At 39.0% G+C, this 107,179-nt stretch overlaps 5 protein-coding genes across 9 annotated transcripts; 1 reads left to right on the top strand and 4 right to left on the bottom strand.

The window, feature by feature from the left end:
- Positions 1-15,309: 15,309 nt before the first annotated feature.
- Positions 15,310-17,171, bottom strand: LOC103705203 (zinc finger protein ZAT9-like). The gene has a single exon (XM_008788841.4). It carries the CDS (start codon positions 16,910-16,912, stop codon positions 15,776-15,778), a length of 1,137 nt encoding a protein of 378 aa, XP_008787063.2. The 5' UTR covers positions 16,913-17,171; the 3' UTR covers positions 15,310-15,775.
- Positions 17,172-26,770: 9,599 nt separating this feature from the next.
- Positions 26,771-28,804, bottom strand: LOC103705202. Its single transcript, XM_026803874.2, has one exon. The coding sequence runs from the start codon at positions 28,730-28,732 to the stop codon at positions 27,032-27,034; it is 1,701 nt and encodes a 566-aa protein (XP_026659675.2). The 5' UTR covers positions 28,733-28,804; the 3' UTR covers positions 26,771-27,031.
- A 2,671-nt stretch (positions 28,805-31,475) lies between these two features.
- On the bottom strand, positions 31,476-35,700 carry LOC103705116 (WAT1-related protein At5g47470-like). Its single transcript, XM_008788730.4, has 7 exons — positions 35,345-35,700; positions 35,151-35,216; positions 33,813-33,929; positions 33,053-33,326; positions 32,727-32,888; positions 32,127-32,278; positions 31,476-31,815 (listed from the first exon to the last, which is right to left on the bottom strand). The coding sequence occupies exons 1-7, from the start codon at positions 35,683-35,685 to the stop codon at positions 31,668-31,670; spliced, it is 1,260 nt and encodes a 419-aa protein (XP_008786952.3). The 5' UTR covers positions 35,686-35,700; the 3' UTR covers positions 31,476-31,667.
- A 3,945-nt stretch (positions 35,701-39,645) lies between these two features.
- On the top strand, positions 39,646-95,795 carry LOC103716559 (structural maintenance of chromosomes protein 6B). Of its 5 annotated transcripts, XM_039120638.1 has the most exons (29): positions 39,914-40,051; positions 40,269-40,589; positions 40,788-40,893; positions 42,816-42,949; positions 50,059-50,114; positions 57,209-57,295; positions 57,541-57,861; positions 59,586-59,705; positions 63,992-64,126; positions 67,996-68,072; positions 68,175-68,250; positions 70,956-71,030; positions 71,196-71,300; positions 73,559-73,728; positions 73,854-73,956; positions 74,843-74,955; positions 79,400-79,604; positions 79,694-79,822; positions 79,933-80,047; positions 82,685-82,770; positions 82,852-82,947; positions 88,331-88,467; positions 88,560-88,662; positions 94,388-94,467; positions 94,582-94,660; positions 94,809-94,866; positions 95,188-95,285; positions 95,375-95,469; positions 95,578-95,776. In XM_039120638.1, exons 2-29 carry the CDS (start codon positions 40,574-40,576, stop codon positions 95,633-95,635), a joined length of 3,033 nt encoding a protein of 1,010 aa, XP_038976566.1. In that variant the 5' UTR covers positions 39,914-40,051; positions 40,269-40,573; the 3' UTR covers positions 95,636-95,776. The 5 variants fall into 5 exon arrangements, with proteins under 5 accessions (XP_038976562.1, XP_038976557.1, XP_038976573.1 ...); XM_039120629.1 differs by lacking the exon at positions 40,269-40,589 and having other exon boundaries at positions 39,648-40,051; positions 95,578-95,795; XM_039120634.1 differs by lacking the exons at positions 40,269-40,589; positions 95,375-95,469 and having other exon boundaries at positions 39,646-40,051; positions 95,520-95,628.
- A 2,582-nt stretch (positions 95,796-98,377) lies between these two features.
- On the bottom strand, positions 98,378-101,275 carry LOC103716569 (expansin-B18-like). Its single transcript, XM_039115427.1, has 4 exons — positions 101,037-101,275; positions 100,802-100,914; positions 100,488-100,681; positions 98,378-99,514 (listed from the first exon to the last, which is right to left on the bottom strand). The coding sequence occupies exons 1-4, from the start codon at positions 101,242-101,244 to the stop codon at positions 99,178-99,180; spliced, it is 852 nt and encodes a 283-aa protein (XP_038971355.1). The 5' UTR covers positions 101,245-101,275; the 3' UTR covers positions 98,378-99,177.
- Positions 101,276-107,179: the final 5,904 nt, after the last annotated feature.

The following is a 107,179-nucleotide window of genomic DNA, read 5'->3' as shown; positions in this document are numbered from 1 at the left end:
AATGGTCCTGATCACAAAATATCGGTTGATAACATCGGTTATCTTGTTTGTAGGGCGTTCGCTTGCTGCCTACGGGCATTCTGCATCTCTTTTCGCAGACAAGAAGCCAAGCCAGTAGATGATTGCACCAATAGTCTGTGACAAAGGGCAGTTTCTTCTTCTGAAGGAAACAAAGGCAGTTTCATTACCATCAGATGGAGCTCCCTACGTTGTTCAACTTTGTTGAAACTCCTCAATTTATCGCCCACGTTATACCTTCTCTAGTTCAATTTCCTTGAGCGAATTGAACAATGAGAACAACAACAATAGGCTCCTCCTGAAAGGCCAAGCTTGACAGGCAGAATGGAGTCCACACATTGGTATGCATCCTTGTCCTGCCTTCTCTCACCTCTGTCACCCACCAAGATCAGATGCGCCTGGAACGAGTGGTTTACTAATTGGAAGGCATAATATTTAACAGCAAAGCAGGCTAGAGAGAAGAGTAGTGCGTGCAAGGCTGTACCATCAACTTCATTTGGTAGCTGGCCGAGCCCGGCAACAACCCCACTTAGGAGTCACAGGAGTTTGTGGTTGCTTGGGGCTTGGATATGCCTGCTCCCATGATTGATCTGGCTTCTCATATCCACAGTCCTCCCTAGCAAGGACATTAAGTCGATCAATCTCAGTTGGGAGCCACACCCAAGTCCAAGTGAGAGTATGAACTGGCTATTTTGCTCAATCTGCACCGAAAGTTAATTTAAAGGCTGCTCCACTTGCAGCTTATCTTGTGGATATATAGTAACTGTGCATGGCTCTTGATAGCATCTTTCACCTTCCTTCAGCATTGTAATGAGAACGCTGGCCTCTTCGTTCCTAGAACTCCTTACCAGCTGTGAATCTGCTGCATCTAAAAGCATAAGAAAATGGATCCAGCTGCTCAGATAGCGAAATTTGTCCAATGCAGGAAGTTTGATAATTAATATTTGGAGACTTTCAAGGTGTATGGAAAGATGGAGAGAAGTGAGAGAGAGGGACCCAACCATCATCCAAAGTGCAGGGGACCAGAAGGGGTGAGGATTTTGGCACCAAGGAGGAAGTTGGGCAGGTTTCCAATGCTCAAAGCTCTGCAAGAAAGCTCAAATCCGAGTACCACTTCCCTCTAATATGAATTAATTAATATATGCATCATGATTTGCTCTATCGAATGACCAAATCTCAACCTCGACTCTTGAGGTAATTTATATTTTTACTCCTTGTACGTATAATAAAAACAGGCGTCAATGTTCCAAGTGGAACAGGCGACAAAACGAGGTTGGCACAACGCTGTTATCATGCAGGGTCGCACGGCACCCATGCACCTATAGGCTGGAGGGCGAGCATGAGAGTCATGTGCTCGGGACCATGAAACTATGATGCTTGTGGGGTGTACCTATGTGTTTGGTGGAGGGGTAATGAGCTATAAGAGAGGACATGGCCTTGAAGTCTTGAGATCTAATGCATGAAGCTTCTGATCAGATAAAGGATGGCATGTATGTATATATATAGCTGTGTGAACTCCGAGTTGGATTAGCCCAAATTGGATCTTGGAGTAGAAGACTAGAAATTATCATGTCGCAAGTCTCGTAAAACAAATTGAGGAGCTCCTTTACAAGTATTAACTTTTTTTCTTCAATGATATATCAGAAGTTTTAATTCATTAAAGCTATAGGATATTAAGTGTCCATAACTGTGCTGACTTGCAAACTCCATTTAAAAAATTGCATTGTTATAACAAATTTTCTCTATCATTCGAATTTTATCGATGAAAACAGTCTAATATTACTTTTTGGATGTGGTTTTCTTTTATTATTTTTCTTTGAAAATAACAATAGGAACACCTCTATTGAAATTACCCGGTTCAAATACTTGAGAAACAATGGCAGTAAAATTCAAAATAAGAGACTCCTTCTAGAAATGTGTTTCCCTTGTTTTGAGAAAACTCTATTTAAGATGAAGCTTATAGAAAATATTGAGCAACATAGAGTGGTAGCCCTCCCTTGAAACCTCTCCAAATCTAGATAAAGTGTGATTTGATCCCAGGACAACCACCAAGAGACGTTAGCAGGCTAGCTAGCATCTTCAAAGCAGTAGAAATGTCACTTCAACACCAAACGACCATTGTTAATCACATAATCAGCATCCAATTATCTAGCAAAACGTTATAGAAGTAGGCATTGGAATCGGTTGCATTCGCGTTAGTCTATGTGATTGGTGATGCTGAAATTCTCTGTCTTCCATTGTTTCGAATATCATGGATGCTCCAAACTCATCTCTTTCCTTCTAATACATTTGAAATACTTTGAAAAAGCTCTTCCCCTCTTTGTGGTCGGCATGTTCGACCCACTTTTTAGGCCTAAAGCTTGATATTCTACCAACTACCTTATTGGTTCGTAAAGCGATTGCGTTAGCCCTGACATATGAAATGCCAATATAATCTCAAGTTAAACCACCCATATGCATTTGAATTAACTTTCCATACCCTTTTATTGTTGTAGGTGTAACAGTATCTCCGCGGCGGTTGGGGCGTTTAAAGAGTCAGAAGCACTGGCTAACTCACAATTTAGACCATACCAGCACTAAAGCAACTTGTCTTCATCACTTCCAATGTTCTTTAGACCTGTACCCTACATGAATTGGATGTGTTTACTTCATTGATTGCCCCAAAATCAACCCATAAGCCATGTTCTTGTACAATGTTAATGATCACATCTACAATCGTTGGCCAAGATTCTTTACCGATGTTAATAATTGACATTTCTTGTTATTTGAGGTTAAGTTTGATTCCTTGGCATATTCTAGTTTTCCTCCCAGATGCTATCTTTAGTGCTGAAAACTACATCTTCCCTTCTCTTTGGTTCTTGATAGGTAAGACCATGATTGAGGCAGTGGCTTAAAGCTTGCAACCGATAAAAGCTTATATTAGTGCTGCAAGCGAGCAGCAGTGATGTGCATGGTTAAAGCTAGCTAACAAATAGCTAAATTTTGTTCTTGATGATGCAAAAGCCACTAAGAGATAATAAGATTCCCCAACTAGGCTATTGGATAGAAGACTCATTAAGAACAGCGAATCTTTTTTTATTTTGATAGATGCTTCCCCAACACTGAGCAGACCCATCTAATTCTCAGAGAGTTCTACCCGTTTGGAGCACAATTTTCCTCCTCTCTGAATAGATATAGCTTTTACAGCAAACAGCATTGGCCAAGTATCCTTGCTGTGTCTTCCAAACAGAAGATAATTAATCTTTTTAGTCTCCAGCTTCTAATACCTTATCATGGCTATCAATATTAACAACTTCATGATTATACCATCAATTTTTCTTAGCCAAAAGGTGGAGGGAGGCTTTTCTATTTCTTTAAATTTTCTCCTGAACCATTTCCTATCAGTTTCTATCTTATGTGTCAAAGTTCCCTCTTCCTACAAGGCACCAACATATTATCACTAGTCAACTTCACACAGTGGAAGAGGATGCTTTAATTTATGAAGTCATGGGCAACCAATTCAGCTAATGATACTATTGGTGAGCAACCTGATCAGCCTGAATCTGATGACTTTATTGGTGAATATATCACTGGCAACCACTGAGCCGAGGGCTCGAACACCGGGTTCGAAAACTGATTCCCTTGCAAGATTTGGCATATCATGGTGAGCAGCAATATTTAACAAAAAAGTTTTTGGTTCTAGAAAGGAGAAAATTTATGAGTACTATGGTTGGTGGTTGTGTTTCTTCATTAAGATGCAAACTCTCCACCTAGCATCAGTACAGTATGAACTCTTTGCTGTAAAAATTTTGATTTCCTACGATGAGTTTGCTCGGTTGGCAAACCCTTCACCTTATAATAATTATGCAAAACACTTAGCATTAATCACATGGAAAAACATGATCTGGGGGAGGGGGTTTTGGTTTCCAATCAGGGTTCAAATTAGTTTTATCGTTTAGTTCTGATTCTCTCAACAGCAATTGCTTCTTATAAATTAACTGTGAGGAAAGAAATGCAGACAAGTGGCCCTTGTTTGTGCTTCTCCCAGAATGCATGAATCAACTGATTGGTATATTGAAGCAGACTTAGATCCATAGTCCGGATCTCAACTAATGCCCACCAATTTTTTATACCAACCACCATGTATGCATCACCAACCATCATGTCCCAGTGGGGCTAGCCTAAAAATTTGCCTCATGCTTGGTGGGGTTCATAACAAATCATATAATGGAAGTTAACAGACCGGTTTATCATACCAGTGGCATGAATTAAGGGAAATCGCAGAAAGCCTAAGTGTAACGGAGACTCGACAATTCATGGGATTTTTTTTTTTTTTTTTTTTTTTTTGCAGTTACATATGGTGGAGATTCTACTCCTGCAAAAAGAAGATTAATTTGTTAAAAATAGCTCAGACATGTTGGAGGAAGATGAATAATTTAAATTCTGAACCTATATAAGCAATATCATTAAAATGTTGGTTATCATTAAGTCTTCGGCATCTTTAGAATAGTATTTGTTGCTGCTAGAATTTGGGTTGAGGTCAGTTGGAACCAAGGCACACCGAGATTGGTTGAATCCAAAGTAAATTGAGGTCGACTGGAACTACAGTGGAAGACGGAATTGACCTGCAAAGAAGTCCATTTATCGGAAAAATTTCCGGCGGAGGATCCTTCGATGGTTAAATCAGAGATAAAGAACAACAGTGGAAGAGAAAGAATAGTATATAGGAGCACAAGATTGCTTAGCTGAGAGTTTCCTTGTCATCCCTATATATATGATGAGCATGGTGTCTGTTGCTTGAATTATTGGGTAGTACCATAACTGCACTTTGATGGCTAATCGTGCATCCAAGCGCATGGTATCGGCTATTCACGACCGTTGTGCGGTGATAATCACATTGATCGTGCCTTTGCTATTGAGACCATTTCCAAAACTATGATTACAATATGTTTAATGTCCTTAGGTGTTACTTCTGGGCAAGACCGACCATGACGGCATGTTGGCCAGTACCAAGGTTATTTACTTCGGTTAAGTCCGATGTCAAGAAGGTTAGAATATTCAATATTAATTCCCCCCATCAGTGATCTATACATATTTCAAGATTCTTTTTCTTTTTCTTTTTTCCAAAGGCACGGTGGGAATGCCACAGAGCAGGTCCAAATCTGGATGCTCTCCCCAGCTTGTGCATATCCTGAGAGGAGTCCAGACCCACAAATGCAAGTCCAATTGGCCAATATCCTTTAATAGTTTGCTATAAGTTTTTTTTAATTTATTTTTCGAGAAAAAAAAAAGAGAATTTGCAAGTGAACTGTAACACTGTAAAATTTTCAGAAGTTTTCAGTTTCTCCTCTGTTCATTTATTACCAAGCTGCATATCTATATATATATATATATATAGATATATATATATATATATATACATTCTTCTCAATTAGTGGTATAGTTTGTCATAAATAGATTCCTATCTTTTAAATGCATTAAAGCATATTCATGGACTTCATCCGAATTTCTGGTGCATTGGTTCCTATAGAGGCGTCATTTTGGTTTGAACTAGCTGATACTGACTCAAAATTCTAGAACAAAACTTAGTTACATGTTACATAACCCCCCACCCCACCAAGAGGGAGCGATCTTACTTTTGACTTATTCGTTCATAAAGAATTCCTGAATTCTCTCTCATCATTCAAAATATTATTATTTCTAATATATTACATATCCTTTTTCACACTATCATCAGTCTATTAAAACTAATGAAATTCGTCTTGAGCCACATGAGAAAAATATTAGTACCAAAATACAAAGGAAACCATCAGAATCTATCTCAGACCGAAAGTGTGAATTTGCGACATGAACACAAACCTGAACAGTGCCTGGTAATTGCAATTCACACTAATGATCATCGAGCGCACGAGCTGGCGAGGTCTAATAGAATGCAAAAGAAAAATGAGAAAGAAAAAGAAAAGAAAAGGATGCAGTAACTGGGGTTGGGAAAAGTGAGCATATGCAGTTTTTTTGGTTCAACCACAAAAAGATGACTATGTGGGCATGAGAAGACCATAAATTTCTTGTTAAAATTTATGAGGCAAAATAACATCTAATTTTGATGTCACATATCAAAGAAGCCAGAGGAAAGGATGCAAAGGAGATAAAGAAAAAGGAAAAGGAGGGAGAAAGAGTGTGCTTTAGGCCCTACCTGACTGCCAATAAATCTTTGGAGTCAAGTTTCTTTCCCAACCCCACAAAATGCACTTTGGGAAACAACCATGGTCATCTTAGGCTACGTGACAAGATTTCATGATGCTGCTACTGTTGTGCTATCAGGCAGTGCTTAACATGCGAAGGGTTCTCATGGAGTGATACCAAACTTTCCTTAACAACGTAGGTTGGTGAATGAACTATCACAACCCTAAAACCTCATCCAAAAATACTACTCGGAAGATATTTTTTAGATTCCTTCCAAGAACTCATCCAAAAAAATTAGTCAGAAGATATTTTTTAGATTCCTTAGTCCTATATAAATATTCAAGATCTCCTCAGTGAGTAACCAATGTGGGACCAAACATACGTCCGCACGAATCCTCACATACTTTTATTCAAGCCCTGACATTCTCGACAGACTAAGGGTCCAAATACACTCAAATCTAATCACAAGGACCATGATAGGCCCGTGGTCAGCCTCAATTAACCAATGTTGCAGTATCCTCTAGTCTACATAGACTATGAGCCGAGTTTATTTTGATACTACTTGTTACAATCTATGACTCACCAAAAAAGACTAGTCATAAGGTATTTTGAGGGTTTCTTAGGCCTGTATAAGTATCCAAGTTCTCCTTAGTGAATAAACGATGTGAGACTACATCGACTCTATTAACCAGTGTTGCAGTATCCTCTAGTCTACATGGACTATGAGCCGAGTTTGCTTTGATACTACTTCTCACAATCTATGACTCGCCAAAAAAAATTAATCAGAAGGTATTTTGGGGGTTTCTTAGTCCTATATAAGTATCCAAGTTCTCCTCAGCGAATAAACGATGTGAGACTAAATACATACATGCGAACCATCTCTTCCCCCAATTTGTTGATCAAAACATTCAGAGTTTGAACGGTTACATGTGAACTATCTCAACCTCACATATTGACTGATCCATTCAACAATGCCTAAAAAAAAACCAACAGTTAAAGATTCTACAAAACTTCTTGAAGCTTCTGGAGAGGCACGTGTCAATCCATAACAGAAGAAAAGAGTGATTACCTTGAGGAATTAGCTGTACTTATCTCAAGAGAATACATGGCCATTGCCAGTCAAGTGAAATGGTGCTTTATTTTTTCGAAAAAATGAAATGATGCTTTTTATCAATCAAGTTGACGATTGACATCCACAAAGCAACCAATTACAGCTTTTATTATCCTTTCAACTTATTTAACATTGAACTTTGAAAGTCTAAGTCTCTAAGAACAATTATTTTAGTAATTAAATTGATTCTCCCTTATGGGAGGAAAACTAAAAGTTTTTGAATTTATTCTAGATACAATCGGAAGATGGTAGTTAAGCCCCCACACACCCCCCACCAAAAAAAAAAAAAAAAAGTTAGGGCCATCACCATGACCATAATGAGGCACAAAGCCAACTATATGGCTTGGCTTCTTTATTACAGTAGGTTAAAGATTGAATAAACCTTAGGCTAGCCTTACTTGATCAGTTTTTTTTGAGGTTACTGTGGCTTTAGTTATTAAAGACTAAAAAATATTCTCTCTTTTGGTAAGTCACAGTGCCTCTAGGCAAGTCTAAAAGCCATTACAAAATGCAATTATCTTAAAGAATTCCCTAAGCCTTTACTCTATTAGTTCATCAAAGAAGTTACTCGTCCAAGTAGAGCGGTAGTGATCACTTCAACCACCCAACACAAGCCTCCTCTAGTGCAACTTCTGATCACTTCCAATATTTACTCGCTGTCTGGGCTTCATCAAAGTCATAAACATAAGTGTACTACTGTCAGTAGATAGCACTCAGAAGGTAGCTCATAATTTCCAGAATTGGTGGAACGATCACTAGCTATGGGTAATGTGAAGAATTACCATCAAATTGGAAAATAAAAGCCTATTGAGAGGACTCTATTAGCAGCAGGAGCATTGGGTGGGCATCAAAGACCACACTTTCAGGGCTCGTTTGGTTCGCAGGAAAAGGAGGGGGGAAAGTATGGTCAACGGAAAAGTAATGAAATGCCTCTTGTTTGGTTGGAGTTTTCAAAGGAGAGAGATGGGAAAGTTGTATTCCCATGGGAATATGATTCCCATATTTCATGGGAAAGTCTTTCCCATGAGAAACATGGGAAAGTTACTTTCCCATGAGGTGGGAATCACTCCTTTTTTATTTTTTTCCAAAAAGACCCTTCAACATTAAAGAAGCATTAAAGAGGCATTAAAGAACTAATTTTTATTAAGGGCATAATAGGAATTATACATAACTTTTCCAGGAAAGTGGATGGTCAACCAAACATGAGCACTTTGGAAATTTATCACTTTTCCATGGTTAACCAAACATGCCAAAAATACTTTCCTAGGTATCCTCTTCCTAGGAATATGATTCCCAGGAGGGAAAATACTTCCCGCGAACCAAACGAGCCCTCAAAGGTACAAAGCAAGATTTTTTTCGCAAACTGAAGATTGACAGGATCAGGAACAGTAGCGAGCGGCTGCTACTGGCCTAGCCTGTTCCTTTTGTCTCTTGGTCCCTAAGCCGGCGTTGGCATCGTCATCTTGCGCTAAAAGTGCTGCAGAAGGCGTGGAAAGCCCACGGCCACACCCGCCACCCACTTTGGTCTCCTTCTCCAAGCGGACAACAACCAACTCACGAGCATGGAAACGCCCGCCTTGAAATGTTTCCCGTTATTATTCTACGCCACTTTATCTATTTTATTCCTTTCCCACCCCCAACATTATTATACCAACCTTTCTTTCATTGCCCAAGCCAATAGCACCAACGAGGACAGCAATATGAGCTCTTGTGTGCGGGCGAAAAGGAGTTGGGACCCAGCATAAGGAAGGGCGATGGCCACCGGTTCATGCAGATCGTCCTTAGTCCGGACAAATCATATTACTTTGGAAATAATTGTGAAATCTTGCCTCATTCAGTTGATTTTTTTTAAAAAAAAATTAAAATTTAAGTTACTCTAAATGCTTTATCCATTGCACGCGAAGGGCAATAAAATAATGTAAACTTCTCTTGTATCTTGATCGACTGACATGTGGGTCTTAAGATGGTGATATTTATGCAAAGAGTAATGCTCTAAACCCTTATAAGGAAACCTAAAAGCAGCACCTCCTTGCAACTAATTTATTGGTTCTCTCTCTCTCTCTATATGGAGGATTGATTACCTACTCTCTGTTATGGTAGTGTTATAGTAGGTTATCAATCTATCCGTTTTTTATTGGACAAAAATACCCTTACTTTTTATAACTCTTAAGAATATTTATGTCTTTTTACAATCCCACATTAATTCACCCTCTCAACCTCCTAATTAATACTCTCTCTCTCTCTCTCCGGTATACATATATGTATATGTATGCACATACACACACATACACTTATATATATATATATATATGTGCACACACACTTATAAAAAGACATAAATACCCTTAAGAGTTATAAAAAGTAAGGGTATTTTTTGTCCAATGAAAAATGCATAGATTGATAACCTACCATAACAGAGAGTAAGTTATCAATCCCCATATATATATATATATATATATATATATATATATATATATATATATATATATATATATATATATATATATATATATATATATGTATGTATGTATGTATGTATGTATATGTATATAAAGAGAGATCCAATGTTCTAACCTTGAAAAAGAAAAAGAAGATAATGGCATCTTCACTGTATTGCTTAAAAATCTAAAACTAATGTTCATCTATCCTAGATATATGAGATTATTATGGCCAAACCATAGGGCAAAATATTTATAACGTGCAAGCCATAAATTTCGGTTTCCACGAGATATGGATCAGATGGGTCATGGGCTGCATGGGGGGTCTCTTTTTCTCCATCTTGGTTAACGGTATGCTCTCTTGTTTCTTTGATTCATCCATTGGGCTCCGGCAAGGGTGCCCTTTGTCCCTCCTGCCCTTTATTATTTGTGTAGATACTCTATCTAGAGCTTATCGGCACGCCGTGGACAGCCAGACCCTGGAGGCTTACAGGCCAGTGCAAAGGGCTATGTCGATCTCCCATCTGCTGTTTGCTGATGATTGCTTGCTGCTGACTCGGGCGACCAGGCAAGCCGCATATGTGATCAGAAGGATCCTCTGAGCCTACTGTGTTGCTTCTGGCCAACGGGTCAACTCGGCCAAGTCTACAATCTTCTTCAGCCCGAAGATCAAGCCTCGTGTGAAGGCCGAGATCATGGAAATTATAGGAGTTGGCGAACAGAAGAGTGCTCTGAGATATCAAGGTGTTCCAATCATGGGACGACATCTACGTAGAGGGGATTGTTCCTCTCTTGAGTTCAGCATCAGGCACAGGATTGAGGGGTGGTAGATGTATACACTATCCATGATGGGCAGTGTTACTCTGGCGCGATTAGTGCTGAGTTCCATTCCGGTATATCTTATATCCAACGCCATACTTTCGTGGCGTCGTTGAGGTCCGTTGAGCAGCTCATCAAAAATTTTATCTCGGGGAAGCGTGGCGACAAGGGTAGTATCCATCTAGTGGCATGGAAGATGATTTGTCAGCATGTCAGGTATAACAGATTGGGAGTGTCGTCACTAGTGGCGAGACGGGAGGCATCAACAATGCGTCTTGCAGCCAGTTTTTATTGGAGCACGACAGCATATGGTCCTCCTTGATGAGGGCCAAGTCTGGTACCTTGGCGGCTGGTGTCCGGGCAGGACGTCATCACTCACCCATTTGGAGGGAGATTTGTGCCAGAGTTCCATCGGTGCTCCAAGCGATCCGATGGACTGTCGGGGATGGGACTTCTATTGATGTTCTTGAGGATAGCTGGGTGACTGAGTTACCGATTAGTAGATTACCGACTATGGTGGACTCGGGCAGGCTGGTGGGATACAGAATATGTGACTTGCTGTTTCCTGGTGAGGGGAGATGGAATGAGGGTTTGATCTGTGAGGCTTTTGGGGAACAGTTGGTAGAGAGGATTCTAGCCTTACCGATTCCTTCACGGGTGGAGCAAGACAAATTGATTTGGATGCCGTTGGGCTAGTCGAGGGTGTGCACCAGAGATTTTCATGCGTGGACTAACAGGGAGCTAGACAAGCAGATTGATCATGGATGGATCTGGAGGTTGAGGGTGCACCCCCGGGTGGCGCTTTTCCTTTGGAAGGTGGTCTAAGGCTGCCTACTGACCAGGAGTGTGTTTGCCAGGTGGGGGATGCGGATAACTCCGCTATGCGAGGTATGTCTAGACTCTGAGGAGACTATCAGTCATGTACTTCTTCGGTGCCCTACAGCTATGCAAATCTGCAAATGTTCACCAATGCCACTCTCTTTGTTGTGGGAGTTGGTGGAGGGGTTGCTTCGGTATCTATGTGATTCCCTCCGAAGGCCTAGCACCGTAGAGATGGGGATTATGGTTGCTTACTTGCCCTATCATATATGGGTAGACAGGAATGACCGTCTATTTGAGGGCAGGAGGTCATCCCCACGGGTTGTGATGGACAGAGCCCTACGGCGTGCGGCAAAGGTTACTATGTTGGCTACATCAAGCTCATCTGGGAGGGTCAGGGATATCTGGGATACCTGTACCGCTGTCTCAGCGTCCAGATTTATCTATTTCTCTTAGATACCCCCACCTCCTGGTTATCTTAAGGTGAATCTCGATGGAGGTATGGCCGGGGATAGTGCTTCTGATAGCACAAATTTTGTGATTAGGGACCATAAGGGCAAATTTATTGCAGCTGGAGGGCGCGAAGCATACCAGGTTTGACCGCAGTAGGAGCGGAGCTACGAGCAACCTGGGAGAGTATTTTATACGTGAGATAGGTGCTGGGGGCCAACAACCTATTTCTTGAGAGTGACTCCTCCACGGTGGTTGACTGGACCCGAGGAGCGGATAGGTATGGGGACGGCCACCCATTGATACGGGACACCCGTAGATTGGTGCAGAAGTTGACCTCCTGCCAGATAGCGCATGTGTATCAAGAAGCAAACAGTGCAGCAGACTGGGTCGCCTCTTATGTTGTCCGACATTCCGAAGAGGTCATTTGGACAAGCTTAGCTTGCATCCCACGCCCATTGTACTATTTATTTTTATTTGACCTGGCTGATTGTACTCAAGTTAGAATTAAATGAAATAAAATGCTGTTTTGATCCAAAAAAAATCTCTAAAGTATAGCTAGGGCCCACGTACCATGTGATGACTCCGTAACAAAGAATTAATCTAAACGGCCATGAATGTCTTTATTCCTAGGAAACTTTGGTATCAAATATTATTTGTTTACAGTATTCAACTGTAACTAGATAATCCAATATTGTATCCTTTCGTTGTAATTTCCTCTTCTTAATTAAACTAAAATAATAAATTTATAAGTATTATGAATTATACAACAGGAAAGAGGCCCATAGATGATGGTCTATGCAACCATGGGTAGCCCTTCCTTGGTACCTCTCAGAGTCTCAGTCTCAGCTTAGTATAATAACAGATGGGCTATCAGAAAATGTATTCACAAATTAGTTTTATTGGAAAACAATATAATTTTATTAGCCAAGATTTATCATATTTGTCAGTGCCGTATTGATATCAGACGGATACATTATACTCAATCAATACTTGGTATATCGAGCTGTACCATATCGAAGATACTATAATGGAATGATACCGATATAAAATTTAGTACCGAAATAATGAATCTTATATCAGTATAGATACTATAATGGAATAGCACCGATATAAAATTTTGTTACCGAAATAATGGATCTTGTATCAGTGATCGTTGATAATATCACTAGTAAATAGTACTAAAAATAATAATAGTAGAACTGTTTGGGGTGCCCTATCTTGCACTGTGATCAAAAAGAATCAGACAACAGTGTCCGGAGGAGGGCCTGGTATAGCATCTTCGCAACCACCCTTCTAATGTTGATGGGCATTTCTGGCGTAGGCGAAAGTGATACTTTTCATAATTTTGAGCAACGAGGTGAGACCATGAGAGTAATATTAAAAAACATTCAACCCAGGTGCAAACAGACCTTTTCTTTAACGGGGGTTGAAGGAAATCTACTGCTTGCATTCAATCATGGGGACTCGGCCCTTCTTCGCATTACCCCTTTCTCTCTCTCTCTCTCTCCCTCTCCCCCAACACCCCCCCCCCCCCCCCCCGGGGCGAGTAATGCAAAGCTAGCACGGAAAAGTTCCAAAAAACAATAAAAAATCACGTATCTATGTGTGTCCTGACATGGCATGCTTTGCTGGCATCCCAGTTGGCAGATACTAACTATGGCTCCGCCGCTCACGGCCCCTCGCCGGCCAAAAGAAAAAAAAGTTCCACCGTAGCTCCCAAGCCTACCACCCTCTGGAACATTGGCGTTATGAACCGAGCCTTCCGACGCGGCCAGCGCTTCCGACCTTCACCGGCGGAGAGAAATTTTGAGGAAAAAAAAGAGAGACAAAAGAACTCCCCTTCTCGACTCTCTCCCTTCCCAAGCCTCGCTTTTTCAAACACGGACAGCACGAACCGAGCCCTCCGCTGCTTCCAGCGTTCCAGATAAATTTAGGTCAGCAATGGCGGGATCGGTGGCGGGCGGCAGCGCTAGGCGACAAGGTCGCCCAGAGAAAAGAAAGGCACGTGCAATAAGAATGCGGCATTTTAGTTTTTCCTTTCCTTTTCTATATTTTCTTCTCCGCCTTGGAGAGGCTGGGAGCCTTGAGGCGCGGTTCGATTTTTCCCTCCGCCGACGAGGGGCGGCGCTGCCGCAGAGGGCTAGCTTCATGGCATCGGGTAAGGGAGGAGGAGGAGGTACGGGCGGTGAAGGACTTTTTTTAAAGAAAAAAAACTCTCTCCGACAGGTTCCGAGGGGGGAGTCGGCGTCTCGCCGTCATTACTCGCCGACGATATGCCAGCGAAGCATACCTCATTTATGACACGTAGTTGTGTGATTTTTTTATGTACCTTTTCGTGTCACCTCAGCATTACTCCCTCCCCCCTCTCACCGCACACTCCATTTCCGCCGGTTTTGCTGCCGCTGTTCGTTGGATCAGTTAAAGTCCAGATCCCACCACAAACGCACGTACCCAACAATCCTTCCCTCTTCTACCGTAGTGGCATTCCCGTAATTTCGCGCAAATTAATTTGTTATTTTTTATTTTTTATTTTTCTCTTAGCCTGGTCCACACTCCACAGCGCCGAAAGCCCCCGGGCACACGAGATCGCGCTGTTGAGATGGCTCGGACCCTCGGATCGCTGGACCCGCATGCGCCAGGCGGAAATGGACGGTGCTGATGGGCAGGAACGGGGCACCATGGGAATGACCAGCGCAGCAACTGCCAGCCACGGCAGGACGCTTTTGACAGAAACTGGAGCCGCGGGCGGCTCTGGATGGCATGTTTTCCTACGCGACACCCGTTAAAAAAATATGCTCGCCTCCCAGGGCTATTTTGGGAAGTCCGGAAACATTTTAAGCCAGCGGGGTGTGGGGGCCTTCTTCGAAAGCGGGACCTCGACTAAAAACTCTCGGATGCGTGGGTCGCCACCCGAAAGCGTCCCATCGCCGACATCAGACGTACCTCTAAGCCAGCCACGTGATGGGACCACCAAGTCCTCTCTTGACTGAGTCCATTCCCGGTGCCATTTCTCCACCCGATTCGTTTTCGGAAGCACGGGAAATATTTGTGGTGATATGCTCGGATCCATTATGGCGGATTTGTTTGGCGCTAATCTCGGCTGGATCGCACAGCCACCAAACCGGAGGCGGATGGCCAGCGAGCGAGCGAGCGAGCGCGCGCGCGCGCGGACGAGAGGGTCCAAGGGGGGACGTGGACGCGAGGCGTGGAAGCGAGGAAAAGAAGGAAGCCACCAAAAAAGGTGAGGCGGGGGGAAAGGAGGAAGAAAAGAACAAGTACTGGCGGTGCCAGGGGAAGCTTTGCAGGTGAGAGCAGCAGTAGCAGCAGAGCAGCAACGAAGAACTTCTCACCAAACTCCAGATGAAGTGAGATGTCATTAGCTAGCGAGGGACTAGGAAAGCTCCAAGCTCGGTTCTCTTTTACTTCGATTAATTATAAAATAAAATCCTCGACAAGTATTTCTTTAGATTAACTTTTTGGAGGCGACTAGGACACAGTCAGGCTGGAATAAGCGGCCGCTGGGCAGTCGTAATAATAAGCTAAAATGGACAAAGGAATAGTTAAATTAAAGTGGAGTTTCTCAATTTCCATACACCCAAGCTACTGATCGATCAGCTGTTACAGTAAGCAGCTGCGGTAACTTGAAAACCAAGAATAAATTCTCCAACACCAAAGCCATAAAAATGGAGATTTAATGTCAGAAGAAGCAAAGGAGGAGCGATAGATAGATATACAAAGAAAGCAGCAAATCACCAGACTTGTCAAATTCAATGCTGAAAATATTAAACTGCGTCCTGATTTTTTTCTAGGTTGGTTTAGTTTGTTTTTATAGTTCCTACCTCGAAACTTCGAACCTGCTCACGATCCAACCGGATTCTGTACTTCGTCATCTTGCTCTGGAGTTCGGAGTGATGGAATTGGGGAGTGTAGAAGAAGAGGAAGAGAGAAGCAACTCTCAGTTTGACGTACGGTTTGCAATAATGAACTCGGCATCAGAGACGGCGGAGAGCTCGACGTCGTCCTCTATTGGAGCGGGGAGGTTGAGATCGATGAAGCTGAAGTTCCCGCCGCACTTGGCGATGATGCGAGGAAAGGACGGAGATGGGGGGAGCGGCGCCGGCGAGGAGATGGAAATGGTGGTGGTGGCGGCGGCGGAGGAGACGAGGTGGGAGCGCTTGTGGCCGCCGAGGGCCTGGCCGGAGCTGAAGACGCGGAAGCAGAAGGGGCACTCGTGGACCTTGCTGGGCCCCCGATCGGCATTGCCCTCGGAGGACTCTGCGTCGTGGATCTGGGCCTGGACGGCCGGGATGCATCCTCCCCTGCTCTTCTTGTGGCTCGCCCGGTGGCCCCCCAGCGCCTGGTACGACCGGAACACCTTCTTGCACGTGCCGCACTGGTACTTGCTCCTCCCCCTCGCCGCACCGGCCGGCGGCGGCAGCGGCCGCGATCTGCCGGCGACGATCTGTCCCTCCTCCTCCTCCTCCTCCGCGTCATCCTCTTCATCCCAGCCGTTCGATCGCTGCTCCTCGTCCTCGTCCTCTGCTTCGGTCTTGGTCTTGGTCCAGATGTCGCGGGAGAGCATCATGAGGGAGAGGGCGACGTCCTCCTCGGGGGTGGTGTCGGAGACGGAGCTCACCGGTTCCGGCTCGGGGTGCTCCGGCGGGGGTGGTGGAGGGGCTCGGCGTGGGCGCTTAGAGCGGCGGGGATGAGATGGCGAGGTGGGGATGAGATGGGAGGACTCGGTCTCGCTCTCCCGATCCTGGACGATGGAGGAGGAGCCGGCCTCCACGGCTGCGAGGGACCAGGAGAATTCCGGATCCACTAGCCGGAAGCTCTTCCTTGGATTCTCTCTAAGGCCATAGCAGAGCCCAATCCCCTTCCCCTCCACGTCGCCTCCCCGCTCTTCTACTTCCTCCGCCGCGGCCGCCGGCGCTTCCCGGGAGAAGGCGGAGGTGGATGAGGCGGAGGAGTCGTGGAATAGCTGGGCTTTGGCCGCTGGAGTGGCCAAAGTCACGTGGGACCGCATGTGACCGCCCAGCGCTCGGCCGTTGGCGAAGCGGCGGAAGCAGAGCTTGCAAGCGTGCTTCTCCATAGCAACAGAAGCAGAAGACCACCGAGAAACTTAGAAGAAAAAATATCACAAAGTTTGGAGAGATGGAGAAGCTGATGCAAGTGTAAAGCTTCTAGTTTTCCATTATTTTTCTGTGGGAGAGAGAGAGAGGGAGAGAGAGAGAGAGAGGAGGGGAGGAGAACAAGGAAGAGTGGAACTAGAAGGAGTAGGTGACAAGCATCCCACCACCAAAAGACCCAACCCACAAGAAGAAGGAGAGAGAGAGAAAGAAAGGAAAACTAAATTAATACAAAAGGAAGGCAATTAAGATTTGGAAAAGATAATTATGAAAAATAAGCAGCGTATATATAATTTGGAAGGAACGCCTTATTCCTAAAGTCATGCATCTCCTTCACGGCATGGTCTCACCACTCATACCTTTCTCTCTATCTTTCGCTCTCATTTTTATCAATTCACCATCTTCTTATTTTGGCTGGTTATTATGGCGTCAATTCGCATCCAAAAAAAATCCAAAAAGAAATTATAAGGAAGTGGTGATGGTACCGCGAGCATGAGCTCCACCTCTAACGCGGAAATGCTTTTGGAATTTTTCTTTTTCCTTTCTTAATAATTAAATCAATCATAAATGAGCCTTTTGGTGATTTTCCAGAGAGACTCCAACCCATCCATGTCTTGGTCTCTAGAAAATTAAAATCGGTGGCCGGGTTGTCGAAGTCAAGATAACTGCTGGGGTTTGTTGGAACGGCGAGGCTAAAAAAATCAATACCCACGCGTCAAGCCAGCAGTTCCCTTTCATTATAGTAACAAAAAAAACCATCCAATTCCTCCATTATCATTAGCATTAAACCATAATCTATATTCTTTTTTTCTTCCAGCTATCTTTTTTTTTGTTTATTAATTGAATTGTTCATTTTAAGTTCGGTTTTATGAGATTTTATGTACTCCAACTGCAACTCCCGGGATCCTTCGCACCCTATCGTGCCATGCCGGCCAGTTTTTCCGGTTTTTATCCCTGGTAATTTAATTTTTTTAAAATTAATAAAAAAGGAAATGGTTTTTTTAAAAAGAAAAAATCGAAACCAACTCGCCGAAAGGGGAGCCCCCTTGCGGGGAGTAAATGCCGTATTGTTAGGAGCCGGGCCACGACCGAGTCCCAGGAAAGGTCGTCCCTTTCCGGATCTATCCGCAAACGGGTCGCGTGGGCACCACCCCCTTCCCCCGCACGCGTCGCACGTGCGTCAGCTCTCCTCCCTTCGCCGCCCCGCGGTCCCATCATCATGCCGTCTCCATCTTTGCACGTATCTCCAGCTACCTTCCTCCATGATTTCTTGGGGTTCTTGGGATTCTCCTATTTTCGGATTGGCCAAGGCTAAACTAAAAATAAAAAAAAGGCTCGTAACTTTCTGAGGGCGTCGGCATGTCGAAATCGCATCACGAGAAACCGGCAGCGGGGAGGTGTTCACGCATGGAATTCTCCCCGTTGGGGTCCATCGTAACTTCCCCAAGAGGAGGATGAGGGGAAAAAAAAAGATTGGAACTGTGAAACAAGGGGAAGTCCTCGAAAGAAACCAATGTTGACCGTCGATGCGTTTACCGATGGTCTTCGCATGATTGCATGAGGTATATTCTTGGATCTGCAAATCATCACTGGTGGTTCATCAGGTGTACGCCCGTCCATCGGACGGTGCAGATTGTCTGGAAGTTGGGATGACCACGCGGGCGCCTCGAACACGTTGCGGCAAAGACCCGATAAGGAGAACAGTTCTGGGCTGGGGGCCTGGGGCAAGTTTCACGGCTACGCGGGTTGATGGGAAAGAAAGAGAGTTCGTGATGGCAGGAGTTGGTGAGGTCGGGTCCGAACTCTGACTCAGGACAGAGATGCTCTTTGGATGGCAAAGAAAGAGCTATAAAGTGCACTTCAGGACCTGTTATTTTTTCGACTCATCTACGCTAAATCCAGTTAGGAATAGATTAGTTATCCGGTGTCTTTGTTTGCTTAGTCGTAGACCTTCTCTAAGGTGAATATATTTGCAATGATATAAAAGTTTAGAAGGAAACGTTAGGCTCATGGTGGTACAAGTCTTTAGTAGTATAAAATTCAGTCCATATATTTCACCATACCTATCACCATACTTACCCAAAAACCTATGCGACATCAGATCACATCAAAGCATTTGAATACTGCTGTTCCCTACTATAGCTTGTGTCGAAACAACTGATCATTCTTATCATGATTTTTTTTGGTTTTCTGTTTCTTATCTTTCTATTCTCGCACAGGATATGTGCGTGTCTGCATCTGCACAAGGTGTGTGCGAAAGGGGACAGAAAATGGGCCCTAATAGGCTTGCCAATAAAAGGACCATCTTGTCATCTTGTCAACCAAAATTGGCCCCAAGAATTGGATGAGATAGAAATCTTATATGTTGAAGCTGGCGACTCACATGGCAGCCAAAGTAGGGTGGCAAAGGACAAGCCATATCAGGCCAATCACTGGTACTAGACATGGATCGACATGGAGATACGTTTGCAAGTGTCGTTGCAAAAACAAACCACTGGGCCCAATCGATATTAACATTTCACAAGTAACGGCCATTCACTGCATCCACGGATCATACGAAGAGACTCGAACCTAGTGAAGGTGCATGCATGGTATCCTCTTTCCCCCTTTTTTTTTTTCTGAGGAGAAGAATGCATGGTATCCTATAATGGCCGGCTAAACTCTCTCTCTCTCTCTCTCTCCCTCTCTCTCTCCCTTCAGGAGAATGGGACTTTGTTTTGGGATGAAGTATATAGGAAGAAACAAAGGATTTTTTTTTTCTTTCTTTTTGGTTTCGCCAACGACTGGACTCCTGCTACGATGTAACTCACACGCCATGCTGATGACATAAAACCTACATCCATGCGTCCACCTAGGCAAAGAAGAGGCCTGCATCATTCCTTCAACAAGCTGATTCAGAAATAACAGCCATTTGATAATTATGTGATCTCCTCTTGGAATATAGATCCCAATGCAGCATGATAGGCAACGTGTAGCTACAGTTAATATATAGTGCACCCGGTCGAGAACTGCATGTACCATAATGAGACTGTAATACCAGCGTCGAGAAAAATGAGACAATAATGTACCATAATGAGATTGTAATGTCTAAATTTTATGCATGCATAGAGTTAAGGGGAACAATAAAAAAAGAACATATAGCTGTAGCTTCTTCTTCTTATGGCAAAAATGAGGGAGCACTAATGTTAAATTTGATTGGTGCGTATAAAATGGCGACTTCAAGTAATGGTTCGATAGTTTGGAAGGAAAATTGATTGCCATTAGCTCATCATGTATCATGTATACTCGCAAGTCGATGAGTAATGATATGTCAAAAATACATGTATTTCCATTCTCCTTAAAAAGTGAAAAACATAAAAAGCCTACGAGGACATTAGAAAGATCAATACTCTAGTCATCAGGGGAAGAAACAAACTCTCAAGCAAATAAGGAAATTCAACTAGAAATTGATGTCCCCCATCCTAGTTGTAGAGGAAAGATTTGAGGGCAAGAAAGACAAGAATTTGCTGTGTGGCAAAACAGTTGATATCTAACTTGTCTTTAATTGCATAATTTGGATGAATAGAGTATTTGAGTATTATTGCTACGTTCTAAACAGACATGTTTAATCAAATAAGTTGGTAATGTCCAATCAGCCCTAAAGTTTTGCTCACCAATACGCATCCAATCTTCCATGTGCCTTGTGACTTCATTTGCATACAATATGTTTATGGCTGATTGAACACATACAACCAAATAATTGGTCCGTCCTCGGAAAAAAAAGAAAGAAGAAAGCTGACAAAGAGCTCGTATAAATATTTTCTCATATGCACATCAAAATATCATACTTTTCAGGGGGAATTCAACTGTGATTAGATAAGGACTGTCCTCATATCCCAACTGCAAGATTTGAAATTTGGTTGGCACGCTACATTACGTCTTCAATTTGATGAAAAGGAAAATTCATCGTAAACAACAACAACAAAAGCATGATGCATTTACCACTTGTTTAAGCTTTCATCTCCATATGCTAAATATTTAGTTTATAATCTAAATTTTCTAAAACAGTGCAAGCTTATCAAGTTAGAAAGTTTTTGGTAATTAATCAAGTCCTGCCTTCACTAGGACTTGGAGGGTTAGGGGTGTTTGAGAGAGGACTATCCCTATTGTAGGGATTGTTGTCTCCAGACCCTCTACCAAAAAGATAAATAAATACATAAATTTCCACTTATAAACAAAATAAGTGATATTATCGCTTTTACAAGTGTAAGCTAATATTAGGACCACTATTAAGGAAGTCTTTGACACGCTCTCAATGGTAGTCTTCTACTACTAGAAATAAAATGGATAATTAGTATATATTCTACCTCTAAGAAATGACAAATCATCCAAGAATGACAGTATCCTGAAAGAACTTCATGAACTTTGCCAATCTAGAAAAAAGCCAGAAACCTCCGAAGAGGGTCTCGGATTGGAACAAATCACTATAATTCGTCCGCGCCTACGGATCAGTCGACATTTTTCACAAATTTGACGAACAGAAGTCCTTATTTTCATATTTCTTATTCCTTACCTTCTGTCTCCCGCAGCTCTGAAGAAGAGGCAGGCTCCGGGCCCTGAAGCACAAGGGGATTTTACTCGTTGGTGTCAATTAGGCGGTCTGTGGACTTTTGTTGCTCTCCATGGTGCTTTCGTACTACATGAGTGATTCGGCAGATTTTGATTCCTGGAGTTTAATGAGAAATATATTAGAGGGCATCCAAGTCGTAACATGTACTTCTTGAGTATAATTAGGGTGGATTTGGACCTAGAAATATTAAGACATCGTACCCCAAATAGCCCCAAGAACCTTCCAAACCAGCGTGCAATTCTTAGATTGCATCTTTCTCTTTCATCCTATAAAAATAATAATGATCACCTCAAGCATGTCATTTGTCGTGTTGATACTTTGGCGAGCTTATCAGATGCTTGAAATTGATAGTCATTATAAAGCATTAAAAATAAATAGCATTTTCTATCAAACGAATTTGTTCTTTGGAACATTATTTTCTTTTTTATTTTTTTAAGAATCATTTGAAATTTCAGATACCGCATTAAACACTTGTATCCCTCATCATATAAAATGAAAGTAGATCTCTTGAGCTAGCCATGAATTGATAAATACACACAATTTTGCAATTCATCCTCCCATAAAATTTTGTTGAGCTCCTAAGATTTGCCTTTTGCAACTAGAGAATGATAGTTATCATATAAGCTAGCATCTTATATAAAAATTATAGTTTTGATTGTAAAACTTCATTACACGTCTTTGATTTCCAAGCATCTCACTGAGCGGTGCAGTACTGCACTGACGGAAATTGCTGGGATGGCCTCTAGTGCACCAAACCTAAACTATATCTATACATGGAATTGCCATTTATTACTTTGATTAGTTTATTCGCTGCGCCAAGTTTGGCTTGCCAAAAAGTTGACCTCTTGAGCTCCAGACAGTCAGAGAGAGAGAGAGTCCTAAACGTTGGAGGCAACGTGAATCATCAGCACCTTATTTTCTTCATGCTATCTCCAACCTCGATCTCTTTCTGTTTCCCCACAAAACTACTATTTTGATAAGTTCCAAAGATAAAAAAGAGAGATATTACCTCTTCAACTTTTTGGCCATGTAACAACCCATGATCTCACTCAAAAAGTTAATTGGAAGATTTTTTTGGGGGGGATTTCTTAATCTTATATAAGTACTCAAGATCTTTCTAGTGAATAATCGATGTGAAACTAAATATATGCTTGCATTGATCCTTGCATACTTTTTTTGTTTAAGCCATGACATGGTTCAAATCCATTCAAATCTAATAGGCACTATAATCGGTCCATGGTCAGCCTCAATAAGCCTGTACTACAGTGTCTCCCAGTCCACATAGGCCATGGGCCGGATTCGTTCTGATACCACTTGTAACAACTCAGAATTTTCCCCAAAAAGATTCGTCGAAAAGTATTATTTAGGTTCATTGGCTCTATATAAGTATCCAAGATCTATCTAGTGCATAATCTATGTGGGACAAACACACGCCCGATGCTCTTTATAACGACCCAAGATATTTTTTAGATTCTTTAATCATGTATAAGTACCCAAGATCTTTCCAGTGCATAACCGATGTGGAATTAAACATACACCCACACGAGTCCTTATATAGTCCCTCCATTCAAAACATGACATCCTTGTCAGGCTAAGAGTCCAAATGCATTTAAATCTAATCACAAGCACCGTAATCAGTCCATGATCAGCCTCAATATGCCCATGCTACAGTGTTTCCTAATATACATGGGCCATGGGTTGAGTCTACTTTGATACCATTTGTAACAACCTATAACCTCATCCAAAAAAACTAACCAGAATACGTTATTTCGGTTCTTTAGTTTTGTATAAGTTTTTAACCAGCAAATTTGGTCCCTTAAGTTGATCAAGTTGAAAGGACCATAGCGCAATCTAATTACTCCTTTTGGGCAGAACCTCCATTTGATGTCAATGTGGCTCTAAAAGTCAGCAACTACGCATAAATTGTTCGTAACAATGACATTAGGTCATGGACTGTCCGTGAGCATTGACTAATTTTATTGGACCACACATCAGAGAACTCATTGTGGAAGTTTATCTTAATTAAAAGTATAGATTGCGTTTGGTTTCCAACCTTAAAGTTTGTTTGATGGGTTCGCATGAGCAAGTTAACCAACGGAATTCAAGTCCAGAAAATAAAGAAAGTAAACACAAAATTAGTGAACTAAGAAAGAAAATTAGGCAACATGGCTGCAAATGAAATGTTTCGACTTACCAAACCGGCATAGCAATAACATTAGCAATACGAAGCCTTCAAAAAAAAAAAAAAACAATTTATTGGAGGGGATTGTGGCATTGTAGGCCTTGAAAGGCATGCGCACTACACACATGACCTCAATGAGGCTATGGCCAAGCTATCATGGCATCACTGTGATTCTAGAACTGTTAAATGATGTCGATAGATTGATTTATCATAAGAAGCAGTTGTTTGAGTGATCCAAGACACGACATATGACAGTGGCTATGCCAGTGCATCACTTTGATTTTATGGCCGAACTTTTATGCTATTGGAATTTGAGGTAGCTCAACATTCAATTGCGACATCCATTATGATACAAGCAAACTTGGTCAACTTCACTATATATGTTAAAGAAATATTCTGAAAAGACTTAACGTACTCCTTGGAGCTTTCACCACTTTCAAATTAACCAACCAAGAGGAATCACCGCACTGAAAGCATGGAAAAATCATATAATCTAAAACATGACAATTCTAGTGCACCTAGACAGCCCCAATTGTCCGGGTAGACGCAAAATATGGATCAAGATAAACATGAAAGATGCATCCATACAGGTTGAGAAATTAAACCCTACAGCAATCGCACATCATGATTTCTATGGGCTCCATTCATTATGCCCTCGTATTGGATTACCCCCTGCACATCTTGTCTTGGTTTGTTCTTGCGGGGTGCACCGCTAATATGGTACAGAATATAATTTCTCTAGGTCGGATCATTGTTTGGCATTTGATGCCCCAATCATGGATGAAATCCGCTGCATAAATCAATGAATCCATCAGCAGCCAAATCTCAACGGGGTAGTTTTGCTTCAAAAAAGGGCTCAGGAGCGGAAAGTAGATAATAGGACCACGTGTCACACATTCTTTGGTCCTTACGAGGAAGGTAAAAAAAAAAAAAAAAGGAGTGGAGAAGAGAGAATAGGTATGAAAGGCCAGCGAGAAAGGCGCCCATCCCACGCTTGTTGCCCAACCGCTCTTACCGACTGGCCATCCATCTCCTTTCCATGCATGATTGCAGGCTGGCCAACCGACTCAGTTTCCACAAAATTTATTTTGGTGTGGTGGAGAGGCAATTGAGCCATCGAAGCTTCCTCCCCTCCCTCCACCTACAATTCTATCAACTATTCTTATTGTCATGGCATCATCATCTCCTATTTGTGCTACGTACACTTGTCCAAAAAAAATATCAGGTTATTTGGTTCAAAACTAGGAGGCAATTTTGTGGTTCTTCAAAAGTAAAACTCTGACATGGGCGATTGATTCTACAACATGGTTGGTAGTGCACTGGTGCTTTACACTTGTACTCAAAAAATATATTCAAGTATAAAGTCAGAGCAGACATGTCGACTAGTATGTTGCTATAGCATAAGCTCCATGTGTTATGATCCTCAGCTATGCTATGATATCATTAACAATATCCTGCAATATCAAACTTTAACCTACCTACTGAAGTTTATATAGGTATTAGAAAATGATAAAAAGTAGGAGTACCAAAGGAAGCAATGTTGTTAATTAATTGACTGTGATATTTAGTATGGTGAGATGTTAATGTTTCCTAACTTTACATCAAAGACTTAATTTAATTGCTAGATATAATATTAGCGAACAAAAAGCATATGGGGCGAGCACTATAGAGTATCTTATAGGCGGGATTTTTGTTTTGTTACGTTTTCTCTAACATTTATCTTAAAGAGAAAACCCAAAAGTTAAATAAGAATAAAACTTCTACTACTAACGGAGTCCGTCAATCTCATAACTTTAAAAAAAATAAATGTGACATAATTAATTGCTTCGTGTGTATCATTTAGTTATGCAGTGTATACTGATAGAAAGTATGTTCTAAAAACTGTGTATCAATTTATTTGAAAATATGTGCTGGATCACTACCAAGTATGTATTAGTTAAGCTTGTAATGTATACCAGAAAGTCGATGAATTTGTATCACCAGGCATGTAGTGTGTATTGGTTAACATGATATTCTGAAAACTGTATATTAATTTGCTGGTAAGTATGTATTAGGTTGCTATATGACTAATTTCCTAAGTACGTCTTATCTGACCGTATATTGTATACCGATGAACGCCATGTTGTAGAAATTATGTATCAATTTATCTATATGTGGGTATTGATTTGCTAAATAACTAATTTGCTTAGTATGTATTACTTGATCATGTAGTATATACTATAATTTTTTTTTTTAATTACGGAACTGACGACCCCATTAGTAGAGGTAATCTATGACTTTTGGGTTTCTTCTCTAAGATACACGCTAAAAAAAATATGGTAAAATGGAAAGCTCCTTCTATCTCTCTTTTCCTCCAGCGGCCGCCCTATATGATTTTTGTTCAACCCTAGCTACAGATACAATCTTTAGTTCAATTTTCGAAGTGCTGGGGACCAGGAACCAAGTCCCAGAATGAGTGTTTCCAGTTAGAGGCTCTTTTTTTTTTCTTGAAAAGAAAAATCTAAGGTGATGCACCTGTAGTAATGCGGAGGATAGCATCAGGTTTGGTTGGAGAAATAAAGAATATATCATTTGTCTGAAATATTAGAGAATTAGAATCTGGTCAGAGGTCCCTACCAACTGGAAGGTGAAACAAAAGATTGACATTGATTCAGTGAGACGGTGAGGATATTGGGACTGGGCCCCCATAGACAATGGAGGGGGTATGTCTGCTTGCCGTCAATGGAAGTAAGAAACTTGTGTTAAAAGGAAATACAGTTTAATCAATAAGCAAACGATTCCATTGCTGGGGACTCCCTAACAGCCCATAGACCCCATACCAGCTCTGAATCGATTCTCACCGGAATAACCCTGGGATAGAGTGGGGGCAAGTCCAAAGTCCTATTTCCTTTAGGTGTGCTGTGTCTTTGGTGCGGAATCCAACAGCACAATGGCCCCCTGCCAAAAAGGCAGTGTCTGAATGAGAATAGTGTGCATGAAGCCGCGGTAAAGGAGACGAACAAGCGCACTCAAAGCCAAGCAAGTAGCAACTGCAGCAGTCCAGTGCTCCACTCCCCCAATCGGGGAAACATAATATCCTTCTTTATTCAAAACAATCTCCTGATCACTTGATCCAGACTCAAGAGATTGGGCTCCCTTAATTACAAAAAGATTGTCACAAATAAATAGTTACACGATCTTTATAGAGAAGGGGGAAATATCAAAAAATTCCCATAAGTTGGGCTTGTAATTACAGTGATCACCTTGTACAACATACAATTCTTCAGAATGGAATGAGATTCCTTCCTGTCCTCATGGTTCAGTAGCCTCCTTGGTAGATGACCCAATTCCCACCTGCAACCAAGGAGAGCTGTCCCCTCCCATGTTGATGTCCTTGAGCTCACTCAGCTTCGCTAGCTTGACCACGCTGTCCGCCTCGTCATCCACATTCATATCAGTAATTGGCTCATTGTTGGGATCCCTGATGTCCACGCTGTTGTTGTTGTTGCTGCTAGCAGCCGCTTTGTTGTCGTTGGCGTTGATATTGGTGTTGGTGTCGGTGTTGCTATGATCAATCCATGGCTGTAGGTATAGCGCCGCCGGCACATCGAGCCGCGACGGGCCACCCATGTCCTGCTTGATCCCGGCGAGGTCCTCGATGGGAGCCGGGAGGTTGAGGTCGAGCGCGTCCGAGCTCTCGAACATGGGCCCCAACGTCAACTGGGGGTGGAGGCCCGCGGCGGCGTGGCCGGGCGGCAGCGGGTGGAGCTTCGCAATCGCACCAGGGTCCGGTGCATTCAGCGTGATCCAGTGGCACCGCTTGTGTCCGCCAAGGGCCTGCCCTGAAGTGAACACCCGGTGGCAAATCGAGCATTCGTGCACCTTGGACATCTTCTTGAGCGGCGTGACGGCCAGCGGAGGGTTGTCGAATGGCACGATCGCCATCGCCATCGCCGCTGCCGCCATCTCGCTATTGTTGTTGTCATGATCAGTGATCACCTCGCCGTCCGTCGGGGCCTCGTCGAGGTCGTCAAGCTTGGCGGCAAAGCAACCCTTGACCTTCTTGTGGCTGGCGCGGTGGCCGCCGAGGGCCTGGTGGGAGCTGAAGACCTTCTTGCAAGCCCTGCACTCGAACATTCCCCTCGGGACGGCCGGGGGCGGCAGCACGGGGGCTTTAGGCATGTCGGTGGTGGCGGTGGTCCCGATCGGATGCTGCCGCCGATCTTCTTCCTTGCTGGCAGACGCGCAGGACTCCTCGGTCTCAACGACGGCCACCGGATCGACGCGGGCGGCCGAGAGCATCACAAGACAATTGGCAAGGTCCTCCTCCTCGCTCGAGGGGGGGACCGGCGTCACGGCCTTGGCCCGGCGCGACCGCTTTCCTTTAGACCAGCCGGCGCACCCTCGGACGGGATCCTCGTCATCGGCATCGGATGGAGGGGAGGAGGCGAGGGAGTCCTCGCCGGCGTCCTCCTCGGAACTGCATTTGCCGTGCTCGAGGAAGGACTTCCAGGAGAGGAACTCCTTGCCGCAGTTCTCGCAGACGCGGCAGCTCTTGAGGCGGTTGGGGTTGGTACGGAGGGCGTACATGCGCTTGTGGCCAGCGGGGGGATCGAGTTTGTCATCCCATTCGTTTGAAGGCGGGTCGTCATCAGGGTCGGTATGGACACCGAAGGTGTCGTCGTGGATGCCATGGGCTCGCATATGGCCGCCGAGGGCCCGGCCGCAGCCGAACCCCTTCTTGCAGATCCGGCAGTGGTGCTTGTAAGCCTGCTGCTGCTGCCGCTGCTGCTGCTGCTGCTGCTGCTGCTGTGGCTGTTGCTGTTGGTCCATTAGCATAGCCATCATATAATAGAACGGGAGATGGATAGAGAGAGAAAGAGAGGAAGGGAGCACGGTGGGGTCGGTGGTTTTGTAGAGAGCTTGGTGTTGGTGGTGTTGCTGTTGGTTTGTAAGTTCGTATGGTGTAAGACTAAGCTCTTTTCTATCTCCCAAGAGTGGTGCTATGGGCATATCATCTCTCTCTTTCTTCTCTCTCTCCTGAGGCTTCTGTTTCTCGCCTGATTTTTAGTCGAGGTGTTGGTGGGATGTGGATGAGGAACGAGGGCGGAGCTGGGTTATAGCCGTTTGTGACAAGTGGGTGTAAGGGGAGGGGGTTGGGTCCGGGCCGGGTGGGGCGGGGGGTGCGAGTGGGGTTTGGGGCGCCGCCGAGTCAACGGTCAGATGAGCGTCAGCGTTTCCCGGGCCGGGGAGGGGAGGGGAGTGAGAGAGGAGTGACAGACTTCGCCACCACCATCCATTTATGTTACTTCAATTCCAAGCCAAGGAATAAATGGAAGGGGGGAGGATAAACTGAAGAAGGGGCGAAGGGGCCCAGAAACACTCGCCCCCACAAAGCGCATAATTAATTTCTCCTATCTTGAATGGTATATATATATATTACTACTTGCCGGGGCAATAAAAGTAGATCATATAATATATATTCAGATATATTTTTATATTCAAATCTATTTAGATATAAATAAAAATTTAAATATTCGACTACTATCCATATCTTTATGCATATCTATATCCATATCCATATCCATATCCGTCAAAAAAAAATAAATATAGATATAGATAAACAATTATCAGATTTATATCTAAATTTCGATTTCATTTATAATTCTATTTAATTTTATATAGCACTCATGAACTTTTAAGAAAAATAAATGACCATATTGCTACACTATTAACTTAATTTATCACGCACTTCATAATATTTTTAATTCTATAGTCATCAAGTTTAATTATCTAATTATATCTATATTTATATTTATAATTTGCTATCTGATCATTTAAAACAAATTTCTATATTTATATTTATAATTTATATCCCTCCATAAAGTTAGTGTTATTATCATATTTCGGTATCTGATTTTTGCATCCGACTAACATTTGTATCTGTATCTATATTTATCAAATAAAATGAATATGGATGTAGATATGCTAGCATCCGATTTGATTTCAGTCCTACTTACCGATGGTGACCCCAGTTGGTTGCGACTATATTGCACGATGAGTCCGGAGAAGCACACTTAGTAGGTTATCTTCCCTAAAGTTATGAAATATAGTTGTTTTTTTATACCTCTAGACAAAATTGCAGCACCATTTATGTCTTATTTGATGGGACAATTTGTTTTCCCTTTTTAACATCCTTAAGTAGTTTTTCCTTCTTAGAACCAATTATTGATTCATAATCCTTAATAGCATAGTAAGAAATATGATAATAGCACTAACTTTATGGAGGGATTTGCGTCCAAAAAGGGCATGATTTATGTAATCAACTCTTGAACCAGCTTAAAATGGCAAAATTAAATACAAAAACTCGTTTGACCCACTAATAAAATATTTATAGAAGAATAATATAACATATCATATTGATAGCAAAAAAAAAAATAGCAGTCTATATCAGAGCGTGCTTAAGACAGCGCGGTACGACTGGGAGGGGAGATGGAACCTCCGGAAGGAGGTGTTGGTCCTTAACTAAAGAGCATTGCACTACTGGTCGAAAACAGAGGAGTTCTCTGTTCGCTCTGTGGCAAATGACCACTTCGCATTCTGTTCAATCCAAGGCGGATATGATGAAGGCATGGACTCGAGGTCTCATTCATTGGTTGATAGCTGGACAAGTTCTTGCTTAACGAACCATTGGTGGCTGGGATTGATATAGAAGATGATGAGATGAAGCAGAGCATTGCCTCGTGGGACAGAGAACCCAGGATTTAGGTTGCCCATATATTTCGAAAGGCGAACAGAATTATAGAATGGATCACCTCCTTGTTGCTTACCATTCTGAAGAGGTTCTTTCGACTGAGCTTGACTCTGCTCCCTCACCTTTATATAGCCTTTTTTTTTTATTGATGCTGAGGATAGTATTTATGCTTGGGTGACATAAAGTACCACAAAAAAAAAAAAAAAAAAAAAAAAGAAGCAGGGAACCCATGATTGCACTTTACGAGAGCTGGAGGGTTGATTACTCGAAGGTGGTATTGCCGATGGGACAGGCTTCATCTGAGTTTTCCTTTATGAATAATGGCTCTGTGGAAGCCATGGTAGCGATGAATGGGGTTATATTTACTTAATTTACTTTAATTTTATAGTTGAAATATATTCTATTTTACATAATTTACTTAATTTCAAAATAATTATAAAAAGTTTATATATGTTGCAATAATAATTAAAATTTAATATATGTTATATTTCAATCTAAACAAATTAAGCTGGATTCGAGCAGGCTAAGTCTAGCTCTAAATTCAAGCTAAACTTAGTTAGCCGACAAATAGCTAGCTTGCTCTCACTCTTGACGATAAGTGGTACCAATAACATCAGCCAATAAATAAATATCTAATCTTCATTCAATTGATGATTTAGCTAGGTGCATGCTAGTGGTCAAGATCAGCTAACAAAGCAAGGATAGGCAGATAAGTTGAGAATGGATTGTTGAGATTTGTTAGTATGAGGAAAAATGGAAGTAGTTGATGACTAAGTGCACGAAGTGTTGATATTTAAGTGGAGAGGGGAGAAAAAAAAAACAGTTACATTCGTGCACAACTCTAGTACCCGAACAAATACAAGGAGAAAAGACAAAAGGCGTTTACAGACATATATAGGTGCATGTCAAAGGATTAATTTTGGAGAAATTGCATGAACTAGTAATTCATATTTTACCGTCAATCACTGCTCCGCAAGGACACATATTTTAAAAAACTATACATGGATAAAGTCATATTTATTCAATAAACTCTTATTTTACAGCACAGATGAAAAATTCATGGGCTTACAAAATTTAACTGAAATACAATAAAAGTGTAAACCCAAGGACCATTCCTTTTCCAAATTGTTATTTCCTGTACAATATCTCTCTCCGAGCAAAATCATCACAAATATGCGACAGAGAATCTAAACTTCAGGACAAAAGTGTCCTCTCAAGATCACCAACCGAAGACCGCATCGTTGATGTTTCGGAAGCCATGGCAGAGAGAATCAAGCCTTCTTTGTTTTTCGCCCACAATACCATATAAAGGCCAAAAAACATGGCCAACATTCCTACCAAACTGCAACAATAATACATCTAAATCACTCATGATTTCATAATAACGAGAAGGGAAACGTACGTAAAATAAATGTCATTAGCATTGCGTTATTATAAAAAAAAAGTTTCTACCAATATATAGATCCTGAGGATAGAAGCATGTCCGCTATGTTGTTGTGGAGAATAGTTTTACCATTACCAGCAAGTAACTCACAATTTTTACTTTTGAAAAATGACAAAAGCTTTTACCAAGCATAATATTTATGAGTGCAACGTAAATAAGTTAAATCTAATTTTAGCTACCTTATTTCTGTGTGGGAATCACATACATACCTTTCCAACTTAATGACCTGTCCGAGGATTATTGCTGAAAGAATTGCAGAGCACACAGTCGAAATAGGGCTAAACATGGATACCATCACTGGTCCCTTCTTCTTGACTGCCCATGTTTGAAATGAGATACAAATAGATCCAACAATGGCTCCCTACACAGAGAGAAAGATGGCCAAATATATTGCATCAAAAGAGAGGTGTCCTAAGAATTAAGCAGAAGATTAAAAAAAAAGGATTTTTTATATAAATATTCTCTTAAATACTGAATTTTGCATGAATACCTTTCCAAAATTGATATTTGCATGTATACTCTCGTAAAACACTTGTTTTGCTACTCTACCCTTTTTTTATTCTTATTTTTGCATATAAATCCATGCCATCTAACGCCATTAAAATTTTATTTTTTAATTAAAATAATATATGGTTTTTATTAACGGTGTTAGAGGAACCGTTATATTAAGGGCATTTATGCAAAAACAGTATTTTATAAGGGTACAGAAATAAATTTAAATATTAAGAAGATATTTACAGAAATTTAAATTTTAGAAGGGTATTAATGCAAAAAATTAAAAAAAAAATTGGGATTGTTTACTATAATACCAATAGCACAATAGCCATGACGCTCGTAAAGCTGATTGTTGAGGGGCCCATCTCCAGCTTCCCTTCAGTTATTATTTGCACAATTGCGGTAATAATTGCGCCTATCAAGGAGGTTATGACGCATAAGGTAAAAGGTGCTGGAAAGTGAACCATCGTCGCAGCCTAAGAATGCACAAGCCTTAGTTATGATTGCTGAAATGAATCAAAAATATGCACCACTCGTAGCTAAATCAATGATTCAGTAAATAGTTTTAGAGTGCATGATAGCAGTGAGAAGAAAAAAAACAATATCAAAATCAAATAAATAGAGCATGAAGACATATCACCTGCAAAATAGTGGTACAGGAGACCACGAAAACTGCAGCCAAGAGACACATAAAACCTATAATCCAATCCCCATATCTGTTCTCGTGTGAGTCCTTGTCATATTTGTTCTCATATAAACCTTTGTCCAAGGGGGGAGGTGGTCTTTCAGATGCATGCACGGACGGGGCTGAAGGGCTTTGCAAGAAACCCATGACCATGGCCCCACTCAAGCATATTAAGGTTCCTAAAATCTTGGCTCGACTGTACAAGCACTTCATGTCAACTTTTTCAAATCTGCAAGAGTTATTCACTTATTGTTATGGACGCATAAAATATATATGATGATCTTAAGAACTTGGAGAGGAACAATAGCATTTTGGAGGTAAGCATGTCAATAGCATGGATATAAGTTGATGACAATAGTTTTCCGGTCTTTTGCATTTGCATTTCAAGATAGAAACCATTGCAAAATGATATGTTGAGTAAGGCAAAGAGTAGAAAAGAAGATATTTTTACAACAAAATGTTATCACACATTGTGAAATAAAAACTAAAACTCGTATGCTAAACATAACTGTTCTCACCTACGAATCATGTAATTCGAGCGTTTCTTAATGATATTATATTTTCCATTTTGGTAATTCAAGGATTTCTTTCGAAAAAAAAGAGGACAAGATTTTTACTATATATATAGGAGGAGATAGGCGCTTAAGCATATTCTTGAATTGTGATAGTTGTTTGGAAATTAACTAAATTATGTTGGTTGGACAAGAGAAAATACCCAAGACTGGCTGCAGTGATGAATATGATGCCTGGGGCAAGGTTAGGCATGGCAGAAGCAATAGCTGGGGATGTCTTTTTTATTCCAAGCATCATGAGAGCTTGAAATGTGGTGACCCTGAAAAACAAATATATTAATTACACATATATTGCCGATGATTCTTTACAAAATCATCATATATCACCAAAATTCTATTACTTACTACCAAGCATGTAATGTTAGTTTTTTTTCCCTATAATGGGTTTTTTTCCCATTATAGGGAAAAAAACAGATGATAACATTGACAGTCGCTATAATGAGTTTAACCTCATTGTTCTAAAGGGTACATTGATATAAGATAAATACGATAAATAACCATCAAAAGAGAAGGTGATTTTGAAAGAAGGAGATAGCAAAGGTAACCTGGACTAATTTTTATTGCTTTTAATTAAGTATATAAAGCATAGCTATCGATGCATTGACAAATGACATACAAAAATTTCCTCTAATAATTAACATAAACAATTTTTCCTGGCTTTTCTCGTCATTTTGAATGTAGTGGAGCGTGGGTGGAATCGATTCACTCTAAGGCTTTCTTGTAGGGTTAATCCATATGTTTTGACTAGCTAATTCTCCTCAATTATGCCCAACTAATGCGTGTTCTAAGCATTATATTCCTATACAATATTGTGCAAAGTGAAACTTTGATACCAATGTTTCTTCTGCGATGCAAGGCAATTTGCAGAACACACTATCAATTACAACATGTAAACTCTACAGTACTCTACCTTAAAATGCTCGCAAGTTTGAGTCTAATTTTTTCAATGAACCTTGCTTTTCCTCCCAAGGCTCCAGTGTTTGTGATAATAATTGACAAATCCATATTTATGTTCCAATAGAAAAATGTAAGTTTAGGTTGGTTTTACCTCTTGACTATGTAGAGATTTCATTTCTCAGTCAGCTATTTTGGTCGTAGAAATAAGATTTATCATACTATATCTGTTTCTCACCTAGAACCCCATCAAACTGAACTATATTAATTTTGCGACTCATTTAGAAGCCGATCAATAAGCCTCGTAGCCCATTTTTTTCACTAAATTATACCAAGAAAATGATGAAATTCCATTTGATTTATTAAAAATAAATATGAAATATAGATGAGAGAAAATAAAAATTATTCCAAAGCAATCTTGAACATGGAATCCCATGAGTTATAATATGAATGAAACATATCAATAAAACATATCAAACTAAGCAATAAAAATATGAAACTTGTATCTCCGTCATTGGTGTGATATATTTATGCTACGAGTCTGATGCTGCAATGCTGATGAACAGAAATTCACCGAAATTTCCTACCCTCCCAACGCAATCAACAAGAACTGAGCCACCAAGGTGGAAGTCAATCTCGACGGCCATCTTTTCCTACACCCACGTATGCAAGATCAATCAAGAAACCAATATAAGAAGCATCTCATCCTGATAACCAGACGCATTGTACTGGCTATGAGAAAAGTGAGAAGAAAATCTACAATGAAAGCTCTCAGCCATACTGCTCATATGCAATCGCAAATGGAAGGATGAAAACGGAGGTGGCCAGGCTTCCAGAGATGATGAGAAATGAAGGCTTGACTCCAAGGGAGAGGATGGGGGTCAACAACACAATGTAGATGGCATTAGTGGCTTGCACTGCTGCAAGGCCACATACGATAAGGAAATCCTCCAAGGCCCTCCTCCGTGAACTTGACATCCTAGCAACATCAGGAATGCAGGGATCGTCACTATGGAATGAACCCGAGGGCCGTCTTCTCGTCGACAGCCCAACGGCCCCGCCGGAGAGAGGGGAGGATGGGAGGGGAGGGTACGAGAGATTTTCTTCGATGCTTGTTGTCATCCCACTTTCCTCCCTCTTCTTTTCTTTTCTTTTCGTTTTTTTCTCTTCTCCTTCTACTCTCTTCCTCTCTCTCTCTCTCTCTCTCTCTCTCTCTCTCTCTCTCTCTCTCTCTCTCTCTCTCTCTCTCTCTCCCCCCCAACAAACTTCCGGGTTCCTATATGTTTCTTGTGTCGTCCTCCAGAAAACGAGAGGCCATGCATCTCTCTCTCCTGCGGTTGGAACCTTTTTTGGATGGTAAAAGCAACGGTATCCTTCTTTTTCTCTCGAACTCCTCCTCCATTTTCCTGCATAATGATTTGATCCAAGTAATTATGTTCTTCAAAAGCTATTTTTAAAGCGCACGACTTGGATGATCAGAAATTGGCTAGTAACTTGGGTTCGAGCTCAAATCTATTTAATTCTTGAACTTGACCCAAACTATGTTGCAGTAATGTGATTGTTTAATGGTGCACCCTTCAGTTACATGTATGGTGAATGGGTTCGGGTTGCGTCTTTTGGGTGAAAGGCTGATTTATCTTCTTCCATCAATCACCGGATCGTGCAATAACAACAGTTGACATCACAAAAGAAAAAATAATAATTATTATTTTGTGCAAAAGATATAATCCGAATACATAGTAAATGAGAGATCAATCAGAGCATACTAAATTTATATGATTGCCTATTGGTGGTCAGGGTTGTTCAACGCCTAATATTTTGATTTTATGAATGTCATTTTCGGCAAAAAAATGTCATCCTTTAGTTTAAGGGACAACTTAGGAGACTAAACTTTTCCAACTTTGAAACTTGCCGACATAATATCGCCATTGCTCATGAAAAGCCTGTAGATGGTAATAAAAAAAATATTTGCACTTGGTATGGTTTTAAAGAGACAATAATGTATCCAGCACCTTAGAAATCTCTGCTTTCACTTTTCAATGAGATGCTCATAACTTTTGCTTCTAGGCCTAGTTTGAATGTGATATTACTCTTTTTTTTTTTCAAGAAGTTGCATTCCTTGATCCTATAAAGTTACCACGGGATAAATTTAAATTAGGGATCCAGATGCAATTAATTGATTATGCCTAACTAGTGTTTCGTAGGTGCCATGCACATGATGAGATGCATACGTGCGATCTCATTTTTAACATATGCACTTTCTTTGTTTTTGTTTCAAAAAGAGCGGGAATTAGAGAACCATTTAGTCGTGGACCGGAAGCATTAGTTTTCGTCAACAGGGACTTCCTGTTATAGTGGAGTCTTTAGAAAGATGGGAAAGTAATTTTTCGTATTTTATTCTAGGTATCTATAAACTTATGAGAAGCGATTTACTTTGGAAATTGTTGAAGACAGAATATGATAAATGATAGAATTCGTATTTTACCATATTTTCTCTAACACTTATCTTAAACTAGAAAGTCCAAAAATCAAATAGGAACAAGACTCCTACTAACGGAGTCCGTCAATCTCATAACTTAAAAAAAAACAAACAAAAAAAAATGACACACGCCAATTAAATGGGATCATCTGTGGAGAAAGATCATCCACACTTTTTTTTTCCTCGTCCAGCCTCCTCATTCCTGTGTATCGATTTATCTTGATGTGTGTATTGAATTGCTAAATAACTAATTTGCTTGATATATATTACTTAATTGTGTAATATGTAATGCAGTTGTTTTTTTAAGTTATAAGAGTAACGACTCCGCTAATAAAAGAAATTTATAATTTTTGGATTTCTTTTCCAAAATGAGCGATATAGAAAACGTGGCAAAATAAAAAATTTGTTATATATGTTTTTCTCTGATGCTGGCTCATATATTTTTTGTTCGCTGTACCCATACACATGCTTAGCCACGCTGGGCTTGCGCGTTGATGCGGCTGGCCAATTTGGCTTGCCACGTCATCTCACAGTTAAGGAGGAAAAAGTCTCCCCTTGCTCTATTATACTTTAGAATTGATGTGATTGTTGTCCATGGTAAATGAATCACACAGGAGGAGCTTAAAGAGAGCTCTCGTGGAGACCCAATGCCTTTTTTTCATGAGGTCAAGACCTTGATCCGAGGCAGCTATAGCCCTGACAATGTTTTAGATGAGATTGGGATCGAAGAAATGGCCGGTGTAATGAAGTTTGTGATGATACGAGGATTCCAGTCAGATTTGAAGGGATAATGGAGTTTATTGCTGCTAGAATCTAAGGTCTGTTAAGGTTCGTTGACTTTCGAGGTGAGATTAAGATTGGTTGCAATATGAAGTAAACTCCTTGTGCCGATGAATCTATTGCCGCTAAAATTCAAGGTTTATTGAGGTTGGCTGACTGTCAAGGCGAGATTAAGGCCGACCACGATCTGAAGCGAAATGCCTTATACTGACGAATGGTAGAGATGTTGGCAAAGTGTTGAGTAGGCTCTTAGAATGCAAATACCCGAACTGAAAATTCTCTTATTGGAGATTTTCCAATGGAGGCTCTTCGAGTTCGAAGTTAATTAAATTGTAGGAAAACAGTGGAATAGAGAGAGAGTTTCCAGAGAAAGAGTGAAGTCGAGATAATAACTTACTTGAGGATCCTCCGGTTCCCCTATATATAGGACAGGATCGGTGTTCATTGCCGAGATTAACAGAGAGTGTAATAACCATACAGTAACAACTTTCCATATTATGCACATGGAGATAATTGCTTGAATCATGCAATTACAATTGAGATGGCATAATTGTCGTTGAGATCATGGTCATATTTTTGATGGGCATTAATCACCTTCTAATGATCTTTAATCTTAATAAAACATGCCATGCATCCTTGTTGCTTGAATGGTGGAGATTTGTATTTTGTCTAGCGTCGAGGTAAAGTACTTCAGATCATACCAAGTTAAGGTTAGCAAATATTCATCAAATGAGAGATGAAGAAAAGAAAAAGGAAAGGACCACAACAGAACCATGGTTGGAAAGTTTGGTCAATGCTGCAGCCCAAAGAGGGGATCGGATAGCCCGGGGAAGGTGTGAATGGAAAGAAGGCATAAATGAAAAAAAAAGGGAGGGTGGTTGGAGCCTGGAGGGGAGAGGATGCCATAAAAAAGAAAGACCTCACGGCACCTACGAAGTTACAGCGTTTCCATTATTCGATGAATAACGACATTAAATTGGGAGGCCTACGAGGATGCTCCGTCCCCTTGATTCCTTCCTCATTCAAAATAAAAACATTAAAAAAGAAGAGGCATGCTAATAGAGGAAATTATATTAATTTGATATCCAGTTTGAGAGAGCAGTAACCCACGCACTCGAGTCGTATGTAGCTACATAAACGCATGGGGCATTGGGTGCTCAAGCATGTAAAAGAAGATATTAATGATATTTATTTCTTATTTTTCCATTAAATCATTAAAAATAAAAAAGACATAATACTTCAAATGGCCACACTCATAGACTTCGGCATTATATGCAGGAACAAGATCACTTCTAATTTTCGCTTTTTTATGATATAGACCAGAGAGTTAGAGTTGTGAAGCTTATTTTGTTATCTCAATAGAATTATAATAATCACTATTGATCATTCCATAAGTCTTATTAGCAATTAATTCTCTCGTAATTTTTTTTTTTAGTAGATCGGTTGCTCATACCAATCTCACATAAGAATTGCTATCCGAGTCTGGAAAAAGAATACGACGTAGAGGTAGAGAAATAGATACAAAACAAATCCATAGGATCTTTCCGAAATAATAAGTAGAAAAGAAGGTGATTTAATCAGCAGCTCTGAGCGCCTTCAAGAGTATTTACTCTTCGTGTAAACGGCGAAATAGAATTCCCCTTCCTTAGTCGAAATCAACGGTTGGATTGATCATTGCACAGATCTCAAAGCTCTATGAAATCCCTCATCCATGGCAAAGCGAACGGTGGATGATCAAACGGTGATAAGGGCGAATGAAACGGAATCCTTCTTTCGAGCAAAAGATACTGCCCGTTCCCACTCTTCATAGCCCCGGTGAGCTGCTTGCTTGCTGGTTGCTCCGGTGCAGGTGGGTTCACTGACCGGTCACGTGACCAGGTTGCCCAATATATTTCTCTTGCCATAAGAATAAGGTGCCCATTGAGCCCCTGCAAGTCCTTTTGGCGGGCTTCGAGTTTTCTTTTCACCGCCTCCTCCTTCCCCCAACCCTCGGGTGTCTCTTTCCAATCCCTTCTCTGTTTCTTGTCCTGCAACCAATTTCGATCCTCTCCTCGGAGCTGGTGGAAACCCCCATGGGAGATTCTAGGGATTTCGCGGAGCCTCGCGGGAACTCCGCCAGATCGGGGGCGGGGATCATCTCAAGAATCTGCCTTGAGAATTTCATGTGTCATAGCAGCCTCCAGATCGAGTTCGGGGACTGGGTCAACTTCATCACTGGCCAGAACGGAAGTATGAGCCCTTCACGATCCTCTCTCGTCGATTTCTTGAAAGAAAATCCTTTTTTGTTTCTTGCTAGCAATCTTGTTCTATTTCTAGGCTTTTCATATCTTTATACGTGAAAGAAAGTGCATTACTTGCGGTATATTTCTTGGAAAAGAATTTCCCCCCTTGTTTCTTAGTCAAAATCTAGAATTCATGCCTCTCTTTTTTTTCGTCCCTTTTATAGGTTGAAAAGGTGTAATACTAACGGCACTCTGTGTGGCATTTGGAGTCCGGTATTTCTTGGAAAAAGAGAGAGCATATTTTCCCTTTTCTTGCTGCTAAAATCTTGATTTACATCTGGTATTTTCCATCCATTTATGGGTGGAAAAAGTGGAATACTAACGCCATTCTTTATGATACTCGGATGCCAATATTTCTTGAGGAAAAGGAGCATCCCTTCTTGTTTCTTGCTACCAATCTTGATTTGCATCTAGGATTTCTTATCTCTTTCTATGTGGAAAAAATGCAATACTAGCACTTGGCTCTTGGATGCCGACATTTATTGGTAAGGAAAAAAGTTTCCTTTCTTGTTTCTCAGTACCAAAGTTTTTTGCGTTTGGTATTTCCAATCCCTTTATAGGTAGGAAAGTGCAATACTAACTATAGTCTTTGCGGTTGGATGCCAATATTTCTTGGGAAAAATAGCTTTCTTGTTTTCTGTTACCAATCTTGATTTTGCCTTGGTTTTTACATCTCTATACAGGTGGAAAAAGTGCAATATTAACGGCACTCTGTGTTGCATTTGGTTGCCGAGCAAAAGGCACCCAGAGGGCGGCCTCTTTGAAAGATTTCATAAAGACCGGCTGCAGGTACCATTGTTCTCTTCATTCTTTATTTTACTTGATAGATGGCGGTTTAATTTCTAAGGATTTTTAGTGCAATTTTCTTTCTTTTTCTTTTTTCTCTTTTATCTTTCCTTTTTTTTTATCGACATTATTCCTGCAATACATTTGAACTGGAATACTGACAGTGGACTTAATCGAGGATATTTAATTATGGAAAACTCGGAACCAATAGATAACCACCTAGATAATGAATGTTATTACTGCCGTTGAGTCTGCTCTAAGTTCTAGTTGTTTGTGTTCTTGTCCTTGTTGTTGTTGTCATGTACACTGAATATTGATAAGTTTGGAATATCGGCTATCTATCAGGGTGGAATATCTTTTGTTTAATCAAGCATTACCGATACCCTTATGGTTTGGAATTCATCAGTTCATATGGCTTCCAATTTCCTTATCTTTATTTGACCTAACCTAAATTTTAACCTACATGACTTGGCTTATTTATTTGGGTCAACTTGCGATTTTAGATTGAACTGCAATTTTTGGAAGACCGATTAGCAAGGATTGTTTTCTTCTCTGCTGTTCTCCAAGTTTGAGCATGGATCATGCAATTAGAGGGCATGTTTCTAAGGATCTTTGAATATGGTAATAGTCTAAGGGCAAGTCAGATGTTTATGTTGATTTTGAAAAACCAATTAGCAAGAATTGTTTTTTTCCCTCTTCTTCACCTAGTTTAAGCTTAGATCATGCAATTATACGGTATGCATCTAGGGATCTCTGTACATGGAAATAACCTAAGGGCAAGTCACGAAGCCCTAACCTGAAATAAGTTTTCATTTACTAGAATTATTATTATATATTCAAAAACATAGATATGAGGTTGAAGGATGGCTATATAAGAGTAATTGGTTAAGAGGTTCTATTTAGCAAAATTAAACAAGTGGCTAATGGGACATTATTCTATCAAGGGAGATAAGCTTAGGGTGGAGGGAGACCAACTGATCTCATATTGATGTTGCTGTGGTGTGTATGCAGATTACTTTTGCTTGTATTGTTGGATGAAGGTGCAGGTTTGTGGGATTCTCCGAAATCATAGAAAGCATAAAGTCTATATAGTTTATTCTTTTAATCAACCAAAAAAATTATAACTTTGAAAGAAGTAAGGGAATTGGTGTCAAATCTGTGTGGGACATCCCATGAGATGCCGGAATGAGGTATCTTCCCAAGTGTTGGGATGGGACGATCCTGCCATTGTCTTAGCGCGCTGATCAGCGTGTCCTGGGACATCCCTTGTCCCAATTTTTGGGGTGGGGTAGGACAATGGCGCATTCATGGAAAAGCGGGATGACCCCATGATATAGGATTTAGAATGTTAATTATTATCATGGCTAAATTTAGGGAAGAATGTAATTGCTTTCTTTGTCAACTTGATTAGAAGCATATATCTTGGAAAAGTTTTGTTATATCTATGCTTAGTTGTTGCAGGTGAGTCATTTTGATGCTTGAAAAATAAATTAACATGGTGAAAGAATTTTTTTATAATTTCTTGTATTGTATAATTTAGAAAACGATGATGTTTAGTTGTCTGTTATAATTTTCGAGAATTGAATATCAATTGTTTTTCCTTATGTTCTGGAATAATGCAAGACATGATCATTTATCACAATCCATATGGAAGAATGGCCTTTTGGACTGCTTGGAGCTAATGGTCCCAAAAAATTATCTTGGTTATGTTTCAAACATCTAGTTAAATAATGTTTTTCTGTTGATAGTACACGCTAGTTGGATGTGTTTTTCATGCATCTTATTGTTAACTTGATATCCTTATTTTCTTGCACTGCAAGGTGTGGAATTTTGAGCACATTCACGCAGTTCAATTTGGTATTTAGTTGGTCGAACTAAAGCCTTTTCAAAGTGTAAATGATCTGATTTATCTTGAGCTTTTGCAGTTATGCAGCTATTCATGTGGAAATCAAGAATCAAGGGGAAGATGCTTTCAAGCATGAAATCTATGATGATCTGATTATCCTCGAACGCAAGATTACGGAGTCAACAAGCTCCATCATATTAAAGGATTGTCAAGGTAATTGAAATGTTTTTGACTTCAAAATTGCTTCATTCGAAACTATATCTTGGTTATCAGTCTGCTAATTGCAAACATGCCATGCTTTAATCATTTCCCCCTTTTTAATAGAGCTGCTTACTTGAAAATTATTTTGTATATTTATATTTTTTAAATAATTTTGTAGAAATTCCTTTATTTCTTTCAATAAATTGCTAATTTAATCAGAAAGCATCAGCTCATCAATAGGGATTGGTTTTATAGATCAAGTCTTCATGCACATTTTGTTATCAATTCTCAACTAAACCTCAGCTCTAGTTTTTTTGTTGATTTTCCAGCTAAGGTAACTCTAGGCAAGATCCATTTTATTGATTGCATAGTTTATGATCAAGCCAAGATGATCAATTCTCTAAGGCCATGTTTGATTGAAATGGTTTTTTCATTCCCATCCATGAATTCAAAAACCGCTAAAACAGAATGGTATCATCAGTATGATACCATTCCAATGTGAAATCGACATAGGTGCGGTTGCCGGGATGCTAAAATAGTTTGTACTATTACATACCGGCCATGCAGGTCCTTATAGAGAGTACCATACTGACCATACTGGCTGGTTCTGACAGTTTTTTATTCTTTTTAATATCTTTAGTTTCGGTATGTACCATGGTGGAATTGTCAAAATATATTACTAATGCATTGATATTTGATAATATAGAATTGATAATAGAAAAACTATGTAATATAGTATAACTATGCTTTAGCTATATGTGATTAATATAATTATATATTCTATTCAAATATTCTTGTAATAATCACTATTTGATTTATTATTATTATATAATATTCATATTTACAAAATAATGTGTAATATATTATAATATTATTCACTTATTAGAAATAATACAATACTTGATGATAACCAGTAGATGTTCTAGTATTACAATAATTAAGTAATATTATAATATTATAACAATTAGTAATATTATATAGTATAGTATTATACAGCATTCTCTAGAATATTATATGATATTATAAAATATATAATACAATGCAATATAAGTATGCATTCAATATGATAGGTAATACAATATATACTAAATAATTTATTGTATTATAATATTACAATCATTGATTTATTATATCTCACTTTTACATAATGATATTATTGTAATGAAATTATTTATACCGATAAATAATTATAGGTTATACAAATCTCATAACATTAGAATATATTATCATATTAAACTTCTCTTAATATTTAAATTGTTTATTATATTAATAAAATATTACATTCATACTGATAATGAGTTACTGGTTATACAAATCTCATAATATTAGAGTATAATATCATATTAAGCTTCTCATAATATTTAAGTTATTTATTCTATCAGTAATATATTATATTTGATGCATTAAATATGTTTTATTACACATAACATATATAATATAAATATATTGTATGGTATAATATATATACATTTTCAGCTGTATATAATTGTCTTATATTATATAGCATATAGTTATTTTACATATGAGGGCTGAGCCAAGATTTAAACCTAAGGGGTCCAGGTTACTTACTAAAGGTATCGTTACTTTCCTAATGAAAATATTAGCCTTTTGCTCTCAAAAGTGTTAGTTTTTTCATCGCAAGAAAATGTAAAAAGATTAACTAAAGCTGGAATATTCAACAAGAAAATTGAATCATAGAACTTTGATCTAGTAAATAAGAATCTAACGGATCAAAAGGAGGGGGGCCAAGGAGAATCTAATAAGGCACAAAAGGAGAATCAAACCATTGCCTTTCTCAATTGCTTCATACACAAATTTCAACTAAATAGATGTGTAGATGATGATATAATCTAATGGACCAACCATTCACTATCTTGCATATTTTAAGGGATGCTATCCATAAATAAAGGAGGACAATGATTCGCTATGGACTCTAGAGGCCTTAGGATACAATGGCACAATAAAGATTTTGGAACTTTAGGGAGGTCAGCTCATATGGAGGTGGAGCAGAAAGGGCCTATCATGTGGGGCAGGGGGGCCAAGGAAGCATAATTAGTTGGGTGCTACAGGATTTTCTCGATCTTTGGATAGGCCATGCCCCCTTCCCCAAGACCCCTAGCTCCGCCACATTTTACATATAGATAATTACTTTACGTATTATATATTAAATATTACAATAAACAATCTCCATGTAATGTTTTATGTTAGTGTTATATAATATTGATATTTACATATTAATTTACAATATAATTTTGTTTATACAATAAATCATGTATATGATCAGGATATATTTTTTTTATTATATATAACTTATATCAATAAATACAATATGTAAGAAAACTCTTTTTAATATTACTCTGGCATAGATTGAATACTAGGAAATATGGTTCACAATATCAGTTTTAGTCCCCATATTGGTACCATGCTAATATAATGTTAGCATGGGTTTGTTCATGGTATTGATACTCGGTATGCTCCCTATGCTAAGTATTGGTTCACCAGCATTATGGTACGATACACCTAGTACTGGGCAGTGTTATCCGATGCGATGAACCATGCTACGAAAAATGATACCCAATAGCCCATTGGCAATTATTTTGCCCCTTCATGGTAATATGATACTAACTGGAATTAGCATTCTTGAGTCTACATGAGTTATCAAACATGGGATGGGCTGGAATGGAAATTCGTACCTAGCACCCTTTCCAGTTCTAGCAAACCAAATTATGTGCCTAAGGCTCTTGCAGACTTGAAAAAATCTAGCTGAAGGGGAGAAGGCAAGGCTCTATGTAGCGACCCTGTTGTAGATCATTTAGATTAAGATCAAGTAAAGCTAGGAGTAGTCATCTTTTGGTGAATGAGGATGAAGGCAATTTTTGATAAGGAAGCACATCCACCTTCAAGTCCAAAATAATTGGCAGACAGCCAAAAACTGGTATGCAATTCCAAAAGATAGTCATTTTTTCTCTTTTGGTTGGAGATGGGTTGCTGGTCCCAAGAACAAACTCCAGATGAACAAAAGAACGCCCATAACAGAGGACATACATTCAAAGCCCACCCCCATGGCATCAACTTGTGCCTTCAATAGGACTTATGCTGGAATATCTTCCTCCAGACTGTTGGCTTCTGCATTTGTAAAAGGGGATAGTCTTTCATTCTTTTCAGTGTTTGAAGAAGAAATTAGGAATTTCATGTGAAGAAATAAGAAAACTAATAAAAAGGGTTATATTAGATCCATCAATCTCTACATTTTTGGAGATTATTCTATTTCTGTATTCTTTGCAGTTTTGATGGAGAAATAGGAATTTCATTAGTCCCTACATTATCCATGTTTGAAGAGGAAATAGGAATTTGATAAGTCTCTAGTTATGGGAGATTAGTCTTTATTTGTAAATTTGTCAGTGGCTTTTCACTAAAAAATGCATATGCAAGCAAATCAAAAGACAACTACTAGCATTTGAAAGGGCAAAATTTTCTCTACGTGCTTTAAGCCTAGCGAAGCATTGATCACCATGATACAGAATTACAGATTGAATTTTAGCATTTCAGATCCAGCTCTATTATTACCAATTATAGTTTCTTCAAAACCTTTTACAGGCTTATAGTGGACTAAGTCCACAAGGACTAGAGCTAAAAACGATAAATTAACCTACACTAAAACCACCTACCACACAGCAAAACAATAAATTTTTCTTTTTTTAATACAAACAAAATTTAGATAATCCTCATTTTTGTTTTGTTTTCTTTTCCTTTCCATTGAAGGGAATTTTTTTTTCTCGCTTTCGAGCCTTAATGATGAAACCCATCCTTATACTGAAATTAAGAACTCTCAACAACTACAGTTTGAAACTCAATACCATAGTGTCCTGAAATATTTGTGAGTTGGTAGACAAACTTTTGTGCAGAAAGCCCAACACTTCTATATGTTCTAATTTTTATCTTTAATATATCTAATGCCCCTTGCTGGAGCAATTTTAATAACTAGAATACCGGCTAGTTGTAACTCCTCTTATGTTAGAAAGTAAGGGAAGGACTAGAGCTAAAAATTTCAATATTCACTTAAACTACGTCGATGACATTACAGAAAATTCTAACATGATTCTATAACATCTTAATTAGTTTCAACAAAAATTTAAGTCCCATGTCGGTCTACCAACAACAAAATGTAATGATAGGATTGTTATTTCTGGGCTATATTTTTATTTATTAATTTTCTATTGTTTCCTTTTGGGCTTTGCTACACGTTTTGCTTATCTCTGCATTAATCTTGACTTTGGATTGTGGTAACTATTTTACTTTCGAGTGAGGTTTTAAATGAATAATTGTTGGCTAGCTTATATTGTGCATATTATCAGGTCCATCATGCACCCCTGGTAGCATATTGGCACTTCTCTCTTTTGCAAGATTTCACTTTATATTTCAGTAGCGGCTGAGCCAGGATTTTCTTGGGGGCATTATTTATCAAAATGTTTTTCAATCAAAATGTTCAAAATATATCTTTTACAAGTTAATAATGTCAACTAGACAAAATTTATGCAAAGAAGTTAATCCTTCATGTGTCGAAGTTTTGCAATTGAACAAGTTAATTAACAAGAAAGTGGGCACCCTATAGCAATTAAATCTTAAAAAAGGTTGTTGTATCTTAGTCTACCTTCAGAACAATAAGTGCATAACTCACATGCCTGATTGAAAACGATTGTATCCATAATTTCAAACTGCTATACTTATATTTGATGAAAATAAAAATGTTATTTCCTAGAAAATGGATAAGTGTTCTGATATCAAAATGAATTCTATGGAACCCTCCATAGTCTTCATCAACACATGACAAACAAATAACTATCTCCCAAACACAAGAAAAATAGGATGAGAGAGAAGCCATTACTATTTGTTGCTTTTTGGCTATAGCAAGAAAACCAAAGGCCGGTGGCAGGTTGGTTAGGGTGGCGGTAAAAGAAATAAGAAAAGTTTTTTTTTTTTTTTAAGATTCCAGCTGCAACCACATCCTCTTGCTTATAGCATTCTTTTAATTTGTCTTGTCACCTGTTGGATGGAAGTCTTCTAATGGGACTTGCTTTTTGTGGGAAATAACTTTGGTTGGTTTGCTTAATATTTTAGTTTACCAATTATTAATAGGCAACAAAATCCTTAAGGTTTGGACCAGAACAAGAATCCTATTAAAACATGGAGTCATGATAATCATGATTTATTGATGGGAATCGAGACTTCCAAGAATTTCAAAATAGTCAACTCTTTTCAAATATTGGAGAATCTGGAAAAAATAGGCTGCCTTAAGTTAGCAGCCTGCATACAGCCCGTATAACAGCCTATTCTTGCAAAGAAATAGCTGTACATATTACTACATTTGCTGTACAGGTTTTGGAGGAAAACTATTGTAAATACCTTCCTTATTCAGAGGTGCTGTAATTAGTAGGAGCAAATAATCAGGATGTAATTATGGGATTATAGTCTTTTTTTAATGAAAGAAACTCGGAGATGGAGGGCATTCAGCCATTCAGCCAAATTGACAGCCAAGGTTTTAAATCTCGCTTACAAGCCCCATATTTTGTTATATAATGGTGTGGTATTGGTGGTACATATTGTATCCGACAGCATTAGAAAGAATAAGAACCATTGGTTCTGACTGGTATGGTTGGTATGGTATTGTCAGCATGCACCATGCAGACTGCCACGCACCGGTACGACTGATACGTACTGGTATGGATGGTTTCGGCATTTTGTCACCCCTATCAATGCCCGTTTTGTTTTTGGTAAACCGAGAACTCACTACACTCGGCCGTGAGAAGGCCCAGAACAATCATAATACAAAACACGATCCAATGCCTGCGGCACACGATCGGACATCCCCCAAAATACAATTCTGGAGTGGTGGGCTGCCAAGGGATGCTGGTTTCATGTTGGAACTTTATGTTATCGATGGTACCTTCTTGTTTCCATGGTTTCTAATTCCATGCTTGTTGGTGTCCATCAGATTCATTTTTGAGATGAACGGGGATAGTGTTGAAACCTAAGCTTTCTATCTGCTACTTTGACTTGGCTTCAACAATTGAGGACTAGTCTATGTTCTTGAGACTTCAAATTGAGGTTTTTGGACCTTGCGAAGTGTCCACTTCTAATATTCAAAATCTATCACTAATATCCAATTATAGACATCAAATAATTCTTGGAGTTTAATTGTGTTTCGGGCCCTTTAATGGTGGCAATACTCTTGGAGTTTCTCATTAGCTTGATATCGTAATTTCTCATCAAATGGAGATTGAAAGACTGGGACTCCTCTGAAAGATGAAAAATTTCATCATGAGCTTGGGTAAGATTGCTTAGTGAACTACTTTGAATGAATTATGATCTTCTGTGGATGGTCTTTTCTTTTCAATTATTTGTTATGACTGCAAGGAAACTCCGACTTGAGTAGTGATGGGTGCTAACATTTTAAGCATGTGAGGTAGCCATTTCATTTATTGGTTGGAAAGATGATTTGTTCTTAAATTAATCTATGCCACATCTATGGTGCTAGGTCTTATGTTTTGCAAGATTTTCATGGTGGGGTGCATTCAAAAGTGGCTGCTTATATTGATCATGCTTATTGGTTGTTAGAGTCATTCTTCTTCCATTTTTTTGTCCTAATTACTTTCACATGTTGGGCTTTTGGCAGTGAATTAATTCAGTCTTTGTACAAAGATCTTTCTATTCGTACTTAATTACTTGCTTTCTCATGTCTGTGGATGATATATTTTTTATCTAATGCATTTCAGTTGTATAATATAAACTTCCTTCATAAAATTTACTGTCATTATTTATCACATAAATCTAAGTGTGCCATTATTATAAACTTTTCCTTTTGTGATATCTTACACATTACCTGTGTATGTGTGGGTGGGTTTATGAGATAAAGTAATGGTTGTTTCAAGTTGGAGGTTGATGATTTGTTTGCTGCCAGTGATTTTTCAGTTGGAAAATTAAAAACTTGAACAGAATTAACTGTTTTGAATTTTTCGTATTCATAAGTTGTTGTTCTTGCTAACATTTTTTTCCATGCAAATCCAATTCATAATTTTTTCTCTTTTCAATTTAGACATTTGTTGACTTTGTGCCTTGAACAGGAAAAAAGGTTGCCTATCGGAAAGGTGAACTAGATGAACTAGTGGAGCATTTTAATGTGAGCGCAAATACTTGATATTTTCACCAGCCTTAATTTTATCTATAGTTTTTTTTCTTAATGATTTCTTTTTGCTAATGTGCTTGCATTCTAACAGCTAGTGTCATGCACATGCTATGCATGTAAAAATGGTATAAACACTCATGTAAAGAACCATCTTGTCTTTCAAAAATCTTTTTATTTTTTATTTATTTTTCAAGCTGTCTGACATGAGAGGGAGGGATGACTAGGTCAGGGGTTAAAATAAAATTGAAGGGTGGGATGGTGGAGTTGGTTTCCATGTTGATGTTTGAGCCATATCTTTCAAATACCAAACTACTGTGGTTGTTGTAACGACTTAGGAACTAACCCAAAATGGCTAGCTAGAAGGTGTTATTTGGATTCTTTGGCCCCATATAAGTACCCAAGGTCTACCCAGTGTATAAATGATGTGAGACAAAGCACACACCTGCACGGGTCTTCATACACTCCCCCCATTTAATCCTTGATGACCTCGTCAGGCTAAAGGTCCAAATTCCATCAAATTTGATCAAAAACACTACGATCATCCTGTGCTCAGCTTCATATGGGCCTGTATTACAGTGTCCCCAGTCCACGTGGACCATGGGTCGGGTCTGCTCAGATACCATTTGTAATGATGCAGGACCCCATCTAAAAAGCTATTCAGAAGGTATTTTTTAGATTCCTTAGCCATTTTAGATCGTCCAAGCGCACAACCGATGTGGGACTAAACACCCACCCATAAGGGTTCTCGTAGTTGTGTAGCAGGATATTGAAGAATAACTGAAAAGCCAGTTCCCCATTTCGGGTAACGAAAATGCCTTTTCAGATCCATGCTCAGCTGCTTGGCTTTTTTATTCCTCTCTTTTGTTTTAGTTTAATGACTAGTCTTCACACTTTTCTGGCTTCCTTTCTCTTCCTCTATTGACCATTACATATTGGGTTCATTATTGCTTGATTTCTATTGGCACAACCTATAATATCCTGTAATGCAGATTACATTCATTATGGTTTTGTATAATTTTTATCATTTAAACACTTTTGGCAATCCAGTTTTCTAGAACTAATACACACACAGGCAATGAAGTGGCTTTTGCTCGAAATCGGTGTTTGGTTGAGAATTGAAAACAAGTTTTTTGCTTAGACAATCATAGTAAACATCGGAATATGCGCTTTATGGAAATTCATATGATATTTATTTTTTGGAAACATAATCCCACTTGTATATTTCTCTGGCCTATGTTTCTTTCCCCTCTGAAATCCATTCTTTCCCCTCCCTCACCCCCATGGAACTTCTACAGGAGGATTCAGTCATCCCTTTTCATGTGCTCCAAATGCCAGCAACCATACAATGATACAAGATTAACTCCAGCTGCAAGATCTAGCAAGTCTATATCTGAGAAGAAAAGTCTTGCACTAGAGATTTTAAAATCTAGGATACTGCAAGGAAAAAGAAAACACTTTGCAGCAGAGTCCTTTTCTATTGCAATTCACTGCGTTCGCAGTTTATTTCTAAATCTTCACATATTATCTCTCTCTCTCTCTCTCTGTTGGGACATCGGAAATAATTGCTTTTTCGAGCACAGAAATGTGCTTTTGGGCTTTTCTCTTTTGATCTTTGTGCGCCTTTGGAGTCGTAGAAGAGATGGGGATCCCAGAAGTATGTGGTGATGTTGATATATTTCTTTGGACAAATTTGTTTTATGTTTTTTGCTTGAACGACCTTTGTCTCCTTAGGTCTTGCTTTATTTTGTATAATTGCGCAATGAAATATATGAAATTCAAGAACTTATCCTGGTTCATTTGGGGAGTGAGAATATGGGAACACTGCATTTATGCCTTCTCTTTAGGGTTCATCTTTGTTGAAGTGTGAAGTTTCCTTGATAGGTTTTAGGTAAGATGATTTATATCTGACGAATAGACAATAATTTCCATGGGGCTTGGACTTTGGGCTTTTTTTTCCAGGACAAGAGAGGTCAGGGAGGGTAGGGTTGGATTTTTCATAGTCTGCTGATAGACATCCAAACAACATTTTAATATCAGAGGTTGCTAATTCCTATTTTGACAGGATTTAGCCAGACAACTAAAAGATATTAAAATAGGATTTGCGAACCAACATTAGAACATGTTTTTTTATAAGATTTATATATGTATATCCTGCTTTTACAAAAAAGTATATATATAAGCCTTGGCAACTAAACAACTACTTAGCAAGGTCGGTGGAACTGTCCGGTTCATGGCGTCCTGAGCTGTACCGGCCGCAGAGCGAGACGGTTCCGACGACGAAAATGAGACCTGCGTTGGAGGGGAGAAGACGAAGGAAAAAGAGGAAAAGAGAGAGAGCGGGGGAGGGAGGGAGAGAGAGGAAGGTTGAGGCCGGGGAGACGCCCCGCAGAGGAGGGAGCCGTAGGGGTGGCAAAATATGACCCGTGTTCGATCCGTCATAAACAGGTTTGGGTTTGGCCTAAATATGTTCGGGTCGTAAACAGGTTGACCCGTTTAACTTGTTTATTAATTAGGTTGGATACAGATTTTAGATGTCTGACCCGTTTAACCTGTATAACCTGTTTAACTGTTGGGCTGATAGATAAGGGCCACAACCCATAAGATAATGCCCAGAGCCGGCTCAACTCCCCACCTCGGCCCGATTTCACCGCCTCGGCCCAACTCCCCTCCTCAGCCCGATTTACTTCTCCTTTAGGATCAGGGTTTATGAAATGGCGCCGCCGAGCTCTATTCCTCTATTCCCTCAGTGTTCGATGTCCTTCTCCCTCTCCTGAGTCTCCTCTCCTTCGGACCTCAAGTCCACCTCCCCATGGCTACTCTCTCCTCCTCTTCTTGCCCTTCTCCTCCTCCTCCTCCTCCTCCTCCACCCTTCCTCCTCCTCCTCCAAATCGATGGCTCCGAAGAAGCCTTCTTCCAGATCCAATGGCGCCGAGGTCACTGGAGACGACCTCTTGGTGTCCTGCACCAACTGCCGGCCCTCCACTTGGGAGAAGATCTCCGTCGTCCCCCTCGACATCAACAGTCTCAAGCAACATGTCTCCTCAGCCCCTCCCCAGCCCGCCTCCTTCGCTCCCTCTTCCTCTCCCTCGCTTGCCGCAACCCCCACTCCTCCTCCGCCGCCATCGACGAGTGGCGCCTCGCCGCGGCGGAGCTGTCCCGGAAGCTAGTCCATGCCACCCGGAAACGCGACGAAGCCCTCCTCGAGTCCTCCCGTCTCAAGCACTCCCTTGCCGAGTTGGAGCGCAAGCTCGGCTGGCTCGAGTCCCACTGCCACGACCTGCAGGCCGCCCTCGACCGCCGCTCCTCGCTAACCCCGCTCCAGACCGCCTCCCCTTTCATGGTCGAGACCTTCCTCTAGGCCGTCTCTGACGCCCGCGCCGCGGTTCGCCTCCTGAGCCGCTCCCTCGCCACCTAGCTTCGTCCGGACCGGATGGCGGCCTTGCTCCAGCCCCACGATGCCAGGGCTGCCGGCTAGTGGTGGAGAACACCGGGCAGCGCGCTCTTCTGCCTGGAGGCTCTGTTTTTCGGCTATTTTTGAAATTTTCTGTGATCATTTTTCTTCTATTTGTTCTCTCTCTCTTTTTTTTTCTTTTTTGAACATAGAATCTTGTATTAATTTTGAATATTAATAGCTTTGAACATAGATTAAACAGGTCGGGTCAGGTTGGGCAAACAGGTTAAACAGGTTGGGTCAGGATAAATAGGGCTAAACATGTTAAACAGGTCGGGTCGGGTTGGGCAAACAGGTTACCTGTTTATTAAACAGGTTAAACGGGTCGGGTCAGATTACCTATTTATTAAACATGACATGTTCAGGTTGTAATTTCTGACTTGTTTACTAAACAGGTCGGGTTTAGGTTTATGATTTTCTGACTCGACCTCATGTGACTCGACCCGTTTATGTTTGACCTGATCCGATTGCCACCCCTAGGGAGCCGCGGAAGAGGGGCTCGCTTCGGTCCCATGTTTCGTTCGAAATAGAGGCCCTTCTTCCGGCCTCCGCCTCCTCCGCGCAGCGGCTCTTCGGCCTTTGTCTTCCCTGCGTGGCGGCTCTCCGGCCCTCCGCCGACTTCTTTCGGCCTCCCCTTTCTCTCTTTCTTTTTCTCTCTCGTTCTTCCTCTCCCCCGGCTCTTCTACCATGTCGGTACGGGCCCGACACGACACAGCGTGAGCCCGTACCGACTCGTCCCGCCGGACAATTAGTACGGTGCCCGGTACCGGTTTCTCCGACTCTGCTCCTTAGTATATATATATAATTTAGTAGTTACATATTTTGTAAAGATTTGAGCTATGATTAATAGAGTTTAAGATGCAACATTTTTCTTCTTGCTTTTAACTTGTTTGTCTTGCTAAATTTCTGCAATTTTGGTTCTTGTACTTTTTGTGACCAAATAACCTGAAAATTCCACTTTCAATGGCGGCATTCATTCTTCAATGTCTTTGTAATTGTTTATATATTGCTTTCCACGGAACTTTCGCAGTTGTCTCAGAGAAAATTCCAAAGTGGAAAAGTCATTTAACTGCAATTTTCTTTCATATCCTGATCACAAAATAAAAATCCCTTCTTTAAAATGCATAGACCAAGGATACTTCATGCTTGTGGAAATATCAATATAGATCAAAGATGCTTTTCAAGAGTGCTTACCTTGAACTACGTGGAAAGCCTGCTGTCATCCTTACCCATATGTTGTTCTTATTTCCCTTGATTAAGCTCTTAGAGGTGCCATGTGATCCGAAAAACTGATCTGCAATGGTTGTTTTGTATTTAATTTTTTTCTTGTTGCTTTTGCTTCTTTGTTGTCTTCCATCAATTTATTAAATGCATGAGTCCCTAATTATGTCAAAGGTGGGGGTGGTGATATTTCTTTGTTGTATTTGCTTTTCTTCATGCCGTTATCATCATCGTCATGATCCTTATTTTGTCTTCTCCTCGAATCATCCTCTTCAACTTCTGTGTCATCTTTCTCTCCGCTTTACTTTTTTCTTCTTTTTCTTCATTTTTCATCTGATCTGAAACGGCTGCTATGATCTGGTGCGGTCTTAGACTATATTTAATTCCACCAACAAAGATGTATTTTCATGGCATGATTTTCCTTTCGCCAAATCCTTCCCCCATCATGTCGCAATTTTTCCAAATACAGGAGTCCTACTATGTTCTGACTGTTGTTTTGCCACTATTTGTAGATTTTCTGAGCATTTCATTTTGAACAAAATTTTGATTTCGAAGTATTTGTGCAAATCCTGCTTTGGGCAATGTCAAGAAATCAACCTAGGTGCTTGGTAGGGGTAGCCACCATGATAAACACCACCTAGTCCACTTTGCTAGTAAAAGGTGTGTTAAAAATGTGCAAATAATGTATGAACAACTAAAACTAATCCATCTGTATCCTCTTTACATATTTCTGTGTAAACACTTACTTTCAGGCATTAATACATGTCAATGAGCTAAAATTTTGCTTGGATTGATTTTATGACATATCATATTTGTGCCAATTACATGACAGAAAATTCAAATTGATAACTCAAATTGTTGAATGTGATCTAAAAAATTTATAAATCCGCTGTTTGGAGGTTTAATTACTGTTGCATCAAATGGTTATGTAATGGACCATGTTGAAGGGAATTTATATAATTTCTTATTTACTTCGTGTTTTGCAAATATTAAATTCATGTTTTAAGATGAATAGATGGTGATCAACTACACATTCTTGATATATTTGGTGAACCTTGTTTTTTTTCATGAGACCTTGCTTAATTCTCTTAATCCGGTTCATGCCCCTTGGTTAAAATCTCCGAAGTGCTTAAGCATTTCAAATATTATGGATGATCAGCTTTGTTGATTCTCACGCATCATTATGTTTATGCCAATGGGATTTGGCATAAATCCTCCCAAGAGCTCTTTATGTCTCTTCCTTGCTAAAGAAGCAAAGCCCAGTGCCATTGGCTTTGAGTGTTAATGCAGCAGGCATTGGTTGTGCTTCTGCAAATGCAAAGGGGTGCCGGCCAGATATTGGGGCTACATGGGAAATAAAGGAGCAGGAGGAAGGTTGGGGGGGTTTGGGTTGATGCTGCTAAACGGCCACCTTTCCCCTCTGCACATTCCAATCCTCTATCTGGCTGGTGCATTTGAATCTTCGCCATCCGCACATACCTCATCACCACTGATAGCTGGTGGATTAGTTTCTTGGCTGTCACTTCTAGACCTTGTCACTATTGCTACCATTCCTTCACTCGTTTGTAGCTCTAAGCAGGGTAGTGTATCCATTTGAAAAAACTTAATGGAAACATGAACCTGTACCTGCTTCTTCAAGTGCTCCATCAAGTGTTTCTAAATTACCTACTTCCTCACACTCACCCCCGTACCCTCATATGCACCCACTTAATTCTTGTAAAGTTGCACACTGTAGTAAACACTGATGTTCATCATTTTTGGTGACCACAATTAGCTTTCTAGCCTTCAGAATGCCTTGTGGAAGTCTTTGCTACACCCAAGTTAATCATAGCATATTGCTGTCCTTTCTGGTGATGATCTTCCCTCAGGTGACCGTAAAGTCTAGCTTTATGGCACTATCAAGTTGACTTTAAAGCTTCTTGCCTTTAATGGTTTCCAACCAGAGCAGAGCTTCAGTGTGGAGCATGATACTCATTACTTTTTTTTTCTGTGAGTGCTCTGTTCAGGATCAGGCTACAACCCTTTGAGAAATTCCAAGTTTTGTTGGAGACTGACTGAAGTCTTCTTGCTTCTTCTTTGGGAGCAATGTTTTTCTGGGTAATAGAAGTTACTGTTGCCTTGCATGGACCACAATAATAGTTGTTTGGACCTGCATCTAAATTGAATCAACTTTTTTGTCTGCAATTTTGTATAGTGCCTATCTATATTGCACTGACTTCATATTGTTTTGCTTAAAACTCTTTTCATCCTCTTGGCAATTACATTTCTATTCAGTATTCACAGTTATCATATTGGTAATTCGCTGGTCAACTATTATTGTGGTTTATGCAAGGCAACAGTTATTATATTTGGAAATTACATCTCTATTACATCTCATTTAATTTTTATGTTTGCATGTCATATTGCTAAATTGCAGATTGATGTTGAAAATCCATGTGTCATTATGAGCCAAGACAAAAGCAGAGAGTTTTTGCATTCCGGGAATGATAAAGACAAATTTAAGGTGAATCTTGTTAACTCTTTCTTTTTTTTTGACCGCATTTGTGGCCTTCAAGTCTACTGGTTTTGTACCTTCATTTTTGGCATGTTGTTGCCAATGCATCAATTCTATAGCAGTGTGCAAGTATTTTTTGGCATCTGTGAAATAATATTTACCTCTGACTGTTTATCCATTGCTACCATTTTTTTTCATTATTTCAATAGTTAATGCCTTTTCCAAACATTGTATGTAATTTTATTTTTGTACAGTTCTTTTTCAAGGCTACACTTCTACAACAAGTAAATGATCTTCTACAAAGTATCACAGAAAATTTGAGTGCTGCGACTGAAGTTGTTGAACAACTGGAAAAATCAATAATGCCCAAAGTTAAAGAACTTAATGAGTTACAGGAGAAGATTAAGAACATGGAACATGTAGAAGAAATAGCTCAAGAAGTGCAACATTTGAAGAAAAAACTTGCCTGGTCATGGGTATATGATGTTGATAGACAAATTCAGGAACAAAATGGCAAGCTTGAAGTGCTCAAAGAGCGCATTCCCATCTGCCAAGCTAAAATTGAGCAATGTGTGGTAAGATAAATATATTTCAAAAATTGTTCTCTTCAGTTCTATTGCTGTATCCTATTTTGATGCAATATTCTTAGTTAACATTGTCTTCTCGAAATGAAAGTGTGTGATGATGAATGGAAGTTGTACCATTGTTGAACCACAAGCTCTAGTACTCTATCTTACATATAGAAATCATTCTCCTAGTTTCCTCATTCACATGGTATTCATAGATTAGAGTTTTAGTGTCTTTCTTTTTTTGGATAAAGTGTGAATGGATGATCACTGCTTTTGTTAATATGTGCTTCTCTAAAAAGTAGAAAGGTTTTTGCAATCTTTTGATCCTAGTAATAGTATTGAAGTGCTGTATTTTAGGTCAAGCTAAGGGAGGAGTCCTGAGGTTTTGTTTTCTTGCCTCTGCTGACAGTGGCTCTTTATATTAGTGCCTGTGTGGGGCTGCTGGCATGGCCACACTTATAGGGACTTCACATCTCACTGCACCTTGAGTGCTGTATTCCTTTTAATACCTATTCCTACTTGGTTAAAGCTACAGGACCACCCATGAGGTGAATTGGAAAAAAACCTGTATGCCACGTACCAAGAAGCCATTTCACAATTTAAAGGGTTAATGCAATGTACATTACGATTACAGTGTAAAACACCAATATTTTTTATGACACTGGCAGTGGAGCTTTGTTGATACCTTGTTTGGGCTCCAAAGCAATCTTCTTCTTGTTTTGAGAAAAGAAAGAAAGGTAGTTTTCCAAAGGGAAGACAAGGGAACAAGTTGTGGTGGGTAGTCTTGCAACCAAAGTTCGCAGTACTGGTTTTGGTACTTGTACCAATACCATGTTGGTACAATGTCGGTTGGGAATTGAGATGCTCTAATGATTCAATATCCATGATAATCATTAGTGATTATTTTTAAATTTTAAATAATTATTTTTATGCTAATATAAAGGTCAGTTGTCAGCGGCTAACAAGCGGCTTTTCATGTTTCTTAATGTATAAGGTTAACTCAAGTTTGTACTAGCAATGTTCTCTTAAAATATCAGCCCTCTAAGAGTAATGCCATCGAATACTGTGAAGGACATAATTGCTCTACTAGAACTAGCCTTTTGATGGACTATGAAGCCCTTCCTTAGCCATTATAAAAGAAAATTCCGATAATCAGAAGAAATCTACTTAAACAAAGTAAGATTACTTAAGCAAATGAAGCTACGTCTGTTCACTTGATAATTTGATGATTTCTTTCTGTGGGGAGATTTTTTTTTTCAGGTGAATAATTTTTTTCTAGTTTTTATGTTCCTTATTCTCTGCATTATTTTAGTTAATTCAATATTACTGTTCTTATTTCTTTCTTTTAAAATTTTTTTTGATATTGCTATTTCATCCATGTAACCCTAAATAGGAATGCTTGGCAAAAGAGGACTTATAATGCTGTCTCCAAATAATCTGGGACCACGCTTGATGGCCATGATAATAGTTATTACAATTCAATTTATGCCATGTGCTATGCCTATGCTGTTCTACAGTGACTTTTCTTGGTAAATTTAGTATATCATTGAGTATGCTTGTTACTTAGTATGCTAAGGTAAAACAGATATCATAGACATGGAGCTACCAACTATTACCTGTTCTCGGCAATATTCTGTGCTCATCAACTTCTATCATTGCTTGAATAGTTAATTAAATAATACTACTGAGAATAGTTAATTAAATTTCATTAACTTGGTTCTAATTCACAGGCTAAGGTGGAGGAATTGAATGGCTTGCTTACCGGTAAGAAATCCCAGATTGCATTTTTGACAGAAAAGACCTCGGAAGTAAGGAGAAAGAAGGAAGAATTGGAGCAGAATCTTTCATCGGTATGCGGGTGCTTTTAGATTACCGATGATATCTTTTTATTTGTTTTAATATGGTATGACTGTCATGCAAAAGATTACCTTGTTGTGCTTTAGGTTGCTTAAAGCTCATTAAACATATAAATGCACTACCCATTTCAGTTGCTTACATTTCCTTCTAGTTGCTAATGTAGTCCCAAAGGATTAGAGGCTGCATTTAGGGAAAAGTGCACTATTAAGAGGAAAGTTTGCCATCTCGGTACCGGATCTGGTGCCAGTGCCATGCTGGTAGGTATGCTTGGTATAGGAGTCGGTTCAGCGTACTAGTCTCGATTTGGACCTATAATGGTATGGTATGGTATGCTTGGTATGGGGTGGTGAGCACCAGTATGGCGAACCGTGATTAAGAGTCCAGATCCAAGGGCTATTACGCGCAGTTGCAGCAAACAAGGCACTGCCTCTCACCTTCTGTTTTTTTTAATGCAGAAAACCAACATCCAGTCAGTTCTGGATCTAAAGACTGTTATGAAGTGATCAAATAAAACAGAGAAGAGGAGAGTCATGAAGATGGGGAAGTGAAGTAAAATAAGTGATAGAAAGGAGGAAAGAATAAGAAAAGAAGAGACAGGGAAAGGAAAACAGGGCCTGTGGCCCTTACGATTTAATGCATGAAAATCTCCTGTGAGACTACCAGACAGCATATCACTCCTTTAGAAGGCCTGGTAACCACAAAATTACTACAACTCCTCAGAACGAAATACTAGAACTCTAGACCAGCCAACTATTGTTCTTGCAAATTTAATTAGTCGACAACATAATTTTTCCTAATTGAGCCCTTATCGGGACTCTACAATCAATATAGATTCCTCCCAGATTTGGACACTTCAAAAATTTCCATAAAAGGCTCCCATTAACTTTTTCATAAATTTGATAAGTTGCATCGTCAGATTTATGTCTTTGACTGCAGCTATCAGGGAACATGCAAGGGCCTGATTGAACCAGTTTTTTGATGTTTGGTGTTTTGTGCTGCACCAGTTATCCACTAAAATTTGATATCCTTTATTTATTATATTGATTTCTTGGGATTGCTATAGCCTGTCTGGTATATCATCCATCATTTTGCTTGTTTGTTGGTTATGTTTTGAATGAGCTTTGACAACTAGTCATTTATTCTCTTCAATCTTGCCTATGACTTAATTTTAAATCTATATAGTAATATTCTCGTGCATGCTACTAGAATATTAAACATTATTCTTTTTTTTAGAGAAAATCTTCTTTTCGATTCTATATTGCATGGTGCTTTTGAGGTAGACTTTGTTGACCTTTAAATAATTATTTGCATGCATATACCTGTTTTGCATGTTAAATCTTTATCTTGTTAAAAGATGCAGTGATGGAAAAAATGACTAGTGTCTTGGTTACAATTCCACAATCATTTCTTCTCAGTGGAGATTGTTTTTGAGTCCCATTCCGGGTGCTGTGGTTCTCAAAAGTTTTGTAGATTGAGAGAGCTTAGGAATTATAAGTAATATTAGAAACATTGTTAGCTGTTGTAATGTTGTGCCTCTGTGTTATAAAATTGATGATCATTTGGGTCTAAACAAAAGAAGATTTTGAAGTAGACATATAAGGGGTGACTGAAACATTCGAGTAGAAAAGTAGCATAGGAAGCAATTGAAACCTGCTTGAAGATTGGATTTAAATATCAACATAGATGTGTACCCAATTTAGAAGGTTCTGCAGACAAGGTCTAGATTCTTAAAACTAGATTTGTTGGAGCAAATGTCGGTGGCATCATTTTATTCAATCATGTCATGTTCATCTTTGTTTAACCCTTAAATTTCATTCAGAACCTTAATGAAAGATGTCCTGAGCTGAGCTGCTTAGAAGCATAACAATCAAAGCTCAAAAGGTAAACAAATCAATATTTATTCATTCATATATTAGGCAGAATGTGTACAACTTGTGTCTATTGATTTCAAATTCCCGACAGGTGCAAGCTAATGATGCAATACAAATAAAGAAACTTGGTAGTGAAATAATGAGGTACAAGAAGCAATCAAAAATCAAAATAAAATGGATTTGCTTTAAATAATGATGAAAAGGTAATATTGACAATTTTATTAAATATGAGGCTAAAAAAGAAAAAAATGCCAGTAAAGCTAAATATGTGGCATATGATACTTCATATGATAGGTTAGCTTCAAAAAAAAATTGAAATTAAAAGTTATAGAATAGGTAAAGCTAGAGAGGAAATCTAAAGACATTGATCAACTCAATTGCATTAAAAGCAAGAATAATGGGATATTAGTGAAAGATAAGGCAATTTAAAAAAGATAAAGCTATTACTTTAAGAAATTGTTAAATAAGGATTCTGCTAAAGAAATTTTCGTTGAAGAAGTAAGATTAGGAAGGAGTCAAGGTTTTATTCATTCAATTCATAAAAACTAAGTGGAGATAGTTTTGAAAGGAATGCAAAAGGTAAGGCAACAGGGGCAAGATTTAGAAATATGAGAGATAATGAGTTAAATTGGCTTATGAACTTATTTAATGAAATCTTATAAACTAAGAAAGTGCCAGTTGATTGGAGGATAAGTATTGTAGGTACCTATCTATGACAATAAAAGGATAAGTATTGTAGGTACCTATCTATGAGAATAAAAGTAATGTTCAAAATTATTCTAATTATCAGAGAATTAAACTTATGAATCATCCTATAAAATTATGGGAAAGGGTAAATGAACAAAGATCAAGAGAAATAAAAATTGTTTTAGATAACCAATTTGGATTTATGTCCAAAAGATCAACAATGGAGGCCACCTTTTACTAAAACAATTGATAGAAAAACTGGAAAGGATAAAGTAAGAAATGAATATAGTAGAGGAATTATAGGAGTTGCACAAATGAAGGACAAAGTGATGGAAAATTGATTGAGATGGTAATAACATGTACAACGATGGGGATGCTATAGTGTAGAGAGGTACTTTGGTTTGTGCTGAAGGTGGTAAGAAAGAGAGGGGAAGACCTAAGGTAATATGGATGGAGGTTGTGAGGAAGGATATAGAGAAACTTGGAATGAAAATCAGATGTAGCTGTAAATAGGAGTACTTGGCAAATGAGGATTCATAAAATGTGACCAAATAATTGGGAAAAGGCTAGGTGGTCATGATTATGGGAAGCCTGGTAACTTTGATATTTTAAGTATAAAGGACAATGAACCGTTTGTGAAATAAATACCAAACTTTTGCGCCTTATTTTCACATCCAGTCAGCTGTCTCTGAACTGTTAAAAAAGGTTAAACAAAGCAAATGGCATAAAGATTACAAACCTTCTCTAACAAAAATGAGGTTGTCTGAGGCTACTGTTTGTGGACTAAAAGTTGAACATGTGGTACAAGTTTAAATCTCTACCAGTATGGGCTACTGATATGTAGCCATATAGGTTGATGCATATATTATACTGAATGCAATCTATGCTCTTCACATTATATGTTGACATTGTACGTATATATGGTCCTGTATACCATAGACCAGCACTCGGTCATTGCTGGTCAGGTACTGTTCACTAAACAAACTCTTTGCTAGCACTGTCATCAATGCAGAAAATAATACTAGGAAGTTGGAAGCAGGGAAGGCAGGTTATGGAGAAAGATCTATTTATAAAGGGAACTATTGGGAAACTGTATTCAAGATATTGAGACAACCGAAAAGACCAATTTAAGTATGGTCTTTTGATAAAAATATAAAATACTCAACTGTTTCTCTTTTTTTTTCGTGATTTTTGTCATTTTGCTTACTTTCTTCTATGCATTTATCAGACATTTCTGAAGTCTGGGAAAGCCAAATAAAATTGATCATCTGAATGCTGTCCTCCATGAAACTCAAGTTGTGCAAGACATATTTCCATCTAATATCATGGGATTATGGTGTCAGCAGATTGTTTTCAGTTTCTACTGCATTGTTAGTAAATCAGATATAACAAAATTTTTTGTGTTAAATTGATTTTCTTTTAGTTGGTCAGGTTACTTTGTTTGTATTAAGTCATGGCTATGGAACTTGATTTATGGTTTGGATTAATTATTCAAGCTGGTTTAGTTAATTTCAATATGCTATAAAAATTTAGTTTGAATTGTAATAATCATCTTATATATGTCAAGTTTAATTGACATGGGCTTTTTTCTTTTAACTTCATGGCTTTTTTTTTGGCACCCTATATATATTTGTGCATTGGAGGTAGTTATTTCCCTTAATGTCAAGTATAACCTTGGTTATCTCTAGTGATCAGTCTTAATGATGTTGTATTTTTCTTAGGCTACAAAGGAGAGGCTTGAACTCGAAGAGGTGCATTCTCGTGAAATTAACTTTACGAAGAAAATGAGCAAGCGTGTGAAGTTGCTTGAGCAGCAAATTCATGATATTCATGAGCAACATATGAGAAATACACAGGTTTGTATTTCTGTTCTCTTAGACATTTAGCGGTTATAAGCATGGTGTTTGGTATCGGACCATATCACTCTGTACTGGGTGTACCAACTTGGTACCTTTGGGGAATCGATACTCAGTATGACCCCCCTCCCCTGTGAAAAGAAAAAAAACCCCACCAAGTCTCAGTATCAAGAACCGGACAGTATTGACACTGTACCAGTTACTTACCGATATGACTATCATAACTGGTACTGAAAACCTTGATTTAGTCAATATCTTTTTGAGTCCACTGGTGGTTCTTGTTTTAGGAAGATTTTGAATGGATAGGTAGTCTTATATGCGATGACTTGTAGCTCATTCTGTTTTGCTTATCTCTGAAGCCTTATAACACAATTGTGACCGCTTAGCTTTCTTAGGGTGGTTAGGCATGAATTTTAAAAAACAAAAATGCTGTTGAGGTTGTCCAGGATCTCTTTCCTTGCTTATGTTATACAATCTTTCTCTGTGCTTGTGTCCCTTATTTATGTTATATTTTGTAACATTTAAAAATCTATACACCTAATTCATTAAGTGCAGAATGAAATATTTGAATCTAATTTGACTAAATTGTACCTTGAACCATCACTGCTGCTTACCCAGTTAAATGGTGTTTAAACAGCTAATGGATGTTGTGTGAATGGCTAATGGACTCAACTGTTGCCTAGCATTTAAAACTGTCGCTTGATATTGTTGGGTAACATAACAAGTGATTTTATTTAAAATTATCGGTGCATTGGTTCAGTATTACAGACCATTAATGTACCATATACAAGCAAAATAGGAGAATGACCGCTTACAGGTGTGGTATATAAGATACAAAGTTCATTCGCATTCTTTATATAATGCTATATATGTTATATGGATCTACAATCATTTTCCCAACTATTGAAATTTCATAGACAAAGGGGAGTATAGTGAAAATTGTAAGCATGTGGCAGCACAAGTCTTCATGAACGAATCAAAATGTACTTAGTAAATTGGATATTGTGCTGGGAAGTAAGACATTTATAGCATTTTCATTTAAAGCGGAAATGAATCATGATGCGTGTGTGTGCATACATGAGTTTCCTGAGCGAACAATCCATATAGCTCTTGCAATCTCAAACGAGTGGGGGATTGCTGACTGTTATGCTTTAGATTAGAGGGAAGGTAGCAAAGCCAAGTAAACTAATCATAAGGGTCATCTAGAAAATACGTGGCCTAAGTGCTGGGTTCAATATCTTGTTATATATTCTTCTTGAGCTGAGTTGTTCTATGATGAAGATGCATAGGGTGGAGCAGTAGGTGTTAGTGTTGCTTGCCTACTCAACCATGGTGATCATTTGTAGCTCAGGCAAAGTGAGAAACAAGGGAGCAGGTGAAGGTTTTACAAGAGTCACATATTGACAACTTATCAAAGACTTTGCTTGTCGCATATTAGAAAAGAGATAGAAACCAAGGAATACGAAACCGTCCTAAACCGGACGGTTCCGCTCGTTCCGATCCGTATCGGTAGTCTACCAGTACGGTTCTGGCTTTGAAACCGGTTCGCTACTGGAGCCGGAGAAGACGAAGAGAAAGAGAGAGCGAGTGGGGGAGGGAGAGAGGAGCGCTGCGGACGCCTGTGGAGAGCCGCTGCCTCGGCCTTCGCCCCCCGCCCGCAGCGGAGCGCAGGCATCTGCGGCACTCCTCCCTTTCTCCCCCGCTCACTCTCTTTCTCTTCGTCTTCTCCGGCTCTAGCTGGTTTTCTCTCGGTATAGGCCGGGTACCGAACCGGACTGGGCGCCGACCGGTACGGCACCCAGTACAGGTTCGGCAATCCTTGATAGAAACGCTTAACAAGTAGTTCATTGGACAAATGACATGTGCAATTTTTGGCCTAGAGATGGCCAAACAAATGGATCATACTTAAGTTGATGATATATAATGGGGCCTGGAGTTGGCTCAGCAATAATGGTTGTAGGTTTGTATCGTGGTTGGAATGCATTACATACGCGGTTTGTCAGGTTGGAGATGTATCTATATTGTGATAACAAGCTCTTTTGAGAGGGCAACTTCAAGCTGCAGAATGTTGCAAAGGGAGAAACCTTTTCAGCTCATAACAGAAAAAAATTCAAATACTAATTTAAGATATTTTTAAAGTGTTAGGATGATGTTGCTTACGCCAACGAAGGGCTCTGTACTGGGACCTTACAAGTGCAATACAGCACAATGCACCTCCAGTGATTCATGGTACACTGTTGGAGTCATAGTACTCATACCATGTCTCTGTACAGGGGCATATCGAGCCCCTGCACTAGTACTGTACTATATCAGTTCAGTGTGGTATGCCTTGCATTGCACAGTATGGTTGGATACTTAAAATGCTGATATCAACTATTTATCCTATATACATTACTAGCATATTTTTCTATGTTGCAGAAGAAGGCTCCATTTTCTGTTCTTGTTGAGTTGGATTTAGTCTTTTCATTCTACCTTTTGTGGGAGCATGAGTGGGATTTCTGTAGGTGCTTCTACTGACATAACTTTTGTTAACCAAGAATAATAAGTTTGCGATAAGAGCGCCTTTAGGCTATTAACTCTTTTTACTATTCCTCATATTGTTGATGTCGAGATAACTCTTATTATTTTGAATTTTTGAGTAATTTGACACGGCGTTGGATATTCATGCGAAGAGTGTTGGACACATAATTTCTGTTTTTGATCACACCATTGTCAGATGTGATATAATGGGAAACATCATGTTAGCTGGTCCAGGGCCTCCTCATTCTTTCTCAATAAAAAAAAGAGGAACCATCATGTAAGAGAGCATAGTTTTGAAAAGGCAAGTATATAAAAGAATTCTCAAATGAAGCACAAATGGTTTAAGTTTGTGAAAAGCTTGGTGGATGTTGTCAAAATTGGGAGAAGTGGCCGGAGGGCAGTTGTAGACCAGGCATTAACAGTTGTGATAGTAATTGGAGGACAAAATTTACCAAGCGAATTCTAGTGCGGTGAACTTGCTTTGCAGCTGTTGATTGAACAAATGAATCTTGCTTTTACTTTGTAGATCCATTTATAGATGATGGTGACCAGCTCAGGAGTTAGAGAGAGGACTAGATATGCATCTGTGTGAGAGCTTGAATCTTTTGATCCAGCATGTTACTCTAATTGTTGGATGACTCTTTGATAGTGTGATGTCTTATAACAAACCTGGATGGCTGCAAGCTTAGAATGAGTAACGGTGTATTATGTTCAAGCTTAGATTAATGATGGGCTGTATGCAGTAGAGGGATTTGTTGAGTCTTTTGATGGATGTTGGGAGTAAAAGAGTATTTTGAAAGCACTATAAGTTGATGAGAGTTGACCAATACTGAGCAGCTGATTATAAGTTAGCACGTAGAAGAAGGGGCAATTGGGTCCATGGGAGGAAGAATTAGTACTGAAGTCACATAGGCGGGGGTTGGTATGTACTCCGTGATGCCAGAGGAGATAAGGAAGGCATAAGTTTAGGACTGTCTGCAAAGGAGAGCACTTGAATTTTGGCAAAATATTAAGCAACTCCTTTTAAGGCGACACTTTAGGTATAAATGCCCCACGAAAATAGATTATGATATTAGTTGATCTAGTGCTCATCAGCTATGGTCAATGAAAGTTCCTTAAATGTTGCAGGGAGGCACTCTATGTAATGTGAAACAATTGTAGTACAATGTGTTATATGTATTGCTATTTCTGATGGAAAAATAAGTTGCAGTTTGATTATCTTACACCCGCTCTTTAGTCATCTGTTATGCCAGAACTCAGAACTATGTAATTATTAATTAGTTCAGATTTTTTTTTGTACGTCATGCTGTATGATTTCCTCTCTTATGTATCTACCTTTTAAACTGAAGGCTGAAGAATCTGAGATTGAGGAACGAATGAAGAAACTGCAGGATGATGTTGATGTAGCTTGTAGAAGTGTTGCAAGGTTACCAAATTTCTTTCCACATTCTGTTTTGCATTTCGACTTTTAATGCGGTTATGTATCATTTTTGCTGTTTTAGCTCAGTTTTCTTGTAATTTATTTCAGGTTGCAGGAGGAAGAACATTCACTATCAGAAAAGTTATCGGCAGCTAAAAATGCTACTAATGATATGTCTAAAGAGGCAAGACTCTTGCTCAGATACCATCTTGTCTTTGTAATTATTAGTGCATAATTCTCCAGCCTTCTGTCATTTTACTGGGATAATTTTTCTGCAAATTTGGAATGTTAATATTAACTTTATTGAAAATTGCTCCATGTAATTCACCATTCATGTTTCAAGTTCTTGAATTGTCTATCCTCAACAAGCTTTATATGAATATTTGCTGGTTTTCGGCATGTGTATTTCCAGTTTGTGAAATTTTTTTGTAAGTAGCTATTGTGCTGATATCATTTATCCCAGAGATTAGCATCTTCCTGACATTATAGGTTTTTTCCTTTGCATGATGATATGTTTTTTATTGTTTCAGTTATGGTCAATTTTTTCTTTGATTCACTTCTGGTGCTCTGTTTGAAAGCTATTATTCTTCTCCTCATCTTGGGTGATTTTTGCAGAACAAAAACTTGAGGTTTAGGACTCTTAAAATCAAGTATTTCATGACTCCTTTCAGTTGATGTGCTTAAATTGAAGCTATTAATACTGATTTTTCTGAGCATTTTGTTCCAAGTGACCAGGTCATGTTTTAATAATAAATGCCTGCTGTCTCTGACAAATGGTTTGGGAGTGAGCACTTAAGTCAGCTGGTTTACCCTCTTTTGAATGAGTGATCCAGTGTGCAACGTCTCAAGTGCTTGTTGTAGTACTTGAAACTGTTTAGGTTTACTTCGGTTTCAAACTAAAAGTTTTTTTGCAAGCTGCTGGAAAAATGAAATGAGTATTATGATGTTTTTAGTTTTATACATGGTATGCTGTACCATACCGAACCAGACGGTACTGGGCGTACCGTACCATATTGATGCGGTACTGGTGGCGTACTGCATACCGTACCGTACCGACACTATGATAGTGTGGCACTAGTATGGGGTCCGGTACTAATACGGCAAACCTTGGTTTTATATGTTTTCAAAATATTTGAAGGATTTCTTTGCTCACGAATATAACCAACTGTGTCTACTTATCATTTTATGTATGAAAATTTGTCATTCGGATCATATTAATCCAAGTGTATGAACTTTTGAATCATCTACTGCGTTGTAAAAAATGTCAGAACTTGGTAACTGCGTATTGTTGGCAAATTAACACCACTTAGTTCTAGCTTCCATTAAGCATTATATAGATATTAGGTTAAGTCATATGCTGGTGGGTCGGGGAGACCCAGATCTGATCCACTTCTAAACCGACACAAACCTGTGCATGGGGTGGGCTGTGCCAAATTTGATCTGATCCAATTTGGGCTCAAGCTTAGATCTGAAATATGAACTTGTGGATTGAGTATGTGTGTCGATATGAGATCTAGCTGCTAGCTGGGTCAGATGCGACATTGGATGACCTGATCAGACGCAGCCACGAGTAGCCTAGAAATATTGGTCAAAACTTTTTGTCTAGCCCATAAAATTCCAACCCAACACTCTGTGTTCTACTTGAATGATCCTGATTGTACATCACCAACACTAGTTCAAGATATCTTCCACCTGTAAAATTTGGAAAATTGGAACTGTGTAATACTGTTATCCATGCCTTTAAAGTAAATAACTTGAGTGTGTGTAACTTATCCTGCATTTGTAGTCACTTTTGCCAAGCATTTTGGACAGGTCATTAGCAATCTTTTTGACCTCCTAATTAGCAGGCTGCATTTGTGACGGGAAAAATTACTTGCTTCCGATATCACAAGCAAGTTACAGTATAGAATACTTCCAAACTTCATTTTTTCGGAAACTTTAGATTTATTAAGCCATTTTTCAGATTTTTTTTTGGAAGTTGAGCCTAAGTGTGAGTAAATATATTTGCATGTATGAATTTCTTCTTGTTTAGTTGTAATTTTTTTTGAACAGATTTCCTTGGAGATTTATATGATGTTTGTTTAGATATGAATTACTTGAACTTGATGGATGCTAAACCCTGTTGAGAATTAAATACAGTTTAAGAAATTGTTATTTGGATATTGTTAGCTACCTGCTGGTCAGCAACAATATGCTGTGAATATGCATATATTCTAAAGTTCACCAGATGAGTATTAAGGAATGTATTCTTTTTATTGTGATAAGTTCAAATCCTTTTTACAGGAAGACTCCTCTTAGGAACATGCAAAAGTGGGCGCTAAACTTTAGGATTTCAAAAATGCCCCTAAAAAGATGTTATGATAGGAAATAGTGCCATATACCCATTTGTCTAGATTTTAAATTGAAGGGAAGTTGACCTTTTCAGACATAAGAGCTAATCTTGATTTTGTTTAATTATTTGTATCACTTTGTGAGTGGTTTAGTTGAACCAACATTCAGATATGATGTGGTCTCCGTGCATTTGTTTGCAAGCATTTTCAGGGAGCACTTTTCCTATCTAGTTTCAGGTGTAATATGAGGAATTCTGTATGCATGGTGCCCTTGTTTGGGCTGTGATTCTTTTGAAGAGGGTACCTGCACAGACAAATTTGCAAGAGGAATTATCTACAATCTTTTCCCCCCTATTTTATGTTATATATGTTTAATGTATAGTGTCATACTGTGATAATTTTTCTCATTTATTTTTAGTGTTGGGTGTAAATGGAAAATCATCTGTACTCTTATTATCCTGTGTTATAAAGCCATTTTCTTTTAAGTTTTGATGACTGCTCAACTTTTACATGGATCATATTTGTTGTACTAGAGATTGTAATAAGTTCATATTTGCAGATTGAAGAAAATGAAAGAAGATATCGTGATTTATGCTCACAGATGAATGAGTTTCAGCAACACCGAATGAACAAGGTCTATTTGACTGATTATTTGACCATTCTACTGTTCCATCCTAGAGATTTGCTTAGCTAATTTTCACTTGTCTTGAAGTGCGTCTTTATGCATGCATGTGCATTTTTTATGTGTATCTGAGATATGCTACGACTTTGTCTATCAATATGGCAGTTTTTCATGTAGGTAACAGCCTTTGGAGGAGGAAGAGTTCTGAATCTCTTACAGGTTATTGAAAGACACCACAGAAAATTTAAAAGCCCTCCTATCGGTCCAATTGGAGCTCATGTGGTACATAAAATATTAGCTGCATGTTGTTTTTATTTTTTAATGCTTGTGCTTGCATATGTTGGTTTTGTGCGATAGCTTTTTCAGCAGAATTTGGTATTAGCTTTCTGAACTCATGCACAAATACTCATTTAAATAATATAAAACAGATGCTTTTACAACAAAAAACACTTGCAACTTACAAAGATGCTTAACATAAGAATTCAAAATGATATTAGTTTGATACTTTGACTTTTCCTGGTGTCTCTACTTATTACGGTTTCTGATATCTTCTTTTTTTGTCCATATTTAGGTTGTAATTTGTTTAATTTGCTTTCCACCAAGGTTTTTAAATGCAGGTGTCGACTGGTTTTTACCAGCTATGTTAGTTGTACTGGTAAACCCCTCATCCCCGTACTATAATGATACACGTGCAGTAGCCCAATTTTTGTTGTGCCAGCACTTGGAGGCGGGCCATGTATCAGTATGATGCTATAGCATCTATACCATAGTGGCCCATACCCTACCTGTACTTTTAACGATGCTTGCCAATTTGTTGACTTTTCCATTACCGATGCTGCACCTCTCTTCCATTTCTTTTCTTTATTATTGCATCTAATATAGTCCCAGTGTAATTGTGTAGGCGGCATGATTCATGGATACTCTCTAATTAATCTGTTGTTATTTAGGGTGAGCTTCATGTCTTTTGGAAAAACAGTGAGCAGTATATAGTCAATTGGTTGCCTGTGGGGACTATTAGACCAGTGCAACAATAATATGAACACTACGAGGTTGTCTGGTGTTGACATCTTGTTGTTGGCATTGGTGTCCTAATACATGCTTCTATAGAGATAGCTTGTGTAATACATTGATGTCCTAATACAAAGGCGTATATGAAGTGCATCAATATTATTAACCTTTTTGCCGTTACTTTCTAGATGTAATTTTGTAGATTCCTCATCTGTGATCATTTCTACTTGCAGATTTACTTTTTACCATGCCGTAAATTTCTTCTTGTTCTAGTATGAGAAGCTCTTGTATAAGATGTAGTTGTTTTCTCAGGGTTTACTGGATTCTATACAATTTCCATGCAAATGAGTTGTTTGGCGAGTACAAAAGTCATGTGTCTACTTGTTGTTTCTAGTTGGACCTGGATATTCATGATGTGCAGGATACACCAAATGTTATATAATAGGGAAGTACACCCAATGTTTTGGTTTGACTAAATGTAATAATTGATACTCTTAACATTTCTTAACTTTGTTACAGTTTCAATCTCAAGCAAGCAACTAACCAGTGCTTGATCCTGGAAAAGGTCAATCTAGTTCTAGATTTTGTATATCGACAGTTAGTGTGTCTTTTATATGTTTCTAGGCTTGTTTTTGCTGCTTCACAATTGTAAATGAAAGACAAACTCCATTCTTGTCTTCCAGATTAAACTCCACATCCATGCTTTATAATTGTATCATCTTCAAAATCATGTGATTAAGTTTCTGAAACATTATGTTCATTCATTTGCAATCATCGGGGGAAGAAATTAGTATACCATGTTGCTACTGTCATTGATTGTTTGTTACAATATTAATGAATGTGGCCATTTTGATAATTTTGCTCAGATCAGAAATTTTTAAAACTTTTGAATGCATTTCAAAGATTATTAAGTGAAAGAACGAATGAGTAAAAAATTAAAATGGATAAACTCATAACAAGTTTCAGAAAAAATCATGAAAAATTTGCGAAGATTATGAATTATTTGTGGGGTTGCTAGAAATTCAAGAAAGTATGGTTTTTTCACTCAGGATAGTTCAGAGAGAAGAAGTTTTATTAAAATGTATTCTGAAGTAATCGGAAAATTATTGAATAAGGGAAATCTGTCACTAGGTTTGCAGTACTTCTCTTAATCCATTTTGAGCGTGCTTTATTAGCCATAAATGCAATTTCTTCTCAATCACACAATTTGATTACGTACATATACATGTTTATATAAACAACTGCATTTAGATTTGCCTCTGAGCTGCTTGTAGATGGAATGGTTGGACATATTAAATTGGGTTTGTATTTCTTAGGAAGCACATGTTCTTTGTAATGGTGAATTATGCAAGATGAATTTCACCCATAGTTCAAGTGTACGGCATGCATCTCATGTAGATGTATGTTGAGAAGATTCTGCAATTTTGTTGTGTATCTGCAGTTCCGCACATGCACTTTCAATACCACAACTTTTGCTGCTTTTAACCCATCATAATTTCTCAGACCAACAAAATTATGTTTTTATGAGACAGACATTGGTCAGTGGTGACATCTGGGCCCTAGCAGTTGATTGTGCTGTTGGGCGGTTACTAGATGCTTTTATAGTTACCGATCATAGAGATTCACTTCTTTTACGAGATTGTGCAAGAGAAGCAAACTATGCAAACCTTCAGATCATTATATATGATTTTTCCAGACCACGGTAAGACCTACTCCACCCATCACTCTTTACTCAGGTGTATTGTACCTTTTGGTGCAGCATGCTGGTTTTTGTTTGTGATTAGGAAAAAAAGTCTCTCCATTGATATCGTGAGTTTATATATGCAGGTTGAACATTCCAAACTACATGCTTCCTTCAACAAATCGTCCAACTATTCTTTCCGTTATACATTCTGACAATCCTACTATAATTAATGTGTTGGTGGATATAGTAAGTATACGACCTGAAAATTCTTTGATATGATACTATTTTTTATCTTTTACCATAATTTTCTTGATTCTTTAGAAGGCTTTTTTTTACATATGTCCCATAACCTAGGTTGCTTTTGCCTTATCATTTTCTCTGAACTGCTGGTAAATGTCACATACCATTTCTTTGACGTTGAGATGTAGTAAATGGAATATTAGGACAAAAAGAGTCAGATTATAAATGATTATGTGTCTGAACATGGCATAGTAATATTTATATGTTAACGACTGCATGTGTCACTTTTTACATTGGTATCTAATCTTAATTTCTTTATTAAGGATCATTCCACAACAAGTTGATTATGCTCTACTTTTTAAATATTTACAAAGTTCTTTTTTAATCTTTTGGGTGAGGGTGTGGGCGGTTGAGTTGGGTGTTTGAGGTTTGCCTCAATGAATCTTTGTTTGTATTTTTGACTTGTGGACAGTGCATGAAGAACTGCAAATCTGTCATGAGCCACCTAGATGAGGCATGTCAACTATATACAGATAATTTGGGCACAAACTCCATTGTTTAATATAAGGTTTTGGTAACATATTTTTGTATTTCCTCTTTATTTTCTACTTATTGGCGGTTGTTGGGCAAGAAGTTGCATTTCTGTTCCATAACCACTTGAACCCATATTATCTTCCTTTATGATTTTTTTTTAGCGAACCCATTACTTATCTCAAATATGTTCAAAGATCGAAGTTCTTGCAGTACAATAAGTGGCAGGAACTTATCACTTGTTGCTATGACATGTTTTCACTTATGACACAAAATTTCACCATGCTTAGTGTTGTCCTTGATGGAGGTTTTTATTGCTGCATTCATAGTTTTGATTGTTATCATATCATCTCTATTTTAGGGCAATGTTGAGAGGCAAGTGCTTGTTCAAGATTATGAGATGGGAAAATCTGTTGCATTTGATCAGAGAATTCAAAATTTGAAGGAAGTATACACTTCTGATGGATATAGAATGTAAGCTTTTAATGTTGAGGTTCATTTTCATTTCATCTCATCACCTCATCTTTATTTTTCCAGCTTAATCTCCTGTTTTGATATGCATGGTGATATGTTAAGTAGCAATGCACAGTATCACACGTGAATTGCTAAAATATTTTTCAGCTCAAGGAAGTCTGCTTGTGCTATGTTTAGAGAAGAGTGTATTTCCCACCAGAAAAAGGGAAGAGTGTATCTAATGAATGAAGTATACGAGTAGATAATACCTTGGAAAGAATATCAGAAAAGAGTTCTGTGCAGTAAGTGTTTTCTATGTTCTGATCTGTTTTTTAAGAAATTTTTTTTGTAAGCAAAGTAATTTTGGCTTCCAAAAGCGAAGTGGCTAGGAGACACTTTTGGACCCCATGAGAAGCTAATGAAACACATGGGGGATATCATCAAATTTATGTAAAGTGCACTAAGATATGCTTAATATAAAAGTTGGTTATGTTAAGTATCAATAATTTTCATATTGATGTCCCAATTATCCGAATATCATGTATGATACATCATAGAATATCTTTTTCATTTCACATATTTCTCCCTACAAAATTTTTGGAATTTTTGTTTACGAATCTGCCTATGACTTCAAGAGGGTTAGACTGACCTGCTTCTGATTAGGAATTAACCCAAATATATACCTGACCCAGTCCAAGCCAAAGTTATTTGATTAGGCTTGGATTGAAAGATATAGCATGTTTTGCATATGGATTGGATGTGGATCTCTAAGGACCTGTTGGTATTTCTTTTTTATGTTTTGTTTCCAATACACAAAAAGAAAAATAAAGTAGACAAAGAAACATGTATGATTAAATACTTTTGTTCTTTTCAAATTGTTTACAGAATCTTTATAGCTTTTGGTAGCAAAGATTTATTGCTGTGAAAAAGAGTGAAATTGAAAGCAACAAATAACAGAAATTTTGTGTAAATGCTGTCTTCAACAATGTTTGGAACCTGTTGACCTAGCTCTGGCTGTTTCGGCAACTAGGTCACAGGTCCGCAGTTCAACCATGTGTGGACTATTTGTTGACTGTGGGTTGACCACCAGATCAGTTTATTTATCCATTTCTATGGATGTCTGGCATTAATCCCCATCCTCCTACAATTGCCCAGCATCAACTAGCGACTGCATTGGTGGAAGGCCTTAAGCCTCTGGATAGAGGGGAGGGTGTATTCATCTGATGGAGGATAAACTCTATGGGTTTATGTGGATTAGGAGTTAGGATTAAGTTTTCTTTTTAGAGAGATAAAGAACGGGGAAGTGGTGAGCCCCACCAGGAGGAAGATCGGGTTGCAATTAGAGCTAAGTGAGGATGCTTTTGGAGATCTTTATCTTGGTTAGAGGTAGTTAACGGCACCGTGGACATATTGGAGACCTCCATGGTGACAAGAAGGCGGCCACCTTTGTTTATGAGAAAAGGCTTCACCCGCAATGGATGCTGGGGATGAGGCTCCAATGGAGTCAATGAAGCTCTACCAGCAATGGATGAGGTGGGTCCAAAAAAAAAGAGGAGAAAAATAGGGGAAAGAAGGGTCCCACAAATGCTTGATCCTTCTTGGCTTCTTTGAGTCTCCTCCCCCAAAATGTCTTAAGTGGTCATGTTGAACCATTGAAATGGAATGGTTTGAGTGAGTTAATGGGTTGAACCATCCTGGCTCAATGGCTTAGGATCTTTTATTTATAAATTTTGGACTTTAAGCTGACTCAGGTGATGGGTCGAACAGATAAACCCACTCAGCCAAAATGAGTCTCACAACATTGATCTTCATCAATTTCTATATGAAATTTCACTAATTTGTAGAGAAACAAAAATGATACGAAATAGGCCTTGGGTAACCTGATGCCAACTTGAAACAACTCGTGCAAAGTGAAAAATAATAAACTATATTTTTCACAACCCTCCTTGAATTTGAGAATTTGAAAATAATTTGCTTTTAGGGATAGGTTTTACGTAGTTAATCAGTAATTTGTGTTCTCAATGATTTTTATGTGATTGTGGATGGAATCTCATGCACAATTGATTGTTGATAACATCTACGTGTTGTTTAATTGTTATTGGCTTGCACAATATGTTTAGGATATAATGTACTAACCAGTAACCAGTTTATACATGTTTCTCATGGTTTGTTTTTGGAATATTCCTAATCCCACTTGTAATCAATCTTATTAGTGGAAGTGGATTAGGATTGGATTTAGAATTTTGATCTGATTCATATATTTAGAGCATTTGCATGTACTAAACCCTGATCTGACCTGAGCACTTGCAGCTTTAAATCTGGCTAGTGGCACAAACCGAAGTTTGTCTTTCTTAACCACAAGACACTATTGGGTTTATCAAATAACAAACAGTTTTTCATGGATAATGGGAAACTAGTATCCAGATCACGTTTTCTTGTTTGTTGTCCACTGCAATCTTTGTGATCTTGGTTCCTGACCATGCGAGAAACTGCCAGTTGAATGAGAGGAGAAACATCCAAGAGTTGAACAGTATATTCATATGTGCTTGACAGACGATAAACTGATTAGTGTCATATTTGGGCTTCATTTGCCCCATATTTATCTAATTTTCATGACAAATATTCTTTAGCACTTTTGGGAGCATAATTTTAGATCTTAATGAACCGGTCCTGTTTCTAGTTCGGTAACATTTTAGAAAAAAATTCCAACAACCTGCAAAACTACTTACTATTTCGGAAACCTTTTAGAAACCATGGTTAATACATGAATCATCCCCGCCATCTGTTCACTGAGGTTGAAGCCCCAAGTTAGAAAGCTGTCCTGTCCTATGTCAAAGTCCTGTATATAAAGATGAAAACAGAGGCCATATTTGTTGTAGTTAACTTCTTTTGATCCTTTGTTTTCTCACCTTTTCGGTCAAGAAACTCCAACTTAAAATGAACCTGAAGAATATGAGTCAGTGTTGGCAAAAGAGACAAAGAAATGAGAATGAAAATCATCTGATTTTGGGGAATATATATTGAGGCATGATCATCAAATAACCTAGGCGATGCTAAACAATGGATCTAGACTATTGCAAGGTGGTTGCTTGCCCAAGCGCCTAGGCAAGAGGCTTAGTGCAAAGTTAGTTGTTTTTTAATTCAACTACTTCATTTACAGAATCTGATTTTTACATTTATTTCTATAAAAAATATCATTTTTATGCTCTTTAAAGCATAAGCGCATATAGATAATTAATTTAAAATAATACTAAAGATATATTGTAGTTTATAAAATTTATACTAAAAAAGATTGTCCTAGTGCATGGGGCTCCTGCCATTGGGGGGGTAGGGTCTAGGGAGGGTTAGATGTACGCCGCCTTACCCCTGTGTGCAGAGAGGCTGTTTTCATATTTTGAACTTGGGACACCTAGGTCATAATAGAGCAATTTTACTATCGACAAGCCCTGCCCTCATAAAATTTATACTAAATTGTAAAAATAAAATATTTGAAGTATGATAAATGTTATTGTTGTCTAAGCTAGGGTGCAAGAGATTGCCAAGCTCCCTTAGTTGTCATTCTTTCTGGGGCTAGAGCTTGGGTCTTGAGTTTGACTGAATGACATTTTGCAACCACTTGATTCAACTTAAACTTAGATACATTAATTATTCCAATATGATTTTTTTCCTGCTATCTGGTCTGATGTAACTCACTCCCTTGTTAACATCGATGTTTCATTTATAAAAGAAGTTAGAATCAAGTACTTTTACAACCCACAAACACATATAGTATGAAGGGACTGTGCATGTATGCCTGTGTGGATAGTAATCATGCATTTACATGTACTATGGTGTATATATGTCACTTTCATATTTCATACATACATACATACATATATATATGTGTGTGTGTGTGTGTGTGTAATTACATACAGTTATATGCTCATCCATAGACAAATATGTAAATGTGATTTCTTTAATCTATATATGTAGTTCAGGAGGCTTGCCTTGGTATTCGAAGTCCTTTCTATAGCCAAGGTGCCTGGGCAACTGATCATAACAACAATGGCTTGAGGACACCTTGATAAGAGATATCTGATCAACATCCTAGTAAATAAGGAAACAGAGTTAGCTAGCTAAAGTTTCTCAGATTATTCAAAACCTCAGATGATCGAAAAGATCTAAAGTTAAAGTTGATAGAGTAACGTCGCTTAGATATGTTTAGCATGCAGGTTTTTCTTCCATACATTGCATCTAGCTGTAATAGGTTAATATGATGAAAGTTTTAAATGCAATTTTATTCTCTTATTTGAGGATTTTACATTGATAAAAAAATAAAGGTAGCAAACCTCATCATGACTTCAATAAGATTTCTAACAAGCATGTGTTCATTGTTTCATTGGGAATAACACCATCAAATTTCAGTCCTGGACTTATAATTTAGTGCCATCTTTGTGTTGGTGGTTGTTATTTCATGGTATATCAGGTTTTATAGAGGTTCAGTTCAGACCACCCTTCCTCCAAACAAAAGGGCCAGGAGTGGCCGACTACGCAGTTCTATTGATGATGAAATTTACAATATTCAGAATGAAGCCTCTAAGGTTAAAGAACTTGTTCAAGAAAGCAGAGGTAGGAAAAGAGATTCTGAGGAAGCACTTCGGGATCTTGAACTCAATGTACAGAATACGAAGGTAATGATTTCTGTTGCCATCTAAAGATTTCTATTGCCATCTGATATCTTTATTTACTGCCTGATATCTTTTTTTAAAAAATCTCTTAGAGGCGACGAATAAATGAAGAAAAGCTTTTGATGTCGAAGCAACTAGCTTTGCGGGATATGAAGAACTCTTATGCCTCTCAGCAAAATGATGACCCCGTGAATGTTGAAGAGCTTTATCAAGAAATCTCGGTTTGTTTCAAGTTACCTTTTAGCGATCAAGCACCTTGTTTAGGGATCATATGTTTGGCATTCTCTTTTACAAGGTATATCTTGTTGTTTTTTCCTTTCTTTCTTTTTAGCAAGTGCAAGATGATTTACAAGGAAAGGAAATGTTACTGGAGAAACTCCGTATAAGGATGACCATGGCACAAGAGAAAGCCAATAACTTAAAAAATTCCATCGAGGACTTATGTGGTATGCTTCTACATTTCCCTCATTTTTTATGTTGTGTATTCATATAAGTACATACATGCACAGACATATGTAGACACACCTATATGCATGCACGTGCACATGTTGTGTACACATGTCTATACATTCTTACATAATATTTTGCTAATATAAATGCTGGAGTAGCTATCATAATCTTTTATTTTATGATTTAAATTTGTAATCACATTCCAAATAAATACTTTTGATGCAAGGTAGCATTCTATTTCTTGGTTATTATGTACTTGCTGGTATTTAGAATTATGTGACATAAAAGGAAATATATTGGAGTTTTACATAGCTTCTCATATTTATTTCTTTTAGCTTTTATATGATTGTGAGGGTGGGCCTTGGTGCAACAGTAAGATTGCTCCATTATGACCTGGGCGTCATGGGTTTGAAACATGGAAACAATCTCTCCTCATGCAGGGGTGCCTCGTGCACTAGCCAACCTCCCTCTTAGAATTGATATGACTGTTTTTGTTTCTTTAATAATTTTTTGATATAGACAAATAGATATGGGGTTGTAGTGAATTTTTATTTACTAAGATGACCAACCTGGTAGCCTTGCTGTATTTAGGGATCGCCAAGGTGGTAAAAATTTAGATTGTCTAATCGGTCACCTTACAGAAAATTAGTTTCTTCTTATTGTTGAAAACTATCAAAATTATGTCATTTGATGGATGGCAGTCAAAAGACTTCGAATCTTTGAATCTTGTTTGCTTATTTACTTTTGGTAGATGGGGAGGTAGCAAGGACTTGGCTTCAAGTCCCATCTTAGTTCTTAAGAAAAGGGTGGAGGTTTATGTAATTTGTGAAATAGATGTCTGAGCGGTGATTTATGCAATGTCAAAGTATCTGGGATGCCTATTGCAAAAAGCTTATCAAGTAATAACTATAAGGCAACTTAGAAGATCTACAAGTTATGTATGTAGCAAGGTTCGCCGTACCGGTACCGGACCCGTACCGGTGCCACACTATCATAGTGTCGGTACGGTATGGTACGCGGTACGCCTGGCGTAACGAGTGTCGGTACGCTCGGTACCATCGTTACGGTACGTCTGGTACCGTCTGGTATGGTATGGTACAACATACCATATAGTAATTGGCAAATGACTAAAATTAATTATTTGGGATATGTTGAAACTTCTAAAAATATGGGCTATGAATTGTTTATCTCATCAGTATTTTTTTTTAATTAGTTAGAGTATGATTTTTTAGGAAGGAAGATTAGTTGGGAACCAAATGCTTTTCAGATTTATTATGAATTGGAATGCTCCATTGTGAGGAGTCGTGTGGGTGTGTGTTGTCCCACATTTGTTATGCGCTGGATAGATCTATTACCTTCTAGCTAGCCTTTTTGGGTGAGGTTTTTGGTCGTTACAAATGGTATGAGTGCATCCAGCCCATGTGGACTAGGGATAGTGCAACATAGCCCTTTTGTGGTAGCCCAAGGGCCAAACATGGTGTTTGTGATTGGATTTCATTGGGTTTGGAGTTTGGACTTTTAGTCTCGCAAGGGCATTAAGACTTAAAATGGGGGATTGTTTGAGGGCCCATAAGGGCATGTGGATGGTCCCTCATTACTTATGCGCTAGGTAGATTTTGGGTACTTTAAGAAATATAAATAATACTTTCTAGCTGGCTTTTTTGGGTGAGGTCTTGGTTCATTGCATCTGTATCAAGATTAGTTGAGGACCACCTATAGAATCTAGTCGGACATAGGACTTCTTTTTCTTTTTGCAAGCATTGTCTACTATTTCCTTCAGTTTGGCTCTTGATGGAATCCTAATTCATGCTGTGCATGTTTCTCCGTCATCCCATCCACTTTTCCTCTTATGCCAAATTTTTCGCTGATTTGTGCCTAACATGCACCTGCGATGATTGAATGCCCAAATCTATGGTCACTCTGGAATTTCCTCTCTAGATAGAGAGAGAGAGAGAGAGAGTAAGAGATATATATGTATGAAAATAACAGGAAAGCACTTGACCCAGTGCTAGTTTATCCTTAGTTCCCTAAAGCCCAAACTGCTGCCTTCCTAGGTTCCATGAATATAATAGTTTCTTAGGCAGTGGCGTTGCGCAATCATCTTGTTGGAATTTCCTGTGACAACATTGCACACTCCTTGGTGGGTTTGCTTCTTGCTTGTGCATAGACAACTTATATTTAATAGTTCTCCTTTCTTTTTGGTAAACAATAGTTGTTACTATATCCACCTTGTATGCTACTCTGACACCTCCATCAGTATATTTCTTCTTTGTTCTACTAGTCCATTTCACTCCCCCACTCATTCGCTGCATGCACGCTCATGTCAATGTATGTATGACCTTATTGCTTTCTTCTAGACTTCTAGTGCTAGTGGGAGCTCTTTGCTACCTCATAATAACTAATTTAGCAGAACTAATGTGGGTATTTTCTTTTATCTTTATTCCTTCCTGTTTGTGCATGCGTGCTTACAGTTCTCAATTCATGGCCATGGGCTTTTATTACCATTTCATGTACTGAGTTATGGATTTAAGAGCATGACCATTAAACTTTCATCTTAAAGAAAAGATGCTGATCTCTAGTTGCATTGCATTTATGTTTTGTTTACTTGATTTATATTATGATGTATCGTTTAGAGTCAGCAAAAGGAGAAATTGATGCCATTGAGGTTGCCGAGCGTGAATTATTGTTGGCTGAAGATGAACTGCGCGCAGCAGAGGCTGTATGTTTTTTTTTTTTTGCATGAATTATTTTCTCTTTTAAATTCATTAAGATGCTAATTAGATGATCTTGCTTATCTCAGAAGAGAATCCATTATGAAGGTGTCATGCAAAACAAGGTACTACCCGATATTAAAACAGCAGAGGCAGAGTATGAAGAGCTCCAACACAACCGTCAGGTCATTGACACTTGATGTCATCCTTTCTTAGCCTTATGTTCCAATGATTGTTATCAATTAATTAATTGATATTTGAGAAAAAATAGATGGCTTTAACTCTACCAAGTTCTTTTTTTTTTCCGGGGGGGGGGGGGGGGGGTGGTCTAATGTTTTATTGGTTGGATATCTTGATGAGCAAAATAATATGAAGTCCCTAGGTGGGATCAGTTTGTTAATTTCTAAAATGATTGCAAAATTCATGACATTTTTCTATCGGATGTTGAATGATGTTTGTGCATTTTTAATATATATATATATATTAATTATTCATATGTATTGTGCTCTCTATTTATTTATTTTTTGATTTCTTTCATGTCAAACAATTTAACAGAGTATTATTAAGGTGGTAGGCTTGCCTCTCTGTTTGTTTGGGTTTTCACACTGATTTTTTTGAACTATTTTGCCGCCACTTTAGTGTTGCTTGGAGTGCTGCTTTAGTCTTAACATTTTCATGTTGAACTGCTGCTTAGCCATGGAATATGGCCTTCTTAGAGATGTATGTGAAGTTTTAGGCTTGCGATTGTTCATCCTAATGTATCGTACTTATGAATAAAACATGGTCTCAAGCAAGATCCGCAATCTCAGTATCAAGTACCGTACTAGTACATTACCGGTTCAGTACGATGCAGGTAGATACATAACTATACACACCTTGTACTGAAACAACTCAAAAATTATTCTTCTCGCTTCTTATCTTGGGATGTCTTAGTACTGTTTGGTACGCACCTGGGTACGCCTTGGTACGGGTAGGCCTGTCAACGAGCCGAGCCGAGCCCGAGCTTGTGGAGGCTCGGGCTCGGCTCGTTTCACAGAACTCGGGCTCGGGCTCGGGCTCGGGCTCGGTACCGAGCTCTGTATTGAGCTCGAGCTCGGGCTTGTTTGGTAAAAGAAAAGCTCGGGCTTGGGCTCGTAAAGCTCGTTTCGAGCTCGGGCTCGAGCCCCATAACAAAAATCTACATTAAATACCACAAATGAGGCTCTTACATCATTAAAATGAGGCCCATTTTCTTGGTCTCACTGTTGTGGCTCGAGCTCGTTTGGGCTCGTGAGCTGCTCGGGCTCGAGCTCGGGCTCGAGCTCGAATTTAAACGAGCCTCATTTTAGGCTCGGGCTCGAGCTCGTTTGACTAACGAGCCGAGCCCGAGCCGAGCTTTTAACGGGCCGAGCCCAAGCCGAGCCCGAGCAGCTCGGCTCGTTAACAGGCCTAGGTACGGGGCTACGGGGCTTGCATCGACCCGAATATGAATTTCATACTAGTTCCGACCTGGTATGGTCACCTTGTACTAAGCGGTTCGGGGTAATATGATAGTCCATGGTCTCAAGTGCTACCCTATGCCAGACTAATTCTAGCTCTTGACATTGGCTTGTATTAACTCCTTTCTTTTTAATTTTAATTTAGAATTTTTTGTTCTATTTTTGTTCTAGGACAATGGTACAGAATGCCATGTGCCATGTCTGTCTGCCTTGTACTAGCATCAGTTAAATCCTCGAAATAAATTAAGCTTCTTTAGCAATTAAACTGTTCGTTTCTTTTCTCAGTAATATAGTTGCATTTGAGGATAAGCTGATGAGGTTGAAAAAATCAATAAGGATGATATGATCATTGTGTTGAAAGAATTACATGTCTTCTCAAGAAATAACCTAAATGGAGTCAAATTTTAGATAGAGCAGGCAAAGGTTAATGATCATCCATGGAAATTGCGAGAAATGATTTGATTGAGCTAGCATTAATTACATTAGGCTTTTATAGGATGCAACAATGCACAACTTTTTGGACATGCCCCAGTGCATGATTTATGCCAGATGCTATGGTTATTTATTCTTATTTAACTTTATTGCCCTTCAACTTTGAATCTTAGTTAACCTTAAAAATGTGGTCTTCTGGATATGGGATGAATAAGAAAAAATGCACCCACAATTTGCGATCATTAAACAAAATTAAGGACAAGTGGTGAAAATCTTTTAGTACCCTTTTTTAAGATTGGATGATTAAAACACCAAAAGGTTTTGTAGAGGTACCACAAACAATGCTTTAAAAGACTAGCTAGATCTTTTGTCCAAATAAGGTATATGCTTCCTTGGAGACCTCTTGCTTGACTGCCAAACTAGAGGAACTATGTACTTCTAGGTATCTACATATCGTGCTTTAGACGAACTTTTCCCTTAAATTTCTTTACTCGAGGACTTGTTCTTTTTTAGCCATTTTGACAATGTCTGTCAATCTTGGGGTGGGGGAGTGCGGAGAGTATGGTTTGAAATATCTAGTGGTTGGGCAGTACCTCTCAATATGTACCATACAAGGCCTTCTCAATACAAGGAAGCTTTACTTGGAAAAAACTGTCCAAGCTCTGGATAGCTTGAATTGAGCATGGATTGATTGGTTTGGGGACTGATTAAAGTCAGTTCTCTTTGAACCAATATCGAAATGCTCTTAAACCAAGTAGTATGCCTGAATACCTCTTCGGAAGTGGGTAAAAGGTTGATTCTCTCTTATTCTTCACCATTTGAAGGCGGAAACAAGAGAGGAGGTACAAACTTCTACATGGGCTTTTCATACTGGATTGACCAATCTACAATCATTTTTGCACGAATAATAAGCATATGCTACCAACAATTGATCCACAATCAATGTGATTTTGGCACGCTCAAAGCCAAGGCCCAAAATTATCATAAATTTCATATTAGTTATCTTTAAATAATGTTGTTAAATCACACAAAATGAGAAAATAGATTGATGCATGATAAGAAATAAAGTGAATGCTCTAAGAAAGTGCATGCAAAAAACTTTCATTTTAGTGCATGCTATAAAAAATTTGAAAATATAAAAATTGATTAAAAATATGCATAAGTAAGCTAATGCCGAGTATGTGGTCATTAATGATAGTAATGATCATTTGAATGATTTTGGATTGCAAGTATTGCTATTGTTAAATCTTGTTAATTGCTAATTTAAACTTGTATGTCCTTTAAATGTATATTAGATTGCAAGTAATGTGATGTTATGTAATTATTTATGCATGTTAATTACTTCAATATACACAAAAATTCCTAACTCAATACTCCTATCTTAGTTCTTGCAAAAGGATAGCATTTAGATAAAAATATATAATAAAAAGCCAAAACCGTAGTTTAGATGTCAGAAAAAGCCGAGTGTTCAGGGCATACCTTTGTGTACCCATTGATACCCTTTGTTGGTACGATCCTCGGTGCGGCATGCACCATAGCCACCCTTGGCCGATAAGGTACCAATCCTTGATATTTCGAATATTTTGGTAGAGAGTTACAAGAGATTGGTTTAAGGGTTGCGCAAAAGAAGCTTGAGCCTTTGTAGTCGAAATCTATCTAGGGTAAAGGCACCTTCTTTGAGATCTTCCTGGAATCTTGAATCCGCACCTGCTTCTTGAGCGCTTCCTTTCTAAAAGTGTTTCTAAAATATTTGCTTCCCCAAACATGCACCTATGCCCACTCCCCAGTCTGCAAAGTAAGGGTTGGACTGGTGATAAAGGATGGAAGGTAGTTTGGATGGCGAGGGTTGAGTTGAGGGTAGCATGGGACTTGGGGCTAGGAAGGTTGAGGGTTGGTACAAGTTGTAGGCTCATTAAGGGTGGCAAGAAGTTGGGAAAAGGAGGTCAGGTAGGTCACAGGAAGGAGGGTGACTTAAGGGGGGGAGAGGATGATGAATGGAGCATATGACCTCACTTCACAATAAATAGGTTAAATTGGTTTAGCTTATCAATCTAGTTTGGAACAAAAAGGACATTTCTGTTGATGATCTGTTCGATTCCAAAAGTTTTGCTGCGCCTCTTCTTCGACAGGAAAAGAGCATGATAGTTGCTCTTAAGCAAGGATATGAAGTCAAAAGGACCGATTAAGCTAGTATTATACCTAATAAGTGATAACACTTGTTGATTGTACTAGCTATTTGATAATTTAAAATGATTTCCATAATGCATATATTTTGTTGTAATTGGCTGTACAAGAGGCCTTATTATTAATTCAATAGCTACTACTCAATATGAAGATCATAACCATCCAAAAGTATACTGAACAAATGGAAAATTGCCAAATATTCATGTAAGATTAACTCTAGCAAATTTAACTTTTCATAGTTTTAAAGCATTATGCAAGATGTCTCTTCAAGATACGACAACGATGTGTAGATGTGTATTTTTATGTGAGAAAGGGCACCACATCACTTAAATTGTGGTCCTTAAACATATAGGTCTTTAACTAAATGAAATAGACTAAAAGTTTAGCATAAACTTACCTTTATCAAGAAATTTAATTAGGCTGAAAAAAGGGAAAAATCTATGTATGAAAAGCCCAGTCTATACAACATCTTTCTTTTCCATTTCATGAGAGCCCGTAGCTGGATTTGGTCCCTTTATGCTGCAATTGCTAGCTGCCACCTTTTATATCATCTTTAAAATCCTAAAAAAACTAGATAACATGTCCTTTTAAAATGTAACTACATAATTATTTATTCCATTGCTCCACTATGACCTATGCATCATGGATTCAAAATACAAAAACAGCCTCTCTGCACGTTAGGGTAAGGCCACATACATCTTACCCTCCTCAGATCTTGTATTGGCGAGAGCCTCGTGCATTAGGATGCCCTCTTTTTTTATCTTGATAGCTTGTCCTTGATATCCTAAAAAATTTTATCCATCTGTTATATAGAAAGATTCAAGAATCTCGCTTGTACAACATCTCTGAAACTCAAGTCTAAGTAGATCTGCTAAGAAATTCAATTTTGGAAGAACAAGACATGGATATTGTGAATTTCTATTGCTGGTAAAATTTGAGTACTCAAGGAGTTTAAATTTTTTCAGCACTCCAACTCAAATGTGCTCATGTTTTGTTTTGAATCACTAGTTTGATCCCCAAATATATACCATCATTCACACTCTTATTTTATGACAATATTCTATGATAGGACATGGTTAACTGCGAGGTGTGATTATTGTACTAATGTAGGACAACCACATAAAAATCCACCTTCCAGCAGATGATAATTAAACAAAAGTAAGAACCATTGCAAAAGTTGAATGCTTATCGAGTGACAATCGTAGAACACAGGCTGCACCTAAAGTGAAATTTAGACTTTCATGCTTAAAGTTGTCCTAGTGCTGCCGAAACCGGTTGACAGGTTATAAAAAACAATTTATAGAAGGATCTTGGTACGCCATAAATAATCTACTTCTTTGTTAATTTTGATATTTTTATTTCTATATCATGTATCATAATTTTAATTTTATATTTGGTACTAAAATAATTGTTGCTTCCACAATTTATGATTGCCACATGTTTCAACTTATTCGAAAGTACTTCAAATCTCCAGGAAAACTTTAGGAAGGCTTCTATCATATGTCTTGAGTGTGAAATGGAAGCTTTAGGAGGCTGTGCTGGGTATACTCCAGAGCAACTAAGTGCCCGATTAAACAGATTGAGGCAGAGGCTTCAGCATGAGAGCCAGAGGTCTAGTTCAGTTGCATGATATTCTTTTTGCAGTATCATTAATCTATGACGATTTGGAAAAGATTATTTCATTGAGTGTGTTTGCCTTGCAGGTACAATGAATCTATTGATGATCTTAGAGCAATGTATGATAAAAAGGAGCGCAAAATTCTAAAGAAACAGAATACCTATGCAACTTTCCGTGAGAAGTTAAATGTAAGTTCTGATTTATGTAGTAGCAATACGAGTATTGTCAAGTTTTTCTTACCAGTGCTATTTCTGGAAGCTTTTTATCTGAGAATTATTAATCAGATAGGCTTTGAACTTGTCAAAAAAAGTTTAAGATTACGGGTCCTAATGTGTTTGCACGCCTTGCACTCCCTTTCAAATGTGTTCTTTTTCCTAGATGTCGTATCAAGTTGGTGTCTGATGCTTTTTTCTGTTATCATGCAATGGTGCAGTAATTGTTACGGAAGGGAACTACTTGACATGTTTGTGAAATCACATTTTTATGTGTATGCATATCAAAGGGAGCAAATAGCTGAAAGTTAGTGAGCAAGGATCTGAGAAAATTACCTACTTCTAATATTACTAACAGGGAGCTTGCTTTTGGTATATTACCACCTTGAGTTGCACTTTTACTCCCACAAATTCCATTGATCATTCTATTTGTGTTGACCTTCTACTTATTGCACCATTAGATCTCTTGTAGTTCTACTTATCTGAGAATTATTAATCAGATAGGCTTTGAACTTGTCAAAAAAAGTTTAAGATTACGGGTCCTAATGTGTTTGCACGCCTTGCACTCCCTTTCAAATGTGTTCTTTTTCCTAGATGTCGTATCAAGTTGGTGTCTGATGCTTTTTTCTGTTATCATGCAATGGTGCAGTAATTGTTATGGAAGGGAACTACTTGATATGTTTGTGAAATCACATTTTTATGTGTATGCATATCAAAGGGAGCAAATAGATGAAAGTTAGTGAGCAAGGATCTGAGAAAATTACCTACTTCTAATATTACTAACAGGGAGCTTGCTTGTGGTGTATTACCACCTTGAGTTGCACTTTTACTCCCACAAATTCCATTGATCATTCTATTTGTGTTGACCTTCTACTTATTGCACCATTAGATCTCTTGTAATTCTAGTAACCTAATAGTGTGTAATTGTTTGTTTGCAATGTTATAATTTTATAGCCATTAATACTTATAAGTGCTACTTAAAGTCGTTCCAGCCATGATGTGCTTCGCTGCTTCAGTTATATATTACTATAAGATTATCAGACATGAAGAAAAGTAAGGAAGGATTCCTGGCTACCTTATAGACTGCTTGGTTAATTTGTTATTTTCTATGTTAAGGGTTATGCTTTATATTTGGATTTTGGGGTAAATTATAAGTCAACAAGACCAAAATGCTAATTGTTCAACATTGTAAGATGATTTTTGTGTAAGAGGGGAGGATTGATTTATTGTTGCATACATCATTTTACGAAATCCGATCCATTTGTGTGCTAGTCTTTACTGCTGAAATGGCATGAAGTGCTAAATGTTCATTCAAAGCCTCCACTTGTTTTACCCCACCTTCTATTGTTTATTGATGGCTTGGCTTTTTTCAAGCATGATGACGCAATGTGTTAAGCATATTATGAAATAATATTTGATCTTTGTTAGAAGTAGATAGAGGGTACATGGTTCATTTAGAGGGTCGCAATTCCTTTGATTAGATGGTTGAAACTTTTTTGAGTACTTAGATGGTAGTGATAGTGGAAATATACTTTTATGAACATTAATCACATAAGGATTTAGAGAATTGATCTGAAGTAGGTGGGATGAGTCTTTTTGATTATTTGCTCATAGAGGGAAAAATGAGCCTAGATGAGTACCTATGCTCCCAAGGCTCAGGTAATCATGTGAAATGGATGCCAAGCTTCAGAACAAATGTTCAAGTTGGCTTGTTGTTAACTGAACAAGCTAATCATTGAGCCAAGCTTGAGCTTTTGCTTATTTTTTGTAGGCCCGTAGCTTTTAGTTTTCATTCGTTTCAACTTGAGCTTTTAATGAAGTTTAAGCTTGACCATTTTGCTAATTAAGCAAATTCAATCAAGTATGCCAAAATCCAAGCTTGAGCTTGATTCGGGGGCATTGTCTGACTCACCATGAACCAATCTAGCCACTTCAGGTTGGTCTGGATAAGCTTTAGGAGAAAGATTCACGACATCCAAGACTCAATTGAGCACCGAAATTTTGAGAAGCGATAACTTATAATCTAGAAAGAATTTGGTGATGCGACTGAATGTGTAATTGATATAGGAATCAAGACCTAGCTTTTGGCAAAATTTGAGAATTTTAAAATATTTTTACTATTTTTAGTAATTTGTATCCTCTTTAATTTGCTGGACTTTACTAGAATAAAATGAGAGATGTTTTCATCCTCTTTGACTAGAAGAAGAAAGACCTAAATAAAATGTGGACCTCTGTAGAATAAACGTCGACCTATCATCGACCAATCTTGCCACTTTGAATAGGTCCAAACAAGTGGTTGGAGCAAAATATGTCGTATCATCTAGGACTCAATCAGGTATTGAAACTTTGGAAAGTCATAAATTCTAATTCGGGAAGAATTTGATGATGCGATTAAAGGTAATTGATATAGATATCACAATCTACTTCGAGCCAAATTGGAGGATTTTTGAAATATTTTATCATTTTCCAGTAATTTGTATCCTTTTCTGATTAGAAGAGGAATCTACCTTGATTTGGGCTAGACTTCACTAGTATAAAAAGATGGATATTTTCATCCTCTTCTAACTAGAAGAATATTCCAACAGCTAAAGAAAGTGGACCTAATAGTAGAGAACTTGTATCTTCTCTTTTTTTGGTACAACGACGGCTCAAACGCGACGGGTATGAGTGCAGCCAACAAAATCAGAAAAGAGAAGGTAATACAAAGGATAATGCACCGACACGTCTTTCCAGGTGAAGCCTTCAGAATGGTGAGCCGTGAAGGAGGCCACCCAGTCAGCAGTGCTATTCACTTTCCTATAGACATGTGTGGTTCGATAGAGACCACACTCATCTAAGAGCCTGTGGATGTCGTGGAGCAGTGTCTAAAGCCAGCGCCGTGTCTCCGACCCCGGATCCACTCGATCACCTTGGCTGAGTCTTCCTTGAGAAGAATGCAGTTCGCACCCAGTACACGCCTTGCATAGGTGATGCCTTCCCATGCAGCTCTGAGCTTAGCACTGATTACAGACGTATCGAAGATCCGTCGGCCTCCAGCTGCTATCAATCTGGCATCATGGTCTCTGATGACGAATCCCACACCTTCAATGCTCCCTCCTTCACTACCGTTGAAGTTCACCTTAAGAAAGCTAAGGGGTGGGAGCTCCCAAGAGACCAGCACAGTTCTGGGCACTGTAGGAGCAGAAAGGGGGCTTCAAATTTTTTTGGCCATCCCGAGAGACGACGATGTGGTGGTGCGAATGACCTCCGCCGCATGAAGAAGAGCTCTGTCTGCCACCAACCTCGGATGTGCTCTGTTATCCTCGAAGACTCGGGCATTCCTATCTAGCCAACAGTGATAGACCAGGTAGGCAGCCCTGATCCCTCGCTCCTCAAGGCCAGGTCATCGTGAGGAGATCTCCAGGAAGTGCAGAAAGTCCCCAGTCAACATCCATTGTTGAGGGTCGGCAGGGCATGAGGCGCACCCCCAGATCTGAGCGGCCCGCAGGCATAAATAAGGAAAAACCAACTTAAATAAGGAGGATCAAACTAGTATAAATATTGGGCATATGCCATAGTTTTGGTGGAGGGCAATAGAGGGAGCGAAAGCAAAGAGTATAGACTCTATTTTCCACCATGATATATGCACCACATTTCGTGGATTTTAAAAAAATGGAATTAACAGGGGACCTAAACCCTACTCGCCAATTTCCTATTTTATAATATTCATTTGAGAGATTCAAGTTAAGAAAATTGAAGGAATTTCTTCGTTATCCTGGTGGGCTTACATCCGAAACATTACTCAGGATGGTTTACCAGCTAATCAAGTGATGTTGATCTTTTTCGTTAAGCAACCAGCTAAACAAGTGAAGATGACCTTCATTTGGTGTTGATGCTTTTTGTTTATGCATCTTGTAAAGAAATCAAATCATTATGTGGCATGTAGATTTTGCATACGTATAATGCCTAGGCTGCAGTTATGGCACTAGTAGCTCAGGCTTTAACTGTCGTACCATGCACCAGAGAAGCTGAGTACTGAGGTTTGAGTGGGCAAGTGTTCTATGCTTTTGAGGAAAAAAGAGGTTTTTTTGATGGATATTTAGATGTATATTTTGTTACTCTAGGGGGCTATTACTTGGTCTAGTGGTAAAAGGCTTCAGCTCACAAGCACAATACATGGCTACATGTCTTAGGGCAGCGGCCCCTTTCCAAGCTGATGAGTACTGAATCTCAGATGAAGTCAAAGCATCTACTCAGGGATGAAGATGTTGCATGCTGCAATGTAAAGACTTGAATAAGATCTTTCAGATTTCATAAAATAGTTTCTAGTTTTTTCCCTTCTTGGAGGCAAGGTACTACTGCACAGGTATTGGTTAGAAGTTTTGGATGTGAATTCTTTTAAACTATGTCGAGAAAGAAAATTATTTTAACGGAGGATGAGTGTGCAAGATATCATGTTTCTCATGAGGGGTTGATGCAAGATCCGTCGAACTAGTACCGGGACCTGTACTGAAAAGCCGACGGGTCGGTACCGTACCGACATAGTATGCTAGGGCGTGCCATTCCGTACTGGCACGCCTAATTTTTTTTTGTAGTTTTTCAAGTTGATTTAATTAGTAATCAATCTTTTGAACTTTTTCAATGATTTTAAGTCTAATTTGATGTTTTTGGATGTTTCCATGATTCCAGTTTAACCTAAATGATGTATCTTGTTGTTTTAAAATGATTTAAAACATGAAATGCTTAGTGAGATATTGCATGCTACAAGAAATATAACATTTTCAAATCAAGCAGTGAGGTAAAAAATATAAAATAATACAATCAATTACATATATTTAAAGTACAACATACATACCAATATCTAAAATCTTGTCGAGTGGCAATGTCTCTCGTAGATATCCATATCATTAGCATAGTCCGGAGGCATGTCAGCCCACCTTTCTAACCAAGCGGCGGTGTAATCTTTCTTTATTTTGTAAATTTTGAGTTATTTTTTCAAGCAAAAAAAATAGACGAAATGAGATAGGAGAGAGGAAGCGCGCCTTATTTAGGTTTGGATCTTTCTTCAATCGCGCTGAATTGGTGTGATTTCGCAAATTAGGGGGAAGGAGTTATTTAGCCATAAGACGACTAAACAAACTTCATAAAAAAACTGTTGGGGACCTTCCCACTTCTTTTTAATAAAAAAAACAGAGGAAGATGGGACCTGGTTTCGAACCGGGTCGACTTGATGCGAACCAGATGGTTCCCACCGAGTTCGAACGGAACCAGCCGGTTTCGAAAGGTTTCGGCCGGTTTGTTTCGGTTCGGGCTTTTTCCGGCCGGTTCTGATAGCTTCAAAACCTGTTACGGCCGGTTCGGGGCCGAAACCGATTCCAATAGGCGAACCGACCTAGTTTTCCATTGGGTTGGCTCGGTATGGTTCGGCCTACGTTGGGCTGATGACTTGTGCTGCAATGGTTGCTTAATTCTGCAGAGTGGAGCTTTTGCTATCCTTTTGTTGCTTTGTTGTCTTCGTGCCTTTTTTTTGAGCTTTCTGCCTCCTTGCCTTCTTGTCAGAGTACACAAATGCATGCCCCTTTGAAAATAAGTACTATTCTTCTCCATGTTCATTTATTATCTTTTTTCTAGTGATCTTATTCATTCACTTGTCTGTGAGATAATGATGTGTCTTACCTTGCAGTGTACTTGATTATATAACTAAATGTTATTTTATTGGTAGGCATGCCAGAAGGCACTTGATTTGCGCTGGAGCAAATTCCAGAGAAATGCAAATCTTTTAAAACGACAACTAACTTGGCAGTATGTGCAATTTGCTTGTCAATATTTTATTCACTGGTTCTTATCTATCTGAGAGCGGTGTGGTGGATTGGTTTTCATGACAGTTCAGTTAACGTTGCTTTATTTGTTAATCAGGTTCAATGGACATTTGAGGAAGAAAGGTATAAGTGGGCACATTAAGGTAGATTATGAACAGAAGGTTTTATCTGTGGAGGTGAGCAATTTAATTATCATGTAAAGAATCCTTCTCAATCTGCGTAATATCTGTTTCTGAGATGGAGGTCATTGGTGCTACTCGAGCTGCCAGAATTTTTTTTAATAGTTACTAGGGGGAAATATAATTTTGTTCCTTTCTCGTACAGGTAAAGATGCCTCAGGATGCATCTGGCAACAGTGTTCGGGATACTAGAGGGCTTTCAGGTTCCTAGATTTTTCTGTTTTCAATTGATTGTGTAATTGCTACTTTGTTTTTGGTGTCTTGACTGGTAATAATGCCAAAATCTGCCATATGCTTCTCTTTATCCTTTCTCCCAGCATAATTGTTTTCAAATCCTTTTCTAATTGATCAGTTTTTTTTTTTTCTTTTGTACAATAGTTGGGTTTTTCGTATAATAATAGTTGTTGAGCATTGATTGTATCATATGATCATTTACAGTTGTTTTTTGAACACATCAATCTTATGTTGCTTTCATGCAGAGTGTCAAGATCATCTGGTTTACTGTGATCTCATTGTTTTATCAGGTGGGGAGCGCTCCTTTTCCACTCTCTGCTTCGCATTAGCTCTTCATGAGATGACAGAAGCACCATTTCGAGCCATGGATGAGTTTGATGTGTTTATGGTGAGTGAATACTGAGATCTGCCCTTTCATTCTGAGATCTGTATTATACAGATAGACCGTATTATCTTAAAATCTTATTTGGTTTCTAGGATGCTGTTAGTCGAAAGATCAGCTTAGATACTCTTGTGGATTTTGCGGTGGCACAAGGATCACAATGGATATTCATCACCCCGCATGATATCAGGTGATAAGTATACAGTTCTAATGTTTTATACGATCCATTTTCTGTTACAGGGATTTTTTACATGGCCGCAGTAGATTGATTTTTTTTTCTCGCTACCATGGTTTCCAGCATGGTTAAGCCTGGGGAGAGGATCAGGAAGCAGCAAATGGCAGCACCTCGTGGGTAAGCGACTGTATTATAACATTAAGCATTAACACCAAACTTGATCAGAACAATTTGTCTTTTTGTAACATTAGTCAGTGAAATGCCAGCAGCCATCTGTCGCCTCAGGGCATCATCCTGGGGACGTTAAGATGCCTTTCGAAAAGGTTTCCCTATTATTGCCATCTCCAGTTTCATTTCCGCTTCACTTGAACTCGATGAGCCCTGCAATTATGTCCAATGGAAAACAAAACTAAAAATAAATCATCATCATCATATGATGATGATGATGATGATGATGGAGAAGAGTTTTTAGTGATTGTGGTTTAAGATCGGGCTTGCTAGGTTTCTCAACTCAATAAACTGGAATAATAATAATAACTCATAGCTGTTGAAATTGTTAATGAGCTGGATTTTTTATATTAAAATTTAAAAATAAAAATATTTCTGGAATAAAACAATTTGCTCCGCTTCTTCATCTTCGCGCCCTCCTTGTTACCCACCCTTCTTGCTGGCATCCTACGTCTCACCGCTGACCGACCGTGAAACAGCCATCCACAGTTCCTTTTCCGCACCTCAGCTTGGGTGGTAGCGTACGTTATTAAGAGCTGGATTTTTTTTATTAAATAGTTGGAACGATTAGAAAGTGTTTTTTGGAATGGATTAATTCTCTCTTTGCTTCCATCCTTTTTGGCACCCAACAACTCATAAAGACTGTGATGCTACCATCTAGGCCTGTTAACGAAACGAGCTGCGCCCGAGCCTTCCGCTCGGTAGTTGGTACCGAGCTCTGTATTGGGCTCAAGCTCGGGTTTGCTTTGCAAAGAAAAGGCTCGGATTTGAGCTCGTAAAGCTCGTTTTAATTACGAGGGCTCGGGCTCGAGCTCGATAACAAGAATTCAGTATACATTAAACACCACAGTCAGTATAAATTATTGACAAAATTCACCAAACATTTTTTTGTGTGGGCGCAGAAAGGTTTTAGAGATAGAACATTATGAAGAAAGAGGTAAAAAAAGGAAGAAAAATACCTATTCTTCTTCTCCGCGATCTCCCTTGTAGCGTCGCTTCTAGGCTCGTTAACGAGTCGAGCCGAGCTCGAGCCTGAGCCTGGGAGGCTCAGAGCGGCTCTCGGCACATAACAAAATAGAAAGAGAGAATACTGGGGGGGGGGGGGGGGGCCGGGAGAGGAGAGGGGGGAGACTCAAAAAGGGTCTAGGCAGTATTAAGTCACTAGCCCAAACGGGCTTGTGAGATGCTCAGGCTCGAGCTTGGGTTTAAACGGGCCTCATTTTGGGCTCGGGCTCGAGCTTGTTTGACTAATGAGCCGAGCTTTTATCGGGCCGAGCCCGAGCCGAGTCCGAGCAGCTCAGCTCGTTAACAGGCCTATTGCCATCCGCTGTTTTTGGGTGGTAACGTTATTAAACACCACCTTGTAGAAGAGAGGGAGAAGGAACCTAGCCCATGGGGCGGTTTTTAGTCGCAGTTCTGAATCAAGGGGGCTGATGCGAGTGAGATGAAGTGGGGGACATGGCTATGGGAAGGATGGGGATGGCCACAAGTAAAAAAGAAGGGGATGGCAAAGAAACCGGAGAAGAAAAATTTGTGCGATTGGGTTTTAGGGGGGCTGGAATTAGGTTTGGATGGGTCAGTTTTCGGTTGGGCTGGGGATAGGAAGTTCATTCCCAACTGGGTTTGGACTAAGGCTCGGCCTTATCTCAAGTACTGGCCTAACGCCAGTCTCGAAGTCTAGGCCAACTCGAGGGTCCCCTGAATCGGCCATCCAGTCCCAATCGTCTCTCCTCGATCCTCTTTCTCCCTCTCACTCTCCCCGTCCGTCACCCCTTCATATGATACCATAAGGGCTCGTTTGGTTCGCGGGAAGTATTTTCCCTTCTAGGAATATGATTCCTGGGAATCAGATTCCTAGGAAGAGGATACCTAGGAAAGCACTTTTGGCATGTTTGGTTAACCATGGGAAAGTGACAAATTTCCAAAGTGCTTATGTTTGGTTGACCATCCACTTTCCTAGGAAAGTTATGTATAATTCCTATTATGCCCTTAATAAAAATTAGGTCTTTAATGCCTCTTTAATGCTTCTTTAATGCTGAAGGGTCTTTTTGGGAAAAAATAAAAAAAGAGTGATTCCCACCTCATGGGAAAGTAACTTTCCCATGTTCCTCATGGGAAAGACTTTCCCATGAAATGTGGGAATCATATTCCCATGGGAATACAACTTTCCCATCTCTCTCCTTTGAAAACTCCAACCAAACAAGAGGCATTTAATTACTTTCCCGTTGACCACACTTTTCCCCCTCCCTTTCCTGCGAACCAAACGAGCCCTAAAGCTCTATCGTGATATAATATCTTGCGATATCCTTGCAATCAACGATCAATTGAGAATGAAGGCAGCATCTAGGTGATGGCCTCCATGTGAAATGATCTGAGCGTGTTAACTTTTCCTTGGCAACAATTCATATATAGTTATGTTTTCTTTGGTAAGTAGCTTTGTAGGCCCAAGATAACAAGAGCCATGTAGCTTCGACGAGAATAAAATCTCAGCACTCTCTTGTGGCAATCCACGATGAGCATGGCTTTACAATCATAAAAGATACAACAAATCTAGGCGGATGTATGAACTTAATTTTACACATAATCATATGGCTTGTTTATCAAAACTTGAAAGATCTTTCCCCATTATATTCCTAGAGAAACATTGCACGCAATTGAGATTGGTCGTTTTCGCCGCCCTACCTATTGATGACAGGGTTGCAAGAAGTGCAAATTTGATGGTAACATTGGCTGCAACTTGTGGTAAAATTAAAAAGAAAATGTTCTCCCCCCCAAAACGTCAATATTCAACTCACCAATTTTTTGTGAACCGTGAAGGGCATAGTTGGTATTTTGGTCCCAGCTTGACAACTGAAAAGAGAGCAGTAAAAGCCGGGTTTTCCATCATTTCCGGAGAGGTTATTGACTTGTAACCAGCATAATGAATGAATGTTTATCTAATACCTAGATATGTCAAAAATTCAGGTCTTAACATAAATTCAAGACAATTAAGTCTAATTAATTCGGTTGTGTCTAGTTTAGGAAGTTCGGTTCGCCAGCTAAATCGCAATGCCCATCTGTGAGGTGCCCATTTGTGTCGATGAGATGGACGCCATTCCTACCCTACATGGCATATCTCTTAGCTGGTTGCAGTCGGCAACTGGATTTATTTTTTTGATGAAATGGGAGGTTTCAGGTCACCCAGTGAGTGTTATTAAAGGTAAAGAGCATAGCCTTTGATCTCTTTTTCACTATATTGTTTACAGACAACTTTTTATTTTTAAATTCTTCGTCAAGAATTGGCAAGCAAATAACATTTGAATCACATTGTAACAAATTGGATTGCGGAGGGGAGAACACACCCGCCTCCTCTTCACTCCACATCCAGTTTTATTTCTGAAGCTGGAATTAACACCATACTACCAAGGGTCTAACACAACCACCTTCAGACCCTAACACAGCCATTACATAGTAAAATAGTAATAATATATCCTTATAGTCCCCAAGTTAAGAGTACTAGGCATTGTAGTTGATCACAGACCTATAGGTCGCACCCGGCTGCCACCCCACCGGAATCACATTAGTAGCTACAAGGGTCTTGCCGGACTTGTCTGATGTCAACCGGAATGAGAAAGGTGCTTCCAATGCCGAGCCTGAGTCCAACCTCCAAACAGCACCCCATGAATGCTGCATAGGGAGCCATGCATCGGATTCCGGCGATCCTTGCTTGAGATCGACTGCTGCAAGATCTCCATCTCCATCTTCGTACAAGATATGAACAGCAAGGTAGTTGGTGTTCGAGCCTGCGTCCACCTGGAAGGCGATATCAACACCGGGATAGTTGCAGTCCACTCTGGAAAGCCACATCAGGAGCTTGGTTAGCGTCATATTATCTTTTTGGGATTTAACTGAAGTAAATGCAATTCTAGGATAAAGTCGAAGGTTTGAAAGCACAGCAAAGAAAGAGATGGGGAAACTCGATCGGTTAATTGGACTCGAGAGAGTCATATATTCTCTTTTGCATACGTTGGATGAGTCATCAATTTGATCGCTCAAGAGAGTTGTGTGTTCTCTTTACATGCAATACAAGACCCTAAAAATTCTTAGAAATATTTGATTGATCTAAATATCAACAATTATTTTTTGTTTGAATTCCATATAGGCTTAGATTTTCTAATAATAATGAAAAATATCTAGATATTATAGACTCAATAATGGCAAATATATAGAAAATAAATAGGAGAATAACGCTATCAAAATAGTCATCCAATATTCCATATTGTTAGAATCAATCATGCCAAGCCATTTAGTCTTCAAAATGTACGTATTATAAATTAACACAAAAATGAGAGACACTAAAACGTCATGCATTTTGTTTGAACTTGGCTGAGTTATAGGTTTGACTCATTTTCCAACCTTGCATTTTGTTGCACTTACCAGAATAGTTACTCCAAACGTCATGCATGCTTGGACTTCAAAGTTAGCATTCAAAGCATGCCATCCTTTCATAAGCTATATGCCAAGCCATTTAGTCTTCAAAATGTACGTATTATAAATTAACACAAAAAGGAGAGACACTAAAACGTCATGCATTTTGTTTGAACTTGGCTGAGTTATAGGTTTGACTCATTTTCCAACCTTGCATTTTGTTGCACTTACCAGAATAGTTACTCCAAACGTCATGCATGCTTGGACTTCAAAGTTAGCATTCAAAGCATGCCATCCTTTCATAAGCTATATGCCAACCTTGCTTATTAGTTTTGGGCACTTCTCTTCTCCCATTCATCATAGTGATTCTACGTACATGCGTTGCATGGGAACTCTACCTGGCGTAAAGTACTTGGAGCACTCCGGCATTGCGAAGCTGATCAGCTTGGCCAGGTAATGCCATGGCCCCAAACGCGGTACCGCTCATGTCGAAGTGGACGGGCTCCGCAAGGCATGCACCGCCGGGGCACTCGTCCGTTATCACGAGCGTGGCCGGGTTCCCCGAGCACGCATCGTTTTCTGTGCACTTCACCTGATGTTTAAATGATGTCATGGGATGGTTAGATCCGAAAGTGCATGGGGAGCAAGTGGTGCAAAAAGGCCTTTAGTAAATGTGTCGTCGGTGAGCATTTAATAGCTCTGCATGTCACACCTGATAGCAAGCACCACATCCATTGCCTGACATGAAGATTGAAGGATTTCCAGCTGCTATCATGGATGAGAATGGAGGGTTCTCCACTGCATCTCCATACCCGCATGCACCACCTACATGCACAGTAGAAGACATGTGCTCATGCCATACTAAAATATAACGCATTAATTCATGCATGATGCTGTCATATATCATCTATCTTTTGGAAAGAATCCATGCATGCATGCAGTAGTACCATTGCTTCCAGCACCATTAGGACTTCCATACCAGGTGGCTCCAGCCGGGGACCAACTTGAAGTGGCGGTGGAGGAGGATAAAGTAAAGTTTCTGGGGTTGAAACCATTGCAAGAGTTGAGGAGAGAGAGGAACGCTAGCAAAGCAATGAAAGATGAGAAAGAAGAGAAGGATCGAGGAAGTGAGATGGTCATCATGGTCGCTGCCATAAAGTTGGGAGATCCTCACGAGAGATGAGGAACTGGTTGGGTTTCGTCGTTTCGAAAGGAGTGTTGAGGGAGTATTTATAGAGCGACCATAAATTTCTTTTTTTTTTTTGGTCAAAAATAAATTTCTTTCTTTTTTTTTAGGGGTCAAAAATAAATTTCTTTCTTTCTTTTTTTTGGTCAAAAATAAATTTCTTTCTTTTTTTAGGGGTCAAAAATAAATTTCTTTCTTTTTTTTTTTGGTCAAAAATAAATTTCTTCCTTTCTTTCCGACGCGTATGCCATAAATTTTGGACCGGCTAGCTTTCTTCATTTTACTGACATGGCCTAAGAGCTAGACTAGAACAATTTTTTTTACGATTAATTTATTGGTTCGATGTGATAGAAGACTCTGGGTTTGTCTCCATCCTATGCGAATGCTTTGAGTGTGCGAGGGACAAGAAATTAATGATTTCCCAACGAGTCATGCAATTTTCACGCTTTTATGCCCAATTTCCACGTTCAACAACTTGGAGCTGTCGCTGACACGCAACAAAGTAACAGAGCACGAGTTTTGAGGCGGTCGGTCCGTTAACTTCCTGAATCTCGGTTCGTTGAAAGCGAGGGGCCTCCCGTTAACCGAGCCGTTGATGGTGGCTCCTGGCCGTTGAACTCCACGCACGGGGCAGAGCCAAGTTGCGTCAGCACCCGATCGGACGGCTCGGATCGGATCCCTGATGAAATGACCTACGACTGGAGCCGCAATCTTTGGCAAGGTTTCAGGTTTTTATCCCCCTCCGCCCATTCATCTAGCAGCAAGACCTGGGACCTTGAGCTCTCTTGCAAGCAAGCGGCCGATGGTGAACGTACTTAGTCTTAATCGTATATCGACCTTAATTTTCCTCATCATGTATTCATGCGTGAGAAGTGACAATTACTTAAAAGCTTCTATTGTAACTTATCCAGAAAAAATAAAAAACTTAAATTATCATGTACCTCTAGCTGCATGAGGAGTTCTTTTATAGTTTATATCTAACAAGATTACCGGCCATGGACATATAATAACGGAATAGTAATAAAAGACTGCTCTTTTTATCATAATTTAAATAATTTTATTTTATTTCTTCTATGATTGAGTTCGATTGGTTGCATGTCGACGGCTTTAGATGGGTTTTTTATTTTTTATGTAAAATTTTTAATAATAGAGTTATAGAGTATGGATACAGAGTTCCAACTCAGAATCTCTGCTCTGATATCATGTTAAAATCACCACTTATTCTAAAAACTTAAGTTTATAAGATGAGGTAGATTTATTTATATATTTTATATTTTTTGATAAAAGAGATAAAACATTCGCTGCATCATAAAAGACTTGCACCGAGTGGTGCACACATGCTTAGCGATAAAATCCGCCGCTTGATTGCCCTCACGAAAAGCATGGGAGCGGGTGAAATACTCCATTCTCGAGCAGATCATCCTGATTTGCTTGAGAGCAGGATGAATGGAAGAACCCTCACCATTGATCGAATTGATGACTGTCATGGAATAATAGCCTTCAAGCTCAATCCGTCGTTCTGAATAAGATTTACTGCCATAATTTCTGCTTCGGGAACAGACGAGGTGTAAACCGGAATCGATGCTGCAAGTAGCACTTTACATTCATGATCACCAGAAAACTTGGACCAGCCTTGTTGGAGCTAACCGATCCATTAAACTTGGCCTGGTTGGTTGTGAAAGATCTCTTCATTTCTTTCTTTCCGCAAAATATAAAGCAGACAAGCGGCGTTTGATCTCCACCAGCTCCGACGGTTTTTGAAACAGTCACATCATTCTTAATTTTATTCACGAGGTTAGGGATGCAAACGGACCGGGCTGGGTTGTGGATATACAAACCATACCCATGGGTCGCCTATCTGCATCCCTTCTCACGGCCCAAATCCCCGCTTCGTGGGTTACTCAAAAAAACAACAAAATAAAATAAAATAAATAGGTACTGGATCCACTAAATAGGGGACATCAATCCCACTAAATATTTGAATTTAGTCCAAAGAGACCAACTTGGCAAGTTTATCACCTTATGACGGGTGATTATTACAAGAATCAAATATAATTTTCTCTTTTTTTCTCTCTTTTTTTTTTTTTTGCTGAAACAAAAGGGGTAGGGGGAGGAAGGGACCAGCTCACCCCCGCGTAGCAGCCCCCACTGGGCCCCCACCCTACCAGGAGAATGTTCGATATGGGTAGCTCCGTTTTACTCATATCCTTCCCACCCAAAGGTGAATACGTCATACCTGGTACCACCACTGTACAGGTGGAAGGAAAGCATATCCACCAATGAGCCGTCCGGGCGTGAGGCATCTGATTTCCGAATTTAATCGCGCGTTTCGAACCCGGACAACTCGGATGGAATTATCGCCCCCCTACCACCATGTCTACTATCTTGGTGACAAATATAATTTTCTTCAAAAAAGAAAACATACTATATATAGCATCATCAATTTGTACCGTCGTTTCATCACGGTCACAAAATTGATACCAACAAGAGATTAATTGAAGAGTTCTCAATTTTCTGCCAAGAATCATCTGGGAATTAATCAGCCAAGAAAATAAAAGGATAGCAGGTAACTCGAAAAATTTCAGTAATTCAAAGAGTATCAATGGATAACAAAGGATATTATTGAAAGAACAGGGGTTATAGCTATTGAAGGTGTTAAGATTTTTGATACCACTGCCCTATTAAAAGAATCATGGGTTGCATAAAAAGAATATTTGATTATTGATCGAATACTTCTCACGTTTACTTAAAAAAATTATTGATAGTTATTAGATAGCTGTCGGCTCCCCTATTTATTGATGCCAGTACCATACTCTTCTACATGGTCGTTGCCGAACCATGCATGTTTTGCTTTTTTTTTTATTAAAATTTTATAAATTTATCAAAAAGCTAATATTGCTACAGATTGGATGGTAAGTTACGTGGCCAATGATATTGGATCTAGAGCATGGGATTCTTCCACATATCTTTTATGCTAATTTTTAGATATTTGGTTATTTGATTTTCAAGGATATATACGTAAATCGTCTTAATTAGTTAATTCATCCGTTTTATTAAAAAAATAAGGGTATTGTTTGCCCGAGTCAAATCAAGCACTTTTGTTCGAGAGACCTCAATCCTGTTGGCACGAATGGCAGCGTGTGCACACGCAGCTATGCTACTCATGGTATCAAACAAAGCTTTGGTGGTCACGGTTCATCATTGCGCTGGGCCACCACTCTTTACACGGCCATTATTGGTCCGTGCACATTCGTACAACTACAAAGCCAAAACGCGAGCAGGTCGATTTCTTTTCTTTTTTTTTTTTTTGCTTAAATGGTCGATTTCTTTTCCTCCGAGCACTCTCGGGGATGGCTCCTTAAAGCCGGAAGTAGAGCTAGTTCTTTCAAGCAAGTTCCAGTCATATAGGAAGTCGACGGTTGGTTTTGATTCTACTCTACAAACGAATTTTTTTGTAGTTTTGACAACGAAAGAAAATTCTCTTTGCCCTTCCATTAACAGAGTATGAGATTGCCATCTTACCCATTGAAAATGACTCCCTTCTTGCCAGTGCTTTGCCAGACATTTCCAATCACAAGAATTCTTGAACGGCGAACAACCAGAGCCTATTACTCACTGCATCAAACAATTTCCATTAATGAAACCATGTAAATCCATCATAAAATCAAAAATACTCAGCATAGACAAGGATGGATTTGTGAATGAGAAATAAAAGTTGCCTATCTTCATAAGAATTAATGGGTGAATGGAAAATTGCTCAAGTGGGCTCATTCGGGTTGCCATTCAACTCTTTGATTCAAAATTGTTTTCTCTATTGATTCAAACGCCATATGGATCTACTTCCATGGAACATAATATCTTATTACTTTAATTTCAAATCACAAGGGGGAGCAAAGATGACGTGTGATACCCGGTAGCTAGACGGGGTCGGACGATTCGGAAAAAGAAAAAAAATACACACGTGCCACGCACTACCTCCTTCTCCTGAGTTCTACGGATGGAATCTGATTTTCAGACCGAATTTCAGTCATGACCAAGAGCTTCCCCAGTCTCGCTTCCACAACATCGGAGAACCTAGGTTCCGATCGTAGCTTGTTGTCAGATTTCGTCGATTTCTTCTTCAAACACCGGCCATTCGCACTATTGCCACGGCCAATCATCGTCGGAAATCAAGTAAGGATCGTAGCCTTCCTCGAGCTGCTCTTTTTTTCTTTCTTCTGCAGACTTCGGAGCTCCGATTCGGCTGGTGAACGCTGAATTTTTGGTAGAAAAGGATGGTGCCCTATTTCCTCTATTTCAGTAGGCTGACTGTAATAACCCCAAAATATTTTTTTATATAAAAAAGGATAGAATAGTCCTTTAAAATTGATATGAGGGGTAAAATTGGAAGGAATGAAAAGATAATGGCATAGTTGTAGATGCGTTGAAGTGGTAAGGGTAAAATTGGAAAGAAATCAAAAGTTAATGGCATAACAATAGATATGTTGAAGTGTTAGGGGCAAAATGGGAATTTAATAATATTAAAAAAAGGGTGAATAGTATTTTGATGTGATTTAATTGGAGGGTTTGCTGTGGCTTTGGAATGAAATCGAGAGACAGAGAGGGGGGGGTTCTCAGACGGCAACAGAGAGGAAAAAAAGAAGGAGAGGAAAGGAAAGGAAGAGGAAGAAGAAGAAGAAAAAGAAAAGGTAGGAGATCCCGGATGCGCTGCCAGCTGAAGGGAAAAGTGTAGATCTTCTTCCCCTCTACGCAAGGACCTCGATTTCCAAAAAGAAAAAGGTAAATATCCATCCCTATCTAGTCTTTTGATGACATTAGGCTATACAAAGGGTGGATATAGTCTAGAAGGGTCGGATAAGGGTTGTAGAGGCGGTTAAAAGAGGAAGAATCGGATTTTGACAAATTTTTCCGGCACTACGGAAAAACTGTGTCGAAGTCCCAACTTCGGCGAATTATTTAGGAGGTCAAACGACCTCCGATAGCAATGCATGTTACCTCTTTGGAATCCTCTATGAGTGTAGAATGTTAGGTAAAAATTTCATCAAATTTGGAGTCTGAAAAGTGGATCAAACCCGGGATGAAGTAACCGGCTGTCGGTCCAGGTTACTGTTCATCCGGGTGGAAAATAGGGGATTTCATGCTATAATAGGGTATTAAGCCTAGATCAAGCTAAAAGAGACCTTGTACTCATGCAAGGGAGTCCCTAATACACATAAATGGTGAGTTAATTAATTAAAAAGAAAAAGAAGAAAGAAAAGAAAAGATTTAGGGAACAGGGGAGTTGAATCAATTAAAGTTCCCTATGTTATAATTGGCACGTAGATTATAGCCCTGATACAAAACTAAATATATTGTAAATGCATGTATCAGTTGGGCAAGAAGCTAGGGAACAAGAGGAAGAAGTTCCCCACTGCCAGCTGTAGATTTTTGGAGGCGTATCAAGGCTGTGCCAGATTGACAGGTGAGTGGGAGTCATGTACTTTGCACCATGAGCATCCTTAATTCATTTTCATGAATGTCGCCAGGTGTGAATTGATTCCACCTGAGCCTATTGATTAATTGTTGTTGTATATTCCTCTATATTTTGATTCTCCATGCTTGATTATTCTGTACATGCATTTGAGGAAACATTGAGAGGAATTACGAGGGGTTGATGAGTAATCAAATTGATTCTGAATTGTGAAATGATTTCTTTTGTAAATTGATTTCATTTCCTCTATTTCAAAGATTTGTAGAGCCTTTTTAATGGTATATTGAGTTGTATTGCACTTCCTTGACCCTCACTCCTAACCCTGATGTTAGTTTATGATTGGGTCATGATCAAGTGAGTGGTAGTCTTGATTATACTCATTTTTAGTAGAGTATTGGGAGGGTGCATTATGGCATTTATGCATGGCTTGGCAG

The sequence above is a fragment of the Phoenix dactylifera genome, chromosome 2 (genome assembly GCF_009389715.1).
Source record: "Phoenix dactylifera cultivar Barhee BC4 chromosome 2, palm_55x_up_171113_PBpolish2nd_filt_p, whole genome shotgun sequence".
Lineage (NCBI taxonomy): Eukaryota > Viridiplantae > Streptophyta > Magnoliopsida > Arecales > Arecaceae > Phoenix > Phoenix dactylifera.
Note: the sequence above shows the minus strand (reverse complement) of the source record. Positions and strands in the feature narration are given on the sequence as shown.

Bases quoted from the DNA above. Each gene is read 5' to 3' on its own strand.
- LOC103716559 (XM_039120629.1), top strand. From the start codon at position 39,895: ATGGGAGATTCTAGGGATTTCGCGGAGCCTCGCGGGAACTCCGCCAGA. The intron at 40,052-40,787 runs GTATGAGCCCTT...ATCTCTATACAG, and splicing joins CATCACTGGCCAGAACGGAA to GTGGAAAAAGTGCAATATTA. The intron at 79,823-79,932 runs GTTTGTTTCAAG...CTTTCTTTTTAG, and splicing joins AGCTTTATCAAGAAATCTCG to CAAGTGCAAGATGATTTACA.
- LOC103705203 (XM_008788841.4), bottom strand. From the start codon at position 16,912: ATGGAGAAGCACGCTTGCAAGCTCTGCTTCCGCCGCTTCGCCAACGGC.
- LOC103716569 (XM_039115427.1), bottom strand. From the start codon at position 101,244: ATGGCAGCGACCATGATGACCATCTCACTTCCTCGATCCTTCTCTTCT. The intron at 100,915-101,036 runs GTACTACTGCAT...CTGTGCATGTAG, and splicing joins TAATGGTGCTGGAAGCAATG to GTGGTGCATGCGGGTATGGA. The intron at 99,515-100,487 runs GTAGAGTTCCCA...GTGGCTTTCCAG, and splicing joins CTCCAAGTACTTTACGCCAG to AGTGGACTGCAACTATCCCG.
- LOC103705202 (XM_026803874.2), bottom strand. From the start codon at position 28,732: ATGCCCATAGCACCACTCTTGGGAGATAGAAAAGAGCTTAGTCTTACA.
- LOC103705116 (XM_008788730.4), bottom strand. From the start codon at position 35,685: ATGACAACAAGCATCGAAGAAAATCTCTCGTACCCTCCCCTCCCATCC. The intron at 35,217-35,344 runs GTATGGCTGAGA...ACGTGGGTGTAG, and splicing joins TTTGCGATTGCATATGAGCA to GAAAAGATGGCCGTCGAGAT. The intron at 32,279-32,726 runs GTATTATAGTAA...CTCTCTGTGTAG, and splicing joins TCATGGCTATTGTGCTATTG to GGAGCCATTGTTGGATCTAT.